Consider the following 134,731-nt stretch of genomic DNA (forward strand, 5'->3'; position numbering starts at 1 on the left):
AACCTATGATTGCGTTGGATAAAAACCGCAATATTTATACGTGTGCATGTTAAACAAATTTCGTTGTAGAAGGGTCTAAAAACAGCACAAACTACATTTTCTAAAAGACTAAAAAGGTAAAAAAAGTATATTTAAACAAAACGCATTTGACTAACAGGTCGAACAACTGATGTTTTTTTAACCCTGCTGTATATATATATATATACAACTCGTCTAAACATCAACCCAACAATGTTAAATCTGTAAATTTGCCATTCCGCTAGACCACACGACCACCTGGGCTCTACTATATATATGTCCTTTGTCGCGTTGTTGTCCCCGGCTTTGACACATTCCCCATTTTCATTCTCAATTTTATGAGAAATGAGATCGAATATGTCTTATTTTGTCGCAACAGATAATATTCAGATGCCTGGTAAATGAAGATCTTGAAAGGCAGACGTGTTGTGTTATATTTGTTTTTGTTTTAACCATTTCATTGTGATCTCTAATTTATTGTAATGCATCGTTTGTCACGATAATATGGTTACTTAAATTCACTTTTAATAATTCTAATCAAGAATAGGCTTTAATTTTGAAAAGACATTAACACAACAGTTTAAGTTATAGATACAACGAAAAGCGTTGATCCATGAAAACCCAACCATTTGCCCTCCGGGCTCATGGTTTCTTTTTCAAAAATCAACGCTTATCCATTATATCTATACCATACAAGCCTACAATGTTAAAATACGCAAAAAATTTTTTGTCTGTTGAGGCGGGTCGTTATACGAAACCACCAATCACCGTTAGAAGAAAGAATTTGCCTATTTTTTAATAATGCTATAGAAGATGAGATACATTTTTTAAATTAATTGTGACATTCACAGTGACTTAAGCTATGGTCATTGATAATTCTTTTTTTACAAAGTTAAGTCAGATTTTGATCAATTTGTTTTTTAATACAGATTGCTGAATTACAATACGAGTTATCTATCTTGGTGTATAATATGAAGACGTCGCACACTGAATCTTGATTGTATATTCCGTAAGGTCAAAGTTACATTTAATTTATTTATTTTTCTTATTCATTTTATTCATGTTTTATTTATTTAATATTTTACTGGGAGGCTTTTAAATAAAATCAACAAGATCATTTCATTTATTTATTAAATAGTTATATATGTATATATTTGTATATATAGTGTCTCATAAGCCTATCTAGGTTGGGAATTTGTCTTATTTTAATATTGTGCAATGTATATTATATAATCTGTATACACATCTGTAGACAAGTTTGTGACACTTTAATGATTTAATTATTATTATTTATTATTTTATATTGTAGAAGACGCACAAAAACTTAGGGTAGCGACGCCTTTGTGTAACATTACAACAAATCTCAAATTATTTATCAAATAACAATTATGGAAATCGGTTAAAAATTTTTTTTTTTAAAACCCCAAAAACGAATTATGAGAAAATTCAAAACGGAAAGTCCCTATTTAGATGGCGAAATCAAAAGCTCAAACATATTAAACAAACGGAAAACAATTGTCATATTCTTGCTTTGGAACAGGCATTTTCTGATGTAGAAAAGAGTAGATTGAAACTGGCTTAATATATAGCTAAATTTAATCTTTCAGTCTCGATTACTTCAAAACATTGGATGTTTCTGAAGTTTCACGAGTAAACATATCTTGTAATGACTATATGTTTTACTGTACTAATATATACTCAGTAAAGGATCCAGAGTGGCAAAAAATAGATCTTATTATAGATTTGCATTATATTCATCTGCTTACTTCATTTGATTTAATATTAAATGCTTATCAATGAAATCAAAACTAAACATATTAAATATTGAAGATAACATATAAAACTATCCTTTAGATTTCATTTGCTTTACACATTACTAGTAAAATTTCCCATTGATTAAGTTGAGTTCAAATATTCATACATGTTGAAGCACTGGACGTTTGCACTTTTTCCTTGAACATTTGCGTTTTTTTAGAACATTAGCGCTTTTTCATATGACATTTGCGCTATAACAACATTTCCCATTTTATGACTGACCTCCTCTTTTATCTGAACTTGAAACGGGCAGGTATGACCTGGCAGAGTTAAAGTCATATTATTCTTAGTGGCTAAAAGTTTAAGAATAATTTCATAGCTCATTTATGTGAAAGCACATTCATTCCATAGCGCATTGGTATAATATAGCTATGAATAAACATTCTAAAGACACAAAACACGTAAAGTCATCACAATCACAAATCAGCTTTCACTAGATATTTGAAGGGGCACAGGACGTTTGCGCTTTTTCACCTGTAAAGCGATTGGACATTTGCTCTTCAGATACTATGGACATTTGCGCTTACGGTTTTGATTCACCTGTATTAAAGTGATCGGACATTTGCGCTTTTTACCTATGTATAAGTGGACCTATTTATTCCAAATTTGCACTACCTGGCAGGAAACTATTTGACAATTGAATCGCGCTTTCCATCCATCACACAGTAAGCGTACGACAACTTCCATGCCCACTATAATGAACAGTTTTACTTGACTCATCCTGCTTTCTTTTTCTTTTTTTTTCTTTTTTTTTGGAGAGTATCATTGAACAAAAGTCGGTGAATTACATTAAGATTCATTATATTGATAAACAAACATCAAGCAGATATCAAGCGAAAACTGACCATTGATAAAAATGAGAATGGAAATGGGGAATGTGTCAAAGAGACAACAACCCGACCAAATAAGAAAACAACAGCAGAAGGTCACCAACATGTCTTCAATGTAGCGAGAAATTCCCGCACCCGGAGGCGTCTTTCAGCTGGCCCCTAAACAAATATATACTAGTTCAGTGATAATGAACGCCATACTAATTTCCAAATTGTACACAAGAAACTAAAATTAAAATAATACAAGACTAACAAAGGCCAGAGGCTCCTGACTTGATGACTGTATGTGTTTTATGTCTTTATAATGATTCCTTTTAGCTGTATATTAACTTTTAAACATATCAATGTGCTATGATGACCTGAATGTGCTATGAAATGTACTATGAACAGATTTAAAACTTTTAACCATATAGAAAAATCTGACTTTTACTCTACCAGGTCAAATCTGTCGGTCCCAAGCCCGTAAAAAGGAGGAGGGAAGTCATAAAAACCAAATATTGCAAAAGCGCAAATGTCCTTTTTAAATAGCGCAAATGTCCTTTTTAAAAAGCGCAAATGTCCTATGATTTGAAGTGCAAGTGTCCGAAATAAAAAGCGCAAATGTCCTATGAAAAAGCGCAAATGTCCCGCGCCGATTTGAAGACCAAGAAATGAACAAGTTTGGCTTATAAACCGTCTTGAATGGCATTTGACCAAAATATCAAATCAATAATATAGTTTCTTTTTTCTCGATTCTTGACCGAAGTACCTGTTCCTCATTGTAACGAATCTAACTGCAATTAACAGACTGTTGTTCAATGATACACTTCAAATGGACAAACAAAGAATGATGAGTCGAGTAAAACTATTTATTTATTATAGTGAGCATGGACGGATTCTGGACCATTTGTCGTATACCAAGCTAACTGAATGATGGGTGCTCAGCCCATAACATTGATGAAAATCGTGTTTCAACTGGCACAATTTTCTGTAAGGTAGTCTGCAAATTTTGAACATCTAGGTTCTTGAGGTGCTTCATCTGTCATATCGTCAACAACTTAATCTTCAACATCTGAAGAATGAAAAATTTGTGAAACTATTTTTCATCTTTGCCTGGTCGTAACTTGTATTTCTTATATTGTCCTGTTGTTTGAATTTTTCTCCACCAGGCTTGTGGAATATGAAAACGAAACAACTGAACAAAAAGGGGGATGAATGGGAATGATATTAATCAGCGTGACCTGTTCTTCAAAGTCAATGTTAACAGTCCTTTGATTAAAAAAAAAGACTTTCTGTCAACACAAACTATAGCTAGCTTAGATAAACTATGATGGAATACTTCCCCGGACTATCCAGTCTATAGAATAAATGCAAGTGGAATAAAGTCCCCATATTTAAACCCATGAAAGGCAAAAAGCTGTTTGAGGAAAATTGGACAAAAATTTAATATTCTGTCCATAAAAATGCATTCCATATAACTCAGGCATTCTCAATTTGTCGTAAATGTAAAATTTCTTCATCGTTGACTTGAAGTAACTTTTCCAAATTTGCGGTCTGTACGGGATATTTTTCAAGGAGAGCGTGAACATCTTGTCTTTATTATGACAGATTTTCTTCTTACTCTATACATAACCTTTGATACAGTCTATAAATCCATAGGATGAAAATAATCCTAATCCCTATCTGTCTATCCAGCAGAAGTTATGTTTATGGTTTCTGTGTAAAGTCGACAGAAGCCTTCCGTCTGGCATACCATCTTGGCTGATGGCGCTTTTTTTTCTGTCATTACGTTTTAAGTGTTTATATTGAATGGCAAATGTAGACACAACATTCAAGCTTGATACAGCTCAATCTTTAAATTTTATTAAATATTTAACATAGCGAACATAGGTCACCTATTCCAGAACTTCAATCTGACTGTTTAACCGAGTTTGAGTTTGCTTTGCTATACGACGTGTCTTGGTATTTTGTACTTCAACATTCATGTACTTATTTTTATGTTTCTATTATGGTTTTGGTTGAATGATGTGTTACGTCACGTCTTCTCGTTTGTTGTCCAAACAAATTATAAATTTTCCTTTCAAAACAATCATTGTCACATTTCCGGGTGTGATATTTGCATTTCTTTACGACGTGTCTCGGTATTTTGTACATCCAACTTTCATGTATTTTTTTTGTTATGTTTCTGTTGGATAATCTGTGATGACTTATCGTTTGTAGTCCAAAAAATTATAATTTGCCTTTCCATAACAACAGTGTCATTAAAATTCTTAGGATGAGTATGCAGAGATGGGTCCGATTACTTTCAATGTAATTGATTAAATTACAATTACTTTGTCATTAGTACGATTAAATTAAATTAATGATTACATCATTTCTAAAAGTGTCTGATTAAATTAATGATTACAGTGGCAAAGTAATCATGATTACATCTGATTACAATGAATTAAAAAAAAACATTTTGCGTGATGTTAATGAATAAACCTTTAATATATAACTATAGCATTTTTTTAGAAAGTATTGTGTTTGCTATATTATAAAATGATAACTTCAAACTTCATCTATTTAATAAACCTCAAAAGTTCACTTCATACATACATGATTGAACATTATGTCACTGGTTATGTCGACCCATTGAACTTTATCATCATTAATCTCTGAATTATTTTGACTTCAATTGAATATAGCTTTTTAAAAAGCGTTTGCTGTTTGTCTTCTGACATATTCTAAACTGTAATTTATATTTGTTTCAAGGTGCAGTTTATGGGAGTTAAAATATTGATGAAATAAAGTTACCAGTTTAATCAAATAGTAAACAATATACAAGTGCTAAATATCATTGCATTTTACATGTCCAGTCTAAATACATACAAAAATTTGCTGATTTTAAACAAGATATTTGTTCCACTTTTAATAGATTTTGTGCTAATTAGTATATGATCACAAGTCTGATTTATCTTTTACCATACATATTGTCCTACAGCTATACTCAGTTGGTAATTGCAATAAAAACAAACCTTAATTGGTTTCCTACCTGTCAATTCAAAGTTGACAAAAATCACAACATTAACAAGAGATTTTAATTAAGGGTTAAAGGAAAAGTATTACTTGAATATAACAGTTTTTATCAAATATATATGTACATCTTCAAATTGTGAATATATGTACAATATCTTTTACTAAGGCCAGAAACATATAATTGTATTATATGTCTCTTTTTAGGCTATTGGTGAATTTTCAATACTGTAACAGTTTATTATTTACTGAAGTATACACACACATTTATCAACATGCTTTATAAAAAAAAAAGTAAACCAACCTGTCTTTCACATGTTCAATATAAATTTAATAAGAATAACAAAAAATTTCCTTTATTGAACATAAACACAGTTTAAGATTTTTTTCATTGTAATCAGAATGTAATCATAAAGTAATCAGGATTACAGGGTATTTTGAAAAGTAATTGATTAAATCAAATTACATGTAATCAGATTTTTGGCTGATTAATGATTACAATGATTACTTGAAAAATTGTAATCAATTACAGCTGATTAACGATTACAATTACAATTACCCCAACTCTTTGAGTATGTAAATATAATTTTATAAATTTCGAGATTGCATGTTAGTTACATTAGCGTGTCACTATTTTTATATCCTGTGGGGTGTTTTCGTTGATGGAATATGTTCGTAGTTATTCTGGAGTTTGCATGTTGTGTCGATTTTCACATTATTTGTTTGTGCGTTTTCTGTGATAGATGTTCTTACATTGCAATAAAGCGGGATGTTCGGCTGGTCATTAAAACCAGGAACCCATCATTTTTTTTAATTTCCTGTACCAAATCTGGAATATGGCAGTTGTTATCAAACACCAATGGGAAATGTGTCCTATGGACACAGATGATGCCCCCGATTGCATATAATATAAAGTTATAAGGGAAAAACCTGAAGAATGATACCCAAATTTCACTTGCTATAATTTTTATGATAATTATAGATTATCGTTGATCATCTTATCGAGATTAATTTTCTCGTTTTAGCCGGTACGGCCAAAGCGAGAGAGGCAATCGAGTTGAGATGACCAATGATAATCTGTTTATCGCTATTTTACCTATGATGACGTTGTCAATTTCATGTCAATTTCGTTAGCAACGCCACGTGTCTGCTTAGTTTCTAGCGATATTTTTCCATCTCAAGCTGTTATATATTAAGATATATATGTATTATATATGTTTCATTCAGTTTTATATGTTTTACAGAATTGTACAAGTGATGTCCGGAAACGCCTTTTGTTTTACACTCTCTCTTTTATTGAATGTCGTCAAGTTAAGGCGTGTTTTTATTTCTGAGCTAGTTGTAACCCAAAACTAATATATATAGACGAGGCGATTGGCATGATATGAAAAATTATCACAAAAAAAGATCAAAGGAAAAATGAACAAAATAGCGATAATAACTATTATGTACTATTTTCATAAAATCTGTTGGAGGCAACCTAAAGTTAGAGAACGGAAACGAAAAAGTTAGGAATGTTTTTCATTGTGAAGAGGCATAACTCTAGAACGGTTTATATGACGCAACCAAAATTCATACTTGATCTGTCTTTTGTGGTAATAAGCATTGCGTTTAAATAAAATTAACGGTACTAATTTTCTTGCACCAGATGCGCATTTCGACAATACATGGCTCTTCAGTGATGCTCGTGGCCAAAATATTTGAAATCCAAAGCTTATGTAAAAGATGAAGAGCTATAATCCAAAAGGTCCAAAAAGTATAGCCAAATCCATGAAAGAAATCAGAGCTTTGCACGAGGGAGATAAACTCCTTAATTTATAATAATTTCTATCATTTTGTAACAGCAAATTTTAATAACACAAAAAACCCCGTATTTTCATGCCAGTACCGAAGTACTGGCTACTGGGCTGGTGATACCCTCGGGGACTAATAGTCCACCAGCAGAGGCATCGACCCAGTGGTAGTAAATAAAATTAACGGTACTAATGTTCTTGCACCAGATGCGCATTTCGACAATACGTGTCTCTTCAGTGATGCTCGTGGCCAAAATATTTGAAATCCAAAGCTTATATAAAAGATGAAGAGCTATAATCCAAAAGGTCCAAAAAGTATAGCCAAATCCATGAAAAAAATCAGAGCTTTGCATGAGGGAGATACATTCCTGAATTTATAATAATTTCTATCATTTTGTAACAGCAAATTTTAATAACACAAAAAAATCCGTATTTTCATGCCAGTACCGAAGTACTGGCTACTGGGCTGGTGATACCCTCGGGGACTAATAGTCCACCAGCAGAGGCATCGACCCAGTGGTAGTAAATAAAATTAACGGTACTAATTTTCTTGCACCAGATGCGCATTTCGACAATACATGTCTCTTCAGTGATGCTCGTGGCCAAAATATTTGAAATCCAAAGCTTATATAAAAGATGAAGAGCTATAATCCAAAAGGTCCAAAAAGTATAGCCAAATCCATGAAAGAAATCAGAGCTTTGCACGAGGGAGATACATTCCTTAATTTATGATAATTTCTATCATTTTGTAACAGCAAATCTTAATAACACAAAAAATCCGTATTTTCATGCCAGTACCGAAGTACTGGCTACTGGGCTGGTGATACCCTCGGGGACTAATAGTCCACCAGCAGAGGCATCGACCCAGTGGTAGTAAATAAAATTAACGGTACTAATTTTCTTGCACCAGATGTGGATTTCGACAATACATGTCTCTTCAGTGATGCTCGTGGACAAAATATTTGAAATCCAAAGCTTATATAAAAGATGAAGAGCTATAATCCAAAAGGTCCAAAAAGTATAGCCAAATCCATGAAAGAAATCAGAGCTTTGCATGAGGGAGATACATTCCTTAATTTATAATAACTTCTATCATTTTGTAACAGCAAATTTTAATAACACAAAAAATCCGTATTTTCATGCCAGTACCGAAGTACTGGCTACTGGGCTGGTGATACCCTCGGGGACTAATAGTCCACCAGCAGAGGCATCGACCCAGTGGTAGTAAATAAAATAAAGTTTAAGTGTCATCACATTAAGTTGAGGCAAACTAAAGTTAGAGAACGGAAACCAACTTTGGGACGAACAGACGTACGTATGTACAGACGGACAAGTGTAAAACTAAATGCCCCTCCACTATGGCGGGGGCATTACAAGTAAAATCACAAAAAATACTGAATTCTAGGGAACATTCAAAACGGAAATCCCCAAATCAAATAACAAAATAAAAGCTCAAACAGATCAAACGAATAGACAATTGTCAATAGTTTGTTTCTATGCGTGTTTGCGTTTGTTCTTGTTGCACTTCAGTGTTCCAGTTGTTCCTTTGTTTTACCCTTATAGATCTTATACTTGTGTTTTCCTTGGTTTAAGTTTGTAACCCGGATTTGATATTTCTCAATCGATTTATGACCTTTGAACATCGGTATAATACTGTGGCCTTTAATTATCTGACACAGAATGAGTTTGTTCTCAAACTTTAAAAGTTTGAAACTGGAGATCGGCCGATTATGGTACAATACTCCAAATCTAAAACAATGGTTAGAGTAAGCATATCAATGAACCTCAGCGTCCCCAAGATTTGTTTGTTGCTGTTCAAATCAAACATAGTTTAGTTTTGGAACCTTTGGCCTTTATGTGGACCACATTTGAAACCTGTGTCCCAAAAAAACTCAAAAGAAAGTTAGATTTAGTACATTAAAGAACTCTCAAGAATTCAACACTGAATAAAACAACTTTGAAATTGGTCAAGCAATTTATACAAAGTATTCATAAAGTATTTTGTTGGGACCATATTTTCCGAAAAAGGATAGGGCACTTTCTCCAAAGTAAATCCCAACCTTCTTTTATATGTGAGACTATCATCATGTTTGTGTCCACATAAGTTGTTGAAATTGCAGATTTTTCAACTTTTTGAGACAGGGCCATTTGTGTCGTTTTGACACATAATTGATATGGAATCTTGTAGTACATTTTCATAGAGATACGTAGACTTATAATAAGATGTTGTCCAGAAATCAGATTATTTTGTTTGCAGTGCACTTAATTCGTTTTTCAGCCATATCCCCCAAAGTCAATCCTAACCTCCGTTTTGAGGTAAGGAACTTGTGGTACAATTTCATATAGATCCATACACTTATACATAAGTATTGCTCCTGAAAAAGGAAAAATGCTCGTTTTGACCCCTTATTCAGAAACAGGTAAGACAATAACCCCATAAAATTCTTTTTATGGATTCAATTTACAGAGATCCACACTTATACTTAAGTTATTGTCTAGAAACCAAACGTATTTGGAACGATATATTATCAGACAGCAACCAAATGGAATTCAGGCTCCTGGATTTGGACAGGCAACACGATAATATACAAGTATTTTTAATCTATAACATTAAACCAAACAGACCCTAAAAAATCACCATTATAAGATTGCATGTGCTTGGTTGTCTGTATATATTTGTTTAAATCAGGTTGAAAAAAAGAGAGTTTCTATAATAATTTTTTGAGAAAAGGCAAACATGGTGAGAAAAAACATCCTTTACAGGTAACAGCCCCCAGTAATTGTCAGTAATTAGGCATTTTGTCATATAGAAGTCAATTGATGATTTCAGTTTTACTTGTATATTATTAATCAGGTTTATGCTAATCATTTTTGTCATACAGGAGTCAATTGATGATTTCAGTTTTATTTGTATATTGTTGATACCAGAAAAGTAAACAGATCCTGCTCCACATGTGGCTCATGTTATTACAAACCCGCTAAATAGTCTAATCGGTAGGTAACATTCGTAGTGAAAAAGAAGTGAGTTGAAGTTATGACACAAGAAACATATCAAATATCATCTGTGAAACGGTTATTCCAATTTGTGATTGCGTCAGTAAAATTAATAGATGAATGATTTAAACTTCACAATTTTGAACTCTTGGTTTAATAGCTTTCTTGTGAGCAGTAACCCTCTATCGAAGAAGTCATAATAGCAAATACAAGCCCGGGAATATCGTACCAATAGGGAGATATATACTCTGTATGCATGTGCTGCTGGAACGTTTCTACATAAAAATAGAAAGTTCACCTTAAGGAAGCTGAAATCATCCCTTGTGTCGCAAAGTTTTGTTTTCAATCGACCCTTATTTTCAATTTCTAGATGTATGTCATTATATGAGGCAGACTTAACTGTATCTGTTGTGGCCTTTATCTCTAGTTCGATGGGAAAGATGCATTCAACAGTCACCAAATTTTGAATTATTTAGTGAGAGAACATCATCTATATAGCAAAGTAAAGTTAAAGGGTATTGCTAACTTCTTATCTTTCTTCCTATGAAGTTCCCATATGAAGTCAGACTCATAATAATAAAGAAACAGGTCGTCAAGAAGAGGGGCACTATTGGTTCCCATTGGAATGCTAACAGTCTGCTGAAAAACATGTCCTCCAAATGTAACAAATATGTAATCAATCAAGAAATCAAGCATCTTGATAATGTCAGTTTCAGCTATTTTTTTGTTTGAATCATAGTGATTCTTTACAGGTAGATTTTAACTTTCTGACCATATTCTAATGAGACTTAGCAAATTGGTTTCAAAGGAAGATTTTTTTTAAAGTTACAGACATTATCAGATAACAGTGATAGCAATAGATCATCTGGATCTTTTGGCCTAAATTTGATTGGCTTAAAAGAGGCTTGCTCTTAAGACAAAATGTTGGTATGCATTATTCTTCCTCAACTTCAGATTGGAATTCTCAAGAACAAATTGTTACCTTGTCATTTTGCACCTACTATCATGAATGATCATCCAAAAGCATATTGTAAAACATGGGAAATTCATGATGTTTCATTGATATATTTCTCAGCAAAAAAAAAATAGAAATACATTGTATATGAAGTAGTGTCTTCTAATTTAATTAGCCATTGTAGAGTGCCTGTCTCATGACATTGACACAATTACAGCAATTATAGTACATCTTCTTTGAAATCCTGAAGTCACAAGAAAAAACAAACAAACATTTTAACCCAGTATATTATTTATTGTCTCTGATGAAGACATTACACAATAGAGAAAGATAGGTAATCATGAAATGCACCGGTTACTACATACACTCCTTAGTAGTAAAATACTGTTTAAAATACAGATTTTCCTGAGAAAGAAAAAAATACAGCTATTTCAGATTTAAAATACTTGGTGTATAGTGCAGTAAAAGAGATTACATAACTATTGCTAAAGAGGAAACTATAAAATGTTATTTTAAAACATCCTACTATTTTCTCAGTAGTTTAAAAATAAATGTCCATATCATTTTAAATCATGCTTTACAAATTTATCTAATTAAAATGCCCTTGCACAAATTGCTATCGGATAACTGAGATATTGATATTTTACTACATTTCTAATTATATGTATAATTTTTTAGCTGTCCTGATAAAAAATTGTACATACTTTAAACTCCTTGTAATAATTTATACACAACAGACACAACTTGTAATAAATACTTGCATAGATTTTGAAATAGAACTACCTTGTAAAATCTAAATCGGAAATTAAAATCATAGAAATCTTAATTTATATGACTCCATCAATTGTCTACTTTCTGTGTCTTTCACATATCTTTTTATTTAATGTTTTATCACCTGTTTTACAACTAATTATTGTTAAACAGTTTTAATTTTAGTCTAATTTTATCATTACATCTTAAAATATTATAACTTATTTTTGCTCAGCATATAACAGAAATATTGCATGCTTGACAGATGTTAACTAATAATAGTTCTTTTATTCTAATCATTTTATAACCACTTATTAGCTGTAACAGTTGTTTTAGGTGATTAACCATATTGTGTTATGTTTTTAATGCAGTTCAACTTTTGTAACTGTTGTATATTCCTTCTGTGAAATGTCCATTAAATCTACACATCACAAAAGTGCAAGTTATAGAGGATGCTACAGAAAGTCGTATTTCACCATGAATACTGTATAAATCCAAAAGTTACAACTTATATAGGATGCTACAGAAAGTCATATTTCACCATGAATACTGTATAAATCAAAGAGTTACTGTTACAGAAATCCAAGAGCACTATTCATATACTATTAAGTAAAAACTGCCCCATAACCAGGGCTTTGAATGTGTAATCCAACATTAGAGAGACCATTTTTTTAATTATTTTTACCAAGTTATGATGTTATGGTTTTAAAAAAATACTTTCTGATTCTTTAACTGATTTACTTTTTATATAAAGATGGAAAGATAACATGTTACAAATATAACTAAGCAAGTTGTTTGCAACCTTAAAATATATGAGAAAAAACAAGGGAATGTTTGTGTATACATATACACTTTTTAATTTCAATGAATACAAATTTTAAAAGCTAAATTATTTGAGAGTTTGATTTTCAGGAGAATAGTAACAACTGTACATGTGAAAGAAACAAACAGATTGCAAATTCAACAAAAAACAAAAAAATGACTAGAAAGATGAAAGAACAGAGAAAAAGAGGTATGTAAAATTGATGTGCAAGAATAACACTAGTGAGATAGGTGAATTTATGTTTAATGAAATGATTTTAAAATCTTTAAGGTCAAACACATTCTACCAAATTAGTATTGGCATGATGAACTGTATTTTAAATACATTTTTTAAGTTATTATGCAAACCAGTTGCACATTTAGGTTTTCTAATGCAGAGAAATTTATAAAACAAGATGTTAAACTTAACGCTATAGCATGACAGTGTTACTAAGTCAAATCTCATTTTTATTTTTTATTTACCACATCAGATTTACATCAATATATAAAATTCTTTTAGTTTTATTTTATTTTTGATAAAAAGCATAAATCTGTTGAAATGTAAAAAAAAATAAAAAAAGATCAGTTACTTTATTCTATGATTTTATTTTTCATAATTTCTTTATTCTTTATTCTCTGTTCTCCTTTTACTTTGTTTGACATTAAAAACTTTAAATAGTTTTTTGGTTTGACATTTAAAACTTCAAATAGTTTTTTTGTTTGACATTAAAAACTTCAAACTGCTATTAGTACACTTTCAATAAATACAATAACAGATCAGTTTGTTGGTTTTGTTTGTATAGCAGATATATCAGACATAAAAAAATAAATATATTTAACAGAGAATGAACAAATGAAAACATCTGTTGCTTCTGAAAGTGATTAAAATCAATGATATAACAATAAAGATAACAGTGTTCAGACTATCATCTCTTTACTTTTTAGGAAATGATTGTCCCATTAAAAAGAAAACAAACAAAATATGAAATGAAATAAATGAAACAAACAAACAAACAAAATATGAAATGTTTAGCAGCCTATAAATACATATGCTGTACATTTTCCTAACATTTGATTAAAAAAATAAAACGGAAAAATTTCAGAAAAATAGAAGATTCTTAAATAATTCTTGGGTAGATAAATAAATCTTATTGACAGAAATTTAGAATTCTTTTGGACATCATTTTAAGAAAATAAAAAATAAAATTGGGATACTTCCTTCATATTTAAAAACCTCTTTGACCTGCTGTAAAATCCAGTTTTTACCTCCACTGAAATTAAACATATTTGTGCAAAAGGTGGTAAAGTCAATCAGGTTTTCATTAAATGTATGTAGTTCTGATAATTTTTTTAAAGATGCCTTTCAAATTTATTGAAAGCAATGTCATTTCTACAATAATAAATTCTATTTTTTGCAAATTTCAAATCTAATGATAAAATGACAGATGTATACATAACGATATTGGCTTATAAATGCTGTTTAACAGTGGCTATCTACAGTAAAAAAGGAACAAAGGATAGGAGAGTAAAATAATATCTCGATCATATTTTTTAAGGGGCACTAGCTACAAGATGCATAAAAATTCAAAGTATGATTTGTTTTTGTTCAATCAATGATAAAAGTGAAATAGTGAAATAATAATTCCTTTTAACAGCCAAAATGGTTCAATTTTGTCAAATTAAGCTAAATAATATGGATTATGACTTATTCACTTGCAAGTAAATAAGTTAAGTCAACCTCATTAAATCTGTATTCATGTGAATTTCGATTTAACCCCTTAACTAGAGATGGACAACCCATGCTTTGTACGTGTACTGTTTATTAAAAGGAAAGGAATGTCAACATTGCAAGTGAAACAAAGGTAAATCATTTGATGACTGACTCGATCCACTAAAAATCTTTCTTCTACATGTAAAAATGAGGAGAAACATATATTTTTAATCTATAAAATAAATTTAAACAGACCTATAAAAATTCAAATGCATGTGTTGGCTTAATCTATTTATATCTAATCATTAGTATCTTTATGTTTACATCACTTATATGGTCATCCGAGGTCAATTCAATATTTAATTAGATGGAGTCTAGACTAAAATACACACGAAACGATACTACATATTATTGCCCCTATGCTCTGTAAACTGTTTATTTCACACTTTTGATAGTTTGGATAAATGTTTTACATTGTTATGAATAAAATATGAAAATTTGAGTCAAATAGGTGACCATGAATTTGACAGCTAGTGCCCCTTTAAACTCTAAATTACTGAATTAATCAAATCGTTGAATGTAAAGGTCAAAATGCTAGAAATAGCTTTTCTAGTATTTTTTTATGGGAGTATGGAAATTTGTAACAAGTTAAGACTTTGAAATTAAAATATTAATTTTGCTGCCAACACTCTAGAGATGATATTACAATGAAATGGAACTAGTCTATCAACAGTTAAACTGGGAAAAATTGTATTGCTCAATTATAATTTATTTTAAAAAGTCTTTCATAAATAGAATCATAATATAATATTACGTTTTATCCCTAGAATGACTTCAGAAGTTCATTTCTATGAAAAAAGATGTATTTACAAAGTATTTACAGAGTTCAATGAATAGTCAAAAGACTTAAACAGTAAAATATACATTAACAACTAACATTTATACAACAAGGACCAGAATGTACAAAAATACATGAACACAATCTTGTAAAATAAAAAATGTCATGCTTAACTTACCAATACTGAAACATAGAGTGAGAAACAAGTGAGATGATACAGTGTTCACTTATTTCCCATATAAAATTATGACCCAAAATCAATTTCACAAAAAAAATGACATACAGAAAAACTAAAAAATATAATGCTTAACAACTAACCAGATTTTATGGAAGTATTTATAACAATACTTTAAGAAATAGTTTTTTAGTGGCAAATTTACGGTGTCTTTAATTTTACTAATAAGTCTAGACAATCTGAAATATACTAATAATCCAAAAATTTACCATCAACCTTAAAATTTCTGTGAAGTTAAATCTAACTTTGTATTTTTAGTGAGTAATCAGTTGTTGTGAATATTTCACAACTATTTTACTTCTCAATAACATGTTGCAAGGGATAATCAAAACAACCTAATAAAATTTTCAGTATAAATACATTATAGAACTAACAAACATTTTTTGGTCCTTCTGTCTGTATGAATTGATGAATGATTTTTACATTGATGATAATATTAACAGAATACACACATCTTCTGTCTATAGACATTGTCAACAAAATTAATATTTTTAAAAAATACTCAGAAAATATGATGGTCCTTTAATTAAAAAACATATGCTCCTGATCAAAATGTACAAAATGTAGTTAAGCACTAACTCCAGTTATATTTTCTCAAACATAGCTCTTCGTTGAAGCTGTGTTGTATTGCCTATTATTGCACATCAAACAAAACTTTTAAAACAAATTAATATGAAGTCTACAATGCTTGATGCACTTGACTGTGGTAAAATTTTATACATTATAATTATGCATATGAAGCACTGCATTCTGTTTTTAAATTAAAACTGCCCTATAAGCTATGATTTCCAGATCTAAATATCTGCTAATTAAAATTAAAAATTGTAACACTTCAAATCTGCACGTCATCTGAATGGTCTAAAACAAGTTAACAATTAAAAGCTCTAAAAATAACAACAACAACATACAAACACAACATGTAAAGCACTAGAATAATAGAAGTTCTTAACAAAACAATTTTGATTAAAACTTTCCCCGACACTTTTTACAAAAGATGTCCTATCCAGTTTAGATTTTTACAACCTTCAAATTCTTTTTTTTTTTATAATTAAGAGTTGTCCCCCTTATATAAGGCTGACACATAATAGGTATCTAAAAAACGTCAATCGCTTTCTTGTTAATGTATTAAATTAAAGCAGAACATTTACTCTAACAAATTGTTCTTATCAATAACTGTTTTCAACTGTTTGGTCCTGTTCTCTAAGATGCTATATGACTTGAAGCTGCTGACATTGATTCTTGTGCCTTCTGAAGCAAACTTGAAAATATTTCATGATTTGTAGGTACATGTGAAATGTCTTTCGGAGAATGCACAGAAATCTGATCCTCAGTTTTCACTTCAATCATCTCCTGTGAGATACTGTCTATTTCACTGTCATTCATATCTTCATCTTTATCAAGCCTATCACCCAGATGACCCTCATTGTCATTTTCATTGTAAGCATCATCTTGAGCTTCTTCTTTCATCATCATATGATATTCTTCCCTGAAAAAAATAAAATTTAAAAAATAAATATTTAAATGAATCAAATCAAATATCATTTCTAGTTGTGCAAGTATACATCATGAGGTGATAATGATGTATGTATCTAAAGTCAGAAAATGCTATGTCTTTCACTTAGTCTACGTCCTGTAGTATACACATCTTTTTACAGGAAGTTCTTTTGTTCTTAATCAATGGACAATGATCAATAAAAATCTTTTCAAGACAGAAAAAGTTTACAACTTTTTGTTCAAGACATATAAATGCTACCATTTTCTTGTCTCTTGACTAAAATTACTCAATTGTCTTTTGGTTTTTCATATCATCGGATTACTGTCTCATTAATGTGTACCCAACACCTGTTTAAATGTATTTTTTATTTTTCTGTAATTCCTTAGGGCAAATATACTCAACAGATCGTGACATTTAGTTACTAATTGATTTATGGAAAACAAATAATTAGTTTTCTCAAATTTAAGAATCTTTCCCTTATAAGGAAGTGTCAAACAAAATCATTTTTTCTAATTAAAACAGCACATAATAAATATGTATTTCATTGTAATCAACAAATTACCAAATTCATAGGTGCAGAAAAAATAACATTAATTGACATATTAATTGGTAATATAAAATCTGTCTGACATATCTAATCAATCATTTATCGATACATGTCAATGTTTATATTATTTCAAAACATGTGCATGAGAAGAATTTCAATTTTGAAGAAAAAAAAAAGTGATATTGTAATATTAAAATTAGACATTTATGTCACTAGGACTGTAGATTTGTAACCTGTTTTACCAGGTGTGTACATTTGCCCACACAAGTGTATTTATGTTTTCATACAATATATCATGTTTTCTTCATTACGTTTAGTGCAGTGTAGGACACAGCCGGTCGCCTGGTCGCCAAATGCGACCAAAACCTTGATTGGGCGATTAGAAAGTGTAAAAAGATAGATAGTTACTGACCCAAAAATAAATCATTGGGCGAGTGCATTATTATTCTCAAAATCGTAATTACTCCTATAAATAACACATCCCAACTTCGGAACAATCATTTTCGGAAATCCTCTGGTTACATCTTTAAAACGTACAAGTTGAGGAGGTGTTCCATAATTGGAAGGATGCACATGTAGAAGAAAAATAAGTGCATTGATTAGAATATTAACCAGTTAACATGGCGTTGACAAACATGTGCGTGATATTGCTTGTTAAGTGGGTCAAATAACGCCTAACTGGCAATCGCTAAACAAATTGTGTTTTATAAAAAAATAACGACAGCCATTTACAGTAAAAGCTCGTCTGACCCACTAAACCAAACAAGGACAAGGGAACTCCAAACACGGATACAACCACAGGCACTCAATCAGTGTTTCTATCCGTACGTAGTCCGAGATTACTCTGGCGTCCAACGGCTGTTTTGCCAGACAAGTTGGGGCCGTGGAATATTTTTCATACGATTGTGGATGGTACACCACCAAAGACAGAAACAAGTGATAAGAAAATATTACGTTTATAAAAGGTCATTTGATTTTGTTTTGCACTGACATTTTGGACTGAAATTCAAACTTTTGAAATGACTGACCGAATAGACTATCGCGGAAATTCCCAGTTCTAATTTTAATAGATCAATTCGCAGAAAACTGTTTAATTTTAAACGCAAGAACAAAATCTTTAGTGATGGGCACGAAATCCCCATGCAATCGAATGGAACTTCACTTCTCGCTACTCTCATGGAATGAGAGGTCACTTTTTCCACTTCAAAACCCTATATTGATCTATATTATATAGGCACTGGACAATGAGGTTTCATAAACTCAGTGACAATGAAGACTGGGAATGTGTTGTTTAGGGTTATGTGTCAGCAAGGTTTGATGTAGAATTAAGAACATCAATTTATATTGTTTTTTTTCATTTTTTATGGCTCAACACGGAAAAAAATTTGAGTAAAATAATTGGGCTACCAATTTGCAGTTTGGGCCTGTGAAGTAATTTTTTTACTGGCCCAAAAAAAAAATTTCGGGCCAGCCGAAGGCTGGCCCGACTGTCCTACACTGTTAGTGCAAATGAGGATAAGTATGAAAAAGATGTGGTATGATTGCCAATAAGACAACTATCCACCTGACTAAAAATGATGTAGAGATTAGCAGCTATAGGTCACTGAGTATTCAGCAATCAAAATTGTTTTTCATAACATTCAAAACAAGAATGTGTCCATAGTACACATATGCCTAATGGTACTATCATTTTCTATGTTCAGGGGATTGTAAAATCGGGAGTCAAAACTGAATTTGGCATTAAAATTAGAAAGATCATACCATAAGGAACATTTGTACTCAGTTTTAAGTCCATTAGACTTCAACCTCAACTTCATCATAAACTATCTTGACCAAAATCTTTAATTTTTTTCCTTTCAGTTGATAGAATTCTCATTGACAATCATACCACATCTCTTTATTAGATACCACCATTATATACAATTTTAACCTACAATAAACCAGAATTTTAGCCTTATACAGGACAGATACACACACAGACACAATGTCCCCTCTAAATTGTGCATATAGATGTTTCCTTGGTACCAGAATATCCTAATTAAAAAAAGATAATTGTGTTCATTTAATCATGAACTTAACAGGTATAGTTCAACATCACTCAATAAAAAATAAATTAGCTTACCTAGAAGGAAAATCAAATTTTGAAAGGCTTTCTGAACTGTCATTTCTGTTTGACTTCATAGAGAGATCTTCAGCTCCATCTAATGATTCACCGTTGGAATAATTCTGATTGTTCATAAAATGAATATTAGCTTGCTCTATTGCTGCCTGTAAACAGAAAATGGTTAAATAAATTATATCTATTAAACAGAAATGTGTGAACAAAAATGAGTGCATATGGATGAACATACAAAAAACTTTGCTTACAAATAACTGTAAACTAACTAGTTTTCATGATCGACTTATTTTCAAGCTTAAAATAAATTGTTTAAAACTTGTAAAATATTGGAAATTTTATTACATAAATATATAAAGGTGAGGAAATTGTGAGGACAAATAACCCCAAGTCAGATTGATGACAATGGTCATGATAAAACAAAGAAAAGGAATAATGCATGCTTGATTATCAGTACTTTAAATAAAGCGAAATTTGAATTGCTCTTATGTAATAATTTTAGTTTTGTATGTAGAATCAAATTAATATAAAATCAAATGATCTATTAATAAGATCAAATGATTTATTTCAAACAAAATACTAATTCATAAAACAGCTGTTTTAAAAAGTTAAGAAATTACAAATATATATCACACAAACACAAATAGACCAGAATAATTTTATTCTGTGTTTTAAATGTCATAGATGAAGGTAAAAGGCAGTGTGTCAACAAAATCAGATTCAGAACTTCCAAGAATTGATAAAAAAAAATTGAAATGACAATATTCTTATTCTTTACTAGCTTTGTTTGTTTTCTTAAGACCAAATTATTAAATAAATGTTATACATTTAACAGCTTAATCATTTTTTTCCCAACCATAGGTAAAAGTAAAATTTTGTTTATTGTGTACCATTTTTTAAATAACAGTAGTCAACTTACCCTAAGACTTGCATTTAAACTATCACCAAAAACTGAAGGATCAGATCCAGGACTTGGTATCTCTCTCATTCCCATACTCCTAAAACGATAACAATAAAATACTCTCTAGTATTTGGTACAGCCCCTTAACATTTTAAAATACAAAAGATGTTCCATGAATTGTTCAAAGATCATGACTCAATAAACCATATCTCCAGTTTGTCTACCATTAAAGAAAATGAAACTTATCAAACTCATTTCTTCACACAACAGAAAATGTAACAACAGAGACCAAATGTGATCATTTGCAAAATTAAGATGTATCTTAGTAAAATTTGATTGCTGAAGTTTACCTTTTTTTATATAGAAGAGTGGAATAAAGATAACAACAATCTGGGAAGGCAAAAATACCCCAATAATAACTATATATAAATATATATAAAATATTCAGGATAAAAAAAAAAACTTCAGTAAAAGAATCATGAAAATGCTTTGGGAAAAGAAGAGAGATTTCAGTTTCCAAAGAGAGAGAAAAATGGTCCTCATGGGATTCCCAGATTATGCTGCTTCAGCCAAAATCTGGGGTCAAGATACTTATAACTACACTGGTATGTCAATAAACTGAGCAACAATTTGTGGTAGTGAACTTAAAGTTCATTAGAAGGTTTTCTAGGTCGACCATGACTAATGTGTCTATAGTTTTTTAAGTTTAATGTCATCCACTAACCAGAAAGATCCTCGATTGGTATAAAACATTTATGCAGAGACAAGATGTCCTTATAGCATTCTGTTTGGCAAGGACGAAATAAAAAAAAGCATTGTTCAAAATTAAAACTAACCTCAATAATTTGTACAACAAGACTTCTGCATCCAGAACAACACTGCTACAAAGTGTCAAATATTGCATTTGAAATATACACAATAACATTTCAAGGTTCCAAGATGCAGAAGTTATCAAATACACATTCAATAGAACATACTGCATATGAGATCCAAAAAAAAATATTTTTTTCTCAATTAAGAACATTTTTTTCTTCTTATTTAATTACAATAAAAAAATAAAAGTATAATTTTGCAGTTCATGTGAACATGTATTTCAGTTTTTTATTTTTTTTTTAAACATTTTATGCAGTATGCTCCTATTTGTCAATGAAGATTTCTTCAATATCACTCTCAATTTAGTATTATTCTACTCTTTTCAAATAAAAAGGTTTTATTTTCTATGTTTATAAATGTATAAAAAAAAAAAATCACAGCCATTGAAGAAATCTCCATATTTATGCAACAATTTAATCATATGACATACCCTCCCAATTTTTGAGGCCGTCTCTTGTAGAATTCTATTTCATCAACAGTCCAAACTGCTCCTTTAACATTCTCAACTCTCATAAAACATTTGTGAAGGCTAAGGTTATGTCGCACAGCATTCTACCAACAAAAGAGAAACCAAAAATTACTAAGCATAAAAGCATTAAAGTAAAATAAAAAAAAAATATGCCTTATATATATAGTACAAAAAACCACACAAATATTTCTTACCAAATTTTAGTTGAATAAAACAAATAAAATGCTATAAAAATTCAGAGCAAGGTAAGACATCACTTCAATGATAAAGATTGTCTTGTCCATATAACCTTTGTTTACATTTAACTTTTTTATGTAAGAAGAGTCATAAACATCAGCTATAACACCAGCATGAGGATAAATTATCTTTCTCCCCCTCAATTTACTGTAAACACATTGTCATTTGATTAAAGCAGAATACCATTCTTTAATTCACTGTAAATGCTTTGTGTGTTAGAAGTAAAATTTTCTTATTTATAAACATAACTTAACAAATTCTCTTGGATTAATTGTAAAAGTTCATTGGTAAATTCAACCTACTTTCTTTTATTGGTCACTGCTGTGCAAGTATTTCAATATCTAACAAATCAAGTAAATTTTTTGCAGGAATTGTCTACAACATCTTACAAATGCTTAATAAATCTTTAACACAATTTTTCTACATACTTTTTTTTCCCATGTTTATATAGCAAGTGAACTGTTTTATTCAATAATAATAATATATCTAACATACCTTCCATGTGGCTTCATTTCGTCTAAAATATGAAAATGTATTTTGGAACCACTGATAGATTTCATTTAACGTCAGCTGTTTGTGTTGAGATTCTATAATAGCCTAAAATATATGAAATAAAGCATTATCTCCCTTTGATCATATCATGTTGTACAGTGTACTGTTAAATAGTTTAAGATGCATTGCTAATTACCTTTGTCAGATTTAGTTGGAATATATAAAATGATTATAAACTATATAAAATAGAAAAATTTCAGAAAAATTAAACAGCAAGACTTACCTGTCTTATTAAAGAGGCATAGGTAAAAGGTGGGCGGACATCTGTATTCTTGTAAAATTCTCGGTTTCTTTGGATTTCTAAAAAATATTAATTAGATATGCCTCTATTTAAAATGAAGAACTTAAAATTCATACTTAATTTCTCAGGTAATTTTATTACTTTTAATCATTTCTATAAAAAAAAAAATCAGAAAAAAATGGCACGTCAAATAAAAAAAAAATAAAAAAATTCCTCAACTTAAAATTGTGAAAAACAAGTGAAACTGTGAGCTACTGCTCACTGATGATACCCCCGCCGCAAGTGGATAATATTAATAGTGTAAAAATATGCAAGTGTTCGGTAAACAGGAAGTTGTCGAGTGATGAATCTGAAAACGCATCACACGGTATAGCTGACTTATATAAATCCTGAAACCAAATTTCAGAAATCCTTGTATTGTAGTTCCTGAGAATAATGTGACGAAAATTTTCAACTTGGCTATCATGTGTAAAATCATACAAGTGTTCGGTAAACAGGAAGTTGTCGAGTGATGAATCTGAAAACGCATCACACGGTATAGCTGACTTATATAAATCCTGAAACCAAATTTCAGAAATCCTTGTATTGTAGTTCCTGAGAAAAATGTGACGAAAATTTTCAACTTGGCTATCATTTGTAAAATCATACAAGTGTTCGGTAAACAGGAAGTTGTCGAGTGATGAATCTGAAAACGCATCACACGGTATGGCTAACATATTTAAATGTTGATACCAAATTACAGAAAGGGTGGATGTGTAGTTCCTGAGAAAAATGTGACGAAAGTTTCATGGGACGGACTGACTGAGGGACGGACTGACGGACGGACAGACAGTATACCCCCCCTTTTTTAAAGCGGGGGTATAATTACAGAAAATTCTTTATTCATTGGTATGAAAATTTGACAATAATAAATGCACAATCATTTTTTGAATACTCTTATTTCAAGGAACTGTAAAGGATTCAGAGTGAATTAATGCTGAAATAATTAAACTTGAAAGACTTAACTTTTAAAGTAATGAATTACCTGCTGATATTGGTAAATTACATTTATCTGACACTCGTCGTCTCATTGGACCAATACTGGTAGGAGTAGAAGGCTGTGACATGGAATGGGACTGAGGAGTGGGCGGTTTTGATATCGATGTATGTCCCATCTGTGGAGGGATGACGATCGGCAATGAGATTGGGTGGGATACCAATGACACTGGAGTAGGTGGTGCTGATGCAGACATGTGTAAGCTAGGTAAGATCTTTGTTGGGCTTGTTATCACTGATGTCATCTTTGGAGGGCTTGGCACTGATAAGCTTGAAAGTGTCGATGTTGATTGTGGGGATGTAGGCATTTCTGTTGCTGCTGTGCTGATAATTACTGGAGCCCTCTGTAAAATAACAGATACTACATGTATTTCAAACCTACTAAGATATGGAAGGCAAATTGTAATTTAATGCACCATAAAAATAAGGTTACTCAATTTGTTTGAAGGTTGTTTGCATAAATGTAAGTCAAAGTTTTTCTGTGATTGAATATTTTCCCCATTAGAAACCTAAACTTATAGGCAATAAGTTTGATCATGTGGTTAGCCTGCTGAAGATATATATTGAGTCACCAATTTTCTATTTAAATAAAAATCAATTAAAATTTTAAAAAATTTATTTAAAACAAAATAAGTAAGAAATACTATACCGGCTTCTGAACTTCAGCCACAGAGCTATTTTTATCGTTAGGTTTCATATGAAGATGTCTCATCATTTCTTGTAAAAGTTCTTTTTCTCTTGTTAACTGGAAATAGAAATCACTATTATAGCTTTCATCATAAAACTAGAGGCTCTCAAGAGCCTGTGTCGCTCACCTGTTACTGTATTTACTGATGTCGGTCATCTTGGTTGGTAGGTGGGTCATTAGACACTTTTTTTAAATAGATACCATAGTGATGATCGTGGCCACGTTTAGTTTAATATGGCCCATAGTTTTAGAAAAGAAGATTTTTGTATAAGTTACAAAAATGACGAAAATTTGTTCAAAATTGACTATAAAGGGCAATAACTCCTTAAGGGGTACTCTTACAATTTTTATCATGTTGACTTATTTGTAGATCCTACTTTGCTGAACAAAATTGCTTTTTACAGTTTATCTCTATCTATAATAGTATTCAAGATAATAACCAAAAACTGCAAAATTTCCTTAAAATTACCAATTTTAGGGCAGCAACCCAATAACGAGTTGTCAGATTCATCTGAAAATTTGCGAGGGGATAGATCTTATTCTGATGGACATTTAAATCTTGAAAGATTTGCCCTAAATGTCTTAGTTTTAAAGATATAAATCAAAAACTGCATTTTACCACTATGTTCTAATTTTAGCCATGTCGGCCATTTTGTTTGGTAGGCGGTGTCATCGGACACATTTTTCAAACTATATACCACAATGATAATTAGCGCCAAGTTTGGTTTAATTTGGCCATGTAGTTTCAGAGAAGAAGATTTTTGTACAAGTTACAAAAACTGACGAAAATTTGTTAAAAATTGACTATAAAGGGCAATAACTCCTTAAGGGGTTGACTGACAAATTTGGTCATGTTGACTTATTTGTAGGTTTTACTTTGCTGAACATTATTGCTGTTTACAGTTTATCTCTATCTATAATAGTATTCAAGATAATAACCAAAAACTGCAAAATTTCCTTAAAATAACCAATTCAGGGGCAGCAACCTAACAACGGGTTGTCCGATTCATCTGAAAATTCTAGGGCAGATAGATCTTGACCTGATTAACAATTTTACCCCATGTCAGATTTGCTCTAAATGTTTTGGTTTCAAAGATATAAGCCAAAATATACATTTTACCCCTGTGTTCTATTTTTAGCCATGGCAGCCATCTTGGTTGGATGGCCAGGTCACCGGACACATTTTTTAAACTAGATACCCCAAGGATGATTGTGGCCAAGTTTGGTAAAATTTGGCCCAGTAGTTTCAGAGGAGAAGATTTTTGTAAAAGTTTACGGACGACGGACGACGGACGCAGGACGACGGATGACGGACGCCAAGTGATGAGAAAAGCTCACTTGACCTTTCAGGTCAGGTGAGCTAAAAAATGTCATAAATTGATACTCAAATTTCTGAAGCTTCTACAACCACAAAATGTCAAGTCAACTTCAGTTTTGGTTCAAAATCAAGATTTCCTCATTTAATACCCAACAGCATATTTGTGGGTCCCATTGCTTATTAGGCCCTGCTAATTTCAATATGGTTGTATTTTTTTTTTATTCTATCTACTTAATATCAAATACATATTTTCTTATTCATGACAAAGTATTTGAATTTTTCCCAATGTTTAATTTCACAATTTATGGATGAAAAGAGTGAATGAATTCTGAATGAAATGAAATAAAATTTCATGGGATAGATGGATGGTGTTTTGGTTTAGACTCCCATAATACCTTAAAAACAAGTATCTGCAAAATTAAAATTTAGTTAATGTGGATTCATTTATTTCTCATGGGTATCAATTTTTGTGGATTGCTAAAAACTTTCATATTGGTGGATATTTGATTTCGTGGTTTTGCCAAACTCTTAATACAAAGTCTATAGAAAATGTGTTATTCGTTGAACATTTGAATTCATGGTACATATCTATGAAACCCACAAAATTTGATATACAGTGAATAATAATGAATCTACAGTATAAGAAGTGGTTAACTAACTAACAATAGCAAATATTCCATGCTTATTAAAGATAATATCAGAAAAGGAAAAATACATAAATGTTTCTTATGTATATTTCAGAGTAAGAGGACTTTTGAACAAATTTTGATGTGAAGAACAATGGCAATTTCTGGATTATAATATCTTACTTGTTTTTTTACCTTAAAATTTATTCTTAATATTAAAGTTCAAGATACCTTTGCACAACAAAATGAAATAAAGTTGGAATCAGCCCTTTATTTGAGCCAAATATGTAGATCCTAAAGAAAAACTATACAATAAAGATTTTTTATAGCATCAAACAACAAGCAACATTTATTTATCAACTTGATCCTACTTAGACTTGTGTTTTCTTCCCACTCACAACGATTCCTATTGCAACAGATTTCTGTCATCTTCATAACACAGATATTTCATAAAAATCAATACTTCATCCCTGTTTATTTCTGTCTATATAAGTGCACCGTCCTACGCAATCAAGTCAACATACTGACCTAAATCCAATATTTTTTCCCCAATCATGTTCTTAACACCTTGTGACACTATTACATTTGTATAAAGCCAATACATTCATGTAATTATCACCTGCCTGTAGGTATAACATGTAACTACTGTATGTTGAAGCTATTAAATATTTTCCATTGCATAAATCACAATAAATAAGGAAAATTAATGACAGTAAATACTGGCTCATCTTTAACCTTTTTTCGAAGTTGTAAATATACTAGTTGCATTTACTTTTTTTTCTATATAGAAATACATGAAGCCTACATGACAGAACTTACTTACTTAAAGACAAGAAAATTTGAAAGAAAATAAATAAACACAGATCAGCAGTTTAAGTAAAACCCTATTCAAACAGACCAATCCAACCTTTCAATTGAAATCAGAGACAAAACCCCACTTCATTTCAATCATGTAAGAACTTTTTTCTTATTCATTTCTTAGAACCCTTAATATTTCTTTCTTTAAACATTTCTCACACTGACCTTGGGCTCTCTGGTTTTAAGCAAGACAAATTAAATTTAAACCTAGTTATAGTTAAGATAAATTATTAACCAAAGATCACGTACACATCTTTATACCCTTTAGAATAAGCTAACAAATTTAATTCAGTACCAAAAGTGACAATAACTATCTAACTACAATCCTACGCAAATATACTTTGACAAAAAAAATATCACTTAAATCTATTAATAGCATACTTTATTTCATTCTTGATTGGATAGATAATCCATTTTACTTACTGTACCAGTACTTCAAATATGAAACGAAGAAATTCTCAAGTTTCTGGCCAGTATTTCTACAGTTTTCACCGTGCAATGTATGTCAATGGTACAGAATAATATTTACAAGTAGAAGTGGAAAGAAACAATTGCATGCTAACAACATCCTCTTAATTCAAATGAGAACAATAAAGAAATATCAGGATGGAGCTACAATTGTAAACAAATTTCCTTTCTTTAATTAGAGGAAATACTTGAAATAAAGTAACTGATTCAGCAGGCTAAATAAGATACAATGACCTAAATACAATTTGGGGCATTCTGTTACACTACAAAAGTCATGTACTACTCAGTGAAAAACCTTGTATAAATTTTATTACATTTGGTCAACTCTATTCTGTTCATCATAGACAGTATTTCAAAATGCTAGAATAAAACAAACAAGAAGTTGCACCCACGCAAGGTTGTCTATAATAAGTGCTAAAAATGAATTCCAAAACAAAGCATCCTAATTTCATCAAGTAATCATCACTTCAATTACGAATTGGGCAGCTAAAACATATTGATTTGACAATTTTCAGAGCAAGTGATAATTACAATAGGATTTTTTGTACCTTACAAAAACATATTAGAATATGTTTGCAAAAATGGTGAAACAATCCATCCTGTATTGCTTACTACATGATGATTTAGAGCTTGTCATAATGTATAAAAACATTCTTTTGTTGAACAGTTCATCTCTAGATGTCTTTACTTTATTTTTTGTTGAAGAGTTTTTGCCTAATTGATGTATAACTAACATCTGATTTTTTCCTAAAGAACAGAATTGATCATTTTCATGAACATTTATGTGTAAAGTTCAGAGGTTTCTGTGGTTTAACTTTCTTATCTGACTTATTCTACCTTACTGTACCTGGATAAATTAACTTTTCAAAATTGATATGCATATCAACAATTAGGTGACAATAAGGAAATCTGAGATGAAAAAACTGTTTTATAGTTTACAAAGATAATATGGAACTAATCTAGTTTCATCTGATAGTACAAAGAATTGACTTTTGCTTTTATAGAATATTAATACCTCTTATATCAGATGTATATGATGATTTCATGATTTGTTATTACAATGTCAAAACAATGTATCCAATTTCCTTTTTTTTTTAATGTAAAGGACTCTATATAAAGTAATTTTCAATGGTATCTGTAATATGCTTACTTCATCATATATCAAGCTTTTATCATTTGATATGCTATAACTATTGTTACTGAACTTTAAAGATAAATGGCTTTTCCCTTCTTTTTTGCTCATTTTACATATGAATTATGCATCAAAATATTTTAACAAACAAAAAATAAAAGCAAGTGGTCATGATAAACAGAGCTAGAAATTAATGAAGTCTGTGATTTTGATGCTGAACCCTATGTTTGGCAATAAGTAAACAATCTTCCTTAACCTTGAGCTCTATTATTTTTTTAATGATAATTATTAATTTAGCTTATAAGATAGGTCTACACGACTGAAAAACTATTCTGAAAAGTTGAAGGCTTTTCTAGTTATACTTATACTGGGTATCAGAAGATATCTTTCAATTCATTCCATCTATAAAATTCTTTTTATTACTGTTAATTTGTAAGTATAGATTATTTTCTACATGTTCCAAGGTAATATCAAAAAGCTGATACCACTAATTCTTTTTTTATTTGAGATGCATTTAGAATAAAGTAATGTTGTAATCCATTTTAAAAGATTTAATAAAACATTCCGCAACTGCTTTCTGTATTTTTTAAGGGCTTTCGATACAGTTACAGGGGAGGTAATGACATTGCTAAAGTAAATTGTTTTTCTCGCTACGTCAAACTATGACTTATCAGGAAAAGATTCAGTTTTCGACTGATTTTTATCATTCAAACTTATTAAACTTCAAAACGAGTTCATGGACCCTTCTTTTTTAAAATACCATTTGGTTTGATTATGCAAGAAGATTATGTGTGCCAATTTTCATGAAATGCAAATAGTGCAATTTTTTTAAATTTGATAAATATACAGCAAAAAATGATGTTTTTTTCTACATTCATGAATATATGATAAATATGAGATATTTCTGAATATGAAATGTATAAATTTTTAAATACAGAAAATACAGAAATTACAAATTATTTAACAAAAAACAATTTGAGTTTATCTTTTAAAACAAAAAAGTTATGTCTTTCTTTCGAAAGAAAAAATACGACCACAAATCCGAATTTTGAGCAAATATACAAAATTTCAACCTCATTTTACTCAAAAAGTAGCACATGAAGGTATATTTTTTATTACATATTTGATTTAATCAGGTAAAAAATTGTCTATATGGAATTTTTTTCAAAATGTAAATACGGGATCAAAACTGTATCATATGCCCTTAAAATATTTATTTTAGGATGCTACGGCCTTAACCCTGATGTGTTGAACCTAAAGTCAATAAAGTCATCATCTCATTTTATGACCACTTTTTAAAGCAATCTTGCAATCCCATAAGGCCAGGATTTTTTAATTTGTTGGTTTACGGATCCGCCGACCCGATTTTGTCGATTTCCAAAATAAAAATAAAATCGAATTTTCAGGCTTTTTTTTATTCTCGCTGACCCTAAGAAATGCATTATCCCTGAAAAATAATTAAAATATCCTTTTTTTATGAAATAAAATGCATTAATCACTAACAGAAGTGATGACACTTTCTGTTGTGAAAAATGAAACTTTCAGTTTACGTTTCTAAAAATAGACAAATCAATTATTAATGACCTTGAAATGTTGTTTGCGCAAATAATTTTGCGGAACGAAACCTGTGTTTAAAACCAATTACACAATAAGTTCGTTTCCTTTATTTGTCACCAGTCCGTAAGATGCATGTTCTCATATAAATAGACTTGTCCAAATGTGGACAGGTGGAAGTTCAAGACATCAAGTTAAAATACTGAATTTTAACAAATCATTTGATATTTTCTTGTTTCATAGATAAAAAAAAAATATCGTCCATTTGGATAAAAAACGGGAATGCATGACAACAGATTATTTAACCTGATATTCTCGTTTTTCCAATGGACGAGTCTATTACGTTTCTGACACGTGTGTTGAAACTTATTTTCGTACGACGTTTTTACTTTTTTTTTCTTTATCCGTTTTCGTGCTTATTATTTTTCACCAAGTTTTGATTAAAAGCTAAGTCAAATAACTGACGTGAATCTGTTTTTCTTGTTTGTGAATTGACGATTTAATTTCGTCTTTGTCAGTGTACCCCCCCCCCTTTTTTATACGGGAAATTATTAGACAATGTCATGCGATGTTTACAGCAATAGTAATTATCAAACTAAAATTTAAGAACGATGAAAAAATAGTATGACAAACATTTATTAGAAAGGTGAAATATATATTTATTTTGCATATCAGTTTTCTGCCTTGAAAGATCTTTTTTTTTTCTTTTTTTTCCGACCGACCGACCCGACTTTTTCATGGAGAAAATCCGTAAACCAACAAATTAAAAAACCGTGGCCTAAGTTGTATCTGATTTTGCTTCCATCAACAACTTTCCTGTATATTTGATTAATTTACAGTTACTATGATCTTGACCTTTGACATTGTGATATAATGTTAAAATAGAAATCTTCCTCTCATTATATGTGATCTGATATCCAAACATATTTGTAACCTGAAATTCAGAATTTCAGTAAGCATCCATCATGACTGATAAATGGGTCAAAACAATTACACCCACTACTGAAAAACTTACCTGCATTGCATATGAAAAACAACCAGATCATGTACATACCTGTATTGAATATAAAACAACAACCAGAAAATGTACGTACCTGTATTGAATATGAAAAACAACCAGAAGATGTACATACATGTATTGAATATGATTAACAACCAGAAAATGTACATACCTTTATTGAATATCAAAACCAATCAGTAGATGAACATACATGTATTGAATATGAATAACAACCAGAAAATGTCTATACCTGTATTGAATATGAACCAGATGCTCTGCAGGGCGTAGCTTTATACGACCGCAGAGGTTGAACCCTGAACGGTTGGGGCAAGTATGGACACAACATTCAAGCTGGATTCAGCTCTAAATTTGGATTGTGATTAAAAAGTTGACACAGCATAGGTTTCCGACACAGAATGAATGCGTTCTAATGAACTTAAAATTTTTGTTTTCTCTTAGAGCAATTCACTATGCTGTTGAATATTAATCCTCTCAAAAAAATGTTTGAAGAAATTTTCTTTTTATTTATGAAATTTCAAATGAGAAAAATTGAACCCAATTTTTTTAATCACATCCCCCTTTCCCTTATTCCAAAACTAATCTCAATTAAAATTTCTAATGGAGTTTGCAACAATAACTACTCATTTAAATACATCATAAAATATTAAGATGTAAAAAAACTGCTTGTTATCACTGAATGGTAAAGATTATTTTAATTTATCAGTTGGAAGCAAAAAGTGAACATACATTGTATATTGTATATAACAAAGATTTATGTTGATTCTGGACAAAGAAAGATAACTCCAATTAAAACAAAATCTTGCTATTGCACAATATTTTGCAATTAGATATTTCTTGCTTACTATTCTGGACAAAGAAAGATAACTCTAATTAAAAATAAAATTTGCTATTTCACAATATTGTGCAATTAGATATTTCTTGCCATTGTGCAAAACTTTGCAATTGAAAAGACTTGCTATTGCACAATACTTAATATAATAATTTTAGATCCTGATTTGGACCAACTTGAAAACTGGGCCCATAAGTACATGTTTGGATTCAGCATATCAAAGAACCCCAAGATTTCAATTTTTGTTAAAATCAAACTAAGTTTAATTTTGGACCCTTTGGACTTTAAATGTAGACCAATTTGAAAACAGGACCAAAAATGAAGAATCTACATACACAGTTAGATTTGGCATATCAAAGAACCCCATTAATTCAATTTTTGATGAAATCAAACAAAGTTTAATTTTGGACCCCGATTTGGACCAACTTGAAAACTGGGCCAATAATCAAGAATCTAAGTACATTTTTAGATTCAGCATATCAAAGAACCCAACCAATTCATTTTTTGTCAAAATCAAACTAAGTTTAATTTTGGACCCTTTGGACCTTAATGTAGACCAATAAGAAAACGGGACCAAAAGTTAAGAATCTACATACACAGTTAGATTTGGCATGTCAAAGAACCCCAATTATTCAATTTTGATGAAATCAAACAAAGTTTAATTTTGGACCCTTTGGGCCCCTTATTCCTAAACTGTTAAGACCAAAACTCCCAAAATCAATACCAACCTTCCTTTTATGGTCATAAACCTTGTGTTTAAATTTCATAGATTTCTATTTACTTATACTAACGTTATGGTGCGAAAACCAAGAAAAATGCTTATTTGGACCCCTTTTTGGCCCCTAATTCCTAAACTGTTGGGACATAAACTCCTAAAATCAATACCAACCATCCTTTTGTGGTCATAAACATTGTGTTTAAATTTCATAGATTTCTATTAACTTAAACTAAAGTTATTGTGCGAAAACCAAGAATAATGCTTATTTGGGCCCTTTTTTGGCCCCTAATTCCTAAACTGTTGAAACCAAAACTCCCGAAATCAATCCCAACCTTTCTTTTGTGGTCATAAACCTTGTGTCAAAATTTCATAGATTTCTATTAACATAAACTAAAGTTATAGTGCGAAAACCAAGAAAATGCTTATTTGGGCCCTTTTTGGCCCCTTATTCCTAAAATGTTGGGACCAAAACTCCCAAAATCAATACCAACCTTCCTTTTGTGGTCATAAACCTTGTGTTAAAATTTCATAGATTTCTATTCACTTTTACTAAAGTAAGAGTGCGAAAACTAAAAGTATTCGGACGACGACGACGACGCCAACGTGATAGCAATATACGACGAAAATTTTTTCAAATTTTGCGGTCGTATAAAAACAACCAACCAGTAGATGTACATACATGTATTGAATATGAATAACAACCAGAAGATGTATATACCTGTACTGAATATGAATAACAACCTGGCAGAAGATGTACATACCTGTATTGAATATGAATAACAACCAGAAGATGTACATACATGTATTGAATATGACTTACAACCAGAAGATGTAAATACATGTATTGAATATGAATAACAACCAGAAGATGTACATACATGTATTGAATATGACTTACAACCAGAAGATGTACATACATGTATTGAATATGACTTACAACCAGAAGGTGTACATACATGTATTGAATATGACTTACAACCAGAAGATGTACATACATGTATTGAATATGACTTACAACCAGAAGATGTAAATACATGTATTGAATATGAATAACAACCAGAAGATGTACATACATGTATTGAATATGACTTACAACAAGAAGATGTACATACATGTATTGAATATGACTTACAACCAGAAGATGTACATACATGTATTGAATATGACTTACAACCAGAAGATGTACATACATGTATTGAATATGACTTACAACCAGAAGGTGTACATACCTGTATTTCTAGTTGACTAACAACTTGCATCTGAACTCTTGCTTGAGCTGTACTTCTATCATCAAGATGGTGTTCCTCATTGATATGTCTGTAAAAATAGGTATTTCATTTGTACAAAAAATAGAGATAAGGGAGTAATGACAATGAGACAGCAACCTAACAACACATAAACAACTTGGATGACACAATACATAAAAAGGAATAACATTATTAACCAAGACAGTTTTAAGCCTCCTTATTTAGATAGCTGTGAATATATATTTAAAAAAAAGGCTACAAATGTCATCAACATCAATTCTTCAAGTGACAATCAGATAATCACTGAATCAAAATGAATAACAATTTTCACTTCTAGTGGCTTACATCATCAAGTGTGGTGATATCTAAATATATCTAAACCTTGTATATCTTAGAAAAGTGGGGCTAATCCTGTTATCGTGTTTCAATATACTGAGGTTAACATTAAGGATAGACAAGAGCAAAGAATTAAGACAATCCACCAAAAGGGCATCTGAATAGGAATTTTCTAGTTGGATCAATTAGATAGTACAATTATGATGGGTTGAATCTTTTATAAATAATGTTTACCAATAGAAATATCAGTCTACAACACTTGTGTTTAAAACAAGTGTTAATACTGTTATACACATGTACTACTACATAAGTGATGCTTTGAAAATATCCATGGGTTAATAGTCAAATAACAAGTAGTATCCTTATACTTAGAGAGATAAGTATATTTTATAAGAACAACTTCAAAGCTATTAAATAAACAAGAATTTCCCATATAAATGATTTTAATACATGCAATTTCACTGGAGTAAACATATACACAGCTCACTTCATCCTTTATATTAAAACTTTATAAACCAAGAATATGTATGAATAGGAAATTCCAACTATCACATTTCCAAGTTCAGTGAACCACAAAATCTAGGTCAAACCATAATTTTAAGTACATTGGAAGCAGATGGACAGCCTACCAATTTTTTTAACTAAAATTTTTTTTAGGATAACAACATCTATTTTAAGTATAAATTATGTTTGTGTGATAAATGTATATAATAGCTTGGACTTTGACTTGGATATTAACCTGAAAAATACTTTGTAGTTTTCACACTGAATATCACACCCTGGCCATTTACACAGTCCCTGTCTGTATAATGTGGTAAATTTTGGTTCATCATCTTCCTCTTCTGGTGGAGGTCGACTTGGTTGACCTAAAATACAAAATATTAAAGTTTCATTTTTTCATCTTATAGAAAGAAAACTGCAAATAAATATATGTAGAAGATGATAGTGTATTTTCAAATCAAATGAATTCGTGATTACAGCTGGTAAGCTTAAATGACGAGCATTTTTCTAATGAGACACATCAATGCATATGTTCCAGACCGTATGAGTATTTGGACCATACACGTACGGTCTGGACCGTATGCGTACTTTTTCAAAATACTCATACGGTCGGACCGTACGCGTACGGTCTGATTAATATCATTAAGAAGTTGCTTAAGTTTAAAACTTACAAAGGCATGTAACAGATCAACATAACTTAACTCTCAAATTGATATGGAAAAGTTCAATTGTAATTGAAATAAAAACTTTATTTTTTAACTACATGTATTTAAAAAATTCATGCTATTTAAATCTGTTAATATCTTGTTTTTAGCATGTCGATCAGTAATACATTAATTGATACATTGAAATTGCCGATATCGGAAGTAAACATAATGTGGGAGGACAATTGTTTAGAATATTAGAAACTTTACAAAAACTGCAAATGCAAACTAACATAAAGGAACTGCCATGAAACATGTAAATGTATTTTTTTTTACATCACTTGTGGTAGCAAGTTTCACCTTGGGCGAGAGTACCAAAATAGGATTCAGATATACATGTACAAATAAACAAATATTTAATTTCAATTGTTCCTTTGTTCATTTTATCCATCTAATTATAATAATAACAATTTATAAAAATAAAAATAAATGTTGTGATAAATGTTTGTTTAAATTTAGCCCATAGGATCCAATACCATGTATGGTCAGCTCGTACTGGACCATACACGTATGGTCAGACCGTACGCGTATGGTCGGACCGTACGAGTATACGTATACGGTCCGGGCCGTACGCGTACGGTCCAAAAACTCATACAGTTTGGATCATATATATTGTAAGTTTTTCTGATTATTTTTTTTCATACAGAGATATCTCTAAATTCAATAAAACAAACGCATTTCCAATGGATGTCTAGAAATTGTAATGACCTGTGCTTTTTTGTTAATCTTATGATTTTTTTATTTTATACAACAAAATAACTTTTCATATTGTTTTCATTAACCATAAAGATAAGCACATATAATTTTGAATTTCACCTGAGATATTGTGTTGAGACAGGTGGTTAGCTACACCATTGGTCCATGTGGGCAGTGCCTGAGAAGTAGGGGTTTGAGATCGTGTGGAGTTGAGACCATTAAAATGAGCTTTGGACTCATCTTGTAAACCAGACTGTGCTGCCACTTCTTTCCATAATTGTTGAATCTCTACAGGAGACATCATCCCTGCAATGGAACAATATTATATCAGTTAAATCTGACATCAAATGAAATGTTTAGTATAGTAATGTGATATACTGAAACGACAATCGCAAAACCTAAAACAAAATAAACCAACAGGGCATCTACAGATCAATTTGTGCCATCTTCAACCGAGACAAGTGTCAAAACATTTGACCAATTAAAGGCTACCATTTACTGCTGGTTTCTTGACCTTAGACCCAGTTACCTTAAATCTATTAGAGGTCATATTCACTTCCAAGCTGAAATATACAAAAGATTGTTCCAAATCAGATTGATGGATAAAAAAATATATTGGCTGGAAACAAAACCTCTATCAAAATTTGCATTATTTAAGGGACTGAATCATTGACCTCTTACCTACTAGCCAAAAAGTAAATTGGAGACTCTTTCTATCTAAAGAGCATTTTCAAGCGCTTTTTTTGGTGAAGGTATCAATCTATATTATCTTGAAACCAAAATTCAACATTCTTAAAGAGTTCATTCCTTTGAGCTGGAATCATGTTCCAAGATATAGATAAAATATATTTATAACTTTTTTCTTAAAGACTTAAAAAGTAAATCATAATCATACACACCAATCTGTTCAAATTGAATAATTAGGAAAAAAGAAAAGAGGGGGGGGGGGGGGGGGGGGGGGGGGGGGAGGAGGAGCTATACAAAATAATTATTGCTGTCCATGTTATTTACAAGATGTCATTTAATACGATGTTCATGTTATCCAACCTGTATGTTTTCTTATTCCACAATCAAAGTAGCTAATGAGTGAAGTTGAGTGAAACAAAAGATGCGAAAGCTTTAAAGATAATTCACAACAGATACTATAATCCATATAAAAAATCTGCAAATCAACAAAAAACAAAGCCACTTGATATGTAAACAGACCAGAACATAATAAACACTAACTAGCTATGTTAAACCATTAATATGAAGATCTGTTCTGAATTAAGTCATGTGCAAATCCTAACAAATTACTAATAGACAATTTCCTGTTTGTCTGACTTCACCATCAGCTGTTTATATGTTGTTTTTTTAGAAATTCAATTCAGTTTTCAAAAAAACTGTGTTACTGATATTTTTTGTTGATACACTTTTCAAAAATCAAACAGGAACAATTAAAGGGCTTATCAAAAAAACAAATCTGCATATTGCCTTTTAATTAAAAAATAGTCTTTGACTCATTGACTCAATAATCATCTTTCTTCAAATTGAAAATATATTACTGAACTAGAGGCTCTTTAGAGCCTGTGTCGCTCACCTTGGTCTTTGTGCATATTAAACAAAGGACACAGATGGATTCATGACAAAATTGCGTTTTGGTGATGGTGATGAGTTTGTAGATCTTATTTTACTGAACATTCTTGCTGCTTATGATTATCTTTATTTATAATGAACTTGGCCCAGTAGTTACAGTGGAAAATATTTGGCAAAAATTTACAAAATTTATGAAAATTGTTAAATATTAACTATGAAGGGCAATAACTCCTTAAGGGGTCAATTGACCATTTTGATCATGTTGACTTATTTGTAGGTCTTACTTTGCTGTACTTTGCTGTACATTATTGCTGTTTACAGTTTATCTCTATCTATAATAATATTCACATAATAATAACCAAAAGATGACAAATTTTCTTAAAATTACCAAATCAGGGGCAGCAACCCAACAACAGGTTTGTCTGATTCATCTGAAAATTACAGGACAGATAGATTTTGACCTGATGAACAATTTTATTCATGTTAGATTTGCTCTAAATGAATTGGTTTCAGAGATATAATTCAAAATCTACATTTTACCCCTATGTTCTTTTTTTTAGCCATGACAGCCTTCTTGGTTTGTTGGCCAGGTCACTGGACACATTTTGAAAACTTAATACCCTAATGATGATTGTGGCCAAGTTTGGTTTAATTTGGCCGAGTAGTTTCAGAGGAGAAGATTTTTGTAAAAGTTAATGACGACGGACGCAAAGTGATGAGAAAAGCTCACTTGGCCTGAAGGGCCAGGTGAGGTGAGCTAAAAAGGGGGGTTGGAAACCCCTAGAACATCCACCTCCATCCCTGGATCAGCCACTGATTTTATAACAAATGGTTTAACCTCAACTAAAGAGGACCTTTACCCCAGAAGCAAGATTTAGTCAACTTAAAGAAAATTGAACTAACTAACCTGATAAAAAACTGTTATAAGGATGCATCACTGGTATAAAATCTTTGAAAAAGGCAGACATTTTGAACACACAAAAGAAGAAAAATTGTTTTAAAATGTGTTTACTTTTCTTTCCTGCATTATTTACTTGCTCTAAACAGGAAACTGTTTTGTTAGAAATTAATGGCCTTTGTATATGAAAACTTTGGTTGTGTACATAAACGTGTAAACAATCCCTGGGAATTTAATAAACTAAGTAAACAAACATCATGGCCACCCCAGGGTTGTTGTAAACAAACTAGATTAAAAATAGATCTTTTTATCTCTAAACAGCTGAAGAAATAAATAAAATTTATCTCAGACTTATTAAATGATCACCTGCAAAATCCATTGGACATAATTGAGTTAAACAGCAATTTACACCTTAAAAAATATGTCAAATAACTCTAGTTTATATTAACTACAAATAAAAACATGTGTTTCAATTGTATTTCTACATGTATTTATTTACATAAAGTGTCATTCAGGTTTATACAACATATGTTCAAAATGGTACAGCAGTTGATTACATTATTACAGTACAAAAACAAAAATTCTTCAAAAGAAAATTTTCTGACCATAAAACAGTATCTGAGTTCAAATTTTACAAGGACCTTTGGTTAATTCTTTTGATAACTGTAAAACACCTTTAGAATATATTGACTTTAGTTTTAGCTGATGTAACCAAAAATCATGTTCAAAAATTCGAATGAAAATTCCATAGCAAGATTAAAATTTAACTAGTGTTATATTTTAAAAAAAAAACCAACAAGACAGCATTGACTTTTACAGACTTAGAAGTCACACTTCCTATATGTATCCATACTTATTTTTTTCTAAATGTAATATCATTTAAAATCTTAGAAACAAGTACCACTTGGAATTGTTTCTATTAGAAAATTTTTCATTTGTTTTCATAAAATTAATTTAATATACCGCTTTATCTTATTACAAAGTTCTAAATGCAATCTTAAGAACAGTCAAGAACAGCCAAACATGTAATATTTTCCCATTTATTTTTCAAACCCACGCAAATTAAGAATAATGTTATTAATGCATAAAGAAACACTGTCAATATTTGTTTATTTTTTCCACCAATTTATGATAAATTAGAACGAAAAGCTTAATTCAACATCATTTAATTTTTCTTCTTAAACAAATAACAGAGTCAGCACATAATCAATAGGTCCACAGTTTAAAAGAAACACAGTTGTTTGTTTTTGTTAAAAGAATGGGAGCTTTTCATCCACATTGGATCACAATTTTGTTTACTCTTTTTCTTCTGTCATCAATCAACAATCAACAATTTTAAAATACCCGTTTCTTTCAAAATATTGAAGCCTAATACCCTTATACTGGTAAATACCATTGTCTTATCAACAGATATATCATGTTAAGGAGGGGTATTTGCGAACAATACCAGTCGAGAGAATGTTAAATTTCACTAGCCATAAGAAGAGGGAAATTCATTATCAAGACTGGTATTTTTCACAAATACCCCTCAAGAATATGCTATATCTGTTTAATTACACCGAATGTTAACACAACGCATTGATGATCGAGTATTTTTTGGCAAATACCACGTCAGATAGGGTAAAAAAGGCATATAAATCCTTTTAAAGGCATATAAATCCTTTTTGCATATACCCCGGCGGCGTTAAAAAAAGAACAATATTCATTTGATAACAGTTAATTGGTGAAAAATACACTGGCTATCAACCAATCAAAACCCAGGATTCTTACATAAGGTGTAATTATATATAAAATATACTGATGATGTTTTTTTTAACTTTCTGTCATGATTATATTGTGATTAAATCTGTATATTTCTTTTGGAATATTTTTTTCACAACCCTGACTGCAAAGTTATGTCACAACCAATTCAATAATTGAAGCTAAAATATTTGTCATATATATAACTTATTTATTAATTAGCTCTTTCTTATATTCCCTGTAAATACATGAAATCTTAATTGATTCAAACTAAAAACGAGTTATTCCCCTTTCTATGAATAAGTAATCTTGTTTTCCTGACTTACAGGATAAGTGGTGAAATGTGAATGAGACAGTATCCCAACAACACAATAAAATAAAAGATGCCATTGTATCTTGTCTTACTTTGCAAATAAACTCCTCTTTAATGTCAGCTAAAGAACTTTTACAAAAATAACCACATGACAGATACATGCAAAATGTTAGATCCTCTGATAGTTGATTAAGCCAATATGAGAAATAAAATAAAATAATCTTATAAAATAAGCCATACAGGTCTTATTAAGGGCAGATAGTTAAAACTGAACTTTACAAAAACATGATATGGCTTTACATATTTAAAATTTATGAATTCATCTTTTTTCAAATTTATTTGCTTTACATTTTCCTCTCATATTTATTTTTCATCTAAATTCTAAAAGGAGGAAAGGAGGTTTTCATCCCCCAGAACATCCTCTTCTAGATCAGTCAAATCACTGTCCCTTAAGATTCAGGAATCGAGTACACTACCCTAATATTACTCTTTACACCTTAAAAGTCTGTTCTTTAAAAACAGTTTTTGGTTATGTAATGGACAGACTTAAAGTACTTGACTGTTTGAGAAATATGTTACTTAAAAAAAAGTTAATCCATAATGTTACATCTTATAACATAGAGTCAGCTATCTCTTTAAAAGTATCAATGAACATTAATGGTGGAAGTTACAAAAATTTATCTAAGGAACAAAAATTATTCAAGAAATTAACCAGAATATGTACATCAGTTAAATTTCTCAGAGAAGAGAAATATTTGGTGCTTAATTATAAGTGGGTTATTGCACATTGCATCAAGAATTCCTGTTCCTCAGTGTGACCATATTTTTCTAGCATACTTATGAAGTATAGTAAATTGATCTCAAAAATACTCTTCATTGAAAGGGCAACAACATAATAACACCATATTCATATGTGTGCTCTAATGCCCATAAAATAAATATATGGTTCTAACCTTGGCTTACACCAACAAAAGGCTGGGCTAGACATGCTAACAAGAACTGTCTTTGTTGTAACTGTATTTGTTGTATCTGTTGTACAAGCTGTTGTTGTTGTACTGCCAACTGAGTCAACTGTTGTTGTGATTTGCTGTTTTTCACCTTGTCTGGTTGCTGCATGAGCTTTGACTGTTGTAACATGTTCATTTGTAACTGTTCATTAAGTTCTTGAAGAACTTGTTCTTGGAGTTTTTGCTGTTGCTAAAATAACCAAAAACAAACATGATCATGAAGAGTGTCAACAACAAATTATATTTACGTAATTTAACATTGAAAGTAAAACACTCAAGGTACAATTTTACTTTTGGACAATTAAAGAATTGAAACGTTTTAATAAAATAAATACCTTTTTCTTCTAACATTATTAATTTTTCAAAAGTTACATAATAGATTCGTGTACACTTTGTGGCTTTAAAAAATATGTTGTTTAAAAAAAAAAAAATTTAGTAAATATGCTTTATTTCGAAGGCTGCATATTCATAAGGACACCTTGATAAACAAAGAAGCATTGCATGAGAAAGCTCTTTTCTATGTCTGGGTTATTTTAGTATTTCTTAAGACAGATTCAGACATGATTATTAATTTATACACCTATGGACACCAAAATAAATCTATCTCAAAATCAATAGAACAAATTATTGACAAATATTTATTTTTAAGATTAACAACTTTTTAAATATGTTTTAAAAAATAAGACCTTTCAAATGATTTCAACGCTATCAATATTAATGTCAATTTTAAAATTCACCCCTAAAGAAATATGAGTCAACATTTTGGATAACTATTTTGTGATTTTAAAATTCAAATAAGGTGCACTTGAAAATGGTCTCAACAAACATTATCTCACAATTATTTTTTTATAATTGACACCCACATCTTATAACTGTTTTGTTGTAATATCTGAAGCTTTGCAATAGAAATATAGAACTTGTTGTCAATATTACTTTCCATAGCTAGATTGTCTTCAAGGAAAATTCCAGCTTTATTTTTAGGTCATCTTTAGTGTAATTGATGGCGTGGGAGTTAAAAAAAAAATGATATAATGCAGGTTACAATCACTGATTTCATAAAAGTATTTATTACAATACATGCATAACACTCTAAGATGTAAGACATGATAACGGTTAATGAAATCTACCAAATATGTCCTCAAGGAAGGTGAAACAAAATACATATTCAACACGGTCATCAAAACAACAAATAGATGTTTATGTGACATCGGAAGTGTCTTTTTCCCTAGGCTTTATGTACTAACACTATTATCCTGAAGAAGATCAAGGGCTGTTATATTGTGTCCCTCAACATTACAACATTTTCAACAGCTACCACTGAGGCATGATCATAATACATGTGAAATTCATGTTTCTTTTTGACAATTTTGATAATTGTTATATTAATATCAGCAACGAGGTTATAACCTATTGGTTGAAAATTACAAAAGTAATTCATCATTTGAAGTAAGATGTTCCTCTCAAATGTTTTGTTGCTTTTATTACATTATTTTTATGTAATTTATGTAAGGATATTTTTTCAAACAAATCAACATCACGCTTACACTTTAATCTAAAGAATTTTTTTCTGTAACTAGACATAAAATTTCAAAAAACATGCTGACATTAAAAGTGAATTTTGTTTTTTTTCTTTTTCTATTGGAGCCATACAATTTTGTTTATCGGTTTAAAAAACCAAGTATTTTATGGAATATTATTTCATTATATTAGTTATATTTAATTTTAATCAGTTATATTTTATTTTAATTGAAAATGAAAATTCTAGCATAAGAGTTGCAGTTAGAGAATAGCAATGAAGCATTTTATTCGTAAAATAAAAAGATTTGATATGTAAACATTAATGAAAGGGGAAAAGTTTAAAAAGTAAAGAAATGCCCACGCTTGCATAGAACATTATAAAGGGACATAAAGAACTGTTTTAAAAGTGACACTTCTTTAATTCATACCTCATCTGAGTTTTGCAGTATTACACATTGTGTACAAGTTTCATTACATTTGATTGAGCCAAAGTTAAGTCAGAACAGAAACAAATATCTTTGAACAATATTCCATTTATAAAGCCAGTTAACTCGGGAAAGATCTAAGCAACACCAAAATTCAAAGTTTTATAACATTTGGCTGAGGCAAACTAAAGTTAAATAATGGAAACCAATTTTGGGAACTTATGCTTAGGAAATGAATAAACTTTACACATGTAAAAATAAGAATGTGTCCACAGTACATGGATGCCCCAATCACGCTATCATTTTCTATGTTCATTTGGGTGTAATTGGGGTTAACACTCTAATTTGGCATTAAAATTAGAAAGATCATATAATAGGCAACATGTGTAGTAATTTTCAGCTTTATCAAAAACTACATCAACTTAAAAAACTTTAACCTGAAGTGTGACAGATGGAGGAATGAACAAACAGATGGACAGACCAAGGAATGAACAAACAAGTGAAGGAATGAAAGGATGCACAGACCAGAAAACATAATGCCCATATATGGGACATAAAAACTAATTCAGATGGCTAATGTAATGGTATCCAGTGTTAAATATTAACACTTTATAAAAATTCCATGCACTATTTATAGTTCAAACTTTAACTTATACCACTTTACTCAGAAAAAAACAATTAATTTAAGGGACTTTGCCAAACTTAAACAAATTTTCCAATTTTTGGAGAGCTTATGCGACTTATTGTTATTTATGTTCCTTATGTAAGTGAGGCACTAATTCTGCCACATGCTGTTCAGACAAAATTTGAAAGCCTATATCAAAACAAAATAGCTGCATGTATGCTTCATGATTTATAACCTTTAAATTATCAAGACATAAACTAGTCATAAGAAACAGCATACTAAATGTTGTACAGTTTAAGGATGGAAAGACAAAGGGGAATAATGCCAAATATATTGTTTAGATAAAAATACAACAGTCTGTTGAAAATTCAAAATTTTAGAAATAACTGACTTTCAATAACTTTTTTAAACAAACAGGTATTTGTCGTGTTTTAGTCATTGCTATAAAAAAAGTAATTCATTTCTCCTTGAATTACGCATAAATAACAATTTCTATGTCAAAGAGACAATACATCTTTTTTCACCACAGACATAATTGTGTAACCCGGTCATGAAATTCTCCAGACCATTTGATGGTTACTATCTTGATCTAATGAATGAAACAAGTTCACAAAAAACTCATAATTATGTCAGTACTTTCTCATTGTCAATAGCCTAAGGGTATCAGACAGGCTTTTGGCTATCAATCAACGGAGTGATCTCCCTTATTCTTCACACCTGTCAACAAGTAAGGCCATTTACCTATTGCTTTTTTTGCAACAAATATTTTTTCTAAAGACAGGTGAGATGATTTTTATGACCCAATTGAAAGACAAAAACAATGTTGATGTGCAGGTAGTCATTATATTGTTAACAACAAAGGCAATAAACAACATCTTTGATGTACACCTAGCGGTAAATGTGCCAAAGAAGGTGTAATTTAACAAATAATATAATAGTCAGCAGATATCTTTATGCACATCATGTATAATTTTATATAAGGATATTCAAAATTGTGTACATGTCAAATTTACGAGAAACAAACAAGCAAGGGTTAATCTAACAGTTGTATCTTAGCACAATAATTATAATATTTTATACAATATATCATACAAAATCTTCACGACTAATCATAAGATGTTACTTTTTTTATGGAACAATTTGCTTTGAAGTTGCCAACTCATAATGATCGAGATGACACCATTTTAAATTTAACTTTCATCACTTTAAAAAAATATTATTAAAGGGTTGAGCTTTTGAAATCCTTTTTTTTCATCTAATGGGCTCTAGGTAAATAGCAGAATTATCAGCTATTTTTGAAATTTAATAATTTACACTTATATTACATGTATTATAAGAGCCAATGACCAAGGATAAACATGCAGTTGTTATATTGAGGAAAGGACAAACAAATCTTAAAGTTCAGATATATGCAGATGATATTCTAAATCCAACTTAATATTATATAGATAAACTTCAACACTAGCTCAATGCTAGCATCAGTACCATTTTGGGAAAATATTTATTGTTTTATGAAAGTAAATATAAAACAGAAGATGTGGTATGATTGCCAATGAGACAACTATCCACAAAAGACCAAAATGACACAGATAAATGCTACTTCTGAAGGCAAATTGGGAACTTACTTCAAATAGAAACAGCCCTTAACATGGATTCAAATAAAGCTTAGAGAACACTGACTGTTGACTTCAACAGTGACTTCTCTTACATTTTATAGATCTATCTCATTTCTGTAAAATAGAATCATAAATAAAACTGACCTGATGTTGCATAACCATTGACTGATGTTGCATCAACTGTTGAAGTTGAGTTGGGTTAATAGCCGGAGTTGTTTGTTGCTGTAAGAATTGCTGAAGCTGTTGTGCTGTCAGACCATGCTGAGCAGCCATTGCCATCTGTTGTCCCAGTAATCCACCCATACCCATACCTGTTTCTATGGTACTGTTTGACTTCACCTTTCTTTTTGCTGCCACTGGAAGATCATGGGGAGATTGATGCCCAGTTTCCTGGATTTTCAATAAAAAAACATAGACTGTTGACTATTCTTAAATTCTTAAATTTTATACCCATGTTCAAGTGAGAAAAAAAATTAATTAAATCACAAATGAAGTCAAGAGACATGTGCTCTGAAATTATAATATTTATCTACATCTTTATTTCAGTGTGACATACAAAACTCCACTTTTTAATAATTTGTGCAATGAATCGATAATTAAAAAAACTTAAATCTTATAGCAGTTATGAGAGTAAGTCACTTACTACACTTTGGAAGAAGAAATACAGGTTTGCTGGAATGATATTATTTTAAAAAATAGTGTAAAAACTGCTACTCATCAACTCTCGAGAATTAAAGTCATGATAATCCACAGAAGGAAATAACTGTTAGGTGAACATTTAGTGTTAATTCAGGATGAAGGAAAAGAATAGTAAAAATAGATCTAGTACCTGAGATTCTTCTGTCATGTCACCATTTCTCAGAATTTCACCATTTTGCAAACTTTCTGTACTTTCACGAACCGATGTTAAGTTGATTGCCCCTTGATGTTCAGTTTTATCCATTATGCCATTGCTCTGAATATAAAATAAATAATACTAAATAAAAATATTGATCATCTCTTAATAATGAACAAAGACAGGCTAGTTATCCCTGTATTATGTATACTTGATAAATGAAGTGTAGTCTATCCTTATCTTAGTATCTTCTAGTTAAAAAACCATTTTTTACATACCATTTTTTTCCCTGTAAAATTTATCAAAATATTAAGGACTGTTTCGCAACTTTTGTTCAAAAAGTTCTTTCCTATCTTGACTGTCTGAAATTCTAAAATAAGTTAACCATAATTTACATATTTGAAAAAGACAAGTGAAAATTAGGTATAGTTTTCAAAATCAGTTATTAAATGCTGCATAGTGAATAAAGGCTAGAATATTAGCAGCATATAGAGTCTGCATCACAAAAAAAAGCAATCTGATATTTGTTCAATATCAAGGCTCAATTCATCTGTAGGAAAAATTGAAGCCAGTTATATTATTGTTATCACTTTTAAGACTTAATTTCTGTTTTCATCCCTCTCCAAGATACTTCATTGAAACTAAGAAACAGAAATCAAGATATCACCAAGGTCACAATTTGTGTAAGCAATATTAACTGATTGCATTTTTAGTATGAAAACAAAAACATAACAAACTTTGGAAAAAAAGATAATGCAAAACAATTTTTTTTGTAAATCATTGCATAATTCATTACTTAAATGTTGATAATAAGTCTTGTACAGTTATTACTTCACATATCTTAAATTTTTTAACCAAGACGTTAATATGCAAAATGACAACACAGGCTCACATAACAATATGATAAGTCAGGCAAAAGGGAAAAATGGGCATCTTTATTTTTAATATTTCATTCATTCCTTTTCTTTCTTTTTTATTATTTAGTGTTCATGCATTTACTTTTGTATGGGTATTGGACAGTATATGCGAATTGATGAGAAAAGAGTACTTTAAAAAGATATTTGAAGAATCTTTTTGCAATTTTTAATATACCCAGTTCTATAAAGTTGACCTGAATTCTAACAAAATATAAGCAAATGAACATTTTGACCTTAAATTTTAACAGAATTTACAAACTTCAGATATATATTAAGGTAAGCCAATAAGCTGTTTAACAATAACCTATAAATGTATAACAGAACAATACACATTTATATTTTGATCAGTTTTGTTTAGCAATAAATAAAAGTTATAATTCAAATCTAATGAATGAATAAGGAGGTTAACTTAACCACACTAAGTAACTTATACCTCTGCCATTGTTCAAAAGAACATTTTCATAAAACTGTTTACGTATTAAATTCTCTTAATCGGGATTAATGTATATTCACACCTTGGAATTATTTGTAACAATTCCATGCAAACAATCTATAATATTAGATTTAAGTAAAAGGTAATGTGCTCAGTTGTGCGTAATGTCTGGTGAAAAACAATATGCGAATAAAGAATAAAGCCGATTCGTGTCAATAATAACATTCTCCTTCATTACCCTGGCTTTTTAACTAAGTAACAACCTTATAAATTATGTCAGTAGGTCAGATTCAGTTATAGAAACCTTTAATAAGAACAGGAGATGGTTATGACACAAACTGTGACATTTCAGGAACCCAAACAAATTAATGTAAATAAGTTATCTCCAAAGAAGTCCACATTAATCTGATCAATACCAAAACAAGGGATTAATCCAGATGATAGAAATTAAATCTATGAGTTAACTGTAAGAAATGACAATTTTTCAAATCAATCAAAATTCACGGTGTAAGTAATAACTTTTTTTAACAATATATGCAAGATGAAAAAAAGATAAAAATGCCCAGTCAAGTCTGAAGCTGGAATTTAATATCAGCTAAAAATTATAAAAAATAATGTATTGTAATCCTACAACATTATCTAAATTCTGAAATATGACATCGATCTTTCTTTTGGCTGGAAAAAAATCCAAAAAAGTTTCCTTTGCATAAATTTTGTATCTATAGTATGTGTACTAAGTTTCAAGTTGATGTACCCAAAAATTCATTGTAAACTACCATGAACAATTTTTTAAACATGATAAAGGACAGACAGACTAACTGACATTTTTTTAACATATGGACCTACAGACTTGATCTGATTACCCCTCAAAACTTGTTGGGAGGGCATAAAAGTTTGAATTCACTGCCCCTGAAATCAGGTGTGGATCCAGTATTTTGAAAAAGGGGAGTCTGCAACTTTTGAAATGGAACAGCTACATAAAATCGACATTAACCATAAATAAAGCTCCATAAGGTAGGCCTGGGCACCACTTTAAATCAACCCCTGGAAATAATTTTAACATTTTGCAGTTTTGTAAATATAGATTCTTACATTGATACCAGTGGATTATCGGATTTATCCAATCGAGATAGTTAAATTATCAATTTTAAAATTTATAATTTAACTATCAAGATTGGATAAATCCGATAATCCACGAGTAACAATGTAAGAATCTGGTTCGGAAAGGGATAATTTTCCATAGAATTAGAGAAACTGTACTTTACACTTTTTCGATCGTTGTATAAATTTATCAACTATACTCTAGTTGAAATAGCATCGCAAGTGACATAGCCCTGATGGAGCACTTGGTCTGGGTCCTTTTGGAATCCCTCCAATTAGAATGGTGTTTTTTTTAAATCTTGGTTTGGTTATTCAACATGAATTTATACAAGTTGAACATCCATAAAGTATTGTTGCCTCTTAATAAGTTGGAATTTGTTCGATATTAGCAAGGGCATTTAACACCAGACTGAATAATCTTTGCATTCTTAGTGAATACAATGCGATGTCCCATACCATGATAATTTATCTGGTATACATCTTTTTAACTGACATGACAGTACACAACAACTTTATCCAAATCAGCATAATTTGTTCATATAAAATAAATATAAATGTCATCCCGATGAATATCTGACAAATAAAAGATCTCGGACAATAAAACAGTTTAATTCATAAATTTACCAACTGAGGCATATATTAATTAATTGATAATCTGAAGTACTTTTAACATTAATATCTACAAAGTAATTGTTTTTGTTTACAATAGGGTTGGTAGATATAATGGGTGATAAAGAAAAAATATTGCTATTTCACAGTTCCATATAAAAATTATTTATTATTTAGATTAATCTAAGTATTTGATCTTACTAATTAATCTGTTTAATCCATTTTTCATATTATATTTGGTCCTCATAGAAAGGTTTTATTTCTTCTTAGTGACCAAAATAAAAGACTCATTAATAATGGATAAATAAACATCTTATTGTAAACAACAACAAACTGATTATGAAAAATTGTTAGGACTAAAATGGTGCCTACTAAATGCATTCAAATCCACTTACAAGCTTAAAATTGAGTTAATTATATGTTAACTATAGCCTCCCGAGCAATGGAAACATGTTACAGAATAAAATTATTATGTTGCTCAATGCCAAATTAAATATCAATGTGACAAACATTTGCTTTTCTTTTGTTTAAAGCAAACTATGTTTTCTGCCTGTCTGAAATTCACTTAATATTTCTCATCTTTACTGAATTAAGGTGTTTCTTCATAAAAATATGAAAAAAAATCTTCTTGTTTGAATAATGAAAAAAATAATTAAAAGTGATTACAAGAAAGAAGAAAAATTAAAACAAAAAACCAAAAAAACATTTTTTTTTCAACTCATTATGTTATTATGACTTGAAATTTTTTTTGCTTTAATTCCCATTCAGGGCTCTGTCTCCAATTATGTATTCAAGACATCAAAATATATCAATTCTAATACTTTGAACATAAAACAGACATTTGATCTGTCGGAAAGGTTAATAAGCATATACACAAATCAATCTTCCATTCAAACACATAAAAAAACAAAGTATAAAATTACATTAATTTCTAATATTTATATACATTTATTTCCACTTTAGTGATTACTTTCCAAACAAATGAGTATTATACAACATATTTATTTTGACAACAATTACCATTAATTCAAGCATTCCAACTCACAAGTATGTAAAGAACCCTTAATGATTGTTTGTTATTGTTATAAAAATATTCCACCAATATAAGGTTTTCCCATAAGTAAACAATATAATGTTTCATGTAATTCTGGGATTCAGTTCAAAGAACTGTTATAGAGTGAATGATTGAAGCTTTCCATTCAAGTTCACTTTTATGTTTCTTTCAATCCTATATTTCTGTACACATGTGGTAGTTCTGAATTTTCCTGAATCTTGGATGGTTAATCAAAGACATTTCCATTATCTTTAAATCACTATTCTGATCAACTTCATGCAATCATTTCAGAGTTTTAATCAAACTTCTATTAACAACTTCTATCAGGAAATCATAAAAAAATATTCATACATGAAATAAATATCATCCTGCATTAAAGACAATGTTAGAAAAAATGTATGTTACAAATAGTTGTATCCTCAGTAATCTTAATAAAATATAGATGTACATGTTTAGGACTACAGAAATGGATACCAAGTTTTCCTAAATCCTACTTCTGCCCAAATCATAAAAATTATGTTTGTTATATCCTTTTGTTTTATACAGTAGTGATCTGTATACTTTCATTTATCTTTTCTCTAGGATTTTCTGCCATATATGTATCTTCTGTGATGCTACTAGCTGAGGGATCTGTAACATTGTTACAATCCTCACTATAAAGTGATAAGAATTCACATAATATAATATATTTTATCAGTAATAAACTTTATAATTCTTAAAAATTGTTTTCATTTCAAATACATGTAGTACCTATATAAAAAAAAAAAAAAGCATATATTTCATATAGGGCTGATGTACTTTTGTTGGGTATGTGCATAAAATTATTTTTGTGACTTTTGGTAATGAGCACTTTAATCAATTTTAAATTCTAGTATACATTTTTAAATATTATCATAAATTGAGAATATGTCAAAGGGACAACACCCTGACCAAAGAGCTTTTTTAACAATAAAAGGGTCATATTAAAATAAACATTGCTTACATCAGCATAAGCAATTACTATGCCAACGTGTCTATATTATCTGATGTAGTACTTTCTAATTAACAAAAGTTTTAATATGGAAATTGTGCTATTTCTGTTAATAAAGAAGGCGATTACCATTGATTTTATCTGATCATGATGATAACCCAAAAACATCCTGTTAACTTACAGAAAATATAGGTTATATATATCTAATGATTTTTAAAATTAGTAATTTCTGGGTTGATGTGTCAATTTGATAACTTAATTTGTACTTTCAAATAACTTCAAAGGTATGTTAACGTTAAAATATTAGTTAAAAACTTAATTGGATAGGTGGAGAAGCCGAAAACAGATTTGTAAATGCATGGAAGGATAAAGGCTAAATCACAGTGAAAAAAATCATAGGATAAATGTTCCAGCTAAATTATTTTTTTTCTAGTGAAAAAAATAAAAAATTGATTGACCATAAAGTAAGTTGTCATTGGTCAGCAGTCAGGTTGTAGTTGTGGCAGAAATGCCTAGCATCATGTGCTATTAAATCTCTGATCTTGCTGACCTTCTTTTTCCCTCAATTTGTTATCTCACAATTCTAACATATTTTCTCTAAACATTGAATTAGATAAAGGAACACAAAAAAGGGCTCATCTCATTTGAAAATTTAATTTGAAATTTAGAATAGTGAAAAATAAAAGTTTTTATATAAAGAAAGTTTAGAAAAATCAAACACAAACAAAAATCAGGTCTAAAAATTCAAGTACATGTATTACATGTATTATATATATTGATTGAATAAATTTGACATACTAATGGTCCGTCTGTCTGTAATGTGTGGGCTCATTAGGATGAAAAGGTCTCAAGAATAATTGTCATTTCTTGAACTTCCTTCAATGAACACTCATTTACAATCTTTCTAATTTATGCATATTGTTCTAATGGTAAATCCCAATGAATTTAAAAAAATTCTGATGTTCAATATCCATTAAATTGGTGATAAATTTTGATTTTGAAGTGATTCAATTCATCTATATTCTGCTTATTATAAAAAAAAAAAAGGCAAAACAAAAAGACAGGAAAAACAAAGTATACTTAAATTACTTAAATGCACATAAGCAAAGCATATTGTTCATTAAACTCATATCAATATAAATACAGTAGTTTATGTTTTACACTGAACAGTCTTACATTCCAAAAAATGTGAACCATATGGAAATGATAAATACATAATGAAAGCATGTTTCTAAACCTTTCAAGTGACAAACTATTAAGACTAAATTAGAGAAAACAGTAGTATTCTGAAACTGATGGAGTGCAATACTTCTCATTCTCTAAAAATAGACTATTTCCATTACGCTTCAAGTTAGAGCAATGGGTGCACAGTAAACATTTAAAGTTAGAAGATCTGCATTTCATTAAATAAATAAAAACATGATGTAACATATGAAAAAGGACACCATTCAAAAGTATTTATAACAATGTCCCTGACAATTTGAAACTCCTTTTAAAGATAAAACAGAAATCTTAGTTGAGGAAATGACACCTGTTTGAGAAATTTGAAATCTGTTGACATAATTTTATCCACCAAATCCTACCTGCTGTCTGACACATATATAAAATTAGACCTAACTTACCTGTACTGAAGAAGATGTAAAGTACGAGTTTTTCCTCAGTCTTTCATCCAATCCTGGAGGTGACACGGAGTGAGACTTAATGGAATAATCTGTTTCACTTTCCCGTTCTTTCTCTCCTAGACTGTTGTAGTAATATCGTGGACTGTGACGACTGTAGTCCTCCACCTGATTCCTGTGTCCTGTAGTTGTCAAGTCTATTTCTGCGGGTCTTATTTCCTCTGACATTTGTTTCGGAGGAGATATTCTCTGGAAGTATTTGTCTTCTTGGTATCGTTCCATGATTTTTCTCTCAGCAAGTCTTGAATTCCACAAATCTTCGTCAAATCTGGTCATATGGCTATATATATCAGGATGAAATAAAGTCGGAAGATGGGGAGGATGAGAATAGAATGGAGAGATCGGAGTATCTCTCATATACCTTGAACTGTCAAACTGAATGCTCATCATAAAATGATAATCCTATCTGTGTCATATGTTCAACTCCTCAACAACTATGAAGTCACAATTCAAAGTGTCTTGAGAATATATAATAGTGAATAATAACTACAATCTAAAATAAAATTAATGAGCTAAACAATTATATGCAGGAAATGTTTTTTGTCTAAATTTAGAATCACAAAGTTTTACCACAGGAAGCCAACTGAGTATCTATAATCCAAGTCTGTTGATTCTGCTGTACTACAGTTTCTTATTAAATTGGCCCACTGACCTGGATACACCTACTTCATTCATAAAGTCCATCAGCATCAGCAGCTTACAACAAAATCCATTAATAGATGTATTCAAACTGCATACAAATTTATTGCTGGAGAAACAATTTTTCCAAGTTACACCAACATTATTTTAATAATGTTCTGTGCTACATAGGTAAAAAATCATTAATAAAAATTAAAGTGTTTCCCAGTTCTCCTTTGCTAAACACAACCTGTCAATCAGCTGTTAGAAAACAACTGAAATGTAAACATACAAATGCTATTGGTTTGTTTCTACTGGGGTCATAGTTCAATATGAGGTAGTCCATATTGATAAAACACATGTTAAGTTGCTTATCATTGTGTTTGAAGGTTTAATGACCCATATAGATCACTCTGATTACCTGATCACATGATCAGTATTATTACAGATACTTGTCAGATGACATAATGTAACAAGTAATACAATTTACTTTTATTAAATGGACTTAATATTTAAATAAATTCATAATCTGACCAAATATATTTAACATGTGGGTCACTTAAAAAAATGGAAGAAAACACAAATGAATATATATGTGTTTGGAGATAGCCTTTAAAAATAAAAGATTCGGTTATTAATACAAGGCTTACAATAAAACTCAACAGTATTGTAGTGCTATAAATATTCATTGATAAAATTTCCTTCAATCAATCTTATGGACATTAATGAAGATATGATGCTTACATGTGTTTTTTCATGCTCTCATTATATATAAGTAAATACCATATGATCATGTCTCATAGACTGTCATATCAATAGGAGAAAAAAATGATACTTTTCAAATTAAATTATATTCTAAAACATTGATAACCTCAAAGCATAATTTTGAAACTGTTAAAAATCTATTTTGATTAAAAAAAAATCTCTTTAAACATCCCTCTGCTTAAGGGGGTAAACCTTATTCCAGGGAGATAACTCTTTAATTCAGTGATGCGTTTGCAATAGTCAAGTCTTATTAATGTATTTTAAGCATTTACCTGAAACAGATTGAAAATAATCTATGTATCCTAGAAGCTAATAGAACGTATTTATGAAAATGGCTGACACAAACGTACTGATGATTTTAAGAGTTAATTCCCTTAATCTAGGTCTACCACCTTAATAGAACAATCAATTGATGACAATGGTTTATTAAAATGTACATCCTATCATCCTCATATAATTTCAAAGAATCAGTGTAACATGGACATAAATATTTACTTCTACGTAATCATACCGGCATGCATATCAATCATACAGTATTGAAACGAAATACAGGTTATTTTAATGTGGGACTCAAAGATTACATGTTTTAGTACCAGATGTAATAAAATATATAAATTTAGTAAAATACAAAAAGAAGGCAAACATTAGAATACTCACAAATATAATTTTAAAATAAAACAGCTAGTAGGACTGTCGCCCTTTACCACTTTCAATGCGCCCTTTACCATTTTCAGTGGCATTAATTTTATATATAATTAACACATTTGTACTGCATTTATTGCAATAGAAAATATTTAGTAGGTGATTGACTTATTCATTAATTAGATCACATACATTACACAAAATAGCCTCCTTAGTGACATCTCCTAAGTCAATCGGATCTGATTATTTATGCTATGAATAATAATCCAAAATCAAAAATTTATACAAAAAATGGTTTAGGTAAAGCAAATCCTCCAACACACTGTCAAATATTTTGAGACTCAATATAAAGCATTACTAAAAATTAGGAATTATATTTAGAGGGTTTAGAATTTATGAAAAATGATATTTAAAAGTAAAATTTGCCCATTATATATGTATAGATTCGGCATTAACCTATAACAATCATTCTAAGGTTAAAATAATAAATATGAAAACAACATGTCTTACGAGTGCAGGTATCTTATTGTTCCAAATAGACATAGACATCAGGAATTACAATGAGAATTGTTCTTCCTAATGTACTAAATCAGGGTACCTAAGTAAATGTAATTTCATTCATCAATAAACATTTTATAAGATATATCTGATCACTCAAATTATGACAAGGTAAAAACATGGATAATCTTGCATTCTATTGTGTTTTTATGCTTATTTTCTCATTTAACTCTCAGTACATCTGTAAGTTCAAAATAATTAGATCATAAGCAACTGCAAAATAATACTAACTTTTGATGAAAACGGTTTTGAAGTAATTAATAAGGTGAAATATCAGTCAACTTTATTAAAGCTAAAATTGTACCAACATACTTTTTATTAAGAAAAATTCATGAACAAGTATATCTTCTTTCACTAATATCAGTCCAATTATAGTCTCATCGATCAAAATTGTACTTTAAACAGAAGTCGTTAGACTTATCAAAATATTTGATGACTTTAAATGCTAAAATAGATTTCCTTTATTTCAACAATAATTTCAGATTTCATTAGATTATTACAATCCCAGAAACTATCAAGAATAACTTACAGTTGTATTGAGAATAAGAATAAGAGTTGAAGGGAACTTTAAAATACCATAAACAAACATTTTAAACAATGAAAAATACATCCAATTATTGAAAAGTGATACTACATGAAAGTTATGTGTTCAATAATTTACAAATTCAAATATTTTGGCCACAAGCATCACTGAAGAGACATGTGTTGTCGAAATGCGCATCTGGTGCAAGAAAATTGGTACCGTTAATTTTATTACAACATAAGGCCATAAAACATACATGATATATAAAACTACCAAGCAATGTTATAATAATGTCAGAACATTGTAAGGGAAATAACTCTAACACATTTATACTACTTAAACTAAATTTTTGTCATAAGAAATTATATGAGACACAAGCTATAAAATAAAATTCCCATCCAGTAGGAGTAAAAAAAATGTTTATTGTATCTGTAAGTTGTAGCTTGGGATTGAATTTTTTAGGGAGTGAATACTTATACAAAAGACTTTCAGAGAAATAATGTAATAAATAAAACTTTATGGAAAAAAATATTTATATAAATAAGAAGATGTGGTATGAGCGCCACTGAGCTAACTCTCCATCAAAGATACAATAAATGAAAAGTAAAAAATTATAGGTCAAAGAACTGCCTTCAACCTGGAGCCTTGGCTCACACTTAAAAAGCAAGCTATAACCGTCTCAGTACAAATGTACTAGATATTAAACACATCTGAGCAAATCTGATTCAAAGCAACATTTCAGTTAACAACAACCTAATTTATGTAGCTATTTACAGGTAAGCCATAAAGAAATTGGCTTTGAAAGAGTAGTTTAATAGTTATAATAGAATCAATTCTGTGATTAAGCAGCTCATGATGCCCATGGAAATATATCCAAATATATTTCAAATCTTAAAATGTATTACATCTATTTTTTCAAGGAACAACTTTGTTGATCATCTTCAAAAATTAGTTTTTAATGATTTAAGTCTTTCATAAGTGTATTTTTGCATGTACCTTTTCATCATACATGAATAAAATATTGAGTTTTTTTTTTAACAAAACAGTATTTAAGACAAATATACTTGGGTTTTATTGTGAATACCTTCTCAATATATTTTGGTCTAACAACTAGTGGAATGATTGACTAAACGCATTTATTTTTCACTAAGTCAAAGCAGAAGTGCAATTTCCCATGATGTTACAAGTACATAAGTTATGATTTAATTTAATTTTAAAATAGACATATAAAGTAATCTTGAATTTAAACATTCCAATCTCAGTGAAAAAATGAGTTGAATAGGACTCTTATTGAACCATGTTCTTTTCAATAAGTAAAACTATTGTATAAGTATTCCAAGAGATTTCTGTAATTTTTTTCTATTGGATATTCAATTCAGGTTTTGTCAAGCAAAATTATGCAGTAGTTTTTTTAGGAAGATTTTTTGTTTATAACTAAAAGCTTGTGGTGCAATACATACTGCACATAGGCTAAAAGTTAAAAACCTCAATATTTTTAATGTAAAGATATTTCATCTTGTAGAATGAACTTTCTGAATATAAAACAACATATACTGATACCAAACAATTTATAAAATTGTGTATCACTCAGTAACTATACACTGCAAGTATTTTAAAATTAAACTGGAAAATGAAAATAGTTCAAAAAAAAAAAGAAATAAAAAAACAGCAAAGAAACTGAATTTCAGATATATGTGAAAAAAGAGCTACTGGAGAAACAACACATCAAGCATTATAGTAATTTGTGTATGAAAATATAATTAATACTTCAGCAGTCCTTTAGGGCATAATGACACATGGCTGACAAATATAAACACATATTTAGTTGTGTCAAAGTGTCAATAAACAAGCAATTATTTGTCACAATTAGCTTTTTCACTAGACATAACATGTGTCCCAAAAAAAATAACACTTGTTCAACAGAAAAAAAATGCTGAGAAAGCATCTTTTTCAACAGTTCATTTATTAAAAATACATTCCAAAAAATAATCTTCGCATTTTCCCTGAGCTTTTAGTTAAACCCATTTCATCTACATTTATTTACAGTAAATATTGGATGAAACTATAAAAAACAAAGGTAACATATATACAGTTTAAAACTTTAAATTTGTATCATACATCCATCACAGCAGACAAGAGTGCCAATTCTAGACAATGGAATTTAGAGAAGCCAATCTTAAGTTATAAATTATTTTAGAAAATATTTTCCCATATCTGGTTCTTTGTTTTATTAGTACTAAATGTCCCAATAATTTAGAAAAAAATGTCCTGCTTTCTTTTATCATTTTAAAACATAACTGATTGATTGATTGATATTTGATAACATCCAGTGGCAAATATTTCACTTCTTGTTCAGAAAGATTAAGATCAACGTTTATGCATTAGGTTTTATAATTAGACCTCATGAAAAATTGAAGAACCATTGTCTCTAGTCCTTTAATTTTTACCAGCCAACATTTTTTACCCTGATCTAGAAGGGAAAGGTAAAATTTACCTTCTTTTCAAAGTAATTTGGGAAATTGTTCTATAGTATTTTAAGAAACATTGGCTTAACAAAAATGGGGGACACTGTGTACAAGAAAAATCCATGAAAATCTCAGCATTGTCAGAGAAATCACATGTAAGTTACCGTAGCACAATCTTCCCTGGGCGACATATTTTTTAAAGAAACTATACCCTTTTTTTTATATTTTGGATCATAATATATGTTGTCAAGAAAATGTTCAGATCAACCTTTCAAGATCAAATATTGACATATATTTGATTGTATGGGAGGCCATAAAAGACATCAAGAGGAAAGATAGTACTAATGCATGGACATATGTTTGTTCATCATTTATGGGATAAAAGAGAGGTCAAAAGACACCAAAAGCAATTCAAATTACATTGTAGTAAGTGATAAAAAAAAACAACCTGACAATGGCTTAAAATGGAAAAAAAATCAAAAGACGAACAAGTTACAAAACACAAAAACCAAAAACCAGAGGTGATCTAAGGTACTCTGCTGTCATCCTGAACATATCAAGAATAATACCTTCACAATTAATATTCAGCTATCTCTTTAGATTAATTGATTGGTAATGGGATCTACTGGATGTGTTTGCTTTATGTCTAATGATACACATGCATTCCTATCGAAGAAGATCAATCCTGTTAGTTTGTAAATAGAGAGAATAAAATATATATATCTAAATGAACTAACTACCTTTCAGCTATCTTCAAATCTTTCGTTTAAGTTTACTTCCATTCACTGTAATGTTGTCTCTGAAATTAGAAAGTTATATCTTAATTCCTGTCATTAACTGTTAAAAATTGCATAAGATACTAATGATACATCAACTACCATGTAAATGGTTCTAGTCATGAATTCTTCAAAATAAAATCAAAGTTACAGAGAATTCAGGATTGTTTTCCTTTTTTTTGAAAATTCTTTGAAAATTTGTATTAAAACAGAGGTGACCCTTTTTGTACATGTGATGTATACATGTACCACTTTCAGGTAAAGGATCCTTCATTCAGCAAACATGAAAGTTAAAAAATAAAAAGGTAATGAAAGTCTTGTTTTGCTTGAAATTTTCAAAGCAATTGTCAGATTTTTTCGAGAAAAAAAACATACACTTTTTTTTTATAGAATTCTTTACCCTATTCTGATGTAAACTTCACCTAATTTTATTGTCATAATTACAAATCATTTGTTCCCCAGATTTGGAATATTAAATTATTATTCATTAGCAAATTAATAAATTAATACTTTCTGAAATGCTGTATTGTAAGAAACACTACTTTTTTACAGGTAATAAATTCTCCTGAATCAAAAAACTGCAGATGAGTCATTGTAAATGATATCATTATGATATAAGGAAATTATTAGGTCTAAAACATAAATGATCTCGCAGTTTGCTGATTGACAAGCTAAACAAATTCAAGCACCTGATTAACAATAAATTTCAAATGGAATTACAACATGTCAATATATATTGAAAGTAATCAAATTTCATAAATAGAAAAATACATATATCACTCATAAATTTGTCAATAATAGGTCATATTATGTATTCATAAACATTCAACAAATCAGACTAAATTTTTAAATAATATTTATTACTATATCAAGGCTTTGGCATTAAAATTTGAATAATATTTAGACATCCATCTCATTAAAGACTGACACCCACTTGCAGTATGCAAATAAATCTGTGTGGGGATATCCCTCAGATGCACTCAGAACTAGGCACTACACAAGTTTAACAAAAGAAACTTTCACGGATTTCAAAATAAAATGCATCCTTTCTGAAAATTTTACACAACACAACTTTATTACAATTATTGACTCTCTTTATCAGTTATAACTGAAAGTGTACCCTGACTTCGATTCAGTAGACTGTTCCTCATAGAGTCATACAAGGAACAGTTTGACAGAGGAAAAGGTTGAAATCCGGTCTATGTTTTCATTAGTAATTTATGACTGAAGGCATGCACTGTGCAATGCATAAACTTTGCAACTTAATAACTTTGAATGTGTCAGACTTAAGACCGCATCGATATTGTTTTTCATTGGAAAGTTGGTTTACCAGCAAATATGCAATTTTTTAAAGGAAAAGTGAAAGTTGGGATAGAGACCACGTGTATGTTTTAGTACTAGTTTTCTATAAATAGTTCTCTCAAAATCGACTAGCCACTGACTTAATAAGCAGTTTAGGTAGAATATATCAAAGCAGGATCACATGCTTTAGCATGTTTAATAAACCATATCAAACCCCCAATGTGTCATAATGAAAGAATAAATTATAAGATATTTATCATTATACCAAAGTTAAAATGTCTATCATCAAAAATTTTAACGATTTAATATAAATAACTTGCATTTTTGCAAGTCAAATTTGTTCCAGTGACACAAATTTGAATTCTGGTGTATTTATAACATATTCATTTTTAACGACATATAATATTGTTCATTTTCAAAAAGATAATTCCCATTTTTTTGTTTAAATGAAAATCCTTATACCACTAATGTTTTACAAAAATGTATGGTTACATTTAGATATTTAAAATTAAGTGACACCTTGTTGAAAATTTAATTCACTCTCTGTGGTTTACAAGATGAAAAGATGAAGGGCTTCTGTTTATTGTATGATGAAATAAGCCCTATCTTAATGAAATAGTTCTTCAGACCTGTTGTATTTACACATTTAATTACTGACATTACACTGGTGGCAAACTGGACTGACAAATTGTTTAGTAGCACCTGCATATATTTGCAAATCAGGGGCGTAGCTAGAAAGAAACGATGTGCAAGCAACTTTCGCCGAGCGGAGCGATGCGAAAAAATTTTGGGAACCTTTTATGCAGGAAAATGTTTTTTTTTAGGTTTTCGGTCATATGACAGTTGAAAGAGGAGCTACATGTCGATAGGCCTTATAAACAATTTATGAATGTAAGACTATTCATAAAGCTTCTGAATAGAGTAAATCATGGTTAATTGAAAACATAAACTACACATTTTTTTTATACAGAATTGTACAAAATCTGCTCTTCGGGTCTAGGCAGAAACAAGCTTCTTTATTTATTTGTCAATATTCATAATTTCAACGATATCTAAGGGTTCTGATAAATCTAATGCCGATTGGTACATCTCATTCCTAACAGATAAACCATACTTTGTAAAATGTGCTCCGAAACTACATGTATTAGACTGAGTATAACAAATTCAAATCTTGTAAAAGATATAAGTTACTGTCTGATTTTGTCATGCATGATCTCCAATAAAACTTCTATTTTGAAACCAAATACGTTCATCAATTAAAAAAGTGACAACAGATGTGTTTCCTTAAAAATTTAATTTATATTTTTTTGATTTTGCTATTTTATTTTGCATGCCGAACCGATGTGCACGCAACTGCGTGTTGGCGTATAGGGAGCTACGCGCCTGCAAATGACTGCAGAAAAGCATAAGCGTGCACATACACCAGAGAGATATGTATACATTTAGACTACAAAACACCCTATTACTGATCACCCCTCCCTTATTTCATACATGCAACTAATTAACACCTGTTTATTTCAGGGTATACATAAATATAAAAAAGTCTAATATTTGTTAAAAAGTCTGGCTCTTAAAATCAATAAAAACATTTATTTATGAAAATACAAATATAAATTCATCAGTTAAATCAAATTTTATTGGATCAATTATAGCAATAACCACCTCCTGCCCTTAGTTGTTGAAAAACTTTAAAATAAACAAACCTTGACCTATAAAGCTACATCAATAAATAATGCTCATGGGGAGAGTTGTTTACTATATCTTGTTTAGATTTTCCTCTTTTTTCCTAATTAATGGTTTATATGCATGAATTAATAAAACTCTCCTATTCTTGGAACATCAACACTATCTTATAACACAATTTTTGTAATTTAAAGGTTAGTAAACACAGAACCTGAATTCTTATTTTGTAAGATCTATTCTCTTTATGTATATTTTTTATACATTGATGTAACATAGCTCTAAAAATATTTATTTGAAAGTTTATTTAAAAAAAAAATTGCATTGATGAATGGGTATAAATATATACTAACACTACCTGAAATGTGCAGAAATTAATATTTGCAACAGTTAAGTCAGGTACAAAGTCATGTAGCTAAAGCCATATGTAGTCTTTAAAATTGAAATATTCATGCATCTTTAATAAAAAAAATATCAATTCAGTCTTTTAAATGTTCACAGACATCTGAATTGAAATTTTGTGGTCAAGATATGAATGAAATATTTGGCACTGAACATAAGAATCAATCATGGGACGTACAAGGAATTAAATACAAAAAGTCTGTAGACTTTTATTAGTGTTTTGATCTGGTGTAACAGAGTTCAGCACAACAAAGGACAAGGTATGATAAGGGCCGTTTTTGGCCCCCCTTTTTCAAGAATTTTTAAAACTTTAAAGTTGAAACCGATCACGCTTGTGTAATGAACTTTAGTATCTGTTCGTCCCTGTAGAACCTTATCTTTAGGTGTTAGTTACTCAAATATGTTCAAACTTAGACCTTGAAAAGGCTTAAACGACGAAAAGTGAAAGAAATCTTCAATTTTGTCATGTTCGGAGACGAAATTTGACACCAGCGCCAACGTAGACCATCTTGAAATTTTTAACCATCAACAGTACTCTGCTGTATCTTTCTCATAATAAAATATCATGGTGGTCTACGTTGGCGCTCATGTCTAAAAATTTGAAAAATAATCCGATTGTTTACATTATTTTCGCAAGTCATTGTAATACGTCATAGGGAACGGCACGGATGAGAAATTATTCCGGGATACATAGTCGATCAGAATATCACGTACGGATAGTATTACGCCGTATCAAGTCATCAAGACATGTTACTCTCTTAAAGAAATATGTTGTACGTGAAATTAGACCCATATAAATCAAAATAGTCTAACACTGTGCAGCCAAATACAGAGTTGTGCCCCTTGAAATATGGTGAATTAATTTTTATTCATTATTATTTTCAAATAGTCAACGAAATCTTACAAATGCATTTTATAATGAATTCATAATATATTCAACCTCTTTTTGTAGTTCTGAGGAAAATCATTTCATCAAAACTTATATCTTTTGCATTTTGAAGTTTTCTATTTAACCATCTACAGAAAAATAGATTTATGTATATATCTATTTCGTGTTCATATTTAGTGGTTAAAATACCACATGAAACCAAAGAGTAAGCGTTGCCATAAGAATAATAAAGGTCATTGACCAGAAAATTGTAGATAAGAATAGAGAATAAAAAATTCAGCTATGACTTGTTGAAAATCAAAAATCTATGTACAGTCCTAAACTAATACGTTATGCATCAGTGCAGTCATTATTGAATCTAGAGTATGAAATGTAATTATAAACATAAATTCCATGTAAAGAACACTGAAATTAAGATAACTACACTTAAACATTACTGTAAATCATGTGTTTCAGTCTTTTCATATATCGGTGCACTAATGATTTTTCTTATATATGTGTCAGAGCACTCTTTTGACAAGCTGTAACCATAAAATAAAAGTAAAAATGTAGCATTCAATTGACTCAGATCCTATTTGGATTTTCAAATAAAACATGCTATAGCGAAATTACTTTCAACATATTTTACTTTTTAATGTCGAGCACGTTTGTTAATTTAGATTTGTTTGTTTGTTTGTCCATCCATCCATCCGTTCGTTTGTTTCTGTCCGGACATATACGTCTATTTATCTCCTTCTTTTTTTGACCCAAAAAGCTATTTTTTATAACAGAGGTGTGTATGTCTACAGGGTTTTGATTTTTTTAATAAAATTTTCTTTAAATGTCCGGTATATTGACAGGTTAACTTTTTGGTACAAGCTATATATATAAAGAGTCTGTTACAAAGCCAGCTTAAGGGGGGCAGGGGTTATCCTACAGTTTTTGAGATACAGCTTAAATACCTTTATTGTACACATAATTGAAGCATGCATTGCCACCTGATTTTTGTATTATTCAAATATTTTAAAAATGTCAGACTTTTGGACGTACATGTAGTCAATATTTCCTGGTACTTAAAAAAATTAGGGTAGTTGTTGGATATTCACCAAAAACGGTAGTTGAACTTGTTTTCCCTCTCACATGCTATATATATTATTGAAGCCACAAATGCACTACTAGTACTCCATCTTAATGTCCCGAATGCAATAAATAAGATTTTTTATTAGTAATTTCAAATTCTTATTCAAATCCAGAAAGGTTGAACTTGGTGACTACTACAGCCGATATCATTGAGTGTGAAGTCAAAGGTAATATCTTTAGTTAGTTTGCTTGTTAGGTGAACCAAAAAGTCATTGTTAGGTCAGTTTAACTACCCTCCTTTAAGAATATACTACTCCAGCAGATTACTAATCTTTCTATCTGATGGACTATGCTACTTCGAAAACAGGGTATACGTAGTAAACCTGACATAATAATGACTTTAAGGTTCAGCTAACAAGCATGCTTACCAAAGACTATACCTTTGGCTACACACTCTATGAAATTGGCTGTAAATCTTGAAAATTGTAACCTTTTGGCTGGACATTCAGACATTCAGAATGAGAATAATAAATAGATCAACATTAAAAGGAGAAATTAAGGTTGAAAACGAGTGCACCCGCACGAGCGGGGGTCGAACTCACAACTTCAGTGTTGACTAGCTAGTGATTACAGAAGTAACTTCTTAGACCACTCGGCCACCAAGACCCTTTAATGAGATCTTTAATAAAGTATGTCTACATTTCTAATCAAATTCAAATGTTTTGGGTATGAAATACTACTAACCAATAACTGTTTCATTAAAAAAAAAAGCATTACATTTTGGATAAGATAAGGAGATGTGGTATGATTGCACATGATTCTATACACCGGCGACCAATGTGCTAATTTCAGGATACATATCGCAGACATAATATATTTGTAGAGAAGCTTAAAGATGTTCATACTTCCTTCGTCTAGATATCTTCATGAGTTTTATCGTCTTAAACCCTGACCTCATCGAAAACTTTGAACTTTGTTTTCAGCATTTCCTTCTTTAAAATATTGTGTTTAGTGCTAAAAAGTTCACAGTGTACGCTTCTTGCACTGTTGAAGTGACAAACAATGACATTGTATTGCAGGCTATGCATATTTGCTTTACATGCTGTATAAATCTGATACTGAATCTTCAGTAGTATTTTTAATCCATCTGAGTTTTTTAATATACCGGTAATCATCATGTTAATTTGAAATGCTATACTCATAACTTCCACTATTATTCATGAATTATAAGTGTGCCACTTATTGTATAACTTGAAGTTTGTTATGCCCCATTAATAGACATTATGTTTTCCAGTCTGTGCGTCCATCTGTTCGTTCGTCCGCCCGTCCGTCCGTTCGTCCATCTGTCGCGCTTCATGCTAAAGTTTTTGGTCGAGGTATTTTTTAATGAAGCTGACGTCCAAACTACTTGACACTAAGTACACATGTTCCGTATGATATGATCTTTCTTATTTTAAGGTCAAATTAGAGATGCTGCCCAATTTTCATGGTATACTATACTGGGGGCACATTCTTATATAATTTGTATTTATGCTTTTTTTATTTAACAGACCAATTCCTTGATAGATATCTTTTATTTAATACTAAAATTGAGAATGAAATGGGGAATGTGTCAAAGAGACAACAACCCGACCATAGAGCAGACAAGAAACTTCAACGACCTGAGACATCTTTCAGCTGGTCCCTAATCAAATATGTATACCAGTTCAGTAATATTTGGCGTCATACTAAACTCAGAATTTTATACAAGAAACTAAAATTAAAAATCTTAAAACACTAACAAAGGTATTAGGCTCCTGACTTAAATGCAGCGGGGTTAAACAATTCTTTTTGAGATCTCAGCAACAGCATATGATTTAATATTCACTTCACCAAGATATAAATATGATACCAAAAAAACACACTTCGGTATACAAAAAAAACAACATTGTTAAATCGTTGCTAAGCACTGTTTTTGGTTGCTTTTCTTTTTATCAGCATGCTATACAATTGACTTACTTTCATTTCTTACTTCTAGTTATTCTTGCATGTTTAACCTTTCTATAAACCTGGTTTTACTCTAATTTGTACAATTAAAAATCAAAAGGGTTTTTCTGTAGTTCAATTTGATTTCAATCTTTTTCGGCTGTTGCTAAGCAACTTTTCGGTTGCTATGGTCAATTTCATTTTCTTTTAAAAAATAATGATGTCTTAGACATCATATTTACGAAAGAAAAATCATTCACGGTAGCTAAATCTTTGAATATTGCTATATCTAAACCTCATTTGGCCGAAATTACAAATTTTTAAACCGTTGCTAGGCAAAATGTTTGTTGCTAGGTTGTTGCTAGGCAAAATTTTTGTTGCTAGGTTGTTGCTAAGCATTTTTTTAAACTGAAATTGAAGTGACTTTTCCTTTGCAAACTCAAGTTATTGTTAAACAAACAATACTATTTTGAATTATGCTAATGTGTAATGAGAAAGCAATGCATATGTGATAATTTGGCTATTCATTAAAACCGTTGCTAGGCAACCTTCCTTTCAGCGGAACATAAACAAAATCATGGTTTTGAAGAGTTTCTATACTAAGGCTATCAATGATGTATATGTAAACTTATTTGAGAAGGGGGCCAAAAACGCCTCTTATCATACCTTGTCCTTTGTTCAAGGACAACGTCAAGGGCTTCTATTTAGTAGATATCTTATATCATTACATGTGAGCTTACTAATGTCCAAAGCTTTTGAGGAAAGGTAAACATACTGCATGCTGCTCAAGGCTTGGACAAACCCCCCTTGAACCAAATAAGCACTGTTAAAGTCAACATTCTGTTCAAATTGTGACTGTAAAGGTGGTACCCAACACCTTCACTAAAATTAATTTGGCCCGTTAAATTTTCATAAAATTTTGACAAATTATTTACTTTGACCCTTAGACAAAAATATAAAAATTTCAAAAAATTTGAACCAACCGTTTTATCAGAAAAATTACACTGGTTATATAGCAGTTTGACAAACACTAATTTTGATCAGTGAGAAGCTTAATATTCATTTAACAACGTTTAGCTGATTTTACAGAGTTATCTCCCTGTAGTGTTAGGTAACACCTTAAAGTTGAGTTCATGAGTCCAAATACCCCCAACATGTTTAACCCCAAAGTCAGGAGCCTCTGGCCTTTCTTGGTCTTGTATGATGTTTAATCTAAGTTCAATTGTATATTTTGGAATTAAGTATGATGTCCATTATCACTGAACTAGTACACATTTTTGTTTAGGGGCCAGCTGAAGCATGCCTTCATGTGCTGGATTTTCTCGCTGTGTTGAAGACCCCCTCATGGCCTTGGTTGTTGTCTCTTTGACACAATTTCCTCATTTCCATCCTCAGTTTCATTGTTCATGGTTAAAGATTAGTACTGTTGGCCTTTACTCTTCAGGATTTTGTGTCACTGGGTTTCTGTCACACTGACATATACTTGTAGTCTTTGCCAAAACCAAGGTCATGTATTTAGTAGAACTATTGAGATGAAGATATATATTATTAAAGAAGGTTGCATAAGATTTAAACTCCATGTCAGATTAAGTGGCTTCATATTTGAGAAGGGCAGTAAATTTTGAACTGTTGCTGTAAAAAGATGGTGTGGACTTTTTGTTTTGCCACAGACCTTTCAGGAGTTGTTGCAACTGATCTGTAATTGCAGAGACTTTGGCATTCTTTTACACAAGATTTTTGTCATGTCTCTTTTGTATGTATATATATATATGTACATATTGCAAGTTTTCAAAGTTTTCTTGATTGCTGACATTTTGCTGTCAGACTTTGAAAGCTTTAAAGCACATTTTTTAAATGAAAAGGACAAGTTCACAGTCCAGTTCAAATAATCTTATCATTAAATCATATATATATATAGAAGTGAAATATACTTTTAATTATTTGTCAACTGCTTTGATGACCTAGTAAGTACAAGCTTATAAAAGTATACAAATATATATGGTAAAGTATAAATACCCTTAATTATTATTTTCATAAAGGATATATAATCCATAGATCAATCAATAAAAACATAGCACAACAAATACCCATAAAATCCAGGTCATTGATTGTTTACAAAATCGGTAAACAACACACTTCGACATTATTTATTAAAGCACATAGTTACAGGCTGATATATGAACAAGTTTATAACACTTCAAAATTTTAATGTTTGTCGTTTCTCTGTTTCAATGTTCTAAATAGGGTAATGTTTATATTTTAGGCCACAGGTATTCTAAAATACAATTGTCAGTTAAAACTTATCTTGTCCTAAATAATCCAATGTATATAATTTTATTAATGGATAAGCAGAAATTTGCAACTACATTTCATGATTTTTCTATTATGGGGAATTCCTTACCATTTATCTGAATGTATGTAAATTATTCATACATGTTTTCTCAATTAACAATATTCTCCCTTTTTTGTGCAGTACTGCAGACTCTAGGCTTAAAAAAGACATTTTTTTCAAAAAGAAATCTTGCAAATTTATACATAATTATAAAATTGAGAATCAATACCACATTTCGCTAAGTTTTTTTTTAATAAACCGTTTTCCTCAGAAACATACAGGAGTAGGTAGAAATGGAGAAAACATCAAGGAGTAAACAAAATCCCTAAAGAATTATGAGGTCATTTAAAAAAAAATACCAATATAAGAGCAATTGAACATGACATTTAGTACAGACGTTTGTCCAATGTTGAAGACTAAGACTATATGCTGACCTTTGAACTTCATGTAGATTTAAATGTAATTGGGATGCAGCCTCATTGGCACATACATGCAATAAAAAGCAGCCTGTCTCTTTTAATTGATATAAAATAAAATCAAAGATTTTTATAGAAGTCTAGAGGTAACTTAGCTAACTGTCAGTCATTGAACATGTTGAATGCATTAAAAAAGATTGTTTGCAGGAATAAATACTTTATCAACACTGTAAATTTGTAAAGGAATACATTATTTGTTTAAAAACAGCATTTGAAGCCATTCAAGCAACTTAGAAGAACAGATTCTGAATAAGTAAAGACTGCAATTGCTTTAAACATGCTTGATGGTAAAAAAACACATTTTCTTGGCTTTATTTTTCTTAATTATCAAAAACATTTTTATTTAAAAAAGCTGTAAATGAAATAAATATATGTGTCCTTAGTTAAAACATTATTTGGTTACTGGTATGAGTAAGTTTTCCATTTAGTTAAAACAAACAAACCGAACCTAGGTGTTTTTTAACGAAAAGTAAACAAACATTTATACCTGGGAACAAACAATGAGGACTAGGCAGTCTACAGGTCACAACAAGGCCTTCTTCAACTTTCAACCCCAGTCTGCTGATCTGAAAAAAAGGCAGTAAATTTTTTTACAAGTAAACTGGATCAGTCTACTCAAAAGAACAATAATAATATATATAAGTTAACTAAAGTTTTATTTTTACGGTTAAGGTACCTTAACCTTAACCTTAACCTTAATTCTCTCCGCGCCAGAAGTCGCATAAGGCCTCCACGCTGTTTTTCCACCCTTTTCTATCTTTTGCCGCTGTTCTGGCTACGTTCCAACTTGTCCATCCTTGTTGGTTCCTTTCTTTCTCTGTTGTTCTTCTCCATGTAGTTTTTGGCCTTCCTCTAATTCTTTTCCCTTCAGGTGCCCATTGTAGAGCTACATAGCTGTTGTTGTCTCTTTCACGTCTTAATGTATGTCCTATCCATGTCCACCGTCTCCTTCTGATTTCGCAACTGATGTTTCTGGTGTTAGCTATTTCATTTACTGTTTTGTTCGATGTTTTACTTTGCCATCTTATTTTTAGGATCTTTCTTAGGCATTGGTGTTCTACAGTATTTAGTTTCTTTTCTTCAATGTTTGTTAATTTCCATGTTTCGCATCCATACAATAATACAGGTCTTACTAATGATTTATATAGGTGTATTTTTGTTTTTCGGCCAATTCCTCTTGCATACCATATATTTCTTAGGCGATGGAATGTCCCTCTTGCTTTCTGTATTCTGTTTTTGATGTCACAACTGCCTCCTCCCTCTTTGTCCATGACTGCTCCCAGGTATGTGAATTTGTCTACATCTTCTATTTTCTGATCGTATAACGTTATCAACTCTTTATTCTTTGTTTGCTGGGATCTCAGAGTTTTACATTTTTTGGGGTTAAGTTTCATTCCAACTCTTTCAGCTTCAGTTGTTAATTTCTGTGTTTTTTCATCAAGATCGCTAAATTTTGAGGAAAGAAGTGCGATGTCATCAGCAAAGTCAAGATCTTCTAGAACAGTATTAAAGTTCCATCGTATCCCTCTTGCTTTGTCTGCAGTTGTTTTCCGCATGATCCAGTCTATGACTAGAAGGAAAAGAAAACCTGACATTACGCATCCCTGTTTCACTCCTGATTTTATCTCAAACCATTCTGATGTTTCTCCCTGATCTATGACAGAACACTTAAATCCTTTATATATTTCCTTTATGGTTCTTATTATCTTGTCTGGTATTCCATAGCTCTTCATGATATACCATAGACTCTCTCGGTGGACAGAGTCAAATGCTTTTTCGAAGTCTATAAAAAGTATTATTAAAGCTGCCCTCCATTCATTTGTTTGCTCAAGTATGTTTCTAAGGATAAAAATCTGTTCAGTTGTTCCTCTTTTTGGTCTAAATCCTGCCTGCTCATTCCTCAATCTCTTGTCTATTCCTTCCTTTATTCTTTCTATTAACATTCTGCAGAAAACTTTACTGAAAACAGGTAAAAGAGTCACTCCCCTCCAGTTGTTACAATCTGTCATATCTCCCTTCTTAAAGATTTTACAAATCAATCCCTTTCTCCAGTCTGATGGCCAATTTTCTTCTTCCCATAGGCTGTTAAATATTTCTGCCATTTTCTCTGCTGTAAGGTCGATGTCTGCCTTTATAAGCTCTGGTGTTACACTGTCTATTCCTGCTGACTTCCCATTTTGTGTCTTCTTTAGTGCTCTTTTAACTTCAGCTACTGTCCATTCTCCTAGATCGATCTCCTCTATTATAATTTCTGCCATATCTACATCTTCCTCTGAAATTGGATGAAGAGGATCTTGCCTATTTAAAACTTCACTAAAATGTTCTACCCATCTATTCAATATATCATTTCTTTCACTTTTCAGTTCTCCTTCTTTACTTTTTACTCCTGTGTGTTGCCTCTTTCTTTCACCTGTTAGTATTTTAGTGATGTTATAAAGCTCTTTGCTTCTGCCATTTTCTGCTGCTTTTTCTGCATCTTCAGCCATCATATTGTACCACTTCCTTTTATCCTCTCTGGCACTTTTCTTAACCCCTTTATTTTTCTGCTTGTATTCTTCACTGAGTCTCACTTTTAATCTTTCTGATCTTGTTCCTTCTAATCTTTTTTTAATTTCTTTTCTTTCATCAACCATTTTCCATGTATTGTTGGTTATCCATGGTTTACTGATCTTTTTACTGCTCCCCAATACCTGTTTAGCTGCCTCAGTGTATATCTCTACTGCACCTTCATATTTCAACACTGGATCTTCGATGTTACCTTCTTCTAGTACTTGGAATCTGTTTCTCACTTCAATATTGTACTTTTTCCTTACATCCATACTTTTTAGCTTGTTTAGGTCATATCTCTCTCTTTTGCATTTGTTCTTGTCACCTTTATTTCTTGCCAGTTTGAGTCTGATCTTAGACCTTACTAAGTAGTGGTCAGTATACACATCTGCTCCTCTCATTACTCTTGTATCCAATACTGATGTCCTCATGTCCCCTCGTACCATTATATGATCTATTTGGTTTGTTGTTTTGCCATCAGGGGATTTCCATGTTACTTTATGTATTTCCTTATGTGGGAAAATGGAGCCTGTTATGATGAGGCCGTTGATTTGGCAGAAATTACATAATAATTCACCATTTTCATTAATTGTCCCACATCCATGTTTTCCTAACACCTCTTGCATATGGCTATTGTCTTTGCCTACTTTTGCGTTCAGGTCTCCCATAACTATAAGCATATCATTCTTATTGCAGGATGAAACATTGTCTTGTAGTTGTTGGTAAAATTCTTCTTTCTCTTCCTCTTTTGCATCATTTGTTGGAGCATATGCTTGAATTACTGTCAGTTTCTTATACTTTGAATAGAATCTTGCCTTTATCATTCTCTTGTTGATTGGTGTCCATTCCATCAATGATTTCTTAGCTCTTTCATTCATCATTATGGCTACTCCCTTGACTTGATGTTCATCATCACCAACATAGATCACCGTGTCTCCACTTTGAAGCTTGGTTTCACCTGATCCTTTCCATCTACTCTCACTGATACCTAATATGTCCATACCATAATTTTTCATTTCCTTAGCTACTTGTGCTGCTTTTGATATGTCTGCCATTGTTCTAACATTCCAACATCCTATATACATATTTTGTTTTGGCGCTACTATGGAACCGATCGGCTTTTGGGCTTCCTTTCGGCTTTCCCCCAAATGTGTCATGTTTGGTTCCTCAGCAGTACACCAATCTTGGGTTTCTTCAGCGTTTCTGGTTTCTGTAACAAGTTCTTTTTTACAGAGTTGGGTAGTTAGCCCAACGTCCAACCTCCACTCTGGTGGGCCGGGTTTTCTCTCTGGGTAGTCCTTCCCGTAGATGATTGCATTACCATGCTAACGAATTGCATCTGTCCGGATTTCTTTCTGGGTTGTCTCCCATAGCCTTTGACTTTCCACAGTCACCCACAAGGCAGTGGGGCTATTTTCCCATAGCTGGGGGTTTGGTTTGCAGGCACCAGGGCGTGTCCACTCACCGGTGGGCCTAGCATGCCGTGCATCTAGGGGCCAAACCTCCTCCGAGACCTTGTGGTTTTGCCTGGGGCCGTGAGGTGCCCAGTTTCCATCTATCACCTCGTGGAGGATCCCATATCTGGGCCACATAGGTCTTACTGCATGAGAGGCTTTAACTGGCAGGAAAGACTTACGCACTCGGCTCTCCTTTTCACAGCAAGCTGCTAGCCAGTGATGAATGCTGAAAGCGAGAGTGACAAGCACAGACACAACAACACACATACAGGTGCGCATCACACAGTCATTTGACAGACGGTTAAGGTACATAAAAGCTTAAATTGTTATCACACATAGTGTCAGGGCTATTTGTCCGGCCATTGTCATGCGCATGTCATATGTGATTTCGGAAGTGCGTGTAATATTATCTTCAGTTGCACCAAGGGAGCGCGTGTAATCTGATCACTGATATTCAATTTTAAGATCATGGCTGAAAACGGTGATATCAATATTTGTGATTAATTTTGCAGTTTTCGGAATTTGACAATGGAACACGATATTATGAACTTCCAAGAATGATATAATTTTATAAAAGGGACTCTTAAAAATTGAAATCACAAGGAAAATGGGAAATAAAAGATAATTGATCGGAGAACTATAGTTTAACAAAATTATTTGACTCGCTACAGCTGTGTAAATGGTGAAAAAGATGTTCAAAGCAAGAGTATAGCCGAGAAAGGCATTTACAATTGCATGTATAACTGAATGGAATCTAGCTTAGTTATATTCCAAAAATGAATATTGCAACGGTAGCCCTCCAAGTGGTATATAGAAAGGGGATTGAGGCTACAAACTTGAAGTGGGGATATTGGAAATAAGATTATAAACTGGGATAATGAAATACACGGAACAACAAAGATGGGATCAGGGGAAACAAAGAGAAGAGAAATTTTGGAAAAGGAGTACGTACACCGTGTCACCCGAACCCCTCACGTACAATTTAAAAAAAAAGTGGTTTTGTAACTTCTTTTTCGGGGAAAGGGAAGGCATTATAGAAAAATCTCTCACCTTTCACTCAAAATATGGATAATTTTATGTCAAGGGGTCGATAATTCTCGTTAACTTCAAATGCACGAGTCAAGTTTGTTTTACAAGTAATTTCTTCTCTCTTCTTATATAAAATTGAGAATGGAAATGGGGAATGTGTCAAAGAGACAACAACCCGACCAAATAAAAAAACAACAGCAGAAGGTCACCAACAGGTCTTCAATGTAGCGAGAAATTCCCGCACCCGGAGGCGTCCTTCAGCTGGCCCCTAAACAAATATCTACGAGTTCAGTGATAATGAACGCCATACTAATTTCCAAATTGTACACGAGAAACTAAAATTAAAATAATACAAGACTAACAAAGGCCAGAGGCTCCTGGCTTGGGACAGGCGCAAAAATGCGGCGGGGTTAAACATGTTTGTGAGATCTCAACCTTCCCCCTATACCTCTAACCAATTAGAAAAATGTATAACAAAAATGGGATAAATATATATATGATTTTTTTTTAATTAGTCGTTATCCACATTGGACTATATATACCAGTATGACATGTATGAAGAAAACAACAATTTCAATTACCATTAACAAGATTAGGCCCTAACACTAAAGATTACAAACATGTGCTACCCCCTGGTGCTGATGAAGATAATATTACACGCACACATAAATATTATAGTGACATGCGCATTGTATTGGCCGGACAAATAGTCCTGGTACTATTCGTCCGGCTAGCCGGACAAATAGCAACTGCCTTCTAAAAAACTGTGCTTGCTAACAGACAAATAATACTATTTTCACAGTTTTAACTCCAGTAACTTTATCTCTAGATAAATGTGTGAATACTCAATGATTTATAAACAGCATTTGTTCTAAAAATAAAAATAATAAAAAGTAACACAAATTATCTCCCCTGTGCGCCCTGGTCACAAATTTTAACCAAATATGCTGTCAGTTGTTAACCTTTTTTTAAATTTTCTACTACAGGGGAGAGAAATTAACAATAGGCATTTACAATATAAAGACCTATTAAGGCATTAAAATGTACACAAAGTCTGAAAAGCAAGCCTTTGCTGTATTAATGGTAAAATCGCTAAAATACTGAACTCCTAGGAAAATTCAAGACAAAAATTTAATGATCAAACTGCAAAGTCAAATGCTCAAACACATCAAACGAATGATTAACTACTGTCATATTCCTGACTTGGTACAGACATTTTCTAATGTAGAAACTTGTGGATTACACCAAGCTTAATCTCTCAAAAACTATTTAATTGCCAATGACAAGCAAGGAATTTTTAATTTATGCTATTTTTAACAGAAATAATTTATTACTAAAATAGAGTAGTATGGCTGTTTTGTATAAAAGTGGGGATAACATTATCATAATTCTAAGACTTCATCTATGTATAACTTACATTTAAGACTATAGTGTCCCAAATGTATTTGTTTGCTTAGCTAAATGCTACATTTCATAAGAGTAACTCGATTTGTGAGAATAAATCAAAAAACTATAAAATATATGTCAACTGTGCAAATTCTGCTTAAGATGTAGTCTTTCTTTTCAAGTACATAATCAGTAATTACAAAAAAATAAGTGAATATATATGCATGGAACAAACAATTTTTTGCTGACTGTTTAGATGTACAAACAAAAGAATCCATTGTGAAAGTATTTTAGTATTTGTTTTTAAGTAGTGTCAATAACTTGACATTTAAACCATGTTAATAAAAAGATGTAACATTCCCCTCTTTGCATGTATTAAAATTGTCAATCAGCAAAGAGTTTCTTCCCTTTAGGGCAGGAGTTAGACATATTAAGGCAGGGGGACAACTGAAAAGGGACCAAACAATTATGCCCCCTAAAATCAGAAAAATATTTGGCATAAAAAAATATTTAAAAGTTTAAGTGTTATGCATCACTTTAACTCAAAGCCTGGATCTGCAACCAGAAATACAAGTAGCATCCCTGTGCTATTTGTGAGGCTATTTGCAATTCAAAGGTTGAATTTTAAAAATACCTTTGTAGCTCTCAATTCAATATTCTCAGCAATTGCACAGAAAGAAATGTTTATATAACCTCAAAATAGAAAAATTCTCCAATTCATATATTGAAATACAAGTGTGTTACTTTAATATATGTACATGTATGTATGCAACATGTCTTTCCAAAAGAAAAACAACTCATTCACAAACAGTGTCAACTAGGAAAAAAGAATTTGTGACACCCTCATTAATGTAAAAAGCAAACACATACACAAAAAGAGGGAACCAACATGATATGTTTGAGAAAATAGTTGCATTTATAAAATTGTATCACAACTTTAAATAACTAAATTTGTTAATTCCCACAAGGACTTAAAATAGACGTCCCTAATTCCCATGACTTGACACAAGGATTTGTATGATCTAACTATACAAATCCTTGCTTGACATAATGATAAATATACTTTGAATGCATTTGTCTTTACCTTTTAAAACTTTTAAAAAATATGTTGCTCAAAACATGTATACCTTCCCCCCTTTCCCTTTTCTGCATATTATTGTAACCTTCTAAAAAAATATGCAGTGGATATGTTATCTGTATTTTTAATTTAATAAAGAACTCGTGCATTATGTTTACAAATCTAATATTGGTGTCAAATAGTTAAAAAGAAATACTATTTAGATATTTATCATCTAAAAATGCAAATTTATCATTTTTAAGAATATTATAGTCTCTCAAATTCTTACTTTATGAAATAGGTTAATCACATGAATCAGTTGAAAGCTTCATTTGCTATGCAAAATTGTTTACTTAGGAGGCAAGAACAGAAGAAATCAGGTTTGAAAATTGTAGGGTTAAACTATTAAATTTGACCATGACAGTCAAAAACTTGTGATGATTAATAATCTTTAAAGATAAAAAAATAATTATTTTCAATTCTTACCTTTAAATACCGCTACTGTTTTAAATATACAACAGATATTCGATATTATCAGCAGACAAGAAAGACAACATTGGGCGGGCGAATTACATCGGTAAATACAAACATATTCTTGCGCACAAACATGTTTATTTAAATAGACCCGCTCTTATATGGTTGATTGACTATTTTCGTATGATTTTGGTAACTTGCAATTAAATATATATGGGCATTTTTTAAACGAGGATATGATGAAATTAATAATAAATTATTTAAATGGAGAAATCAACTTTTCTTTTGGGTGAAATCGCAAAGATTTTCCAAGGTGACGTCACTCGCACCTGCTGTGTAAACATAAACTTACAAACAATGGCAGACGAAGCCAAGCTTACCAAATCAGTGTTTTCTTTAAATTGAACAGCATTTCTTTGTATGTTTGTTTATTTTATACGCCCGATTACGCAGCAATGTGCTATTTGTGATAAAAAGAATGAGTTTTCCAAAACTTGTGCAGAGATTGCATTGCTGCAAGTGTCGAGTAGTATTTTCGTTACATTATTCATTCGACGGTTTTTGTCAAATTTTCTGTCTTTTCACATTGATGAATATTATGAAAGCGAAATAAAAACCTATGATTATTATCATTCATTTTTTTGATTTGATATAGCCTCATATTAAATTAATATTATAAATTAAACTACCCTTGAACGAAATTTAAAATTTCACACGTGTAGCAGACGAAAAAAAGCGGAAGTTGATAGTTAAAAAAGGAATCATAGTCGGCATTATCGTGAATGTTTTACGGATTAACTAAACCTTGGAAATACTGGGCCGGTTCTAGCTCGGTTTTGATTGCATACATTTTGGACATGATGTCACTGGGCTATCTTGACGTACTAAGAATTTACAAATTAGAAATAACAAACCATTTACTTTCCAGTAATGCAACAATCATTGTATTACCGAATTTATATTTTACATTGTATATATTGACTATATTGTATATTGCATTTTTGCGCCTGTCCCAAGTCAGGAACCTCTGGCCTTTGTTAGTCTTGTATTATTTTAATTTTTGTTTCTTGTGTACAATTTGGAAATTAGTATGGCGTTGATTATCACCGAACTATAATATATTTGTTTAAGGGCCAGTTGAAGGACGTCTCCGGTTGCGGGAATTCTCGCTACATTGAAGACTTGTTGGTGACCTTCTGCTGTTGGTTGTTGTCTCTTTGACACATTCCCCATTTCCATTCTCAATTTTATAAATTATACTTAAAACTACTGACAACGTGGACTTTCTATACTAGTATAATGGACTTTCTATACTAGTATATAAAGTCCCTTCTGACAATAATATTTTTTAAAGGCCTTTCAAATAATGAAGAAAAAGTAGAAAACCATTTTAAGTTTATCGTAAACCTTCTTTAAGCTAGCCTTGTGTAGTTGTAAAATCATTGACACCTATGAAATTTGCAGTAGCAAAAAGAAGGATAGCTAACTGCCCATTCTCAATTTACATTTATAGCCAGTAATACTTATTTATATATAGACGAATACAAGCTATGTATGTCTATACTTATCTTCACGTCAAGTTGAAAGTAACACTAAAGTAATGCATATATTTGAATTCAACAGATGCATGAAACTGGAGTTTTTCATTAGTTTTTAAAATTACCAATACAAGGGCGGATCCAGCAATTTTAAAAAAGGGGGTTCCCAACCCAGAGTAAACTGGAGGTGGGGGGGGGGGGGTTCAACTATATACTCCCATTCAAATACATTGATCGTCCAAAAAAAGTAGGTTCCAACCCCCGGAACCCCCCACCTCTGTATCCGCCATTGCCAATACCATGTTATATTTTAATTTAAGATGCCCACAAGAGGATAAGGACCGTGATTTTAAACCATTGAGATCGCCGTCCCTCTTCTATATTCGGTAAAATTTGACGACTAGTACATGTAGGTTGGAACCCCTTATTATAGATGGAACAGAATCCGTATCTGTTGTCCCTTTTATTGTAAAACTTATGATTGGGTTCAGGCCTGTTACTAGTATATATTTTTTGCTTCAAACTATTGAAATAAACTAATCATATATAGGTACACCAGCTTTGTTAACTTATATTAGTGAAGTTACATTTCTATGATAAATATTCGTAGTGAAATTCTTAGAAAAAAATAGACCTTGTGGCTAATTTCGATATTTTGTATTGTTGTACTCGTTCATATAGCTCCACTTAAATGATTAACATTCAGCAAACGATGTCAATGACGCGATAAAAGTTTCACAATGTTAAAACGGAAACATTGAGGTCAGGAACATATCGATTTAAAAAAAAAGATGAACTGTATTTTTTTTAATTGATGATGATTCGGACTCCGTTCTTTCATCATTCTGATTATATTTCATGGCGGCAACTGGATTTTTTTTATAGAGGAATCTCAGTACTAGGCCGGTTAAACTGACTTAGAACTTAATAGATTAAATTAGAGTCGTATATTTCTTGCCACAAGCTGGGTTTGAACATTAGCCCTAGTGCTGACACGAAAATGATCGCAGTAGATAAACAGGTTCGCTTTGAATAATGAAGATGTAAAAACAATTCGAGTATACAGCTACCTATTTATCGGTTATACAACATTTTGTAGAATTCTTGGTTCGTCAAAGGACAAGGTACGATAAGGCATGTTTTTGACCCTCCATTTTCTCATATTTCAAATTCTGTTTTGGAAAGCTACTTATTATGTTAAAACATACCCTGAGGTTTGTAGGATATTGATAACTCATAACAGAACATATAATGTATATAGCAATATATATTAAGTTATGTTTGAATTTTTCGAAAATTTAAATCAATGTGAGAAAGGGGTTTGGAAAGCAAAATATATAAAGACTTTAAGTGATGGAGAAGAGTAGACAAAAGTCAGAAAGAGTCTAAATAGAACTGGCAAAACCGTCTACTCACGTCCATCTTTGCGTTTGGGAAACCAAACTTAACTTTACTGGCAATTGCACAAATATTTTAATTTAAACCTTTTTCCTCATCAGGCATGCCAAAAATCCGCCCAAGGATTACCCCATTGGAGATTGACAGTCCACAGTTGAACCGATCGAGTAAGTTGTTTTGTAATCAACTTATTACTTTATTTCCATACCAGCACATATTTTTTAATACCTTTACTGATAACATGCAGGTACGCTCGAGACCAAGAGTCTGAGTTTATAATTTATATATAGGCAGTCAAAACATGGTTTGAAATATAACAAATTTAAAGGAAATGAATTAAAAGACATTTTGTCGTCAGATGTTGACTCTGAAAACCTGAGGAAGCTTCAAGATAAGCTTTAGAACGAACTCTAGAAAATTTTTATGGAGATAATTAATTTTTATTTTTTAAGTGAGAACATCATTTACAAAGCGGAAAGTATAGTTTTCTTTCTTCCTACGAAGTTCCTGTATTAAGTCAGCTTCCTATGAACAAATGCAAAAGTCGGCTATAAAAGGGGCACAGTTTGTTCACATGTGAATGCCGACTGTTTGTTGAAAGAAACGTCATCCAAACCGTCGTAAGAAATATGTTGTAAATCAAAAAATCAAGCATATATTGATAATGTCACTTTCAGAAAAAATGTTATTTGAATAAGAGTGATTTTAATTTTTACAAAGTTGGATGTATCTCTCCCTAAGACAAGACCATCTGGTATCTAAATAAGCCATTCCTTTGGTGTTTTTTTTCATTTACGAAACAAAACAGGACAAGAGTTCATAACCATAGTCCTAACAAATCTATAATACTAAAATTACGAGGTCCAATTTGTCAGCCGTCATCACGTATAAATGACGAATCAAAGAATTCAACTTTATATATAACTAATATAGTACAAAGGTGTAGATTAAAAATTACACCACTCCAGGGTTTTTTGTTTTCCACGTAATTAATATTGCGAATAATTAGGAAGTTCCGGGTCGAGTCCGATACCGATACCAATAGTATATTCACCTGTTACCTATTACCTTATCTGTATGTTCCGCATCGGACAGGCGCACCACCAAACGGTGTACTCGTGATTAATATGCTATATACACGGGTCATAATCACAGGGTTCACACTACTCAATTGTCAAATTGTTACCTATTGTAGTATTTTAATCAGTAAGACTTTCTAAGATAACAAAACGAATACTGTCTTACTGTCTGTCTAAAAATCTGGACTAAAAATAAGGCGTATAGGTACAGTTTTCAATTTGTTAGTGGGCATGACGTAAAACAGCGAATCAAAGAATTCAACTTTATTGATAACTAATAGTTATATACTTTAATTCAGTCACGGACCCGCGATATCACGGGTTTGTTCTAGTATCATATAAAAATCAAAACGAAGCCAAAATAACTGTAAAGGCTTGCAATAGGACTCGTGGCAAACTAATCCCTATCTACAGTATTAGGTTATAGATTAAGACATCGTGTATGCTATTATTAGACTGAATCAAAATCCGCGCGGCGGATGCCAGCATGGACATAACTATATGAATTTAATCAAGGATTTGTATAGTTAGATCTTACTATACAAATCCTTGATTTAATATTAAATTCAGTTATATTCTTTCGAAAGGTCTTAGCGACGCCATCAATGTATTAATAGACATACTCGCATGCGACACTGAAAATGCACTAACTGGATTTGCACTTAAAATACACCGAAATTTATCGAAGGCGGATTAGCCTTATTCTCGTCATCTTTTCTCCAAGAAATCTACACGATTCACAAATAAAAATGCGTCCAATTTTCCCCAAAACAATGTAAACCTCAATCTGATTACACAAATAACAATACAACGACAAAATAAAAATATGCCACTGTTAGTGTCCCCGAGTGTATCACCAGCCCAGTAGTCAACACTTCTGTGCTGTCAAGAAGAGCTGACATGACTTATCATTAATATGGTCATATTTATAAGTTAATATTTTTCAAACACTACTTATAGCTTTTCTACCTCAGGAATAGATTACCTTACCTGTATTTGGCAAAACCTGTATGACCTCAATGCTCTTCAACTCAGTCGTGCATTGTTTGGCCTTTTGGTGTTTTTTTTATGTTTTTTTTTTATTGAGCGTCACTGATTAGTCTTTTGTAGACGAAACGCGAGTCTGGCGTAAATACAAAATTTAATCCTGGTATCTATGATGAGTTTATTTACAACCACTAAGGATATCACCAGCCCGGTAGTTGAATGAGCACTGACATGAATTATCATTGATATGGTCATATTCACGAATTAACTGTTTACAAAACTTTTGAATTTTTGAAATACTAAGGTTTTTGTACCTCAGGAAGAAATTACCATAGCTGTATTTGGCAAAACACTTTTAGGAATTTTGGTCCTGCAACGCTCTTCAACTTTGTACTTTAATTGGCCGCGGCTTTTTTGTTATTTTTTGGATTCGAGCGTCAGTGACAGTGAGTCTTATGTAGACGGCAACTCGCGTCCTGGTATCTTTGAAGAGTTTAATAATCCTGGTATCTATGATGCGTTTATATATTATTTTAATATGACGTGCTTATTTCGCTTTGTGAACAAACCCATGCTCTTAATCCAATACATTTTGTTTGCACATGCGTATATTGACTTCTTCAGAATATGAATTTTATCAGATTATCATGCACACTTTCAAACTCGTAAATGGTGCACATGATGTTAAGTATACTATAACTGTAATGTGTTGCATTCCGAAATTGATATATTTGACCAAGATACCGTCGACAACCGTTCACGCTGGATGTTCAAACTCCTCCCCCTGAAAAATCACAGTGCTAGCCGTTTGCTTTTTTACAAAAAAAAGGAAGGTTCCTGGAAGAGCCCACACACACGCTTTTACACTTATACTTACCGGACTTAGAAATTACCTGAATTGTCCTATTCAGAATCGAAATAATTGATGCAAGCTATACTTTATCACGGTTAGTAAGGTGGTCATATCGAGGAACGTTTAGTACAGTGATTTTGTCATAGTTAGGATAAGTTTGACATAGTTAATTTATGTTACTTTCCAAAACTATTGCCTCAGTTTTATTCACACGAGCAGATTACAAGCAAATAAGATGTCAAGTTGAATCTGTATTGGAGGTCAAACGATCTACATTGGAATAGTTGTTTCACGAAGTTAATGCAGAATAAGCAAGATATCGGAATTGCTATGGTTTGGTTAAGCGATTGACATGGTTCGGTTAATAGTCTAGAAATTCGTCATGGTTTTGGTCAAGTTTGTCATGATTTAGATCGAAATAAATACATATATGTGTTTCACTTTAATACTGAAAATTTGTTTGATAGCGCTTGTTATTGAACGAAGCTACATTATATATTAACTGCCTAAGAAGAAAAAAAAGCCTGTTTAACCAAATTTAGTGGGTGTAATTGTCAAAGCGTAAATTAAACATGTCATGTTACTTTTCGTAAGTTTTCTACAATATAATTTTAAAAGTCATTGCTCTTTTAAAAACTAGCTTTCGAAATTATACAAATCAATACAAAGCGTTGCTTCTGTTTCACATAGAATCTTTTCTCCGTATGTCTCTGACAACTATATCGTGAGCGGCATCACTAGTCAAATAGCTAAAGACTTCTAATTGAAAGTGGCAAAAAAGTGGCAGCTAGTCAAAAAGTAATTCTTGTTTTTACATTTTTTCCTAGAAAACTATGCATTTGTTTGTTTTCTTTATTTTAAATTTTGAACCAGTTCATGATGACAAAAGGAGATGTGGGGTTATAGGTCCATAACCAGTAACTCAGCTGCAAAACTAACCAAAAGATATTAAGAGGACATCAAAAGTCTTAAACTATTTATGAAACCGAATCGTTACGCGTGACATGGACAACAGTTTAAAAACTTATTGGTTTTAAAACTATATGTGAAATTACAATAAAAAAAAAACACTTTTAAAGTTCGAATTTAAAATATGAAAGATCACAATTTCGATTTAGTTTTAAGCCGACATAATATAAGTTTATCAATTATTACTACGAATCAATCAAAAAATTATAATCAGTGTATCATAATGTGTCGGAATCCTGAAATGCCATTTTCACTGTATCCGTGATGAATTTCTTATGTAGAATAATAAATAAACGGTCGACAAATTCACGATTTTTGAATAAAATAAGAAATATTATACAAAATGTACTGTTTTTATAAATTCATGATAAAATGGAATTTATTGCCCATTGTTGAAGACCGTACGGTTACCCATAGATGTTAATTTCTGTGTCATTTTGGGCTCTTGTGGAGAGTTGTCGTATTGGCAATCATACCACATCTTCTTTTTTATATTGTCAATTCTATATTCAGTTGTTCAGACCCATATCTATAGGTACGATTAAATATATCCTTTCCTATGATACGACATCATTTTATACATATATCTTGGACAGCCAAAGTAGCATGTATATACTGTCTCAAGTTAAGTGTCTGTAATGCCATGAATATCGTTTGTAACTGTATATCATATTTTGCTATTTATTTTGAATAGAAATTAGGCTGCTGGTTTTCGTATTGGAATTCCTATACATTGAATTTTGTCGCATCCTTTTATAACTTGCTAAGAAGTATGGTTTTGCTCATTTTTGAATGTTGCGGAAGGCCTCTTGATGACTGACATCTACGTCATTTGATCTTAGGTGGATAGTTGTCTCATTGGCAATCATACTGCATCTACTTATACCCATCTTCGCTAGCCAAGGGTTACGATCCACTCCCGCTCTCTTCACGAAGAGAGCGGGAGTGGATCGTAACCCGTGGCTAGCGAAGATGACTTATACCATATTACTACATTGAATGTGCGTTCTTATGCCCTTTTGTGTTTCAAATGAATCAATTGTTGTTAATTTTGATAGTAATAAAATTGAGAATGGAAATGGGGAATGTATCAAAGAGACAACAACCCGAACATAGAAAAAGCAACAGCAGAAGGTCACCAACAGGTCTTCAACGTAACGAGAAATTCCCGCACCCGGAGGCGTCCTTCAGCTGGCCCCTAAATAAATATATACTAGTTCAGTGATAGTGAACTCTTCATTATACACGACTAGAATTAAATTATAAATAGTGACAGTTGACAGGTATGACTGGGCAACATGATTGTTTTCTATCCTTTAATATGCCTGACATTCTGACGACTTCCACATATCAACCTTTTTACATCTTTCCGGGCTTTTATTCCCCGAGGACTATATATAGTTATGTTGTCCTATTTTCAAAACTGGTTCGTTTTTGTATTTATAAATGTCATTATAAAAATTGGCATTCAGAACCTTTTCAATTCATTTTAGTTTAAATTCACTACCTTACTCAATAATGAAGCTAGTATAAAGTCAGTGCAAGTTGCCGTTTGTTGCTGTGTATCATATTTTTTTCCCTTTATTGTTATGTTTATACATAAACCGGGCCATTATTTTTCTCGTATATATTGTTTTACATTTGTCATGCAGTCGGGACTTTTTCATGATATATAGCTTGCTATATGCGGTATGGGATTTACTCATTGTTGGATTTTATACGGGTACTAGTACTTCGACACATTTGATCTCTGGTGTAGAGATGTCTTATTTGACAAGCATGCCATGATAACACATATTCTTTGCTTATTTGTTAACAATAAAACATATAAGTTATCAGCTTTTATATTGAAATTAATGAATAAATTAAAAAAAAATGATAATGAAAACTGCATCAAAATGATAAACAATTAAATCCTTGTCAAATGTAAAAACAGAAAAGAAGACACAGACGGACAATACAATTCATTAGTCCTATAAATAACAATTTTAACCCCATGACCAAAACAAAATACGTCGAGAACACAAACACTAAAAACAAAAATTCATATAAATGAAAGTCCGAAATCCGAGCAACACCAACCCTATACCAACAAGCCGGGGTGAACTTATGGTCCCTTTAATATATGTCTATTGCTGAATCACCGGCAAATATATGTTCAAGTTAAAACGTTCCCCCTGAACACTGACAGTTGTCTCTAAAATAAACTATTTTCAGATTGAACGATAAAGGGTTATAGTTTTAAGATATTGTCTTTTTTTTTTTTAGTTCATTGATTAAACCAATGAGTTGTATCGAGGATTCCTAAAGTAAGTATTACTTAACAAAGCCTTGGTTGTATATCCTGAAAAATGTAACCTACTTTTGGGACTACTACAACAACTGTGTTATAGTAGTCTCAGCCTACTCGAGGAATACAATAAAATTACAGGCTATCAGTCTCAGTGACTCTCAGTGCTGACTGCGCTCTTTGTAAATTGTATATACTCCATCGGTCTTATAAGAAGTCATTACATTCAAAGATAAACGAAATTGATTCATGAAGAAAAGTCGTCATGTTTCTTGTCTTCTATTAAAAAAGAAACCAAAAACTATTAATAGTGCACCATACATGGGAGATACATCCATAGGAAAATTGGTAGACGTTGTTGCAGGAGTTGCACTCCCCATTCCTTAGAGGTTCATCAAAGATTGTTGAAATATTATTTTATGGTATAAACAAAATCATTATGAAACGATAACTCACTATTAATAAGCGTTGGAGATGATTTTAAGACTTAATATAAGAAAGCAACCGCTGTATTAAAGCAGAAACACTGTGATTTCAAACACAAAACATGTAGGCTAGGTTCACACAGATGACGTTTTTATACTGATATTTTCATTTTTTTTTTGGCACATTGAATGATTGATAGTCAGGTAGGTGAAGATCCTCATTATTGGGTTTACCAGAGACATATAATACAATTATATTATATGTCTCTGGGTTTACTATAAAAATAGATAGAAGAAAATGAGGTATGGGTGTCAATGAGACAACTCTCCATCCAAGTCACAATGTATAAAAGTAAACCATTATCTTATTATTTTCATAAGGGGGGCCCTCTGACTGACCTAATGGGGGTCAGCTGAAGTCATGCTTCAGTGATTCCCTATATAATCAACCAAATTTTTCCCACAAAAGGGGGGGACGGCCCCCTGGATCTGCCTATGATAGGTCAAAGTACGGCCTTCAACACAGAGACTCTGATAGTCTTTGCTCACACCTAACAGCAAACTATAAAGGGCCCTAAAATATTACTAGTGTAAAACTGAGGGGGGATAGGAGGGGTCCTGATCCCCAAATCCCGGACTTCAAAAACAAAATCCCGATGTCCTGAATTTAAATAAAGTAAATCCCAGCGTCCTGAAATCGGAAAAAAAGAATTCCCGGATCCCGAAAGGGTCAATCCCGAAATCCCGAGCTTAAAAACACCCGATCGCGGAGTCCTGATAAAGGTCCTCCCCCCCTCGAAACTATTAAAACAGGAAAACAAACAGTCTAAGTAATCTGTTTAAAAATAATTGAGAAACGAGGACAATATAAGAACCACATCAACAACCGACTGAAGATCAGATTTCTGAGTTAGGAAAAGTGCAAAAACATAATTAATTGCAGCGGGTTTAAATGTTTTAATAGTACCAAACCTTCACCCTTTAGCCTTATCTGAAATAATAGTGTAACATCACAGCATAGGAAGACACACTATAAAATATCAACTGAAATGGCCAAACTCAATCGAAAGATGTACATGTAGTAACACAAATGAACATACACAGAACGAATACATTTGATCCATGATTACCTCTTTATTTATGGGTTTCCAACCATCGCTTGAAATTAGCCATTATCAAAAATAAGCCACATTTTGGGAATTATAAGTGCAAGAAGTAAAAGTTTTATTTCCATTTAATAATGGGCTTACAAGGAGCTTACACCAATATTATTGTAGAAAAAAAAACCAAACACTATTATTAATAATATACATATGTACAATGTACAAACAGTATATGACAGTCTTTGACAGCTCAATCTAAGACACACCCAAAATAAAAAAAAAGCATTTAATAAATTGGCAAAACAGTGGAAAAATAACCTTACTGTTAAGTGTAAAGGTAACATGGGACAGCTGCTGCATGGCAAGGTGCATGGCATATAGATGCAAGTAGTATGTGTATGTGGAAAGACAGTAGCAATTTGATTAGATATTATAAGAAGATGCAAAATACTTGCATGTTATCAATATAAGAATTAGGAGGTATACATTTTTTTGTAAATGCCAACACGACAACTATCCACCAAAGTTCTAATGAAGTGGATGTACATGTAAGTAATTATCGGCAACCAAACAACCTACAAAAAGACACCATACTGTAAAGTCAGCTTTAAATGCCCAACCCCCCTCCCCCCACACACATCATTGAAAATAGGTGAAAATTGAATTCAATTACAAAAACTAACGACCTAATCATAACTATAAATTTTACAAAAAACAAATATGACAGACATAAATCAACAACAAATACTACTACAGTCTCCTGACTTGGAACAGGCAAATAAAGAATGTGGCAAACTTTATCATTTTTAGCTCACCTGGCCCGAAGGGCCAAGTGAGCTTTTCTCATCACTTGGCGTCCGTCGTCTGTCGTTGTTGTCGTCGTCATCGTTAACTTTTACAAAAATCTTCTTCTCAAAAACTACTGGGCTAAAATGAATCAAACTTGGACACAATCATCATTGGGGTATCTAGTTTAAAAAATGTGTGGCGTGACCCGTCAAACCAACCAAGATGGCCGCCTTGGCTAAAAATAGAACATAGGGATAAAATGCAGTTTTTGGCTTATAACTCAAAAACCAAAGATTTTAGAGCAAATCTGACATGGATAAAATTGTTAATCAGGTCAAGATCTATCTGCCATGAAATTTTCAGATGAATCGGACAACCCGTTGTTGGGTTGCTGCCCCTGAATTGGTAATTTTAGGGAAATTTTGTCTGTTTTCGCTTATTATCATGAATATTATTGTAGATAGAGATAAACTGTAACCAGCAATAATGTTCAGCAAAGTATGATCTACAAATAAGTCAACATAATCAAAATGGGCAGTTGACTCCTTTAGGAGTTATTGCCCTTTATAGTCAATTTTTTACCATTTTTCGTTAATCTTAGTAATCTTTTACAAAAATCTTCTCCTCTGAAACTACTAGGCCAAATTAAACCAAACTTGGCCACAATCATCATTAGGGTATCTAGTTTAGAAAATGTGTGGCGTGACCCGGTCAACCAACCAAGATGGCTGCCATGGCTAAAAATAGAACATAGGGGTAAAATGCAGGCTTTGGCTTATAACTCAAAAACCAAAGCATTTAGAGCAAATCGCACAAGGTTTAACTGTTTATCAGATCAAGATCTATCAGACAACCCGTTGTTGGGTTGCTGCCCCTGAATCGGTAATTTTGGGGAAATTTTGCTGTTTTTGGTTATTATCTTAAATATTATTATAGATAGAGATAAACTGTAAACAGCAATAATGTTCAGTAAAGTAAGATCTACAAATGAGTCAACATGACCAAAATGGTCAGTTGACCCCTTTAGGAGTTATTGCCCTCTATAGTCAATTTTTAAACAATTTTCATGAAATTGGTAAATTTTAACTAAATTTTCCAATGAAACTACTGGAACAAGTTCAATATAGATAGAAATAATTGTAAGCAACAAGAATGTTCAGTAAAATAAGATGTACAAACACTTCACCATCACAAAAACACAATTTTGTCATGAATCCATCTGCGGCCTTTGTTTAATATTCACATAGAACAAGGTGAGCGACACAGGCTCTTTAGAGCCTCTAGTTATAAGTGCTCAACCCTCCCCTAACCTTTGACAATTGTGTAACAGCACAGGATAAGATTAAAGAACAAATTATAAGAAGAATGTGTCCCCACTTGCACAATCATTTTCTATGTTTAGTGGACCGTGATATTTGGGTAAAAACTTTAATTTGGCATTAAAATTAGAAATATCATACCATAGGGAACATGTACATTGTATACTAAGTTTCAAGTTGATTGGACTTCAACTTCATCAAAAACCACCTTGACCATGTTGACCAAAAACTTTAACCTGAAGGGGGACAGACGGACGCACAGATGGACAAATGAACGGACAGACAGATGAACAGAGGCACTATTGAGGTGGGCATAAAAATCAGTTGAAAAAGCTTAATTGATCAGATTGATAAAGCAATTAAAAAAACATCAATCCAAAACACAAAATCATTTCACATTCAACACACTGCAGAGATACATATTTACAGTACACCTTGCATACCTATGCATATCAAAATAGGGTTTTGCAATATAGTAGTCTGGAAATTAGTTTTTTTCACAATTTGAAAGTGCTACATACCTACATATTTTATAGAGTAATCAGAGGGTATCCTATTTAAATGTGAAGAAAAAAAATGGTGAGCTACCCAGATTAACTGCAATTTGTATTGCTATTTAGATTTATTTTTACACAAGTGGTATAAACTTTGTGATTTAGAGTATGGTATTGGTATTGAAACTGGTTTCTTGTTAAGATCTCATGCTTGTTCTGTTTTTTTTAGTAACCAAACATTTACTTTTATTCAATATTTATATTAAATGTAGCAAGAGACTTTCACATGAATGTAGCATGATTAAAATCAAAATAGACTAAAAACCACAATCCCTTTATGTATTTTCTTTTCATTAATCAGGTACATCTATAAACTTGTGGTTTGTAGCAATATTTAACATGGCAGGAAGTTCTTAAAAACAGGAAAGTGCAAATAACTGCCAGTAAGATGGATTGTGATAAGGAGGAACATCTCAGATTAGCAGCTATTATCAAAGGTGTACATGCAGATTTAAGAAAAAAGTACAAGAATGGTAAGGTACTTTTATTTAAGCACCACCTGTCCATCCTAAGAAAATTTGATAAGGAGGGAAAGGCAAGGGTTTTTTCTTGGGACAAGAGGGTTTGAACAAAAACCCTTTTTTTAAACACAGGAATCAAATATTTTGGCAAAAGATGTATTTGTTCTACTTTCAATTCTATGGTCTGATTATTATAAATTGAAGGGAAAAAACGAGACAATGAAATGCATATTAAATTTAAAAACAACTATATTGTTTCAGTTGCATTACATGTGCACATGTATATTTTGATTGAAAGCTAAGTGAATAATGATATGAATGTATTTTTTGTAAAGGTTCAAGTGATTTGGATGAAATTTGGAAAACGCACTGTTCTGATCAGTCAGTTTTAAAAGAATATGCTGATGCCATGTATAATCTATCTAGTAACCATTGGTCAAAACTACCTGAAACCAGAATAGATTGGTGTCATGCAACAATTATGGAATATTTCTACAAAGATGGACTGAAGAAAGCACTTGTAAAGGAACAGAGAAGACATGCACACAGACTGAAAACAAAACTGGCTACCAAAGACAGAAATTTGTTAGGTAGATCTGAAGAGAATAGAAAAATGATCATGAGATCTGATGATGCTCAAGAGGAGGTCTTGTCTACACTAGATTTTCCGTAAGTAACCACTTTTTTCTCTATTATTTGTCTATCTATTTTTGAATTGCCATTTTGTCTCATACAGTAAATTTCAACTGCATTTGACAAACTATTTTATAGTATGAGCATATCCTTTTAAATAATTGAGTGATTTGAGTGTGACCTTGTTTTATGGCACCAGTGTATAAACAATAATTGGCCAATTAACCAGTAGTTTATACAGGGAGAACACTCTTGTCTTGCTTACAACAAAAGTGAAAGCACAAGCAACCTCTTCATAAACTATTTGTATAAAGCTTTATGTGGATTACTTTGTAGCTTCATACTGACGATGCAGATGTCAAATATGTTTCTGTCATATAATTGTTGACCATATCAAGAAATCTGCGTCAGCAATAGCATGCTAGAGTCAGCTAGACACAGGGTACTGTTGAATTCTTTACAACTTTTTATAAATATATATGATTTTAAATTTTCTTTTGATGAGAAGCAATGTTTTTGACAATCTAAACTAAAAATCAACAGTTAAGCAAAACAACCAGCCATTCAATTAGACTTAAATATAGATCAAGGTGACCCACATCTAAGATTGCCAGGTGTGTAATAATGATAAGCTTTCAATGCATGCAGAACTAGTCTAATGTTGGTAGTGTTGGTGATTGAGGATAATAAAGGACATGACAGTTAAAATGGGTCACCTAAGGGCCTTCAACAATGAGAAAAAGATAAACAAAATAGTCAGATATAAAAGGGACCTAACTTAAGATAGGCACACAAAGAATGTGGCAGGGTTAAACATGTTTGTGACTTCTGAACCTTTCCCCTAACCTGGGATAGTGGTGAAACAGCACAGCATAAGAAGTTTAAAAATCAGTTGGCCTTACTCTTACATATTATCTTAAAAAATATATTATACAAAAAAATTAATAAGCAAAAATGATTAAGTCTGTCTGAATTTGGTGTATTATGACCAGTTTCAAATCAAGTTCAAATTTTGGTCTGATCTGATTTCTTTTGCAGAGTGTAAAAAATGTCATCAACCATTGTCAACATTAGAAAACACATATAAATTTTAGGTTATTTTTGTTATGCTTGAAATAATGTTTTAATATAAAAATTTACACTATGACAACTGATATTTATCAAATTAGCCTTTTTGTTCCAGTACAAAGAATTTTTAAACGTTTATAGGGGACTATATATATATATTTATGTAAACGCCTAAAAAAGTGTACACAACAACTCCAAATACAAAAAAAGGTAACTATAAATGTAATTATTTATAAATATTTCGGATAACAGATATCCTTCATCAGTCAGATTCTGATGTGAAATGAATCATCTTTAAGTCTTCTTAGATTAAACTTTTACTAAATCTTGAAATTTATACAATAAAAAAGTCAAACCGAACATCAGTGAAGACGCTTGCACCATTCTAAAAAATTGTTAAACATGACATAGGTTATAATGGCTCATTACAACAGAGAGCTCACATAAATGCTTTAAATACAAATAATAATGTGCGATGCAAACTAGCACAATTCTAAAACTTTATCGGGAACGACAATTATGATGATATAACATGTAAAAGCATGATAACGTCTGTAAAATTACCAAATAGACAGCACTGAACGATCTAAATATTTGAAATTGAGAGAAAAGTAGCTACAACAGAGTATGAATATTTAAACATCGCGAACAAACGGCTGTTAAAATGTAATAATAATTTTTGACTAAGTAAAACTAGAAGAACATGGCTAGGTACTTATACATCCCTCAAAAATTTAAGCAATTTAAATTGGTATATTCAACAAATGTATTTAATAAATGAAAAAGGTTAAGAAAAAGAAACAGAGTCTGTAATAATAAGTAATATAACCTGAATGTGAAGCACTATACGGAGTCAAACTACATCTTTTCATTTATCCCATTTGGTGCCAAAGTTGTTAATTTTCTTATCCAAAATCTTTCCTGAGCGAGTCTATCCTCCTTAGACCAAGCAGAGTTGTGGTCAATGATTTTAATGGTCAGTCGATTGAGATCTGCCTTAGTGTGGCCAGGGGATCTCAAATGTCGACTGAGAGGGAGGTCTGGCTTGCATTGGTAGTCGCTACGATGACCGTTCATTCGTTTGTGAAACGGCTGTTCTGACTCGCCAACGTACTGTTTTCCACATTTACACTGTAAGAGATATACAACATTTGAAGTCTTGCAATTAACATTGCAAAATATGGTGTAATCTGTGCCAGTGGAGTTAAAAGTCTGGGTATCCAGTACTTGTTTGCAAGTCAGACATTGTTTGTTTCCGCAACACTTGCAAGATCCCATAGATGAAGAGCCTGCTTGAGAGGATAAATCAGCTCTCACCAGCAAGTCTTTAAGGCTTTTGGGCCTACGGAAAGCCAGTATATATTTATGTATATATATATATAAACGAATCTTAATTGAAAACTACATTCAAACCTATGATTGCCTTGGATGAAAACCGCAATTTTTATATGTGTGCTTGTAAAACAAATTTCGTTGTAGAAGGGTCTAAAAAACAGCACAACAACATTTTCCAAAAGACCAAAAAAGTGAAAAAGTATATTTAAACAAAACATATATATATACAACTCGTCTAAACATCAACCCAACAATGTCAGATCTGTAAATTTGCTTTCGCAATACTTTCAAATGCTTGTTGAATTCAAGTAACCAAATCTATTTGTATAAGAAACTTGCACTGCAATATTATAGAATTAGGTATTGTGATAGTGATGTTGAAATCACCAATAGATGATAGGTTCTTTGACTTACTTTCTATCACCCTCAGTTTTGCCGCTAACTCTGACCTTCATCAGTGTTAACTTTTTCAGCCTTTTTTATTTGCCATTGATGCAAGTGAGTTGCATCAATAATATTGAGCTTTTCCACTAATGGCTGCCACGGTTGAATTCAGAGACCAGGGCTCTCGGTCGGAAAACTTTACTCATTACTCAGAGTAAAAAATATGTGCTCATGACACTAGTAAATCCAGTATTTTAAAGGGTTTGAGTCTGAGTGCAGTAATCATGTAAGAAAGTTTTTTATGAGCACAAGGCTCAGTTATGAATTTAAAGATTAAAATGTACTTCAGGAGTTGATATGTATTGGGATAGTCTGTGCAGACCAATTTGAAAGATTTAATTTTTGTTCTTCTGAATCATACATAAATTTTTGATTTGTTTATGACTCATTATACCTCTGGATGATATTAGATCATAACCTGGCACAGATTTTCATCAATTATAGATTTTCAGATAACAGTGTTTACAAGTAAACATTGCAAACATAAAGAAGTTTTCTGTTTGTTTATTTTTCCACAACAGCAAATGGCATTGTATAAATTATTGACTTGCTACAAAGTTTTTGTGTTTGATGAAGTGCAATTATATTTTGTAGAATTCATTACATGTATGACAATTAAGAAGTTATTTTTTCTTTCAATTGTTTTCCCTATGAAACAGGTTGTGGGGGGGGGGGGCATTAAAAAATACTGGGTGTCAGTCTGTGTGTCTGTTCAGCCTTGTTAGAAGCACTCACAAGAATAACTGCTGCTAGATTTGTATAAAACTAATACTATAGGTTAATATCCTTATATTGGACAAATTTTAAAATGTGTCAATCTTTTTTTTTTCAAAGATTTATTCCCCTTAGAAATATTAAATATATGGAAAATGGCCTCGTTAGCACTCTCACAGGTAAAATTCTTGTCAGATTTTTATAAAACTGATACTCTTTAGTATGTATCAGCAATTTCCTGGATAAGTTATAAAATGGTGGATGGTTGACTTTTTTTTAAAGAGTTATGTCCCTTGGAAATATTAAAGTTATGGAAAATGGCCTTGTTGGGCTCTCACAGGTACAATTTTTTTGCTAGAATTTGATAAAACTTTTTTTTAAGTTACTATCAGATATATCAGGAGCAAGTTATATAATGGTGGACTTAATCAATGTTTTTAAAATGAGTTATGTCCTCTATATTGAATAAGTGCAACACAAGGGACATTGGAACTTTGTCAAAATGGGGAAATGAATTTTTTTTTCAAAAATGTGATTTGTTATTGCATTAATTTTGCATGGGTCTTGTAAACAGACAATAAGTTAAAAAAAATCGTGTAAAATATTGTTGTTAAACTTTCGGTAAATAGATTGAAAATAGAAAATAAATTGAAATAACAAAGGAGCTTTATAAAGTACAATATTGGCCTTTTGCAAATGACTTTTTTCCTGAAATTAACAGTTTTAACTGAAAAGTAATAGGGATACAAAATTTGAGAGCACTGGTAGAATATATGGGATTAGATCAATTGTCCTTATGCACCATATGTTTCACTGACTATTGACTTATTAACTGTTGTTGGCTTGCTGTCCATCAATATATTAAAACACTCAAATTTATTAACCTGATTAAAATTAAAATGGCTGATAATACTTAAAATAGCACAGTAAAAAAATCACTAGCTAAATATCACAAGTATATAATAATCATCATTTGCAGTATGCCTGTCTGATCAGAACAAAATTGGTATCTAAAATTACTGCATTAGACTATTGTTTGGATTGATTTGCATTCTGCATACAGCTGCTAGAATATTGTTTGCTTAATAAACAGATTGTCTGAACTATTGTTTACTGTTTGTATGATTTCCTTTCCAGAAGAGTTCTAAGTTGGTTTGTTTCCATAGTGACTGCAAGATTCAAGAATTATTCCATCTGTGCTTTATTTTAATTATCTTTTATCTGTTGATTTGTTTAGAATTATGACACTTATGAAATATTTTTTTATAAGAACAAAATTATATTACATGCGGAAATCATATATTAATTACTCATCTATTTATATTGACAACTGACCTAGTTTAGAAACCAAGATCCTCCGACCTGATTTTAGGAGATAGTATAAATAGTATAACTTTTATTGGATTTGAAAGCAAACTATAATGACAGTTCAATTTACTTTAAACTGTTTACTATTAAAGTTTCAAAAATTTGGACATTAATAAACTTGCTTTATATTAGACTTTCAAACTTAAGGTGAAGGTCAATTTAATGTATAAACAAATACATATGAACTGTTGCCCTTAAAAAAATGGTGAATGAAATCAAGGTCATTGACAGGTATTAGACTGATCACAGAAACCTTTCATATCAATATAATACCAAAACTAATTCAATGAAATGACAGAATGCACTATTTTATTATGGCCCAGCATCGAAGTTGTCGGTTCCATATAGTTTTACCCTTGTCCGATATTTCGATATTCTGAAATTCTGTAATTTCATCATCCCGTCATTCCGCAACAAACCATTAGAGTTTTTTCTAAACCCCTTCAGATATTGGGATGATTTTTAGTATGTGATCGAGTTAACCATGCTCAGTTACAGATCAAATTTAAGGTTCGTTCGGCTCCACTAATTTTTGCTGAAATTATGGGCTTTGGACTTTGAGAAATAGTTGAAAATCACAGTTATTCAGACTTTTTTTCTAAACGCCTTCAGATATTGGCTGATTTTTTTGGGTATGTGAGTTAACCATAATGAGTTACAGGTCAAGTTTAAGTTTCATTTCGCTCCACTAATTTTTGAGGAAATTACAGTTTTGAATAATATGAGAGGTTTTAAGGTTACATTTTAAACAAGTGCGTTTTATCCTGGACAAATTGCATTTTAATCACTGGACTATTGTATTAAGGTCATAGTCATATGACATTTTTTAGCTCACCTGGCCCAAAGGGCCAAGTGAGCTTTTCTCATCACTTGTCGTCGTCCGTCATTAGCTTTTACAAAATTCTTCTCCTCTGAAACTACTGGGCCAAATTAATCCAAACTTGGCCACAATCATCATTTGGGTATCTAGTTTAAAAAATGTGTCTGGTGACCCGACCAACCAACCAAGATGGCCGCCATGGCTAAAAATAGAACATAGGGGTAAAATGCAGGCTTTGGCTTATAACTCAAAAACCAAAGCATTGAGAGAAAATCTGACATGGGGGTAAAATTGTTTATCAGGTCAAGATCTATCTGCCCTGAAATTTTCAGATGAATCAGACAATCCGTTGTTGGGTTGCTGTCCCTGAATTGGTAATTTTAAGGAAATTTTACTGTTTTTGGTTATTATCTTGAATATTATTATAGATAGAGATAAACTTTAACAGCAATAATGTTCAGCAAAGTAAGATTTTCAAATAAGTCAACATGACCGAAATGGTAAGTTGACCCCTTTAAGAGTTATTGCCCTTTATAGTCCATTTTTTACCATTTTTCGTAAATCTTAGTAATCTTTTAGAAAAATCTCTCTGAAACTACTGGGCCAAATTCAACCAAACTTGGCCACAATCACCATTGGGGTATTTAGTTTTAAAAATGTGTCTGGTAACTCATCCAACCAACCAAGATGGCTGCCATGGCTAAAAATAGAACATAGGGTAAAAATGCAGTTTTTGGCTTATAACTCAAAAACCAAAGCAATTAGAGCAAATCTGGCGGGAGATGATATTGTATATCAGGTCAAAAAATATCTGCTCTGGAATTTGTAGATTAATGGGATAACCGGTTATTAGGTTGCTGCCCTTGAATTGGTAACTTTAAGGAAATTTTGCCGAATTTTTTGTGAAATTTTTGTGACAAAAATGTCGGTTATTGATCTGGGGATGTACGGTAGGCGGGCTGCAATCAAATGTTGTCCGTGCATTAACTCATGAACCATTCAACCAAATCTTTTAAAATTTTAATATGTTGTTACTGACAACTACATAAAAGTCAAGTTCAATAATGGCGATTTTGACTTCTACCCTTCAGGAGTTATGGTTCTTGAATGATTGAAAAATGGAGTTTCCAGTCGTGTTTGTGCATTTAAGCATAAACTGTTCTACCAAAGGTTCCCAAATTTTAATATATTGTTACTGATGACAAAATGGAGGTCAAGTTTAATAATGACGATCTAGACTTTTACCGTTCAGGAGTTATGGTTCTTGAAAGATTGAAAAATGGTGTTTTCAGTCATGTCCATGCATTTTCTCATGAACCATTCAACCAAAGCTTTTGAAATTTTTATATTTTGTTACTGATGACAAAATAGAGGTCAAGTTCAATAATCACTATTTTGACTTTTACCGTTCAGGAGTTATGGTTCTTGAAAGATCAGAAAATGGCGTATCCATTCACGTTGTTGCATTTACTCATGAACCATTCAATCTAAGCTTTTCAAATTTTAATATGTTGATATTGACTACAAAATGGAGGTCAAATTTGATATTGACAATTTTCACTTTCACCATTCATCATTAATGGTTCTTGTGATATTGCCAGGACACAAATAAATGTTAATAAATCTGGTTTGCTGTCGTTGTGACAGCCTCTTGTTGTTATTATCTTGAATATTATTATAGATAGAGATAAACTGTAAACAGCAATAATGTACAGCCAAGTAAGACCTAAAAATAAGTCAACATGACCAAAATGGTCAATTGACCTCCTAAGGAGTTATTGCCCTTTATAGTTAATTTTTGACAATTTTCATAAAATTTGTAAATTTTCACTATCATTTTCCACTGAAACTAACTGGGCCAAGTTCATTATAGATAGAGATAATTGTAAGCAGCAATAATGTTTAGTAAAGTAAGATCTACAAACACATCACTATCACCAAAACACAATTTTGTCATGAATCCATCTGTGTCCTTTGTTACCATCACAAGTTGGTTGACCGTTATGGAATAACGGTTTCACAAATGATATCGGATATGTTCCTTACGTCGTAACTACAATCCCCTTCCCTTTCATAAATGTGACCTACTGAATTAGACTATTTATCGGATTTTTAATCACATAAGCAACACGACGGGTGCCACATGTGGAGCAGGATCTGCTTACCCTTCCGGAGCACCTGAGATCACCCCTAGTTTTTGGTGGGGTTTGTGTTGTTTATTCTTTAGTTTTCTATGTTGTGTCATGTGTACTATTGTTTTTCTGTTTTTCTGTATGTCTTTTTCATTTTTAGCCATGGTGTTGTCAGTTTGTTTTAGATTTATGAGTTTGACTGTCCCTTTGGTATCTTTTGTCCCTCTTTTGTTAAATATTCACATTGACAAAGGTAAGCGACACAGGCTCTTTAGAAGCTCTAGTTATCTCTTTCTGTGATAATTTTTCATATCATGCCACTTGGCTGAAAATAGTTTTTCTTGGTTGAGGTTGTGTAGAGTGATAACACTATGAGGTCATGAAAGTCTATGTCATTGATGATGTCTAGGATAACAGGGTTAAACTTATTTTCAATGGTCTTTGGAACTTGAGGATGTTTCAAAGCGACATCTCATCTCAGGACTATGCCCATGTGATGAGGCTGTAGCTGAGAAACACCCTTTTGTTAAAAAAAACCATTGATATTTATAGTTATCAAGGGTTATTGCCATATGCAATTGGTACTGTCTGTCAAATTATCTCTTAATGCCAGCTTGAAGCTCGGCTTGAAGAAAATAAAACAATCACCAAATGATGAGGCCTTAAGAAAAACAATTTCATTTAGCCTTGAAATTATTTACAACCTTTAATGGTTGTTATACTGATAGATTGTTAGGAATAAAAACCACAGAATGAAAAATAAAGATTAACGGTCTTGTCAAATTTCATAAATAAATATAAATTGTATGTAAAATGGCATGTATTGAAACACTAAATGTTTTCATTTTGTTTTGATATCTATGTGGTAAATAGCTTTGCTACTCGACAATGAAAATACAAAATTGTTATTTATTAAATGTAATATATCTAACATGTTTGTGAAATTTATATGAAACCAATCAATATCTATAAATTACTTTGATGGTTTTGTCAGGAATATCAATGATGGTTTATTTTTGTTTGCTGATTACAACAAAGAATATTTACAAATAATCTTTGTATGTTTGTTGATGCTCTACATCAAAAGTGTACTGATATTAGGTATTGACTGAGAAAAAAAAATAAAAGGTCAAATGGTGAAATTAAAAATAGAATTAAAAAAAAGTATTGGAATGTTGTTACAGTAACATACATAATACATTGTACTCAACAATAAAATACATGAAATTGATGTTTTACATCTCGTATATCAAGTGTTACATTTTTAATTAAAACCTTTATACTTCATTTATAAAAAAAAGTTTTAAATGATCTTAAATCTTTAATTATAACTTATGTCTACATTTGGTGACCTTGCTTATAACGTTATATTTAGTTGAGAAAGAACCTTGTTTTTTGTCTAATGTTTATTTTTTTAGAAGTACAATTGTTTTCAATGACCCATATGGGGGTTATTTGCATTTATCCTGCAATTAGGTGTTCTACTATGCAGATACAGCCCTACAGATATGGCTATGCTGTATCTGTATACTATACAGATATCGCTTTAAAGTTTTTCCCACTGCCGGACTGAGTATTGCATGAACCTGCATGACCTCAGAATGTGTATTGCAGTCCCATTCCAATGACATATTATTTGCAAATTAACGATTTCTTTTATACGTTCTGTTTGTTTCCAAACATTTCTTTAGAGCAATAAGAATCACACCAATTTTCTGATAACATACACACATGAACAGCAGTCTTTTCTACGATGGCAACTATCAATTTCAAACTTGAATGTGTATGATTGTGTAACAAAAACAACTGTGTCAATTTCAGCATGCATGTTTAGTGAATGTCGAGTCTTGAAGCATAGGACAACTCGTACACTCCTGTTTCAAATTGGACAATGTTTTGTTATTTGTTTTTACTGTTGAAATTAGTTGTTAAAATAGATAATTATTCACCTTGAGTGATGCATTATTGTTGACCATTCAAGATTCTTTTTGTTTGTGAACCCTTCTTTAGCTGAATGTGTGATTACTGCACGGGCCTCAAGAGATTTCAAATTGAAAATAAATGCAAAAAAAGGTGTTCTTGTGTCTTTTAAAACACAAATAATATACAGAATTAATTGCAGGATAAAGATGATAACTGTTTTTATTCCATATTGGTATTATTTTAGTAGGTTTCTCTATATGAATTGGATTTTGAATAAAAAAGCATATTTTCCTGAGAAAGTGATATTCACCGCACTAAACATCACGCCCTTTTACAAGCAACGTTATGGTAAAATGTTTCATGTAAAATTTGTTTTGGTAAATGTTTGACATTAAATACATTTTCTTCTCTTGGAATATGGAATAAAACAATTACTGTCTTATGTTTCGGTAAATATGGGGTTTAATTGTTTAGGGTTATTCGTCCTTCCTTGCAATTGAATGAAAAACAACTGAATTATACAATGTCACGTGATAACGTTTCACCCAATAGAATTGTTTAAAATATATGTAAGGTATAATAATAAATATTATACAATTACTGTCTTTTGATGAGGTAAATATGGGGTTTAATTGACTTTTAAAAAAAACGATATTCACTTCTGCCGTTGGCCTCAGTGAATATCAGTTTTTCAAAAATCAATACACCTTGTTTCCTAGCCTCCTACAAATACAGCTGATATTAAAAGACATGTACTAAACAGTTATTGTCTATATACATGTCTGTTATCTGTATAATTATATATGAAGCCAGATCTGAGAAGTTCAGGAAAAAAATATACTAAATAATCAATTGATATGCAGCAAAGATTAACTCTTTTGTTTCTAAGTAAAGTCAAAATGTTTGTGAAAAAAGAATCTTGAATGATCATATTCTGATGTAAATATTGAATTTGAATACAATAAGAAGACCAAACAAACATGAAAATATTAAGGTGACCTGAATCCAGATTTTCCAGATCTTATGGTGTTAAATTTTGAAGAAGAAAAAATTTGATTGATAGGTTAAAAAAACAAAAAGAATATTTGTGACTCAGACAAAAACTATAAGAAAAGAGTAAAATTTTTACTTAGTTGCTTTCCTACAGCTTTGAATGCCTCCTGGTCATGTATTGATTGTATATTTATTGGATGCACATTCCAATCTTAGAGGAAAGGGGATAACAATGAATAAACTTTGCTTAAAATTTGTGAAACAGCAAGACAATAAATACTGATGCCAAGTTCTAATGTAAAATATACCTTTGACCTATACTATATTAATGTATGTACCTTAAAAGTCATAAGTCTCTAAACCTACTGAGCTTTACCCCATAGCCATTACCTTTGTTAAGATTTCAGTGCTACACTAAAGTAGAAAATGTTATACCTGCTATGCTTAGCAAAAAATAAATCCTTTTTTTTTGAGAATGTAATGTTAAGAAAGCCAAATGTCAGATTGAACTCAAATATGTTTGATAACATTATATATTTATCTTTTATTGCTAAAAAATATATACTTTATTTTTAAAGCTGAATTATTCAAATCCTGATGAATCGTAATTCCTATTGATTTCTATAGCCTTGTTGGAATTAATTAAGGTACAATACATCAAAATATAACATCTATGGAATTATCAGTTGCTTCAGCCCTGTTGTCAAAGCTATAAAATTGAAGCATTTATTCTTGATAAATATTTTCATTTGTTACAAACAAACATTTATTTGCAGCCAAGTTGGTAAAGTTATTGATCAGCTTGGTTTAATGTTGTTTACCCCACTGTAAAAACATTTCAATTTGTTTGGGTAGAAAATAAACATGGCATAAAATCAATAAATGTTATTTGTTTTTACAAAATAAATCAAGATCGTTCCATCAATCCATGTTGAAAGTTAAGCCTTTATGTGAAATTTGATAAAATTGTTCCTATAATTCAAACCTCATTTATTAGATGGTATTTTGGCACTTCAATTTATAACAAAAAGCTATTGTTTATGTTTGTAACAGCCGAGTGCCAAAAGCCTGATTATATAGCTTTGTAGCAGTTATTCAGAACTATATAACAAGTTCTTTGAAAGTGAGAAAATAAAAACACTGGTGTTAAATGTTTTGTGTGATATGCTTCAAAAGGGAGCATAAATGAAAGAAGGGTTGATTTTTGTCATAACACTCATGTATTAATCAAAAGATCTCTGCCATTGCAGTTGCTAAAACCATTTCACTTGTTGAAGATTCTTATGAGGCTGTTTCTGGCGGCTACAGCAATGTATTAGTTTGTGATTATGTCAGTGGGAAACCACTGGTGGTAGGTTAAGGATATTTGGTATGCAGTTGTATTAGAATTGACACACCATATTTCCATGGAGATCATTTGGCACCATCCTCTCTGTCATGATTAATTGACTTTGAAGCTTGTGCTTAATTTTCATGTATTAGTTTTTGATTAGTTCAGTTTCAGGAGAACCACTTATTGTCAATTGTATTCGATTGTGCAGTTTTTTAAAGTCATATGAAACGAGTGACTGGTGAAAAATAATGTTTATCCAATTCTTGAACCAGTGCATGTATATATCATAAACTTAGTCTTCTGTGCATGTTTTTATCATTTTTTACGCAAATATATCGTATAATTGTCAATTTTTTTTCTCTCTGTCTGTTTAGTTTTAACAAATATGGCAGCTCATTAAATGCTGTGTTTTGAAGCTGAAGTTTACCAATTGTCACCTTATAGTAAACAATCAACAAAAAGCATGGGTATTGGGAACGTGTTTAACATGTACAATCAGATAATTGTTTATGTTTATGACAGATCTATGCAAATTGCAATCACCGGATTTTTACAAGGAAGGTCACGCTAAGGTCACCATGCATACGGAAAATATGTCAGCGAATTGCTTCCTTGAAGCAAGCAATTAAAATAAAGTAAACTCCTTCTATATGTGGACAGATTAAACAATTATCTTCAGAAAAAAGTATATGTACATAAGTTATATAAAACTATCCATTTAGTTATAAAAAACATATGCATAATTGTTTTTAATTTGAGGTTTCATATGACTTTAAGCATTTGCTTTTTTCATTTTGATGGAGGACATTTGGCCCTACACCTTAAGTCATGGTTCATTGAAATTTAGTTAAATGCATACAGTTAACTAATTGTTACGGTAATGTCATTTTAATTTCAACATATGCTTTATTCTGTCAATATTACAAAAAGAAAATACATTCATCAACAGTTTATGCATTCTTTTTGAGGACAAAAAGATTATATGATTTCTTACAAATTTTCATGAGGAGCAGACAATTTCATGAGCTCATTAGCTAGCTCAATTTAGCTCATCATGTAGCACATGTCTCATATAAATAATGCATTTATTTATTCTGAGTGTTTAGTTTTCAATTCCCCTTCTAAGAATCTAAAGGATTATGGGTTATTTCATTGTTTGTACACCAAAATGACAAACATTGTTTCGTTATTGGTTGCATTTCCATTGTTTAGAACATTTTAAACCAATCACAACATTTTGGGATTCGTTAAAACTACCCTGTACTTTGAAAAGTGCCTTCTCATTCAAATTTAAAGAAATACAAAGGCAAAGTTTTAAGGACAACAAAACCTGAAAGTTCATTTGAAAGTTCATTTGAAAGTGGACCATTTTGACCCCATTAGTGTTCCAGAAAGATATAAATGATTTAAACTGTATGTCGTTCAAATTATTGTCTCTCTTCCCCTGCCTTATCTACTGATAAAACCTGGACTAGCTATTGCCCTCAATATCTATATACTGTACTGCTGAACTTTGATTACGAAAGAACAATCAGTTAAGTTACTTAGATTTTAGATATATAGATATAGGAAGATGTGGTATGAGTGCCAATGAGACAACTCTCCATTTAAGTAAAATTGAGAATGGAAATGGGGAATGTGTCAAAGAGACAACAACCCGACCAAATAAAAAACAACAGCAGAAGGTCACCAACAGGTCTTCAATGCAGGGAGAAATTCCCGCACCCGGAGGCGTCCTTCAGCTGGCCCCTAAACAAATATATACTAGTTCAGTGATAATGAACGCCATACTAATTTCCAAATTGTACACAAGAAACTAATATAAAAATAATACAAGACTAACAAAGGCCAGAGGCTCCTGACTTGGGACAGGCGCAAAAATGCGGCGGGGTTAAACATGTTTGTGAGATCTCAACCCTCCCCCTATACCTCTAACCAATGTAGAAAAATAAACGCATAACAATACGCACATTAAAATTCAGTTCAAGAGAAGTCCGAGTCTGATGTCAGAAGATGTAACCAAAGAAAATAAACAAAATGACAATAATTCATAAATAACAACAGACTACTAGCAGTAGCAATTTATAAAAGTAAACCATTATTGGTCACGGAGCTTTGGCTCACACTGAACAGCAGGCTATAAAGGGCCCCAAAAATTACTAGTTTAAAACCCTTCAAACAGGAAGACCAACGGTCTAATCTATATAAAAACGAAAAACAAGGAACACTTACGAACCACATAAACAGATAACCTGTTTTCATTAGTATAATGCATCCTACAAGGATTATTTCTAACATTTCTGGCTAGGTAACATACAAATTTTGGTTTACAAATCAGTTTAAGATATAAAAGTTTTCTCTTTTTTTTTTCAGGGAATCACAAATACAAGGTAAAATCAGATTATTAGATGTAGGAAGTTGCTTCAATCCCTTTGCCTGTTATGATGATTTCCAGGCTGTTGGGATAGATATTGGTCCTGCTACTTCAGTAAGTTTGTCATGTTTACGTTATGATGATTTCCAGGCTGTTGGGATAGATATTGGTCCTGCTACTTCAGTAAGTTTGTCATGTTTATGTTATGATGATTTCCAGGCTTTTGGGATAGATATTGGTCCTGCTACTTCAGTAAGTTTGTCATGTTTACGTTATGATGATTTCCAGGCTGTTGGGATAGATATTGGTCCTGCTACTTCAGTAAGTTTGTCATGTTTATGTTATGATGATTTCCAGGCTGTTGGAATAGATATTGGTCCTGCTACTTCAGTAAGTTGGCCATGTTTATGTTATGATGATTTCCTGGCTGTTGGGAGAGATATTGGTCCTGCTACTTCAGTAAGTTTGTTATGTTTACGTTATGATGATTTCCAGGCTGTTGGGATAGATATTGGTCCTGCTACTTCAGTAAGTTTGTCATGTTTACGTTATGATGATTTCCAGGCTGTTGGGATAGATAGTGGTCCTGCTACTTCAGTAAGTTTGTCATGTTTATGTTATGATGATTTCCAGGCTGTTGGAATAGATATTGGTCCTGCTACTTCAGTAAGTTGGCCATGTTTATGTTATGATGATTTCCTGGCTGTTGGGAGAGATATTGGTCCTGCTACTTCAGTAAGTTTGTTATGTTTACGTTATGATGATTTCCAGGCTGTTGGGATAGATATTGGTCCTGCTACTTCAGTAAGTTTGTTATGTTTACGTTATGATGATTTCCAGGCTGTTGGGATAGATATTGGTCCTGCTACTTCAGTAAGTTGGCCATGTTTATGTTATGATGATTTCCTGGCTGTTGGGATAGATATTGGTCCTGTTACTTCAGTAAGTTTGTCATGTTTTTAAGATGATTTCCAGGCTGTTGGAATAGATATTGGTCCTGCTACTTCAGTAAGTTGGCCATGTTTATGTTATGATGATTTCCTGGCTGTTGGGATAGATATTGGTCCTGCTACTTCAGTAAGTTAGCCATATTTATAATTATATTGACCATTTTCATCCAACATAACTCAACAGTATAAAACATTAATAATTTTTAAAGTTAAGAAATTGTACTCTTAAGGTAGATCACCAGTATATATTTTTTGAGACAGATTTTTTTTATAATTTGCCAAAATGAAGATTTTACTATGCTCTTTTCAAAAATTTAATAAAAAGTATGGGTCACCGTGCTATTTTTCAAGCAATGAGTCGTTGAAAATTGCAAAAATTTGGTTAGTTTGTTCATGAAAAAACACATTAGTGTGCATAAAAAAAATTCTATGAGATAGAATTTTGAAATAAATTGTGAGAAGAAAGGTTTCATAATATGTTTGAAGAAAATAAAAAGAAAACATGGTGTCACCGAACTTGTTTTCTTGCTACAAGTAAATATAAAAAATTCCCCTATTAGCCCAGTATAAATTTTGTACTAAAAGAGTATTAAATGGCTTATTTGAAAAAAATAGTTTAAAACCCCCAAAAAATGATATTTGATAAAATATTTTGAATGAATCCATTAATAAACAGGTTTTCTTCAAATAGAAAAACAGTCTAACTATTGAATTACAATTCTGTCTCTAAATTGGCAGATTTAGGCAAATAACTAGACCGATTTTGTACTGTGATTGTACAATCCAAGATGGCGGTATACCATCAATCTACCTTAAAAGTTTTTTTTGGGGGCGCCATAGATGCTTTTTTTTTTTTATTATAACAGATATAGGAAATATTCTGTTGTTGTTCAGTTATTGTGTTAACATAAATTTACCTATTTATTGTTAAAAATGTTATTTCTTTTTTATGAATTGACATTTTGTACTGTTTTATTTTTTATGTTTCACAGAGATCTAGTCTTTTTTTTAGACACCACTGCATGATGTCTTCTCTGATTTTGGCCATTTATATTTGAGCTTTATTATATTGTCATTATTTCATATCAGTTGATAAATTACTTTGATTTAGCTTGTTTTCATTTTTCAGAAAAATTATACAAAATTGTTTACTATTGTTTTGTTTATACTTGTGTTTTTGTTTTGTTTCATAATACCAGTTTCACAGTTAAGTGCTTTTCCTTTTTGTCTTTTTATGTTAATTTTTGTCTACAGATAAACTTAAAAAGGATTGAGGTGTTTCAAAGGGAAAAAATGTGATATGACTGCCATTGAAACAGCTATGTACCAAAGACAAAAGGACAATGATCCTTTAACACTGAGCAAAAATTTGAAAAAGAATTAATTTGATAAAGTTTTTCTCAGTTACTCCTGAACAGAATGACTTGATGTTTGTTCAGCAGCTTATCAGTGATGGTTTGTAAATTTGAGGGTTTTTTTTGGTGATAATTTTATCACCTTACCACTTTCGGTTTCACCAAATGGAGTAAAAAAATGCATAGAGTAGGGTGCTCATTTTTGCCACATTCTTTTCATGTTTTCTACAGTTTATGTTCAGTTCTAAAGGTTTTTGAAGTATACTGATATTTCTATATGAAGATAACTTCAAACGCAAAATATTGTTAAGCTTGAAAACGTGTTTGTTTGAATTTAATCATTTGAAAAGTTAGATTAAAGGGTGTTGAAATTTCCTGATTTTATGTGAATGGGGGACACATATTCTCCGTTTTTACATATCTATTTAAAACAAAAAAAACGCAGCTTTAAACAACATTGATCAAATCAATTTCATTATAGATGAATAGCAGACATTTCAAAGGTGTTAAAAGAACTGAAATTTAGGGCATTCAGACAAAGAACTATTAAGAAACACTTCTTTGTATTCGTGTATTTTCTTCATGAAATTGGCCGAAAATCGTTGTCCATTTTTCGGTCCTTTTCAGTAGGTGCCGCAATTTTGTCTCAGTTTTAAAAAATAATCATACTTGTCATATAATATCATTTACTGGTAAAGGTCCATCATTTCAGCCATCCCTTGAATGTTTTACACCTCAAAATCATAAAACGGCGAAATTGTGTCCCCGGCGAATATGGGCACCCCACTCTATATAGAACAAACAGTAAACAATAAGCACTCTACTCAATAATACTGGTATCATGTAGTACAAAAACACTTGTAACATAACTGGTTTTCTTACTTTTATCAATTATTCTTGATTTACTATGAGCTAAAGTTTCATTTTTCTTTTAATTTTTGTTTCAGACAAAAGTAATAGACCATAGTTATAATCTCTTGACATCAATATTTACCCATAGTTCAAATAGAAATTTGATCTTTTGTCGATAAATAAATCTTGGGGGGATATTATTTGTTTGTCCCTTGTGCAAATAGTTATGGCTAACAAAAAATGCAACATATCTATTTCTCGTTTTCCATCATTACGCATTAATATTTTATTTCATGTCATTTTCTAATCTTTTATCAAGGACAATTGTGTAAGATTTGATCAAAATTTAAATAAATAATTGCCTTTTTATTTCATTCTTTTTATACAGTGAAATTATATTTTTGGATACAGTTTGTGCTTGTTGACAAGTAATAGACGATTAAGTGAAAAATATTTTATAACAAAGAATATGTTAAAGGAAAATGACCTCGTCAAATATATGAAAAGGAAATCTGCAGACGATATTGTTGGGAAATTTTTTTTGTTTGCATAATTTGGACGAAACTTTTTACAAAAATAATTTGAAGGGTTTTGAATTGTTTATTTACCTCAGCAAAGAAAATAACAAGGTCTCAATCTTTTATAATTGTAACATATTTGATAAAATTGTTTAAATTAAACAAGGCTAAATTAGAATTTAATATGAAGCAATAGAGAAAAATGTTTACTCCCATGAAGAATTGATATTGAGTTAAAAAGAGATATTTAAGGAACTGTCATAGGTCAATGTGACATCATTCAATGCCTTTTTTATTGATATTTTAAATTGTAAAATGATTTAAGTAAAAAAGATTATCTACTAAATCTTAGGTTAGATAAGTATATACTTTATGAAGTAAATTCTATCGATTATAATACTATTCACTGTAAGAATTATATCAAATTATTGTCATTTGATAATAACTGATAATAAAAGTTGTTGTTAACTTGCATTTAATTGTTTATGAAAACCCTCCATAAAAAATATACCAGAGGTTTTTAAAGACTTTTCATACAAAATTTACATGTGACACACAAGCACAAATTTAAAGAAAAAATATTCATTTTTTTTTTTTTTTAAAAGTATAATTGATTGAAAAAGGTGTCAATGGTTATGGATTCAATGCTTGAAAATTTTGAAAACATTCTCTCTAAATTGTCTTTTACTCTGAATTCCTCCAGAATCAACCGCTTACTTTTTCTAAATTTCATATTATTGGCAGTTATGGTGTTACTATTATTTTCATTGAAGTACTAGATGAAAAAAAGTATGCAACAATCAACAAAAATTTGACTAGAAATAATCTTTTGCATGTGGATTTTTTTATAATCCAGCTCCACATAGTACAAACTGGTTTAAAAATTGACTGTATGTGTTTATGTTTAAAGTTAACACATAGAGACCAATGAAAAAGAGGTTGTGTTATAAATGCCAAAAAGGCAACTCTTCACTAGAATTGTTTAAACATATTTATTTATAGTGGATTGGGAAACAAGTTTTGCAATTAGCCTACTCTTTTTCAAAATCTACAAGGGTGTCTTCAACGTGCAAGAGATATGGCTCTCTCTTAACACGGGTCAGTCATTTATCGTCCCCTTCCAACAGACTATCATGGTTTCCTCAAGACCATACTTGCAAATGGTGTCAAGGGAGAGCCGAAAAGTCAGTCCCTGAAATTTTCATCCCGTCAACCAGGAACCTTTGTGGTTGTAGCCCGAAGCACTAACCACTACACCACAGCAAACTAGAAACAAAATAACAACAACAAATGGAAGTTTTTAACGACCTCGACTGGCTATACAGCCATTGCACGGTCAGGAAACAAAATGACACAAAAGTAAGCAACATTTATATTCATGTTACATTATGGTTTTGTTTAATTTCAGAATGTTTTATGTTGCGATTTTCTACTGTTGGAGACTACCTGTCCCTTGGAGATTGACATCATAAAATCGTATTTACATAATTTAAAAAGCCCTGTGACTGAGTTACCAAAGAACAGCTTTCATGTTATTGTATTTTCTTTATTATTGGAGTATCTTCCTTCTCCAGATCAAAGATGGACATGTTGTCTGAAGGCAAATGAGTTACTTGATACCAATGGGCTTTTGTTAATAATAACACCAGATTCACATAAACAGCACAGAAATGCAGCCATGATAAAAAGTTGGAAAGAAGCTATAGAATCTATAGGTTTCAGACAGTGGCGTTATGTAAAACTTGAGCATCTCCACTGCTTGGCATTTCGTAAAAGTGCTAAGACAGAAGAATTACCCTCGGATTTAATTGTTTCTTCAGGCATGCTGTATATTCCACAAGATTTTCATGATTTAAGTGAAAGTATAGATGTGTGTGAGTACAGTGAAGAGGATGAGAAGTTTTTCATGGATTCTGCTGGTGAATTACCTGGATTTCATAGTTTTGATGAAAATTAAACCAATGCCAATGTAATGAAATTTAAATTATTTAGTTTATAGTATATCTTTGCTTTTTATTCAAACATCAAAAGCATTTTCTGTAACAATATTGAATGACCAAAAAACTCAGAAAATTTGATATACCTTAGGATTATGGTACATAAAAGGGACATAAGGAATAACCAACCAAAAAAAATATTAGACCGTACATAATACAACAACTACCAGCATCTGACTCCAATCCTCAAAAAAAGACTTAAAACAAACAACACAAGGTTCAGACTAGAAACACATCTACCTTTGTTTCAAAGTCACACACAATATAACAGTCAAAATACCAACAGGATGGCCACTAATTTGAACAGGAAAATAAGATCTGGCACTTCCTTTAAAAATGCATGGTAAAAATGACTTTTTCAGCAAAAGAAAAAAACAACCAAACAAAAAAAACGCAAGTAGTTTTTATGAAAAGGAGAGGTGACAGATGCCACAGGAACATTCAAACTTGTAGTTGAAAATAAACTGATGCCATGGCTTAAAATGAAAAAGACCAAAAGACTATCAATTGTACACAAAAAACAACACATAGAATTCTGAAGACTAAGCAACACAAACCCCACTAAAATCTGGGGGTGATATCAGATGCTCCTGGTAGTTAAGCAATGGTTAAAAGCATTATTTGTTTTAAATTATCACATTATCAAAAGAAAGAACCATGTTTTTCACTTCGTTATTGCATCAGTCATAAAATTAAAAATGGCAATGGGGAATGTGTCTAAGAGACAACAACCTATTAACCAATGAGCAGAAAACAGCCAAAGGCCACCAATGGGTCTTCAAAACAGCGATAAAATAGTGCAACTAGAAGCCTGCTTGGACAGCTGGCCCATAAACAAAAATATGTACTAGTTCAGTGATAATGGACGTCATACTCATCTCCAAATATACAAATGAACTAAAATTAAAAATCATACAAGACTATAACAAAGGCCAGATGCATGCCACATAGGTAAAAACCTTCACAAATATTCAAGTTATAGATTAAAGTCTTCTGTGATCTTCTGTAAATGTAGGCGAAGCAATTTCCCATAGGAACTCCTTTTACAGCAGACTGAAACTGTGCCAACTTCACTATGAAGCTTTGTAAAAATATTATCCTGTTATAGAATTTTCATATGCACTTTAATTTTTGGCAAAGACAACCCATAGGGTTGTGTGCACATTTTCAACATTGAAATGCCCTAAACCTCTAAAAGGTAATACTTATACTAAAATTGTTCACTGCCCCATCCTTTAATTTGAGTCGTCATAAGAATTCAATTTTTCTGCTAACAGTATGTATACTGCTAAAATTCCCAAGTTGGTTGTGTCTCTTTTAGAGTTGTTACATGGAGATTATTATATCGGGGAACAAGTAGGGAAACAAAACAAAATATATGTGAATATCAAATAACTCCCCTATGAAGGGAAATCAGTTGTATCTACAAATTGCAACCTTTAATGTTGAAAATTCTAGATGGCCATCTTGATGCGACATAAAGTTATAAAAGAGGGACAAAAGATACCAGAGGGACAGCCAAACTCATAGATCAGAATTTACTTATCATTTTCCCTCTCACCATGATTTCTTAGTTACAAATAGGAAATGTTAAGAAATATGTATGAATGCATGCCAACCAAAAACAAATTAAGCCAAGAAGTTACTATATTTTTACAGAAGTCTATTTGGTTATGATTATTAATTCCCTGTGAAGAAATAGTCCCCTTGAAGGAAACACCAAAAGTTAGTTATATCTTCCCAATTAGACAATAATAAAAATGAGAAAGAAGGTAACAGGCTAACAGAAATTTCTTTATATTTTAAACATTTAAACCTTAGAGGAGTATTGTCTGCTGGACTCTTAGCATGACTTGTATTTACTTTGTGTTGGAACCATTTGATTTTAATAACTGTAACTTAAACCATTACTTTATTTTATTCTTATTACATATATATTCAAAATATCCACTTTGCAACATTTATTTTGTTATTTATTAAACTGTCAAAATGTACAATTCCCTGTAATAAGCATCATTATTCTTAACAAAGAAATGAAACTCAGGAGGACAAGATAGTTAAAGTGAAATGTAATTTAATATTCACTTCTTCTTTGTGGGAGTAAAATTGTATTTTAATTTGTGTTATCTTTGGATACAAAACACAATCAAGTCAAAAAATAATCTACCACAATCACCAATATGGGTTTATTAGTTATACTTCGTGATTTTTTTATGCTATTTTTAAATTAAAGAAAAGCGATGTCTCCCTTAGATGCAACAAATATTTATATTTTCTCTTCTTTGTTTGGGGAATTATACTAAATTGTTATGAACTCTTATAATTTACGATATTTCTATAAATGTTTACAACCACATTTGTCAAAAGGCCTTTTAAATTTCAAGTTTCATTTTTACTGAAAACAAAGTGATAGAATCGTTAATTTCAATACCAGTGTGGTGTTACAAAAACTGCAATTATGTATTTAAGTATTTACATTCAAAATAAATAGAAAATGAAATTATCTCAAATTACATTCACTTGCTTTTGATAAAATCAAATGCACCTCCCCAGTGCAGTCTGTAGTTGGTACAATCAGATACTACTGTTAAATGTAAAGAAGACCGTCGAAGGTTAATTTCCTAAGTCAAAATACATCTGCTTGGTTCATTAAAGTGCATTAAAAAAGAGTATTATATGATCTTATATCATAGCTTTTCAACCGGATCTGGTCACTGTTTCTGACTCTTTGTATATATAAGACGACTGCAAACTCGAGATAATGCATGTTCCCAATTCTTATTCTATACCTGCATCAGCTTTACTAAGTTTACTAAATGTTAGACTGTAATATAATGGCATTCACTTATGACTGATAAACATTATTTGATTAATTGAGTATTGTCCAGTGGCAAATGCTACATGCAAATTCAGGACAATATCATGTTAATATATGAATGATAAATCTATGTTATTCCTTAACATCAATCGAAGACCGGAATGAAAGACTCCCTACACAGAAATGATCAATCTTGACTACAAGCTCTTGAACTAAAACTACTATAATAGTATAGTTTCAGTCTTGAATGACCAAATGATTGTGACTGAGATTCGCCAATTTTAGAGCCTAGCCGAGTATCGGACCTACGACTTCATTCGAGACCTATATAACATGTAAACAACCTATTCCAATGAGACAGCTACCCACCACAGACCAAATGATATAGAAGTTAACAACTTTAGGGGTCACCGTACTCTACCTTCAACAATAAGTAAAACACATACTGCATAACATTTATATATGGTGTATCCCCGCCTCAACCTCTTATCTAGTTTCAATTACCTTTAACAGGTCACATTTCAACTGTTGAGGGTATTTTCCATTTCTTTTTATTTATAAATTACACGGTGTCTCTCTGCGTGTGGGAAACACATCCATAGCCTTAATTCTTCGACTTGTACAAGAACTTGTAAGCTTTTAAGTAACATTTAAATTTAACTGGGACTACTTTTTTAGTTAAGTAAATATTGTCTGACCCTACTTACTGAGGTTAGAATTATAAATTTGTTTGTTTATCAAATTTTGCAGAGAGAATTTAATATTTGTATTTGTTAATCCGTTACCCGATAGCAGATGGCAATGAACAAACATTTCTTGAGGATATGGACGAGTGTACCAGTATATCATGATAAAGCATAATATTTTTCTTATACGATCGAATTGTAGCCTATAAGAAGGTGTGACAAGTTACTTGATATTTTTTTTTTAAACTTTTTAGAACTTGGAATAACTTAGAAATTGGTCTTTAGCTAAGTTTATAGATATATAGAACGCCGAACCAACATGATGTTGTTAGTCCTAAACATTGCTGTTGAAAACAATAACTCTTGTTGATCGTTGAATTTTGTTCAATAGGTTAAATAATTTTTCATTTTTTATGCACAATAACAAACAACTTAACATCTATGAAAAAAAGAAAGCTACTCGTAGCTAGGCATAGAACTACACGGAATACTTATTTCTATTGCCGGTAATTTGAATTTACACGTAACTGCTAGTTATAGGAGTTGACATGAACATTTTTATGCCCAATGGATATCTGATATTCATATTTTTTGCCTTCTTCGTCAGATCATTTTATTGCATGAAACTATTCATTGGTAATTGGTTATACAATACTACAATACTAGTATTCAAATTCATGTAAATATAAGCGGATTCCATTTATCTTCAACTTTTTTATTGATGGTTTAGCCATCACACCCTATAAAGGATAATCTATCCGAAAAAAATGTGTTGTTGTTTATTTGATCATTTTCATTTCTTACGACCGAGTGGTAAATTGCAATAATTGTCAATATATTGTAGTACAGATTAAACAAGTGTGATTTTCAGATAATTTTATATATGTAACTAGTAAGCTTATATCAAGGATGATATTCATCGAAACCTTTCAGGGCTTTCTACTATAAAAGTTATCAAAGGTACCAGGATTATAATTTAGAGATAAAGTTTTGTTTCCAAGTAATCAAAACTTTTATTTAGTTTTGTTTTCTCCAATGCATATATTTATATTCGTGTTCACCCTGACAGTTTCGTTGCTTATATTCGCATATAAAGACGCTTATGATGACATCTATAGCATTGTTAAAATCGGTTTTGGTGGCCGTCTTGAATCTGAGCAATGAAGACGATGTTTTATTTAAAAGTTTACTTGCAGTGACTTAGGGACGAAGAACAGCATAACAATCACTTATACCGTGCTTTGTATTTTGAAATCTTTTGCGATAGTTTTTTTTTATTGTGGTGTATATTGCAATCAGAATCATAGCTGCGGAACCCTATAGCACTAAGGTCTTTCTGATATTTTGTTTATAATTTTCCAACCACAAACCGAAAATGCTATATGGAGTCCAGGACGAGCAGAGTGACAGTTCCTTAGCTAGCAGAATCATATTACATATTTATGATAATGTCTTCTTAGTTCAAACATTTTTTTTTGGTACTTTAATTGGTTTTTTTCCCTCGGAGTTCAATATTTTTGTGATTCTAACTTTTACTTCCTTACTAAATTATTTTCTGTCTAATTCAAAGAGAATCTATACATATAATGTGTATAATGATAGGTTAATATCGCCCATCGTAATATAAGAGGGTTGAGGAAGTTGAGCTACCAATATTCCCCCGTCACAACATTTTCATAATGTATTTTATGAATCTCCAATAGAACCCCTTTGTATACACAATTTGGACTCCTGGAAACATAAACACATCAACAAATATCAAAACATAACTAATGTTTACTTTTCAATCAAGACACGCCAAACCATTATGGTGCATCTCGATTTTTATATTGCTAATGGCTATGTAGTTGACACTACGGATTTATTTCGTCAATATTGTGTCGTCTGTGGATTAAATTTGATTACTTTATTTCTATTTACACTATATGAATACGATATACAATTTCTGCAAAGTAATATATTTGTATTTATCTTCGCACAAGGAAAAACTTTTAGTGTTTACAAATTTGTTTTTTGGGTAAACATTGTCTGTCATTTGAAGAGCCTGTCAGCCTGTTGTCGTGTTTGTTTTTCGTGACCAAATGCAGAAGTCTCGTTTGAGAAAAAAGTTTAATTCAAGGAGCGACAACCGTCAAAATAAATTCTTACATTGCTTTAAACAATTGTAGGTCATTCTTAGTACGAAAAAAAACCTTACTGTACATGTTAATGTATATTAACCATCAGTAGAAGGAGTATACGAACACTATTAAGTAAGGTCAACCTTAAAAAGGAAAAATGGACTAGATAACAATTCAAACAGAGCCCTAAAGGAGTGTGCTACAAGTTTCTCGCCATACATAACAACACTATTTAAGAAAACATATGATGAAGGTTCAATCCCAAAAGATTATCATCACAGCTATCATCACAGTAGGAGTACCAACATGGCTTCAGTAAAGAAAGGATCATGCGAATCGCAATTAGTAACAAAAATTGAAGATATAGCAAAATATCTAGATACAAAAATCAAGTTGATACGCTAATACTAGATTTCAGTTAAGCATTCGATGTAGTGCCTCACATAACGCTCTGCAGAAATTAGAGCACTACGTAATAAATGGCAAATTAACCGAGTGGATAAAGGCCCGGCTCACACAAAGGCATCACTGTGTAGCTGTTGAAGGAGACACATCTACAAACGCCTTTGTAAAATCAGGAGAACCCTGATATTGGGGATGACTTCCAGCCAAAGTTGCGTCTCTTTGCAGATGATAGCCTTTTATACCTGGCAATATATTGCAATGATGACTAACCAATTACAAAAAACTGGATAAATTGGTCGACTAGGCATGAAATTCAATGAATCAAAATGCTAATATGTTCTAAGAATTACCAACAAGAAAAATCCTATCAGACACAACTATCACATGCAAGGCCAAACTTTTTAGAAAATGTAGATGAAAACCTATATTTAGGAGTTCAGTTCACCAACAACCTAAAATGGGATATGTACAATCAACATATTGGGGATGACTTCAAGTCAAAGTTGCGTCTTTTTGCAGATGATATACATGGCAACCTATTGCAATGGTGACTGTAACCAATTACAAAAAGATCTGGATAAGTTGGTCGACTAAATGACAGATGAAATTTAATGCATCAAAATGTTATTTTCTAAAAATATCCAACAAGTAAAAAATCCTGTCAGACACAACTACAAAACATGTATATCACATGCATTGTCAAATTGAAGAAAATATCGACCAAAACCTAGAGTTCAGTTCACTAACAACCTGAAATGGGATATAGACAAAAACAACACTATGTTTTCTTAGGAAAAGTATCTGCAGATTCCCAGAGGAAATTAGGAAAGAGCATAGCAAACCATTGTTCGAAAAAACGTTGAATATGCAAGCAGTGCCTGGGATCCATATCAGGAAAACCACATCAAAAAGATAGAAATGGTGCAAAGAAGATCAGTACGTTTCATAAAACATTAATACAACAGAGAACCCGGTTCATGATTACTATCAATGAGCTAAAATAACCATCATTAGATACATAGGGAAAATAAAGGCTTTTCTTGTTCCACAAAGATTTAAATCATAAAATAACCATAAATATTTCAGATAATGTAGAACAACAAAGCAGGACAACACGGCAATATCACCATAGTACATTTAGAAACCTTCAAACTTCAACCAACACCTACAAATACAGCTTCTTTCCAAGTGCAATCAAAGACTGGAATAACTTTATACCAGTAAGACTGTTGAATAAAGAAGATGCTGAGGAATTCAAGAACAGCCTCACATCTTATTTAAAAGAGTAGTCACGCAACAAACACTAAAAAACATTTCACCTGTAAATATGTTTTTAATGAGTACCATATTGAATGACTTAGTTTTCAACTTAACGTTTCAACAACGTAGAAGTAGATAAGAAACATTAAAAAGATGTATTTCTTATAAAAACTAGATTAAATAAGTTATTTACATACAGTACTGGTGAAATTATTGCAAACACCACCAATGTCCCCAGCCGAGGCTATCCGTCATGAAGTGTTTCGACCCCTAGCTCGGTACACTCTCATGATGAGTCCACATTGGTGATCACTGGTGATGGGTTTTCGGCTACTACTGTCTCTCTGCATCCAGCAAGACGCTTTCTCTGCTGCTTGGTCCAGTTTCTAAATTGCTGTTCTTCTTTGCCAGCCAGTCACTCCTACTACAGAAAACAACCGCCACACTGACTGTGCAGGGAAGCCTCTGCAGCCAACCTCAACAGGAAAGATCATGTATGCCACCCTCTATTTTTGCACTCTGCAAACAGTTCATCGTACTTTGCCCCTTTCTTTCATCGGCTTCGCCACATCTCTCCTCCCAGGGAGCAGTCAGCTTTATATATTACAACCTTTTTACTGCCGGAAGACCAGAGAACTCTGTCTAGTCTTAGGTTAGTTGATACAATGTCAGGAAATTGCAGCTTTTTTTCCTAGATCTACTTTTAACTGTCAGTCTCTTGCCTGATTTTACATTCCTGGTGTGTTCTGTTCACTGTTCTGACCTAGTTCCCCTCCTTAACAAACTGGATCTTGATAGGTTTATTTCTTGCGTGTTTTGCATCTTTCTTCTGTTACTTTATCACTTCAGCAAGTTCCCGGAGTACTTAGTTGTGTCGCCATGTAAGAGCGGTATTGCACCCTTAAAGTACATGTTGTAGAGTTCCTCTGATTCGGAGATTGACCACTTTCGTCCTGTTCTTACTTGGACACCTTCTGTTCTTACTTTGTCATCTCTAGATTCTTTCAAAGTCATTACAAGGCGAGTTTTGCTTACTTTAAATTCATCCACTATAGAAGTTAATGGGATCTGTAACTTTGCGGTCCTGTTGTACAGTCCTACAGTTGAAAAACTTGGTGGGACACCTAACCATTTCCTTAGATATCTGTTGATGAACCTTTCAAGCTCCTCCACTGTTGACAATGTAATTTCATACAACAGAAATGGCCATAATATCCTTGGCAGGAGTCTAGGTTGGTACATCCATGCCTTTAAGGGCATACGATACAGTTATAGGGGAGGTAATGACGTTGCTAACGTAAAATGTTCTTTTCGCGACGTCAAACTGTGAAATACGGGGAAAAGATGCATTTTTCGACTGATTTTTATCATTCACACTGATTTAATTTGAAAACGAGTGCATGTACCCCTATTTTTTTAAGACATTTTGTTTCATTTTGCAGGGAGATTATGTAAACAAAGTTTTATAAAACTGTAAATAGTACGATTTTTTAAATGTTGATAAATACACAGCATAAAATTACGTTTTTTTCTCAATTCATGACCATTTGATAAATATAAGTTATTTCTGAATAAAAATGCATACGTTTTTAGGATACTTATAAAATACAGAAATTACAAATTGTTTAACAAAAAACAATTTGTGTTTATCTTTTAAAACAAAAAAGTTATGTGTTTCTTTCGAAAGGGAAAATACGGCCACAAATCCGAATTTTGAGCAAATATACAAAATTTCGACCTCATTTAATTAAAAAAAGTAGCATATGAAGGTATATTTTTTATGACATATTTGATTTAATCAGGCAAAAAATTGCCTATATGGAAACGTTCATCAAACTGTAAATATGGGATCAAAACTGTATCGTATGCCCTTTAATGTCCCTGGTATACCTGTCTTATCTTTTTTACTCATTCCCTTTGAAACCTGTTGTTTTATTTTTCCTGATATTGTTCTTGTCACTTAAAGAGTCATTATATCACTTTCCTAAGCACTTGATGGGATTGTCAATTATTGATGGAATGTCTTCTCCTTGCACCTTCAGTTCAACTTGGTATTTGCTTTTCCCTTTTCTTGTTATTAGAGCTTTAGACTTCTTTGGCTTGAAAACCATCCTTGTCCCTGTCTCTTCTAAGGCCTTTAACACCCATCTAGCCTGGACATGGGTATCAGTAGTAATGGTTAAATCGATCATGAACCCTCTGTTTGGTGGTTGTCTAATGTCGGTTGATGCTTTTAGGTCTATAGTTTCTCTTACTCCAGATTTAATTATCATATATATTCCCATGACAATCAAGATAACTGAGATGGTATATCCAGTAACTATCCCTTTTCGTAGTTTCTGACATGTGATTGTAAAAGAGGGACGAAAGATACCAAAGAGACAGTCAAACTTATAAATCTAAAACAAACTGACAACGCCATGGCTAAAAATGAAAAAGATAAAAAGACAAACAACAGTACACATGACACAACATAGAAAATTTAAAAATACGAACCCCAACAAAAACTAGGGGTGATCTCAGGTGCTCCGGAAGGGTAAGCAGATCCTGCTGCACATGTGGCACCCGTCGTGTTGCTTATGTGATAACAAATCCGGTAAATAGTTTAATTCAGTAGGTCACATTCATGAAAGTAAGGGGATTTTAGTTACGACGTAAGGAACATATCGATGCCATTTGTGAAACGGTTATTCCATAACGGTCAACCAACTCGTGATGGCGTCCGTAAAATTAACGAAGGGATGATTTCAACTTCACCATTTGGAATTCTTGGTTTAATAGCTTCCTTGTGTGAGTAGCAACCCTCAAGAAAATTATGATAGGAAATGCAAGCACGGGAATATCGTACCAATTGGGAGATATATACCCCGTATGCAGGTGCTGCTGGAATGTTGCTACTTAGAAATGGAAAGTTCACAATTGGAAAGCTGAAATCATCTCTTTCGTCGTAAAGTTTTGTGTTCAACCGACCCTCATTGTCAATTTCTAAATGTAAGTCAAGATATGAAGCCGACTTAACTGTATCTGTAGTATCCTTTATCTCTTGTTCAATGGGATAGATGCGTTCCACATAGTCACCAAATTTTGAATTATTTAGTGAAAGAACATCATCGGCAAGTAGAGGGGCACATTTTGTTCCCATTGGAATGCAGACAGTCTGTTGAAAAACACGTCCTTCGAACGTAACAAATATGTTGTCAATCAAGCATCTTGATAATATCAGTTTCAGAGAATTTTTTTTTGAATCAGTGATCCTTTACAAAGTAGGATTTATTCCTCCCTAAGACAAGATACTTGTATCTACGTTGGTCATTCTTTTTTATGAAGCAAAGCAATACCAACTCTTTCAATTTGGCTTTTAGTTTGGAATGTTGAATACTTGTGTAAAGAGTAGAAAAGTAAAATGTTTTAATACTGTTACAAGATGAAAGAGAGTTAGATTGTATGTACTCTAAAAGATTTTTGGAATTTTTAAGTATCCACATTTTATTCACTCCGTCTCTAGAATAGGCAGTTTCACAATAACTTTGAAGCCCGTCTTTGATTGCTGATGAAATAGATGTTAATGATTTAGAAAGAGGTTTCGTGGAGCACTCGGAAGACCCAGCAAAATACCGTTGTTTGTAAGGACACTTATGTAGTCTAGGTATCCAATACAGTGTTGGGAGATCCAGTTCTTCATCTTTGGTTGAAATTCCAAAGGAACAAAGAACAGACCTATGATTATCCAGGATTTTCTCTTTGGTAAGTGTCGTGAGGGTCTATGTTTCCAAGTGAATTGTCAATACCTAATTCGTTTATCAAGCAGTTAATGTAATCACTTTTACACACAAAAACGTTATGTTATTTGGGTCTTTGTCTGCGGGGACAACAACATATTTGTCATGTGGGTCGGATAGGTGTTTTGCAACATTTGGGTCTTTAAAGATTGACGTAGCATGGGCATTGATGGACCCATTCAGTTTCTTAATTCTGATTTGAATCAACGACCTCACTGCCTTAATCCATTCGAAAAGAGTGTCTACGTCTTCCATCTCGCGCTTAGCCCATTGCCTGGCATAATCCTTGACTGAATCCATCAAAATTTTAAAGTCGTATTTCCAATTGATGGATTTAGGCTCACGATATTTCGGACCTTTCGATAACACATTTCGTAGAGAAGAGTTATTAACAATGTTGAGATCACCGGTAATAACGTGGCCAGCAAGATCATATTTGAATTGGGAAATAGCACAAGTGCAATCAGGAGGTTTAGACTTGAAGTCGTCAATATCGAGATCCTGCAAAACGTGTTTGTAATTGAAAAGTTTAGTTGCAAAAGGTTTGGTACAGGTATAAGAAATGATTGGTACCGACTGGTCTTTGAAATAAGGAGGTATTTTCGATTAAACTAATTTATGATGAAGTATATTGCCTAAATTAGCGGCATTGATACCTTAGTTGGCAAAGGAAAGATTAAGGAAAAATCTTTTCTCTTTTTCATCTTTTCCAATGCGGACTGGCTCAAAAAGTCTGTGACTTGCAATATCCCAAATTATAGCCTCAAGTTTATATTGGTTTGAATGAAGGTTTGTAGCAGTGGATTCCAAACATAAATTGAACAGAGAATGAAGTTTTGAAAGGGGTAATGAATAAAGTTTCGTGCGAATGTGATGAATACCTAACGGCTTTTGTATAAATAGCAGCAAGTCATTAATAGAGACATCATGCAGAGAAGGTGATGTATAATGACGATGACCATGACTGCGTCTAGGTCGAGGAGTCGAGTTGACAATTTTCATCACATTCACCGAGTTACACGAAGGACTAGATAGAATGCCTATACCATCAATTTTGTCATTGCAACCATAAGGTGTCGTAATTCACAATTGTCTTATCCAGTAGTCTTCTTTTTGTCTACGGAGAGTCGTTGAAAGATTAGGATTGTTAGAGCTATGGTATATCTGTTCGATAATGCGAACTGTCATAGAAACGATGTAATGATCGGGCTGATTGAAATGCTGGTATAGAATGTCTTTAACATAGAGGTTAATGTCTGATCTATGACCGCACATACGTTTGTTTAGCCTTACTTTCGTTTCACCGACGTATACCAATGCGCAAAGGTTGCACTCTAATCTGTAGACGACATGTAAATGTGTTTGTAATAAATCGCGGCTCAATACCACTGAGATAATTTCTTATTACTTTCTTAAAGTGGTCTGGAATATGGTAATGATCTAGTGACTCCTGTATCAGCATGTAAGGAATTGTGCAATAGACGTTGGTCAAATCTAACCATACTACTGTGAGATCTTTCTTGTTTACTTTGGCCTTTTGAATCAGTTGTGAAATAATGCTTGTATGTCAATGTATCCTTAGAATGCTGGTATTCCGTCCTTCTGTACCGAAGTGTCTACATGGTTAGACGAAAGATACAAGAGGGATAGTCAAACTCATAGATTGAATATAAACTGACAACGCCATGGCTAAACATAAAAAGACAGACCGACAATAATAGTACAGGAGATACAACATAGAAAACGAATGACTAATCAACACGAACCCCACCAAAAACTCGAAAGCAGTTTCCAAGATATTTCCACTGCCTTTCGTCGCTGTGTGTCTCTCTTGTACTTTTTACTGATTTTGCCTTTGCTCCGTCCAGAATTGCTTTGGTAAAATTGTACGGTTGGCAACAAACATTGCTCTCTTCTTCCCTCTTTCTCTCCTTGCTTTTCTAATTATTTCTGCTTTTTGTAGATTGTTATCGGTCATACTAGTATATGATGTCATCCTTCTAGTCGTGATAGAGAAACATATATGTCCTTATACTTTTAGGAGGTAGATAGTTCTAGAGTGTGTGATGTCTACTGATTTTTTTCTTTTGGAATAAAACACCCTTCTGCTTTCTGCCAACATAATGGTATCTTCCCTTTCCTCCTCACCACTTTCAGTAGCCTCCACAGGTGTTTCAAATCTTTTGACACTGCTTTTATACCTTATACGGGATGCCATTTGGTCCTGGTGATAATGCAGACCTAGCTTTCTTTACTTCATCTGTGACTTCCTTCCATTATAGTTCCTTAATATTCCTTGGTATTTCTGGTTCTAGCACATTTTCTATCCTTTGGCAGTTTCCAACATGTGCCCACTGCCTGCCCTTAGTCGCTGTGTGTCTCTTATAGATGTTTTTCCACTTCCTCTTTTGTGTTTGTTACTGATCCCGCCTTTGTTCCGTCCAGTGTTGCTTTGGTAAACTTGTATGAGTTGGCAACAATCATTGCTCTCTTCTTCTCTCTTCCTCTCCTTGCTTTTCGGATATTTTTAGTTTTTTTTTCTTTCCCTCAGTATTGATCTTAGCTCATTCACTCCTTCTTTTTTCTCTTCATTTGCGCTTATGTACTGCTTTGTGTCATCATTTATTTCGGTTTTGAGTTTGTGTATTTCTTGTTAACCTTGGCTATGTTTGATGTAACCCAGAGTGCCTTCTATTGTTTTTGGTGTTACTACCTCCAAATCGTTCTTGCCCTACTACATATACAATTGTTGACAATGATGTACATCTCCGGTTTGTGTGTCATCTAAGATCTTGTCTAGGTCTCAATAAAAACAAGAATGTGTCCACAGTACACGGATGCCCCACTCCCGTTATCATTTTCTATGTTCAGTGGACCGTGAAATTGGCATAAAAAATATAATTTGGCATTTAAATTAGAAAGATCTTATCATAGGGAACATGTGTACTAAGTTTGAAGTTGATTGGACTTCAACTTCATCAAAAACTACCTTGACCAAAAACTTTAACCTGAACGAACGGACGGACGGAAGGACGGACGTACAGACCAGAAAACATAATGCTCCTCTACTATCGTAGGTGGGGCATAAAAACCTCCAATCTCCTATCATCTGTTGGTGGACAATATATCTTTTCTTTCCTACTGTCTGATCGGTTTTGTCGCTGTTTTCAGCTGGACTTGATTTCCTTTCTCCTCCATAATGTTGATCAGAATAACTTCATTAGGTGAGGTCCTCAACACCACTGAGGCGTGCTTCCTGGCTGTGGTCCTCCGTCGTCTCATCAGTGTTAACTGTGCGTTCCTTCTGCTGCTTTCCAGATCCACACTTATTTCTTGCCTGTTGTATCTTTAACCTTTATAGTTCTTGCAAACCTTTCCACAATGACACTTGGTTTCTGCCGTTGTTACAGTCAAAGTCCGTTGGATTAGCCGAGTTGTTATCGTTTTGTCCTGCTCCATGGGTCTCTCATCCTCCCCCTATCGGAAGACCCTAGGGTATTAATCGTTATTCTGTGTTGTAGCGTGGTATGATATAAGATATCTTATATGTCATATGAGATATATTGACGTTACAATATAAGTAAAATTGCATGAAATACAGAGGAGCCAACCAAAAAACTAATGTCAAGCAAACAGAGTTGGGGTAATTGTAATTGTTATCGTTAATCAGCTGTAATTAATTACAATTTTTCAAGTAATCAATGTAATCATTAATCAACCAAAAATCTGATTACGTGTAATTTAATTTAATCAATTACTTTTCAAAATACCCTGTAATCCTGTACTATATGATTACATTCTGATTTCAATGAAAAATTCTTAAACTGTGTCTATGTTCAATAAAGGAAACTTTTTGTTATTCTTATTTAATTTATATTGAACATGTGAAAGATAGTTTGGTTTACTTTTTAATTATAAAGAATGTTAATAAATTTGTATACTTCAGTAAAAAATAAACTGTTACAGTATTTAAAAGTCATCAATAGCCTAAAAAAACATATAATACAATTATATGTTTCTGGCCTTAGTAAAAGATATTGTACATTTATTCACAATTTAAAGATGTACATATATATTTGATAATAACTGTTATATTCAAGTAATACTTTTCTTTTAACCCTTAATTATAATCTTTTGTTTACGTTGTGATTTTTGTCAACTTTGAATTAAAAGGTAGGAAACCAATTAAGGTTTGTTTTTATTGCAATTACCAACTGAGTATATCTGTAGGACAATATATATGGTAAAAGATAAACCAGACTTGTGATCATATACTAATGAGCACAAAATTTATTAAAAGTTGGACAAATATCTTGTTTAAGGTTTACTCCTGGTTTGCCCACTTTTAATTCTACCAATTAACTATTAGTAATGAAAACAAAAAAGACAAAAGGTTTAATGAGCATACAATTATATAGTCTGTTCCAACATAGGTATATAGTTTGTAAGTGCTTTCTATATATTCATTTTTTTTATTTTAATAGAGCAAAGTTATTAAAAAAATCAAATAATTTTTCTCAATAATTTATTATAAATTCATTCAATTCATTCAACATACATACATGTACACAACAAATAACAAAAAAAAATATTATTCAGTTATAAAGGTGTCTTTATAGTTTATTAGTTTCTGAATAATTTTTCATGATATAAATACATTAATACAAGATCTCTTTTATTGCAACCACAATTTAATGAATTAATAAATTTTATAAATGCATTGCATAAGGAAATATGTAAAATGAGGAGGAATACCATTTTTATGTATATAATACATCAAAAGTCACAAAACATTATGTTTACAAAGTCATAATTTAAAGTAAATGAAGTTGTAGCGGGTATATTTTCAGCTTCTCTCATGTCTTCTAAACATCCTCAACAAGATTCGTCTCAGTTGATTATTGTCCCCATTTTCTTATAATAGGACTGTAGTCCATATTTCTGTGTCTATTGCCAAATACACCGGGTGAAGATGAAGAAAATGCTAGCTTGGATGCAGATTACTGTTCAAATTGTGCCATATTTATAGTTTGGCTACTAAACAGTTGCATTTATATTCTAGTTGTTAAACTATTGAATCTGAATCTGTTAGAATTAGTTGGATATTTTTATATTAAATCTCAGAACAGTGTATTTTATTAAAATTTAAAAAAAAGTTGAATAAAGTCAAAGATATTCAAATGAGATTTATTCTAATAAATCTTTTAAGTACACATTTTTTCTAAACTTTTTTATAAATAAAAATTCATTTTCAAGCCAAAGAAATATAAAATATAGAAAAGTTTTGCACATTTTCTTTGATTTAATAGCAGAATATAATATTCTTTTAACAATTTACAGGTAAAATAAAAGGTAAAAAAGATGACTATATTTCAGAAATAAACTATAATTGTTAAAACAACAATTGCCTCTATGTTTACATATACGTGCAATTAAAAGTGGGCAAACCAGGATGACTATATTTCAGAAATAAACTATAATTGTTAAAACAACAATTGCCTCTATGTTTACATATACGTGCAATTAAAAGTGGGCAAACCAGGATGACACCCTTGTTTAAAATAAGTAAATTTTTGTATGTATTTAGACTGGACATGTAAAATACATTGATTTATAGCACTTGTATATTGTTTACTATTTGATTAAACTGGTAACTTTATTTCATCCATATTTTAACTCCCATAAACTGCACCTTGAAACAAATATAAATTACAGTTTAGAATATGTCAGAAGACAAATACCAAAGGCTTTTTAAAAAGCTATATTCAATTGAAGTCAAAATAATTCAGAGATTAATGATGATAAAGTTCAATGGGTCGACATTATATAAACCAGTGACACAATGTTCATGCAATTATTGTATGAAGTGAACTTTTGAGGTTTATTCAATAGATGAAATTTTAAGTTATCATTTTATAATATAGCAAACACAATACTTTCTAAACTAGAGGCTGTAAAGAGCCTGTGTCGCTCACCTTGGTATTTGTAAATATTAATTAAAAGAAGCAGATGGATTCATGACAAAATTGTGTTATGTTGATGGTGATGTGTTTGTACATTTTACTGTACTAAACATTCTTGCTGCTTACAATTATCTCTATCTATAATGAACTTGGCCCAGTAGTTTCAGAAGAGAAGATTTGTGTAAAAGATTACTAAGATTTACGAAAATTGTTAAAAATTGACTATAAAGGCCAATGACTTCTTAAGGGGTCAACTGACCATTTCAGTCATGTTGACTTATTTGTAAATCTAACTTTGCTGAACATTATTGATGTTCAAAGTTTATCTCTGTCTATAGTAATATTCAAGATATTAACCAAAAACAGCAAAATTTCATTAAAATTACCAATTCAGGGACAGCAACCTAACAACCGATTGTCTGATTCATCTGAAAATTTCAGGGCAGATAGATCTTGACCTCATGAACAATTTTACCCACTATCAGATTTGCTCTGAATGCTTTGGTTTTTGAGTGATAAGCCAAAAAATGCATTTTACTCCTATGTTCTATCTTTAGCCGAGGCGGCCATCTTGGTTGGTTGACCCGGTCACGCCACACATTTCTTAAACTAATTACCTCAATGATAATTGTGGCCAAATTTGGTTCAATTTGGTCCAGTAGTTTCAGAGGAGAAGGTTTTTGTAAAAGATTACTTAGATTTATGAAAAATGGTTAAAAATTGACTATAAAGGCCTATAACTCCTAAAGGGGTCAACTGACCATTTCGGTTATGTTGACTTATTTGTAGATCTGACTTTGTTGAACATTATTGCTGTTTACAGGTTATCTCTATATATAATAATATTCAAGATAATAACCAAACACAGCAAAATTTCCTCAAAATTACCAATTCAGGGGCAGCAACCCAACAACGGGGTGACCGATTCATCTGAAAATGTCAGGTCAGATAGATCTTGACCTGATAAACATTTTTATCTCAATCAGATTTGCTCTAAATGCTTTGGTTTTTGAGTTATAAGCCAAAAAACGCATTTTACCCCATGGTTCTATTTTTAGCCTAGGCGGCCATCTTGGTTGGTTGACCAGGTCACGCCACACATTTTATAAACTAGATACCTCAATGATGATTGTGGCCAAGTTTGGTTCAATTTGGCCCAGTAGTTTCAGAGGAGAAGATTTTTGTAAAAGATTACTTAGATTTATAAAAAATGGTTAAAAATTGACTATAAAGGGCAATAACTCCTAAAGGGGTCAACTGACCATTTCGGTCATGTTAACTTATTTGTAAATCGAACTTTGCTGAACATTACTGCTGTTTACAGTTTATCTCTATCTATAATAATATTCAAGATAATAATCAAACACAGCAAAATTTCCTCAAAATTACCAATTTAGGGGCAGCAACCCAACAACACATTTTTTAAACTAGACACCCTAATGATGATCGTGGCCAAGTTTGGTTCAATTTGGCCCAGTAGTTTCAGAGGAGAAGATTTTTGTAAAAGCTAACGACGAGGGACGACAGAAAACGACGCCAAGTGATGAGAAAAGCCAGGTGAGCTAAAAATGCTAGTTATATATTAAAGGTTTATTCATTCACATCATGCAAAATGTTTTTTTTTTTAATTCATTGTAATTAGATGTAATCATGATTACTTTGCCAATGTAATCATTAATTTAATCAGACATTTTCAGAAATGATGTAATCATTAATTTAATTTAATCGTACAAATGACAAAGTAATTGTAATTTAATCAATAACATTGAAAGTAATCGGACCCATCTCTGCAAACAAACACGGAAAACAGTTATCAAAAGAAAAAGACAAACAAAAGTCCTCAGAACTAGATGTATACAAAATAAGGAAATGTGGTGATTTCCAATGAGACAACTATCTAACCGAGTCCAACTGAATTTTTAAAACCAATATAATTCAATGACTAGTAAAACACATACCACGATATAAGACCCAAGTATGACAAAATGTGAAACAAACAAAAATTGACTAACCAATAGACATAAACAATTATGATAGACATCAGCCAATGACCAACAACCACTGAATTACTGGCTTCTGACTTGGACAGACAGTCATATGCATATATCACATTTTAAACATGTTTGTGAGATCTCACTCCCACCTGAAAATTATATCAACGTAGGACAGTACTGTTACATCACAAGATAGAACAAACTGTAAATCAGTTTAAAATGGCTTGAATCTTCAGATTGGCACTATTAAAAAACTCACACACAAAACAACTACAAATGTAATATAGATGAGTGTCTATTAATGGGGTCCTTCAATTCTGTTTTTATGCTGTTTTTCTCTTTTCTTTACATTCTAGCACCAAATTATTCTCTGTTCTTTTTTTATCTTATTTTTTCCATTTTTGTTATGTCATTTATTATTTTGGTCATGTTTAAGTATCACTTGAATCAACTGGACATGAAAAACATAAGAAACAAACATTCATTAAGTGTGGCCTTGAACATCAGAATGCAACCTCGGGGAAACTTCATTGATTTGAAGTTTTGAATTCGTGGCAACATATCAGCAGAGCCAGACATATCTTCAAGTTTATAAAGTATTCAAGAACTTGAGGTTCCTTATTTGATTTCATGGATATAGAATAAGGATATCCGTGTTACAGATGCAGAATATATGTTCTCATTGTTGTAGCCACATTCCTATCCCTTTTTTTTAGTGTAACATCACTGAAAACTTATTTGCTCAAAACAAAAACGCATGGAGCAAAACAAACAGTGCCATATGTGGACTATGATCTACTTATCCTTTAAGAGCACAAAAGATTACACTTGGTTTTGATGGGTTTGGAGGTACTCTCCTTAGTTTTACAGCTTTTGTTTTGTTTGCATTTTATATAAAAAAGAAGATGTGGTATGATTGCCAATGAGACAACTCTCCACAACAGACCAAATGACACAGAAATATTAAACAGTTATAGGTCACTAAATAGCCTTCAACAATGAGGAAAGTTCATACAGCATAGTCAGCTTTTAACGGCACTGAAATCACAAATGTTAATCAATTCAAATGAAAACTAACAGCCTTAATCAATGTAAATTAAATGAATGAAAAAAATCTGTAACACAACAACAAAAGTCAACCACTGAATTACAGGCTCCTGAATTGGGACAGGCACATACATTAAGAATGTGATGGGGTTAAACATGTAAGCAGGATCCAAACCAGGGGCCGATCCAGCCATTTTAAATAGGTGATAGGGGACCCAACCACATGTTCCTATTCAAATGTATTGATCATAAAAAAAAAAGGGATTCCAACCAACAGAATCCATCCCTTGATCTGCCACTGCCAACCATCCCCTTACCTAGGGCAGTGGTGTAACAGTACAACATACAAAGAAATGAACTCTAACCTGTTTTTTCGTTTTTTGTCATGGTTTTGTAAAAAAAACAAATCTTAAAAAAAATAAAATTACATGTTTGTTTTTTGTCCCTTTGGTGTATTCTGCCTCTATTTTTCATTCTGTTTAAGTTGATGTCGCTTGATTTGAAGCTTAAAGAATTTGGTTTCAGTAACCCATCACAGTTCTGTCTTAGTGTACAAATGCATGTTATTGAATAGAGGGCAACATAATGTTATCAAGTCAAAGAACCCATAAAAATATTTAATTATTTATCCTAACAATTAATAACAATAATAAATAACAAAATAATTTTTACATTCAATTGTTAACTATATAATCACAGATTAGTTTCCTTGATATGTATTAAAATCAGTTAGACTTTCATTTAGAACCCCTTCTTGTACATTTATTCTGTGAAGAGATTGAGTTTCAAAAAAGAAACTTTCCTGACAATAAGGAGGTATAAACACATGTATGTCAATCATATTTTACAATAAAATATTCAATCATTTATTTTAAAATCAAGGTATCTTAGTTTTATAGAAATTTAATTTTCTAGTGGATAGGATTTACTGTTAAATAAAATTTTACAGGTGAAATACAGGTGAAATGTTTGCACAAAAATTACCTGTTGAAAATACACTATGTTTGCACAGATTTATTAAAAAAATATTATAAAAAATAAATCCCTGACTTTTCATGAACAAAATGTTATTTCTGAAGTAATACAAATATACTTATAATTCACTGAATTAGCTAAAAACTGAATTAATTTGAACTGTTTTGTAATAATGTATCCAAATTTAAATGCTACAATCACAGTTTCTCCTTGGAAAATACAAAATTTAGGTACATATATAGCTTATAAAGACAAAAATAAGTCAACTGAAATAGGAAAATGGTTTAACACAGTTTTTTTGGATTGCCAATTCATCCAATAGAGAAAGTTGAGGACAGTTTTGCTGACAATATAATGTAAAATGCCCCTGTAAATGGAAACTGCAACAAAATTGCCACTTATTTAGTAGAAAATGATGTAACCAGTGAGTTGAAATATCAACAGTGTGGACAGCTGTTCCTCATAAAGTAAAATATTAAGATTACTTTCAGGATAAA

The 134,731-nt window shown here is 31.6% G+C and overlaps 2 protein-coding genes across 6 annotated transcripts; one reads left to right on the plus strand and one right to left on the minus strand.

Moving 5' to 3' along the window:
• Nucleotides 1–13,199: 13,199 nt before the first annotated feature.
• LOC134725706 (forkhead box protein P1-like) lies at nucleotides 13,200–79,241 on the minus strand. Of its 3 annotated transcripts, none has more exons than XM_063589753.1 (17): nucleotides 78,994–79,241; nucleotides 71,151–71,229; nucleotides 60,523–60,581; nucleotides 47,443–47,568; nucleotides 46,758–47,003; nucleotides 42,376–42,619; nucleotides 37,017–37,202; nucleotides 35,735–35,861; nucleotides 34,642–34,729; nucleotides 24,850–24,945; nucleotides 24,190–24,544; nucleotides 23,148–23,224; nucleotides 22,868–22,969; nucleotides 22,097–22,218; nucleotides 20,812–20,890; nucleotides 19,899–20,044; nucleotides 13,200–17,220 (listed from the first exon to the last, which is right to left on the minus strand). In XM_063589753.1, exons 4-17 carry the CDS (start codon nucleotides 47,554–47,556, stop codon nucleotides 16,935–16,937), a joined length of 2,268 nt encoding a protein of 755 aa, XP_063445823.1. In that variant the 5' UTR covers nucleotides 47,557–47,568; nucleotides 60,523–60,581; nucleotides 71,151–71,229; nucleotides 78,994–79,241; the 3' UTR covers nucleotides 13,200–16,934. The 3 variants fall into 3 exon arrangements, with proteins under 3 accessions (XP_063445823.1, XP_063445815.1, XP_063445807.1); XM_063589745.1 differs by lacking the exon at nucleotides 78,994–79,241 and adding an exon at nucleotides 78,626–78,765; XM_063589737.1 differs by lacking the exons at nucleotides 60,523–60,581; nucleotides 71,151–71,229; nucleotides 78,994–79,241 and adding an exon at nucleotides 54,155–55,270.
• Nucleotides 79,242–87,723: 8,482 nt separating this feature from the next.
• Nucleotides 87,724–113,163, plus strand: LOC134725725 (S-adenosylmethionine sensor upstream of mTORC1-like). Of its 3 annotated transcripts, none has more exons than XM_063589783.1 (5): nucleotides 87,724–87,746; nucleotides 92,219–92,390; nucleotides 92,714–93,047; nucleotides 107,515–107,629; nucleotides 112,599–113,163. In XM_063589783.1, exons 2-5 carry the CDS (start codon nucleotides 92,306–92,308, stop codon nucleotides 113,145–113,147), a joined length of 1,083 nt encoding a protein of 360 aa, XP_063445853.1. In that variant the 5' UTR covers nucleotides 87,724–87,746; nucleotides 92,219–92,305; the 3' UTR covers nucleotides 113,148–113,163. The 3 variants fall into 3 exon arrangements, with proteins under 3 accessions (XP_063445853.1, XP_063445843.1, XP_063445835.1); XM_063589773.1 differs by lacking the exon at nucleotides 87,724–87,746 and adding an exon at nucleotides 88,081–88,149; XM_063589765.1 differs by lacking the exon at nucleotides 87,724–87,746 and adding an exon at nucleotides 88,097–88,149 and having other exon boundaries at nucleotides 92,246–92,390.
• Nucleotides 113,164–134,731: the final 21,568 nt, after the last annotated feature.

Source organism: Mytilus trossulus, chromosome 1, assembly GCF_036588685.1.
Source record: "Mytilus trossulus isolate FHL-02 chromosome 1, PNRI_Mtr1.1.1.hap1, whole genome shotgun sequence".
In the NCBI taxonomy this organism is placed as follows: domain Eukaryota; kingdom Metazoa; phylum Mollusca; class Bivalvia; order Mytilida; family Mytilidae; genus Mytilus; species Mytilus trossulus.

Bases quoted from the DNA above. Each gene is read 5' to 3' on its own strand.
- LOC134725706 (XM_063589737.1), bottom strand. From the start codon at position 54,601: ATGATGAGCATTCAGTTTGACAGTTCAAGGTATATGAGAGATACTCCG. The intron at 35,862-37,016 runs GTGAAATTCAAA...TTTGTATTTTAG, and splicing joins GTCTCAACACAATATCTCAG to GTCAACCAAGTCGACCTCCA. The intron at 34,730-35,734 runs GTTAATATCCAA...CTATTTTTACAG, and splicing joins AACTACAAAGTATTTTTCAG to ACATATCAATGAGGAACACC.
- LOC134725725 (XM_063589765.1), top strand. The intron at 92,391-92,713 runs GTAAGGTACTTT...TTTTTTGTAAAG, and splicing joins AAGAAAAAAGTACAAGAATG to GTTCAAGTGATTTGGATGAA. The intron at 93,048-107,514 runs GTAAGTAACCAC...TTTTTTTTTCAG, and splicing joins TTGTCTACACTAGATTTTCC to GGAATCACAAATACAAGGTA.